General features: G+C 34.7%; 7 protein-coding genes across 13 annotated transcripts; 4 read left to right on the forward strand and 3 right to left on the reverse strand.

Annotated features, from left to right (window-relative positions):
- Positions 1-4826: 4826 nt before the first annotated feature.
- LOC128219782 (ankyrin repeat, PH and SEC7 domain containing protein secG-like) lies at positions 4827-33015 on the forward strand. Of its 5 annotated transcripts, none has more exons than XM_052927786.1 (12): positions 4827-4893; positions 5211-5293; positions 5650-5935; positions 6452-6626; positions 10065-10267; positions 12563-12774; positions 14597-14694; positions 26818-26980; positions 27302-27490; positions 28625-28738; positions 29384-29607; positions 30290-33015. In XM_052927786.1, exons 3-12 carry the CDS (start codon positions 5768-5770, stop codon positions 30400-30402), a joined length of 1659 nt encoding a protein of 552 aa, XP_052783746.1. In that variant the 5' UTR covers positions 4827-4893; positions 5211-5293; positions 5650-5767; the 3' UTR covers positions 30403-33015. The 5 variants fall into 5 exon arrangements, with proteins under 5 accessions (XP_052783746.1, XP_052783744.1, XP_052783743.1 ...); XM_052927784.1 differs by having other exon boundaries at positions 5211-5935; positions 30290-30421; positions 30634-33014; XM_052927785.1 differs by having other exon boundaries at positions 4855-4893; positions 5211-5266.
- Positions 33016-41172: 8157 nt separating this feature from the next.
- Positions 41173-51033, reverse strand: LOC128219783 (potassium voltage-gated channel protein Shaw-like). Of its 3 annotated transcripts, none has more exons than XM_052927791.1 (5): positions 51018-51032; positions 48316-48813; positions 46927-47101; positions 44558-44708; positions 41173-41409 (listed from the first exon to the last, which is right to left on the reverse strand). In XM_052927791.1, the coding sequence occupies exons 2-5, from the start codon at positions 48588-48590 to the stop codon at positions 41333-41335; spliced, it is 678 nt and encodes a 225-aa protein (XP_052783751.1). In that variant the 5' UTR covers positions 48591-48813; positions 51018-51032; the 3' UTR covers positions 41173-41332. The 3 variants fall into 3 exon arrangements, with proteins under 3 accessions (XP_052783751.1, XP_052783749.1, XP_052783750.1); XM_052927789.1 differs by lacking the exon at positions 41173-41409 and adding an exon at positions 41443-43436 and having other exon boundaries at positions 51018-51033; XM_052927790.1 differs by lacking the exons at positions 41173-41409; positions 51018-51032 and adding exons at positions 41443-43436; positions 49399-49416.
- Positions 51034-52920: 1887 nt separating this feature from the next.
- Positions 52921-64597, reverse strand: LOC128220649 (uncharacterized). The gene is made up of 11 exons (XM_052929131.1): positions 64477-64597; positions 62898-63087; positions 61945-62071; positions 60114-60256; positions 59564-59681; positions 58889-59028; positions 57562-57688; positions 56528-56650; positions 55522-55731; positions 53923-54022; positions 52921-53477 (listed from the first exon to the last, which is right to left on the reverse strand). Exons 1-11 carry the CDS (start codon positions 64574-64576, stop codon positions 53422-53424), a joined length of 1434 nt encoding a protein of 477 aa, XP_052785091.1. The 5' UTR covers positions 64577-64597; the 3' UTR covers positions 52921-53421.
- A 5720-nt stretch (positions 64598-70317) lies between these two features.
- Positions 70318-71873, forward strand: LOC128220196 (uncharacterized). Its single transcript, XM_052928477.1, has 3 exons — positions 70318-70375; positions 70852-71001; positions 71770-71873. Exons 1-3 carry the CDS (start codon positions 70333-70335, stop codon positions 71871-71873), a joined length of 297 nt encoding a protein of 98 aa, XP_052784437.1. The 5' UTR covers positions 70318-70332.
- Positions 71874-75525: 3652 nt separating this feature from the next.
- LOC128218717 (serine protease inhibitor Cvsi-2-like) lies at positions 75526-78136 on the forward strand. Its single transcript, XM_052926404.1, has 3 exons — positions 75526-75612; positions 76980-77129; positions 77966-78136. Exons 1-3 carry the CDS (start codon positions 75570-75572, stop codon positions 78067-78069), a joined length of 297 nt encoding a protein of 98 aa, XP_052782364.1. The 5' UTR covers positions 75526-75569; the 3' UTR covers positions 78070-78136.
- Positions 78137-83404: 5268 nt separating this feature from the next.
- On the forward strand, positions 83405-86077 carry LOC128218902 (serine protease inhibitor Cvsi-2-like). Its single transcript, XM_052926668.1, has 3 exons — positions 83405-83491; positions 84991-85140; positions 85957-86077. The coding sequence occupies exons 1-3, from the start codon at positions 83449-83451 to the stop codon at positions 86058-86060; spliced, it is 297 nt and encodes a 98-aa protein (XP_052782628.1). The 5' UTR covers positions 83405-83448; the 3' UTR covers positions 86061-86077.
- A 5653-nt stretch (positions 86078-91730) lies between these two features.
- LOC128219098 (lysosome-associated membrane glycoprotein 2-like) lies at positions 91731-97998 on the reverse strand. Its single transcript, XM_052926919.1, has 9 exons — positions 97899-97998; positions 97079-97138; positions 96590-96696; positions 95801-96002; positions 95215-95397; positions 94600-94835; positions 93012-93243; positions 92500-92679; positions 91731-91997 (listed from the first exon to the last, which is right to left on the reverse strand). The coding sequence occupies exons 2-9, from the start codon at positions 97116-97118 to the stop codon at positions 91852-91854; spliced, it is 1326 nt and encodes a 441-aa protein (XP_052782879.1). The 5' UTR covers positions 97119-97138; positions 97899-97998; the 3' UTR covers positions 91731-91851.
- Between the last annotated feature and the right edge of the window lie 12882 nt (positions 97999-110880).

The raw sequence follows: 110880 nt of genomic DNA on the forward strand, positions 1-110880 counted from the left end.
CTTATAGATGACTTTAACAAGGCCTTTAAACGCTATATTGTGGCACTAAGGTTTTCCAATGTGTCAGTTTCTTGAGTATTTTCTGGCGAAGCAGCTTGTAGTCCTATGTCTTCTAATTCGTCGCTTTCAGCATTTATTTTAATTTTCACATACCCGTGAACCCCTGTACTGACTGAATTTCCATTATTTCGCTCTCCGCGACTCACTGCACTTTTTCTCACATTCACTTGAAATTAATTTTTCATGCTTCTGTTCACGTGGTATTTCGAAGGATACACTTTTCTGGGCTCAAGTTCGTTCCTGAAATGAAAAAAAGTCATCGACTTCAAATTATGATACACATCACATACCAAACTGAAAGACTCGTGATCATTAGCGATTCTCAGAACAAAAAAACGTAGCCTCTCAAGGCTAAACAATTGTGCAGAAGTTTGTTTACATTTCACCAAAATGTGGATACTGTGCTTGCAATAAACAAAATGGGGGGGGGGGGGGGGGGGGGGGTAAGAAAAAAGATCGGCCAGGAAACGTGTACAGTCGAGCAATAACCAAGTTTTGAAAATAGGAATACATACATGCAAGCACCGTTACAACACGATCGATATGCCATATTTGCCGAGAAAATACGAAAACTTGTGGATAAAATCAACACGTTTATTTGTACACATTGCCTCCTAAGCCACAATCTTTTCAATAACTTTTTTATCTTTAAAGTTTTGATACCTAACTAAGATGTCGATCGAAGAATATGTTTTCGCCACATACTGGACGCATACATTTTTCAAAATTTTAAGAAAAAGTCCACTTACCAGGCAAAAGTTGGTTCCTGAATCAGTCCTTTTCATTCTAAATCCGCCATTTTGTTTGCCATGAAACGATTTTCTCATTTAATGTTTGCATGAAACGAAATTACGTCCTCCCCCTTGTTTTTTCTTTGCTCGCCTGCAGCGCTTCCCCATGGCAAGGGGAGGCCGCATCATTCTGAAAAAAGAAAACATTTTGTTTGATTAAATCATTGACCCTCTTTATTGTGCCGGTAAACATGGTTTTGCTTCAGTTGTTCGACATCAAGGTTTATCACTATGTATCCACATTAACATATGTCTATAAATATGCATTTAATTAAGTTGCACTTCTAACCTACCGACGACACATAAACTCCATTTTTGTCAAAAAATACCAGACAAGCTTATGAAGAACATGCAACGTGTTGTTGGAATCATGAAGTTTTCTGATCAATAAATTGAGTGACATACTTAGCAGTGACATGTAGTTGTCATATATGTATATGTCTTTTAACTGCTGTAAAACATAACCAATGCTCGATGCAAAACAGGTTCAAAGTGGGCTCATTGCAAGATGGAGCGAGGTCGGCAATTGTTCCTAAAAATGCTTTTCGTCATAACCAAATAGGTTTTGCTTTTCGTCATAACAAAATACAAACATTTGATATTTCTATATACTGTATGCCTTATTTGTAGGTATGTATATACCTTGAGGGTAGAATATGCATTCCGAGATTTCCGTTTTAAGGCAAACATGGTGAATATATATATAAACAACTTTTTGGACCAGAAACGTAATTTGCTTCTCGTCATAACAAACAATACTTTGTCCATTTTCAGCATTTGCCCACGATTTTTGAAAAACTATAAATTACTCAACATGCCGCTTAGTAACCGAGTGTAGTGTACATTTTTCCGCTTAGCCTCCGCTAGGTTTTATAAAAATTGATATAAAAATAACACACTTACAGCGATAATCCTTTTTGAGTCGAGCGGTATTTTACTTCACGTTATAACTAAATGTGACGTCACAAACCACGTGGTATGTCCACACTGATATAAAACTAATCGCTACCCGGATGTTAACCCTCTGTCCGCCCGGTGAGCTCAGTCGGTAGAGCGTTGGACTGTTAATCGGACAACCCGGGTTCGATTCCCGGGCGGACCAGGTCACTTCTGTTGTGATTGGTTATGAAATCCTTTCTACGACCATTCGCACTGTACCACTGCCCCTGGCATGTACAGAAGTTGTCAGTTCCTTGCAGAAGTAAAGCACCTAGTACTGGTTCACCGCCCAGGAAAGGTGTGCGGTGATTGAACTGTCACTCTGGGACCTTTCAATGTGCTCACGCCGGGACCCGGAGTATAAACTACTAACACCACCATGTTAACCCTCAGTCGGTGTAAATTATTCACGAATAGAAAAGGTGCTATCGTCATGCTAAAATGGGACAGAATCGATTTTGCGTAACATTAACACATTTTTAGACCTAAAAAAACTTTATGATCGGGAATGACCAATTTCTTGTTACATGCAATACTGTTTTGATCCGACACGTAGTCTTTATTTTCAGTGATTTAATAAAGGTGTGTTTATGTAGTCTTAAAACAGTTAGCAGTGGATCATATCTGCTGTTACACAAAAATTGGAGGACAGATTACCGTAACGTTATCACCATGCGCAATTACCGAAAATGTAAGTATATATTACGAACGAAATGCAATCATTTTATATATATTATTGTTTTAATTAACATTTCTTGCTAACATTATTCAACAGACAAGAATAAAATACTTTCCAGATGTTACTGAAAAGCATCCTCAAAAAAGTGGTATTTTGATACCGGGAAGATTTTCTGTCTTTTTGCCCTAAATATCGGCATATTTTTACATTTCTTTCATGCTTTACGATGAAATATGGGGTTTTAACAGTGAAATAACAACAGTGAAAATATCAATTTAATATTTTCACTGCAAAATAAGGAGTGAAAATATCAGCTTTCAGAACTACTTTTAAATTCCTTTGTTGTTACATGTACTTGCCTTGATCAAAACAGAACATTGGACTTCAGTAAATTATGTCAAAAAATGTTAAAAAAGAAAGAAATATTTTATGATAAATATATAATTGGAAATTAACAACTTACCATTTATTACCGGTTATCCCGTTTATCAAACATTTTACTGATCTTTGAAGCTGAATGTTCGAACATTTGCTTTCATACCAAACAAATTACAGACAAAAACAACTGTTCGAACATAAATAAAATTTTATATCCTCGTTCAAATGTATTTTGAACTGTTAACCGTTGTAGTAATGAGCTTCCTGGAGAATTCACACAATTTACAGATAGATCCGATATTTTTTACCCCACCCACACCTCAAAATGTGTCAACAAACTAGCGTGGCATTTACTCTTTATCTGGAAAACAAACATTTTATATCGAAACAAACTGGTCTCTGACAGTAAGATGACTGAATATTAACTTACTATAAAAACACGCGTACATGCAGTCTTAAACTAAGAAGAATGGTTAAAATCCAATGAGTATCCACATTTGTTTTGCAGTTAACACGTTTGACCTTCCAAATTTTCATTCTTTAAATAGCGGCGTAGTAATTTGGTTTTGTATTCATGCCCATCTTAAAATAAAAAGTGTTTTCATTATTTTTTGGAACATATATGTGCACTCATAATACTTCATTGTTTACTGTTCATAAAGCTTTGCAATAAAAAACGAGCGAATATTAAGCTATAAGAATGAATAGCAGAGAACTATTTTTCAGCAAACCGAAAGTAGAAAAGTTGACAGCTATAACTATGCATGAGGGGCGCCCCACCGAATTAGAAGATTCGATAGCAGACTCTGCAAGGGTTGTTTCTCTAATGACAGCAGAAAAATAACAACATGCCGATTAGTGTCGATTTTTTCCGTTCAGAGATGCATTTGCATGTTTTCATGAAAAGGTGGTTTGTGCTTTTGCTATCTACTTCTTCCCCCAAGACGTACTTTTGTATACATCCACGTAAGCATATCTATGCCGCAAAGTTTCCACGGGCGTGACGTGACAAAAAATGTGTATTTTCTTCAAGCTAACGGAGGTGTAAGCCTTGATATATCTTACTCATTTGAGCAATCAAACATGGCCTAGTATTGTTTTTCCCTCAACATTTTTTTCTCGTTCAGCCCAACATTGTCTATTTTGCTTTTTAAATTATTCAAAATAATTATTTATTATATAATCGCTGATGTTAACTTTCTTCAGACCTACAAAGAAAAGATAGTAGAACTGCTAAAAAAAATGATTCCTTAATAATTGATCATAAACATCGTTTTAAGTCGTGACAAGCCATAAAAAATCCACCTTATAGGTCTCTTACACAACAACAGGCGTATATAGAAAAAAATAAACGAAGTGAAAACAAAATGTCTTAAAGGGAATCATTCATGTTTTATAGGGTTAAACGTCAAACAAAATAATTTCGTGTGTAATGTGGAAAAAATGCTTGTAACAATGTGGCTAAAAAACTTCAACGAACAGGTTTTTATATCACTTTCTGACCTACATGTATGAGTATAATGTCACGACAACGTCAGAATTAAAAAAGCGACAATATCAATAGCTTCAAATGGCAGTTAAACAATGATAAAAAAATCGTCATTAGTTCAAATAATGGCGCGCGCAAACTCTTTAAACGCTATAAATTTCGGTTCGGAGAGAGGAACGCAAGCCTACTTTATACTATTACAATTAATAGTTTTGACCATTTGAAATGGGAAGCGGGGAAATGGTCAAAGAATGGGTCTTGTCAACGTAACTGTTGTAGGAGGTAAAATGAATCAAGTTCGAAAAGAAATGTCGCCAAGAGTATTTGTGAAAGAGTCGTTTTAAATAATTTGTGGCTTTCTTGATACTCTGCTGAGTACCGTACAGACCGGACCAATAACACATTTTAATTCTACTTCCAGTGTACAGAGATATCCAATATTTCTATCTAGTACATTTGTACCAGAAGGCTACTGAACCCGGTAACCGAGCTCTAACCCTCTCAGCTGGCGCCATCTTGTCAGCTTCAGCATCTAACTTGTCGACAACTTTCTGACGGTAAGTCTCTGTTCTAAGATTATCTTAAGATAACCTAAATACTAATATTTGATGGTACTGGTTTGGTTTTAAATTACGTCCACTTTATTGAAGTTATTAATGAATAACTTTGTTAATTCATAAAGGATCGTAATAAAAATTGGCATAAACATATCTTTGATTACCGTAGATTTAGAAATTACTTGTTTTGACAGCCTGAGAAAGTGGATACTTGCAGTTCTCGCAAACTTTTTTTATTTTTTTTGGCTTTGCTGTTTTTATTTGGAAATGATGTAGCAGGGCTCTTTTTGCAAGTACATATTCATATCTTTTTTCAGGCATATGAATCCAACTCAAAAGATGGTAACATAGATTGCCAACAGACGTTTAAAAGGTTGTTATTCTGGATGATTAATTAAAAGTAATCTTGCAAATTGTAAATAGTTGAGTCAGAAAAAAGTATACATTGACATACATGATAAGAATGTTACAATAAATAATCCACAAAAAGGAATTTGTAACTTTAAAAAGATTGCTATAGATATTCACACAAGAAAAATGTCATTGAATATATATGATGTTACACAATTCAAAAATTGATCTGCCTGTCAACAGCCATTGAAGTAAATGTCATAGACAAACTAAGAGAACTTCTTTGGCAAGTCATGGACAAATAATTCTGGGCATTTTTTCATTCCATTTGTGAAAAGTTTTTAAAAGTTAATGTAGTTTTTTTAGTTAACAATTACCATTGATTTTGCCTTCAATTTTAACCAGGCACTTGACAATGAGCATATTTAAAAGCCAGTAAGTTTTAAAACCGGTGTTAGTTGAGCTGCCTTTATCCAATCTGATAGTGAAGAATCTAAAAGCTAGTTAAAAATAATTAACAATTATGGAAGAGTTAGTATACAAGGCAATATGTGATGATCGACCTGCGCGACTAGAATCCTTTCTACGGAACGGAGGGGATCCAAATACTTGGATAGAGGATTCTGCGAGGATAAGCACAAAGTCATTTCTGCACGTTTGCTGTGAAAAAGGCCGGATTAGATGTGTCAAGGTACCAGCAATGTGTTACTGCATGCTATATAAAACAGGTATTGTAAAGCGTTCGTCTGAACTGTATTTATTTTACAACGATTCATTGTGAAGTAAGTCATATAAACTTAAGTCACTCTCATTGGCACGATGTCATGTGAGAGTATGGTCTTGTGTTGTGGGGGAGAACTGAAACTACTGGAGGAAACCCATTTATCCAGCTCGGTGATCACCAACAAAACTCACATGCACCCAGGCCGGGGATCGAACCCAGGTTACCTTATGAGAAGCAAGCACGCTAACCGGACATACAGTAAAGTGTTGGGTAATAATTTCTAACTTCTTTTCTGGCTTTAAAAAATATATATGTTTCTGTTATATATAAATGTTCAAATATTGTTGCTTGATGGAGCTTGAAAACCAATCTATTTTCAACACAAAAAGCATAAAGTGCTTTTTAATTTGAAGAAAAAATTCCACATTTTAGTTTAATTTTGTTAACTGACAGTGTTAATTGATGTAATTTTTTTACCTCCAGGTGTTACTGGAAAACGGGGCTCAGGTGGACATTCAGGGGTCGTGGGGCCAGTCCCCACTCATGCTGTGTATCCTAGTAGAGTATTTCGACATTGCTGAACTTCTCATAAACAACAATCCTTCCATAATCAACCAGCAAGACTCCAGTGGCAATACTTGCCTGCACATTGCGATTGGTAAGTTAAGTTTAGCTGTCCTTATTAATGTTTTTTACCCACACAGGATGGTTGTGTAGAGCGGGTGGTGGGCTTAGATTGGCGGACATCGTAGAGTCGGACTGAAGACAAATGTCACAAAACTAATAATGTATGTACATGTATGGTGATTTTAATGCATCTTCCACAAGCATGGTACTTAGTTCAGTTATAATTCACAAATACTGTGGTACAATTGAGTGACAAAAAATTGTTCTAATGAATATGTGTGAGGCAGGAGAGACACTCTATTCCAATGAATTTGTATGTTACAACTAAATATTCTAAACCATCAAGTGCCAGAGGTCCCCATGGTAGAATGGTTTTGATTGAAGGTGAAATCATTGTATGGAAAAGGCAGACACGTTTCACTCTGGCTTTTGCTTAATATTTTTGTATGAGAAAGCACCTGCTACCTTGCAGAGTCCACGAAACTGCCTCATGAATTATTCATGATTTTGAGATATTCCTAGCCAAATCTCCCTTGTCAACAAACAAGGGAAGCATAGTAGTGTATTGTCTGTATCCAGTGCTGTGTTTATGTACCTGTAGCAACATAGACTCTTTGCAAACAACATTAATTGTCACTGACCCAAAGTAGTCAGCCACAATTGTTTGATTCTACCCGGCAATGTTCATTACATTTTGACAGGCCTGGTGATATTGCCACCCTTAGAATAGCCTTAGCTTGGTTATTAATGCCCTCATAGCTTGGTTTCTGATGGATTACACACCAACAACCCCTTGAATTTAGACAAATTACTCTGACTCACCAAGGGTGGGATTAAATATAAAAATACTTTAAGTAAATACAAGTCAATTCACAATTATAATAAAATAACCAAACTAAAAACCCTTAAAGGAAATAATCCGAAAGAATTCTGGAAAATCATTAACAAAGGTAACGAGAGTAAAACAGAAGCATCTGTTGAAGATTTGTATAATTTTTTCAAGAATGTAAACTACGATAGTGAAATTGATAATAATGATAATAATAATAATAATAATAATAATAATAATAATAATAATAATGTAAATTCACCTATTACAGAAGAAGAAATAGAAAAAGCAATTAAACTTTTAAAGAACAACAAAGCAAGTGGCATCGATAAGATTGTAAATGAACATATTAAAAATACCTTCTACATAATGAAACACATATATGTGAAATTGTTTAACATTATATTCGAAAGCGGCTTAGTACCAGAAGTTTGGACAACTGGAATTATAAATCCAATTTACAAAAATAAAGGCGATAAAACAAAACCGGAGAACTATCGTCCAATAACACTTCTAAGCTGTCTCTGCAAATTATTTACCAGTGTTTTGTATAATAGGATAACAAATTATGTTGAAGATAATCATGTCATTAATAACTGTCAAGTTGGTTTTAGAAAAGGACACTCGACATCAGATCATATGTTTGTCCTACAGCATCTAATAGCTAATTTGAATCACCACAAAAAGAAGTTATTTTGTGCATTTATTGACCTTAAACAAGCCTTTGACAAAGTATGGAGATCTGGATTATGGGAAAAAATACAAAATTGCAATATTTCAGGAAAATGCTTAAGGGTCATAACTAATATGTATAATAATATCAAATCGTGTGTGTTCTCTTCATCTACTGCAAAATACTCAAATTATTTTCCTTCCAATATAGGAGTCAGGCAAGGAGAAAATCTTTTGCCTCTTTTATTTTCATTATTTCTTAATGATCTACATGTATACTTGCAGTCAAAGCCAACCGTAAATGGAATTTTAATACGACTAAATGTAGACAATGAACTTCCCCAGTTCCTGAAGCTTTTTATTCTGTTATATGCAGATGACACAGTTATAATGGCAGAAACGGCACGTGACCTGCAAAATGCTCTCGATGCCTATTCTAATTACTGCACTGACTGGAAACTAAAAATCAATACAACAAAATCTAAAATACTAATTTTCTCAAAAGGCCGACAACCAAATTTATTTTTTTCACTAAACAATCAGCCGATTGATATAGTGAAGGAATATAAATACCTAGGTGTGTTGTTTAGTAGAACAGGTTCTTTCTATAAAAACAAAATACATGTTGCATCGCAGGCAACTAGAGCAACTTATAGCCTCCTCAGAAACTCGAATACTCAATCTTCCGATCGATCTTCAAATAGACTTATTCAATAAAACAGTTAAACCAATTTTACTTTACGGCGCAGAAATCTGGGGTTATGGAAATCTTGATATTATAGAAAGAGTTCAGCTGAAATTTTTAAAGTATATTCTCAAATTAAAAAGTTCAACTCCTAATTATATGGTTTATGGCGAAACTGGAACAACACCAGTAGCTTTAGATATAGAAGAGAAAATGATGTCATACTGGGTAAGTTTGTGTAATAATAACAATAATAATAATAATAATAATACTGATAATAATAATAATAATAATGATAATAGTAAACTATCATCGATGATATATAAATGCATATACAAAACAGTTCAGACTTTACCTCCAGACATAATAAGAACACGATATCAATGGTGCTTCAAAATAAAGTCAATACTAACAAAGTGTGGATTTATAGGAACTTGGGAATATCAACAAGATGTAAATCCTAAATGGCTTAAACTTGCGGTTAAGCGCAAGTTTAAAAATCTGTTCATAACATCGTGGTACTCCCTTATTGTTATTGAAAATGCTAGCAACAGTCAATTTTATAAAATCTTCAAAACGTCATTTGGCTATGAAAAGTATCTTCATTCAACACCCAAATTATTATTATATCCACTTATCAAGTTTAGAACAAGAAACCACAGACTACCAATAGAAACGGGCAATTGGAATAGAACACCAGTCAATGAAAGGAAATGCCAAACATGTAACAAAATAGGGGATGAATTCAATTTTTTATTCGAGTGTAACATTTTTGATAACGAGCGTAAGCAGTATATAAAACCATATTTTAACAGACATCCAAACATATATAAACTTGAACAGTTGGTAAACACAACTAATAAAAAGGAATTTTTGAACATGTGTAAAATGGTATCTGTTATTCTTAAACAACTTCGTTAAACATTACTGATCTTATTTATCGTAGACTTTCTGCATATATATTAGTTGACTCTCCCATTGTCCTTAACCCATTTTATAACTCATAATGTGTAATATTTATCCTGTTAAATGGGACTATCTGGTCTTTAAATATATGATTTATTTGAATGTATGTTATGTCTTTGAATCCTCAATTTGAGCCTCTGAAATGTATTGTCTTTATCAATTACCTCAATTTTTTCATGTTGTGCATGAATTTGAGTGAATAAATGTGTTGACTTGACTTGATTTTGACAACTTGATTTGCAGTTTGTCTTATTCCCTGAAGTTTGCCCCCTGCTTCCAACTCTGCTATTGGTGGTTAATAATTTTTCCTTTTACAGGAAATGATAGTGTGGAGGGGGTGGAGCTACTCCTGCGTTACCATGCTGACATGAATATAATGAACATGATTGGTATATCCCCTCTTATGAAGATCTGTACGATGAAGGAGTCTAAGAATATGCACAAAATTGTGGAACTTTTTATACAAGCTGGGGTGGATATCGATTTGAAGGACTTCAAGTCTAATAGAACCGCTTTGCAGGTATAATGGAGATTGGTTAAATTTTTTGAGGTATTTTTTTGAGGTATTTTTTTGCTATTGTTTAAGTATCGATTCTTATTTTTCATGCAAGGGCTTCTTTGAAAATTTGCAAAATCACATACTGCATGAACGCATGAAAAGGAAAAATCAATCCTTGTATTTGCCCTCTCCCCTTTTTATCATTACTTTATTAACCAGGTTTTCACTTAATGAAACCTGGTTATTTGAATGACGTACATTGTTGTTCGGGTAGGCTGGTGGTGTCAATCTTACCTTTGAAAATGAATAATTTTAGTTAGGGTTGACATTTTTTTACCAAATTTTCTATATGGTATAATTTATGGAGACCTTTCATGGGATTGTTTTTGGGGCCCCTGTGCTCAAGGTCAGAGTCACTGTATTGTTACTAAAAACAGAAGAATGTTTGAAACTGAATAACTTTAGTTAAAAATGTTATATCTTGACTAAACTGAATAATTAGGAAGAGTTTATGCAGACCTTTCCTGCGATAACATTTGGGGCCGCTGGTTTCAAGGTCAAGGTCGCTGAAACTAAAAGTAAAAAAATAGTTGAACTGAATACCTTTAGTTAGGAGTGACATATCTTGATGAAACTTGGTATGTAGAAAGAGTTTATGGAGACCTTTCATGGGGTTGCATTTGGGGACCCTGGGGTCAAGGTCATTGAAAATAATAGAATAACCAAACTAAATGTCACAATAAAGTCTGAAGTTCTTCTGTCAATCAATGAAAACCTGGTTTTGTCGCATTATGGTGTTTCTTATTGAAGTAAGGATTTTGGTTGATCTTATTTTCGCATTTGTCAAGAAAATTATCGAGATTTTTTAATTACATATACATCAGCATGACCTAGTTCCTTCTTGCGTAACTCAACCTTAGAAACAGAGGTGATGAACTTTTTTTAGGTTGAACTGTCTGTTGATGCAAAATAAACGCAAATTTAATCATAAGGAAAATCAAAACTTTATTTTTTCTTACCATGAAATTTGTGTACATTTTTCATCAGCTGTAAATGTAAAAATTTGGTTTTTGCCTTTTTCCCCATGCTTTTTTGCTCATATTTTTGCTATAGTGTAAAAGATATATCACAACAGCTCACATGTAACTTGTATGTAAATTTATTCAGAGCTGAAAATGCATAATTAAGTAGGGTAAAATAAATTGGTATTGACTACTAAAGGGTTATTCTAAATTTGATCTTAAAAGATTTTTAATATATATATTAGGGATGCAAACGAATATTCGAATATTCGATCGATTCGGTATTCGAATATTCGATGTTTTTTGTTTGATTAAAAAACCTTTTGCCTACAACTGTGTTGTTGTATATATTCGTTTTTACAACGATTGGTCGGTCCCTAATGCCAGAGGTGTGAACGTGATGACACTATACACATGTCACATAAGGGACACATCGCCGGGGACTGTAAACAGTACCCGTAATTTTACGACATCTGGCTATTAGACAAGTGACATCAAACAAGTTTCAATTATTTTCCGTCAATTTTAATGACCATGTCAATTAATTATGTACGGAATCAACTACCAAAGTGGTGTCATGGCTGCCAATTTAACTGCAATAATCGCCGTAATTATATGAATGACATGTGCTGGTTACATGCTCTAAACTGTTTGCCATGTTTCAATATAACGTTCGTGCTTTAGAGTGTAACTGTATAAAATAGCGTTTTAGGACATTGATGTACAATAGATGAGTCAAAATATAGGGTTATTTTCATTTTATTATTGAATTAATTCCCCGAGTAGGTCCGGTGTTTCCATAGTTATGTTTAGTAGAGATCACTCCCAGAATGAGGCTGCGCGTCTTACATAATGACCATCCGTTGGTGCATCACGACATTCAACAGAGAATTTACAATCATGGCCTTGTTTACAAATACGAATGCTGTTAAATTGAAATTAATTAGGTTTTTTTGTTTGTAAGGAATGTTTTGGGTTTTTTTAATTTATTTTCTGTAAATAGGGAATTGCAGAGGCTAATTTTGGGGGAAATCAGTGTCCGTCACATGTACCGGCTATGACAAAAGCCCCGGCTATATCTGTAGCGAATACAAATTGTAGTTTACTACATTTCTTAAATATTCATTTTGGTAATCGAATATTCGAATATTTGATCGAAAGAATTACCGAATATCAATTTTGCCATTCGTTTGCATCCCTAATATAAATATAAATATATATATATATATATATATATATATATATATATATATATATATGTAATTTATAATAAAACAAGTATGGTAAATTTCAGGGAGCAGTCTTGTCGAAGAACATCTCCACAGTGGAGCTACTACTGAATGCAGGGGCAGACCCTAACTCCCAGGACAGAAGCGGTCGTAATGCCCTCAGTAATCTCATTATGAGCAATCTTCGGCTATACGAACAAACGCATATCATTGATGACCACCTTATGACCATAATTCATCTGCTTGTTATGTCGGGAACAGACCTCGACACTTGCAGGTGAGGAGAGTCTACAATTTTCAACCTTTTCATCGTCAGTTGTTAATTTAGATAAGGGCTATTTCATTTAAAGATATAACCCAGGGGGGAAAGGCAATTTTTTAGATCATATATGGTGGGGTGTCTGTTTCACTAATTTGCATTTGTAGGTGGTTGTCAAATTGTGAAATTTGCTTCTGATGGGGGTGGTCGAAATTTAAATTGCATATGATGTAAGGGTGAAAATCCCTTCAGAACCGATCCACAGATAATTTGTGTTACCTCCCTTGAAATGTTTATACTCTGCATTATTCTGTTTTTTCCACTGATTGCAACTTCGCAATATACCATAATCCTTTGCGACATACTAACTAACAGTTTCCTTCAGGGTTATAACGAAGTCTAATAACAGCGTTAAAAACATTGTTGCAATTTATATCAGAAATTTATATCAGAAATTTAAGCTAATCTTTCTTCTTATGATTGATATCATACTATTTTGAAACAGTGGCATAACATTTTGATATCATTCACTGGTTGGAAATTATGTACCATTTTGCTTTCCGAATGAAATATTTGCACACACACTGCTGGGGACTAAATACCTGGTATCAAATATTCTGCTTTCAGAATCAAATATCAGCATACTCAGCTAAGGACAAAATATCAATGACTTTTTTTTGGAATGATTTTAGGTCATCTTTAGTGATGAAGTGTTTCCCGTTGTGAGGCTATTCACTGTCAGTTTTAAGTGCCAGAGTTTAAAGCATAAAAAATTGATTCAGTGTGGTTCCTATTTATTATGTCTCCCCCATTCATGGGGAGACATATTGTTTTTGCCCTCCTGTCTGTCAGACAGTCAATCAGTCTGTACGTCACACTTTGTTTCCAATCAATAAGTATAGAGTGCTTAGACCCAGGAACTTCATACTTGGTATGCTGGTTGGTCATGACTAGTAGATGACCGCTACTGATTTTGAGATCAGTAGGTCAAAGGTCAAGGTCACCGTGACCTTACGGTGAAGAAACGGTTTTCGCTCAATAACTAAAGATCCTTTGGGTCCAGGAACCTCATACATGTACTTGGTATGCTAGTTGTTCATGACTAGTAGATGACCCTACTGATTTTGAGATCAAAAGGTCAAAGCTCAAGGTCGCAGTTCCCTTCAGGTAAAAGCGATATGTTGGTGGTGACTTTATGCTTAAAAATTGTTTCCACTCAATAACTAAAGAACGCTTGTACCCAGGAACTTTATACTTGGTATGCAAGTTGGTCATGACTAGTAGATAACTCCTATTGATTTTGAGATCAGTAGGTCAAAGGTCAAGGTCGCCGTGACCTTGAGGTGAAGAAACGGTTATTGCTCAGTAACTAAAGAACGCTTGCACCAGAAACTTCATACTTGGTATACATGCAAGTTGATCATGACAAGTAGATGACCCCTAATGATTTTGTGATCAGTCTGTCAGTCAGTCAGTCTGTACGTCACACTTCATTTCCGCTCAATAAATAAAGAACGCTTGGAGCCAAGAACTTCATACTTGGTATGCAAGTTGGTCATGATTAGTAGATGACCCCTATTGATTTTGAGATTACTGATCTTATGCAGTAGATGTTCACTATTGAATATTGGTGAATAGGTCAAACTTCAAGGTCACTGTTGGTTCCTCTACAGTCCAAAAGTATAAATTTCATGTCCATCATTGATTAATTCTCAGCAATGACCACACAATTGGGGAGACAAGAGCTTTTTCAAAAAAGCAATATCTAGTTTCATTTTGTGATCACTGGAAACTTGTTTTTCATGAGTGGCCAGCAATTATCCTCTTTTTATTTGTTTAGGTATGAGGGCTCTAGTCCACTAGTTATGGCTATCCAGTTTCGCTGTACACCATTGGTCAACTATCTACTGGTGAATGGTGCATCCATCAACGGAAAATGTACGTAAATAGCAGTCATATCTTTTGTGCAACTCTCTTTGATTCTTTGAGCCTTTTATGCTTAATTTATGGAGAGAAAATGTTATTAAATACTTTATTATGAATACCATACAAACATCAAATACTGTATCATGTCGACCATTGTGAGGTATGCCGATAGCTTCACTTTAGAGTGGACTTTCTGGGTAGAAACCAGTACTGGTGGCCATGAGAGAGACTTTTGACATTTGAGAGGCCATGAGACAGTACCCAGTGGTCAAAATAAACACAAGCCCGCAAGCCCTGCACTGGTAAAATGCCTTCCAGGCTTGCTAAATTTCTGAATTTCATATAACAGGGGTTGTTCAAAAATTTGATGCAAAGGAATAATGTAAGAATTCGGGCTTGTTTATCCAAAAGTCGAAGTTTGATGACTGAGTACCGCTCTGGGGATCGAGGCCACAACCTCTTGGGTGAGATGTTGACACATGCAGAACACTCTCACACTCTTAGTGGTAATATTTGTAATGTCATTTCCTTTCAATGTTTCAATATTTATGCCCCCTTTTGAAAAAAGTGGGGTATATTGTTTTGCACATGTCGGTCGGTCGGTCGGTCGGTCGGTCTGTCTGTCTGTCGGTCGGTCGGTCGGTCGGTCGGTAGGAATACCAAATGGTTTCCGATCAATAACTTGAGAACGCTTTGACCGAGGGACCTCATACTTGGTATGTGTATTGGTCATCACCAGCAGATGAACCCTATTGATTTTGAGGTCAGTGGGTCAAAGGTCAAGGTCAGTGTGACCTTTACATGAAAAACGGTTTCCGATCAATAACTTGAGAACGCTTTGACCCAGGGACCTCATACTTGGTAGGTGTATTGGTCATGACCAGCAGATGAACCCTATTGATTTTGAGGTCAGTGGGTCAAAGGTCAAGGTCAGTGTGACCTTAACATGAAAAACGGTTTCCGATCAATAACTTGAGAACGCTTTGACCCAGGGACCTCATACTAGGTAGGCTTATTGGTCATGACCAGCAGATGAACCCTATTGATTTTGAGGTCAGTGGGTCAAAGGTCAAGGTCAGTGTGACCTTTACATGAAAAACGGTTTCCGATCAATAACTTGAGAACGCTTTGACCCAGGGACCTCATACTTGGTAGGTGTATTGGTCATGACCAGCAGATGAACCCTATTGATTTTGAGGTCAGTGGGTCAAAGGTCAAGGTCAGTGTGACCTTAACATGAAAAACGGTTTCCGATCAATAACTTGAGAACGCTTTGACCCAGGGACCTCATACTAGGTAGGCTTATTGGTCATGACCAGCAGATGAACCCTATTGATTTTGAGGTCAGTGGGTCAAAGGTCAAGGTCAGTGTGACTGTAAGCTGAAAAAAGGTTTTCTGATTGTCCATATTTTTTTAATGCATGCACAGATGATTGGGATTGATGTATAAATGTTTGTATAGAAATGATTTTCTTTTATGTTACTATTTTAGTTGGGCATTTATTTGCCTTCTTAAGTTATCATAAGTAGATGACCTGCCTCATATGCATCCAATGACAAATCAGCTGTCATTTCAGTCCATGCATATTTCATTCAATTGTCCAAATATTTCTGGCAACTTGGCGCTCAGGGGGCATAATGTTTGACAAACATCTCTTGTTCAGTTTTTGGAGGCATCACTCCGTTACACCATGCTGTTAACAAAAAAGACATAGAGACAGTTAAAGTGCTGTTGAACTGGTCATCTGACCTCACGATCAAAGCCAGAATGGACAAATACAACTATGACCTGTTGTTTGACTGTTTTGAATGGGCTATTCTCACTGGCTGTGTAGACATTGCATTGCTTCTTGTCCAGGCTGGATATAACGCATCTGCGATAGACTATATTACCAACTACAGTATTATGCCGCCACAGTGTCTTCAAGAGAGGCCAGAAATTCTCGATGAGTTACGCATGATGGCATCACAACCTCCTTCCTTGTTTGATGTGGCTGTGCGACGTATCAGGCGTTCTCTCAGAAGTAACATTGTATCGAGAGCAGACCAGTTACCCTTACCCAAACTGTTGATAGAAGATGTTAAAATGAGGGGGACTCTGTGTTAGTAATATTAAGTTATGTGACAGTCATTTCGGATGAAGAAGCCCAAATTCTTATAAATGTTAACGCCTGGCTTGATATTGTGTCGCAAGCCAATGTAAATCAAAATGTTGCAGGGCTTGCAGGCTGGTACTAATGTTTTCCACTGATGTGATAAGCTTGTGTCTGCCCTTTACTGTGTATAACATGTGCCTTAGAATTGACATTTCATCATACAAGATATGTGGTTCCTTTATCCTGGGGATTAAGTGTACAATTATAAGAGTTGTTGAATGTGTTGTGACCCCATATTATTCTGGCATTATTTAAAAGGGTTTAGAAGGCAGATTGTGTCAAATTTATACCGAAACAAACGTTGGAAACGTTGGCCATAGTTGTGAGCAAAAATGGGCCATCTCACATAAGGAACAAATTCAAACTGCAATAAATTTATTATGCCCCCCTTCGAAGAAGAGGGGTATATTGCTTTGCACAGGCATGTCGGTATGTCGGTCGGTCGGTATGTCGGTCGGTCGGTCCGTCGGTAGACCAAAGCATTGTCCGAGTGATAACTCAACAATTCCTGGACGTATGGTCATCAAACTTCACATGAATGTTGGGCCTGACCAGTAGATGACCCCTATTGATTTTGGGGGTCATCGGGTCAAAGGTCAAGGTCACAGTGACCTTTAAATGGTAAAATAATTTTAAAGCTTGTCAGAGTGATAACTCAACAATGCCTGCACCCATGGCCCTCAAACTTGACATGGAGGTTGGGCCTGACCAGTAGATGACCCCTATTGTTTTTGGGGGTCATCAGGCCAAAGGTCAAGGTCACAGTGACCTTGAATGGTAAAAGGTTGTCCGAGTGATAACGTCGACAATGCCTGCACCCATGGCCCTCAAACTTGACTTGGAGGTTGGGCCTGACCAGTAGCTGACCCCTATTGTTTTTTGGGGCTCAATGGGTCAAAGGTCAAGGTCACAGTGACCTTGAATGGTAAAAGGTTGTTCGAGTGATAACTCAACAATGCCTGCACCCATGGCCCTCAAACTTGACTTGGAGGTTGGGTCTGACCAGTAGATGACCCCTATTGTTTTTGGGGGTCATTGGGCCAAAGGTCAAGGTCACAGTGACCTTGAATGGTAAAAGGTTGTCCGAGTGATAACTCGACAATGCCTGCACCCATGGCCCTCTAACTTGACTTGGAGAATTGGCCTGACCAGGAGATGACCCCTATGGTTTTTGGGGGTCATCTGGCCAAAGGTCAAGGTCACAGTGACCTGGAATGGTAAAAGGTTGTCCGAGTGATAACTCAACAATGCCTGCACCCATGGCCCTCAAACTTGACTTGGAGGTTTGGCCTGGCCAGAAGATGGTCCCTATTGATTTAAGGGGTCATTGGGCCAAAGGTCAAGGTCACAGTGACCTGGAATGGTAAAAGGTTATCCGAGTGATAACTTGACAATGGCCTGCACCCATGGCCCTCAAACTTGATTTGGAGGTTGAGCCTGGCCAGAAGATTGTCCCTATTAATTTTAGGGGTCATTGGGCCAAAGGTCAAGGTCACAGTTACCTTGAATGATAAAAGGTTGTCCAAGTGATAACTCAACAATGCCTGCACCCATGGCCCTCAAACTTGACATGGATGTTTGGCCTGACCAGTAGATGACCCCTATTGATTTTAGGGGTCAAAGGTCAAGGTCACAGTGACCTTGAAAGCAAACTCGACAATTCTTGGACCTATGGTCATCAAACTTGACATGAAGGTTGGGCCTGCCAAGTAGATGACCCCTATCGACTTTGAGGGTCATCAGGCCAAGGCCAATGTCACAGTAACCTTTAATGCAAAAAAGTTAACAAATCTTCCCCCAATGATATCTCGACAATGCCTGAACCTATGATCATTAAACTTGACATGGATGTTAAGCCTGACCAGTAGATCACCCTTATTGATTTTAGGATTCATAGAGCCAAAGGTCAAGGTCACAGTGATCTTGAATCGTAAAAGGTTGTCCGAGTGATAACTCAACAATGCCTGAACCCATGGCCTTCAAACTTGACTTGGAGTTGCATCTGACTTGTAGATGACCCCTTATGATTTAAGGGGTCATTGGGTCAAAGGTCAAGGTCACAGTGACCTTGAACAAAAAAAACTTGTCTTTCGATAACTTGACAATGCCTGCACTCATGGCCCTCAAACTTGACATTTAGGTTTCTGGTGACCAGCTAATGACTCTGGATTTTGAGTTCATAGAGTCAAAGGTCATGACGGTCATAACACACTTTATCCTCACACTTTAATGGTCATAATCTTAAAACAGCAACAAATCAGCGGTCATTTCGGTCCATGCATATTTCATTCAATTGTCCATATAATCCTGACAACATGGCGCTCAGGGGGGGGGGCATAATGATTGACAAACATCTCTTGTTATTAATGTGTTTTCGGATATTATTTATACATTTTATATATATTTATTATCAGGATGCTATTCCGTTTAAAATGATATCAAAATAATAAAGGGTAACCAGGCAACTTAATATAACCTTATTTAATCACCAATGGCTGAATGCTCTGACAATATCTATTGTTCACTGTTGAATCTTGAAAAGTTGTTGAAAAAGGATAGTTTCAATCATTGCCTGATATAAACCTGATACTTTATTAACTGCAGTGTAAAACAAGCTCAAGATATGAAGTTAAGAAATGCGTTAATACAAAGCTACTTTTATTGTCTGTAACAAAATACAATGGCATGTCCTGGTGCTACTGTTGTAGTCCATATCCCTTGTATAGTTTTGTGGTTTATTTTAAACGTTATTTATTTTACAACAATTGTGAATGAAGTTATTTAAATTTATGCTACTTCACTCTTGTTGGCAGGATATTGTGTCAGGTTGTGTTCTTGTGTTGTGGGGAGAAACAGAAAAACTTGCTTGTCCGAAAATCAAGCATCAAGCGTTGGGAATCGATCCTGGATTGCCTTGGTGAAAAGAGCACTCACCACTGTGCTAACCAGATAATAATTTTGGTGCTATATCTTTATATGTGTTACTTGTGCTTGAAGTTTGACCTCATTGTTTGTACTGGTTGTAACTTTTTTAACACTCATATTAAAAGCATGACTGTACTCTGTCAGATAACTTTTGTACTTTCCACAATATATATGATGTTAACAACATTTGTACCGCACATGTCCACATGGAAGAAACATAGAAAACATTATTTTCTGCGATGGACCTTTTTGCATGACAGAGTGATGACTTTATAGAGCAATATACATCTCATTACCAATCGTCCAAAAATGCCTGCTTCCTCAAAGCCAAAAATGAATTGTTTGGGCAGTTTAGGTGATCAGTTTGTATTTTAGTTGTCTTTCAGACTTTCAAATTTAGTGTATGCCAGCAAACAAGGTTTGAAGTGGGGGGGTGGGGGGCATAAAATTGGAGTCACTTTACGGTCGGAGAGGTGGGTGTTCTGTTGGGCGAAAGTTTATAGAGTGAACTGCCCTGACAGTTTGAGAGATATCACTCTGTTACTTGGTACACATCACCACCATGAGCGGTAGAAATGCCTGGTGTATTGTTCATGCCATTTCATTTTATTTATGTTATGTTTGTAGTTATTTAACACATCTGTGCAATAAGGATACTGTGCAATTTTTATTGTTTTTATTAGGATTTTTTTTTTTATTATTTTTACAAAGGTAGTGTCAATGCCTTTCTGCTGTTGTTGTCATAGTCATAACCCAAAAACATATCAAGATATTCAAATGAAACTCTGTACACATGTTTCCAGATACGAATACATAATACGCACATGTATAGCAATGCTCATAACCCTGGCTCTAAGAATTATTGAGTTATATCCCATGTTTGACTGGAAACACAAAAACAGACAAGCGTTGGTGTTCATTATGTGGCACTGTTGTTTGAATTTGTTTGCTGTTGTTTTGCTTCTACTTTATTGTATTGCTGTTGCTTATAGTTTCAGTGCTGATCCTTCATAATTAGGCCACTCTGAAATAAAGATGTTGATTTGCCTCATGTGAACGTCAGGCAAAACCCTCAACCCGATTTTTTTAACCCGACTCTTTCTATTTAACTTCTACAATTGGTAGTTTTTTGTTGATCAAATTATCGTTAAAAATTGAATAAGAATAAATTGTGGCCTTACTATCATTAATTCATACATGTATATTCATCAAACACGTTTGTAACTGAACAGTATACATGTGTCAAATGCTCTTGCAGGTGAACAGTTACATGTGTCAAATAATCTTGCAGGTGAACAGTGTACATGATCATTTGTCAAATACTCTTGCAAGTGAACAGTGTACATGTACATGTGTCAAATACTCTTGCAGGTGAACAGTGTACATGTGTCAAATACTCTTGCAGGTGAACAGTGTACATGTGTCAAATACTCCTGCAGGTGAACAGTGTACATGTGTCAAATACTCTTACATGTGAACAGTGTACATGTGTCAAATACTCTTGCAAGTGAACAGTGTACATGTGTCAAATACTCCTGCAGGTGAACAGTGTACATGTGTCAAATACTCCTGCAGGTGAATTGTGTACATATGTCAAATACTCTTGCAAGTGAACAGTATACATGTGTCAAATACTCCTGCAGGTGAACAGTATACACTGTCAAATACTCCTGCAGGTGAACAGTGTACATGTGTCAAATACTCCTGCAGGTGAACTGTGTACATATGTCAAATACTCTTGCAAGTGAACAGTGTACATGTGTCAAATACTCCTGCAGGTGAACAGTGTACATGTGTCAAATACTCCTGCAGGTGAACTGTGTACATGTGTCAAATACTCCTGCAGGTGAACTGTGTACATATGTCAAATACTCTTGCAGGTGAACAGTGTACTTGTGTCAAATACTCTTGCAAGTGAATAGCCTCATGTACATAAGTAATAACATGGTTATATTTATATTTATATTATTGTTACTGTTCTTAAAAAATGTATGTTTTTGCCTGTTTTAAATTTTATAATAAAAGAAATAAATGTTGCTGATCAACTTCATTGTTTAATCTTCATGACTTTGATTAGGTGGAGAGATCAAACTCGATTTAAAATAAAAATAGCTGAGGATGTTTAGCACAAACAACATGTACATGTATGACCGTGGCTTGGTGGTTCGACCGTCCCCTATGGAGTGGGAGGTCGAATGTAATGTTCGAACCCTACAGGGGGCTTGTACTGATATTGCCTTTTGCATTCGGAGCGCCTTGGCCATTTGGCATCGAGAACAAGTTCGGATGTATATGGACAGTTTACAATGTCAGAACTCTTTACATTTAACTACGCTGCAAGTAGATCGCGTAGTGATTTCAATTAACAGCTCAACTTAATGAATTTTCTCTTGGGAATCTTAATTATTTTTGCAATAATACACTTAACTGACAATAACACAAAATACACTTTAAAAGACTACAATTAATTTAACGCTATTATTTATTTTTTTACTAACTACTTCCACCGACATACCGGCATACACCCGATGTTGTTTTCGATGGAAAATGGCCGAGGTGTTCGGAATGGGCCGTTTGACCCAGCATCTAGTTAAAAGAAAGGGTAGCGATTGCCTTCCTGTCGTTTGCCAGGCATATTGGATATGAATCTGGAGTAATACAGTTCATCAAGGAATTGAGAGTGTTGATGCTGTACTAAGCAAACACTTAAAACAAACACTTTGTATGGAGGAGTAATATTTCACCATGATGTAATAGTAAAACCCACTCTGCCATTCTTAATCATTAAGATATTACTTCAGGTAATCGAACTGACATATATATAATACAACCTCATTGGCTTATAATATATTGTCAACGCAAAATCTTACGCGAGGATTGTGAATCAGATGAGTGGCAGTAGGCGGACACCCGTGAAAGTTAAAATTATTTATGATTAAGTCTTGAACTTAGTGATTTCCCATCTGCATTTTCAATGGCTGTGAAAGTAGGTTGTATTCTAAATTTGTTTTTCATGTAAAAGACCAACGTACAGAGGGAAACTTCATGGTCCTTAAAGACATTTGACATTAGGGAACTTCTCATCCAGGTCACCCATTGTGCTCACTGAGTTAAATTAGAAACAAGCATTACACTGTTTCTAATACCCCATTGACAAATGGAAGACGATACGAATTGATGCAACTACACAGTAGTAAATGTATGAGTAATAAATGAGACGCGGATTCAATCAATTCATACATCAGAACGAGTCGCATGTATTAACCACATAGTTAATACCATAAAAAGATATTATAAAACATGTCACTGTAAAATGTGAATGATCATGCGTTTGAAGTTACAAAGTTGTCCGCATTGGTGGGCGAGACCCACGAGACCAGGCCCCAATATCGCGAAAATACTTAAGTCAAATCTTAAACTCAGTCTCAACACATTTTATCACATAGCATTAAAATTTATTAAAAATTATATATGTTTTTACAGTTTTATAAGCACATTCTATCATAAAATATGCTGATAAAAGCCTTTGATCGAATTCCAAGGTAATTATATTATACAGCCAAAAAAGTATTTGAGTACAATTCTGAAGTAATTTTTTTGCTCTAGAATTAGTTTTCTTTGAAATATTGACAAAATCTTTTTATCAACACATTCTATGAGAAAATACGTACATGCAAACATGCAAGATTTTGAAGAATATAATGCTTTTATAAGGTGACATGAGTTGAGACTGAGTTTGAGATTTGACTTAAGTATTTTCGTGATACTGGGGCCAGGGGCCCGTCACGTTCATTAAAGGATTTAAGCCGTAATTTCAATTATCTTCATAAACGTCACAAAGGACAGACAGTTGATTTAGTCAGATTCCCCAACTTTGTGTTCATTTCTAATACTGGTAAAAGTTATGGGGGAAAATAACGAAAATATGACACTTTGGTAATTCAACTTACGTCCAAGATCAGTATTGACGGGTACCATTGGTTGTGATTTGTTTATTATATATATATACACCTATACGTCGCGATTATAAACAAATTGCAGAATGATAATCAGTCCAAACCCATTGGCTCGAACTCGCTTGGCTCGAATTCCGCGTTGGCTCTGGATGTAAAGGACCGATTTCTTTATACTGAAAGTAAGCAATTCCGCTTGGCTCCAATATTCCGAGGCTCGGGATTTTTCGCCGGTCACTGGGAGTTCGAGCCAACGGGGTTAGACTGTAAAGCGATTATAAAAAAAATACGACTAAAATTTATATAGTATCTATATACTATATGTGTAAACTATATATATATTTGTTCTGAAATATCACGATTACCTGATGTATGAACGCTCAAAATCATATTTTCGAATTGAAATGATTATAATAAAATCATGTGCAATGTACAAAGAAATTGTCGGTTTTAAAATCAAGTACAATGTACGCGGTAATGGTCGGATATAAAATCAAGCGCACCCCATTAACAGATGTGTGTATCAAACAAGAATTGAAAAACACCGAATTCAGGTTTGTCCCCTGGGGCTCACGCGTACATGATCCAGAGATAACATTCCGCGATACCGCCCAAAATAACTGATCTGGATTTCTGATGCACGTCATTACCGATCGACTTGAGGCCCGTCAAGCAAAACTAATTAGAAAAATGTTTATCTGAACTGAAAATTAGTGTAGACAATTTGTATTTTACCTAATATCGTCGAAGATAACAAGGACGTATGTATGTCCGTCAAGATAGCCATAAATTTGTATTTAGTCGTTTCATAAACTTAAGTAATTTTCCTAACTTGTGTATCTCTCATACCATATGATATTATAACCTACCTTTATCTGAAACGCTTAATTTCCGATCATTTTTTTAAACCATACATTTACACGAATAAAACACGACTACTTTACTTGTAATTTAACCATGAACGATTTAGGAGATTGACTTAAGTTAAGAAATGAATTAAGAAGTTTTTTGAATACGTTATCATTAAAGAAAGCTAAAAGCTACACAAAACTTTCCCTTTCATTAACCACGGTCTTTTTATCTAGTGCTGGAAAAAGATGAAAACACTAGTATTTAAACGGGCATTACACAAACTAAATTCCTAACCAATACATTCAACCACTTTTTTGTTACGGTCTCTAGAAACCACGGACCTATAAACCATGGTTTATAGGTCCGTGCTAGAAACATAGGTTTTCCTGTAAAAACACACAAAATATTAAGTGTATAAACATGTGTTAGTATTACATTATATCATTGCTCCAAATTTTCTTTTTGCTAAGTATATAATGATAATTGCTGTGTGTCCTATATATGTATTATCAACAAAGGAAAAACAACAACATTGGATTAGTATCCATGCGAGGTCAAATCGCAACAACTAATATACTGAATATAAGGTTAATATCACGAGTGTCCGGTGCAATCACTGTAATAGTTTAAATTCCACAAACAGATGTCAAAAATGATGCGAAACAGCCGAATTCCTCCGGGCCTTACAAAATAATACACATTTAAACAAAACATTTCTTGAGGCGAATCATGACAAAATTCTTAAGATAAAATCTGCATATTTTTGCATAAATAAAACATTCTGCAGGTATCATAAAAAGTCATTATCATCCTGAGTGTAAGTGTATTAAAATTTGCATTGAGGAAAGAGCAAAACCATGTTTGGATGCAAAGGTCATTTAATGAAATACTGGATTAGGTAAAGATAAAATAAACACCCGAACATGGCGAATTTTCGCGTGACTTGATATTGCAAGATGCGGAGTAGCGGACTGGGCTTATCAGTGATTGTCACATTTCTTTCGGGGCTTGTCGTCACAGTTACGGCAGACCACAGTAAGTTTTTCCTTCATTTTTACCTCCTTAAAGTACATACAAAAATCGTTATGTATACAAATATGTTTTAATAACTTTTCAAAAAAAATCACATCGCGCTATGTACACCACAGACTTGACGGCTGCCATTTTTGTTTTGTCATTTCGAAAAGGACCATGTCAAAAAGCGTTGTGGTGTTCTTGTATATTTCATTAAGGTTGGACTACGGGAACAACACTGATTTACAAATTACTTTCCCATACACATTTTTTTATTTTTGGCATTTTCTAATCTGAACAATATCAGTAAAATAAGAAAAAGGTGCTGAAATATTTTCTTCATTTATTTCGAATATATCGTCGCCGTGGCGCAAAACGTCGTAACACTAACGTTCATTTGCGATATTTGAATCAGATAAACATTAAACATATCCCGTTATAGTTTTTTTAGAGCTCAGTTTTTTTTAGAGCTTTATTCGTCTGAAATTTTGAAAATTAAGATCAATCGTACGGTATGTTTAATAAAAAAAGTAGCGTAAAAATGGGCATTAATGTTCAGTTTAGGACCAAAAAAAAACAAATGTATGTAACTTAAGGCATACTCTGATCTAAGCCAAAAAAGAATATCATATAATTTTTCGAAATCAGTTTAAATTTTAATCGTCAAGCGTTATCCAAAATACATAAAATACTTAAAGTAATCCATGTTCTAGAAGTACAGGCGAGGTAAAATTATGTTCATCATGCGTCAAGCTGACGATATCATTTATTCTTTTAAAATCATTAAAAATGTTAATTTCCATTACTTTTACCTCAGAGGTGTATGATATTATTAAACGCTGATTTAAATGTGTTCTATGTTAAGTATCATCTGGGTCCCGGAACACGGGAAACAACAGTTTTCAAAAATCAAAATGCTAAGTATTATATATTCTGAGGATAGGAAGGTTTTAATGGAACAAAAGCTTTCCTATTTGTAGGGTAAAATAATGTAAAATTAATTAATTAATTGAACGAATTAATAAAAGTTCCCGAAATAGCATATCTGGTAATTGCGTCGTTACGATTTCTATAACCTTAACAAGACTGTAAGTCTTCGATTTACATGATTGAATGTCTGTTCGCTTTGAAACTTAAAACAAGTTAAAATACGACCAGCTTGGCTCCTCGACCCGTCCTTGTAATAATTATAGTTGTATTTTAAGGAGAAATACAAGTTCTTGTAATAATTCCAGACGTGACGGCGTGCGGTGACGGACAGTGCGTTAACGGAACTTCATGTTGCCCGGGGGAACGCGAGTGTTGTGACCACGTGCAGCTATGTTGCGGAGAGCACTGCTGTCAGACCGGATATGAGTGTTGCCATGGCAGCCCTCGGTGCTGCGGCTCCGCAGAAAGGTATGTCATAGAGACTCGAGATACGTTACTGTACAAACAATATCAAATTTGCAGATTTTTTGCCAAAGTACACCGAATTTGTTCCGGTACCTACTCAAATAAGTTAAACTGTAATATATATCATAAACACTGTTTTAAAGCGACATACTACTTCTACATGGATGTTGTCATTTGACGTGTTGTGCTTAATTAAGAGAGTATAACATGGAAATATGTTTCCGGAGGAAACTCACTGTTTCACGACCATGAAACATCCATGTCTCCATGGTTTCTCATGTAGTGAGTAAATATATTAATATATGATATTATGTTATGCTTCAGTTGCTGTGGAGACGAGATTTGCTGTCCAGAGAACACCCACTGTTGCCCGAACATGAAGCACTGTTGTCCCCATGGTTACACGTGTTGTGACGAAAGTGGCGGATGTTGCCCAGAGCATGCGCAGTGCTGCGGAAAATACTGTTGCGCTGAGAACATGTTGTGTTGTCCTAACGGAACTGGATGCTACAGGTATGTTTCTTTTGAACTAGTTTAAATCTTACCGAAGACAACCTTTGTCATAACCTTGATCTCGTTTTCGATCATCATGGAAGGCGGCTTCCTTTAGACCCGTTTATTAAGGGCCATATTAGTAATCCAAACATATTTTAAAGAGACTTACTCAAATATTTTATGTTTTATTTCTTAATTTGTTCAAGTTATTTTACTTATTTCCATGACGAAAATAACAACAACAGCAACAAAGTACGACCGGTAGAAATTCATTTGAAGTTGTTTTTCTTATATCCAGTATTAATATCAGCATTACTTATGCTTTTCGGCAAACATAACACTTCAAGTATAATTTTTAAATAATGACTAACAACATGCCTAAATAACATGACAATACTTAAGTCAAACCTCTATCGCAATCGCAAAAGCAAAAGCATCCTCTCATAGTAAATGTTGATTAAAAACTTTGGTCATTGACAAGATTCCAAATGAAAATAATTCTACAGCAAAAATGTAATTGAGTATAACTAATTGTTCTTAATAATTACCAAAATACGTTTCTTTGTCTACAATAAGCTGTCTTTGAACCATTGAAAAAAAGTCTTATCAACACATTCTTTGATAAAAACGTTTTCAAAAAGATTTTATACATACAAAATGTTCACTTTTATGAGCTAAACTTTGTTGAGATTTGACTTGAGTATTTTTTAGTGATATTGATACCTGGGCCCCGTTTTAAAAGAGATCGTTATAACGCTTAAGATTGTACATTTCCGGGCATTACCCCATGCTGGGGCGTAAACTGTGTTTAAGCTCAAATTTCGTATGATTAACGATAAAGATATCTTATTGAAACAGGCCTGAGAGCTCATACATGAAGCCTTGTGCTACTGTGAAACACGCATAAAATGATGACTTTGCCATCGCGTAAATAACATTATAAAATCAATTTATGCCAAAATGTTATCTTCCTGAATTATCAATAATCTTGAATTTCTAAATTATAAAATCTTATGGTAGTCCCGTTGTCGGAGACATTTGTGCAAGCACTAACAACTTAAACCCAGAATTCATCTGGCGATCTTCTTGATGAAAGCTTTAGCGCGATATGAGACAATGCACGCCCTTACCTTTCGTTAATTATCCTTTCAGACCTGGTTACCACTGTTGTGGTGAGGGATTGTCCTGCCCGGAAGGCCACCAATGCTGTGGAGCCCTTTGCTGCGGCCCTGAAGCCCAGTGTTGTGACGGACAGTGCTGCTTGCCGTAAGTTACTAGTACTTAGTTTTAAGGTTTTTGTTATAAAGCCCTTTTTTGAACCTCGGAGTCAAACTAGACCACGTGGTCCAATTTGTACCGATGCTATTTTTCTGTTCGCGTTTTTCTGGCGATTGACCTATGCATCTATAGATAAGCTTAAACGTTTCTATATAAACGTAACGTCTTGAATAATTATTTTGTAATGAAGCAAACTTTTGTTGCAGACAGTTTTACTTTTACTTCTGGATAATAATACATATGTGTTTTATTATTATATGTGAGGCTCAATACACACAGCTTTGCTGCAAGCAGTTTTAATTATTTCTCCCATTTTTTAAAAAGAAAGCTCAATATGAAATTAGTTCTACGAAAAGAATGTCTTCCTTCACGAGCAAGATTTTAAATGACGCTTTCAGGATGCATAGTCTTAGGCGCATTACCTGTGCTGATCGCCATGGCGACTTTTATAAAGCATGAAATACAATTTATAATTCGACAATGTAAAACAAGTTGTCGACATAAAATATATATGTTTTGGCATTGACAATATTTTTGGGATACATTTTTTTTTATAATATACATTCGGCATGACGAAGGTGGACTAGAATCGTTTTAAGTTGGCTTCAGTTTTGGTCTTGTTTTTTTCTGCAGCGAAACCAGCTCAACAACAGACGTGTACAAACACAAAGACAATTTTCCGGAAAATGACGTAACTGTACGATCAACCACGAAAAACACCGAAAGTCATGGATCGTCTCAACGCCCAATCACAAATCCTTTACAGCAGACCCGAACTTCAACGGAAACCACCGATTGGAGTTACATTGTTTTCCCCGTTGCGGCCATTTTAATTGTCATTGTTCTTCTTGTCGCATGTAAGTATTCGTTAATGATGATTGCCACTAAATTTAAATAGAATTTTACTATGTATGATAAGTATTTCTGTTTTCGTGCAATTTTAAGCAACAATGCAACAGAGCAAAAAAAGGAAAGCTAAGTAAAGCACAACTTTCATAATACATCATTTAAGAACATGTCGTCATCCTAACGTAATAACCCATTTACTGAATATGTGAATAGAAGCAGATATTGAGTTGGTGACATTGTTTGTATTTTACAATTATTCATTTGAAATATGTAAATAAAACCATCCTCCCCATTTTTGGAGGTTTTAGACATGCATAATTGCGTCGTTACCATCCACTTATACATGTTTACTGGGAAATCGGAACACATTGGCCATTTTCTTTCGAAATCAACGTCGGCTGAATTTGGACGGTTCACAATGTCAGAATTATTTAAACTTAACTACGCTGCAAGTAGATCGCGAAGTAATTTAGCAGTTACACCTAATGACTTAACTCTTATTATTATTCATTTTACGAACTACTTTTGAAAAGCACCGACATAGATCCGAGATTTCGATATAATATTCCCGAGGTGTTCCGATTGGTTTACTGAACTCATTCCCGAAGTTCACATTGTATCATTACCTCATTGACAATTCGAATAGTAAAATAGTCATTTGAGAATGTATGGGTTTTTTCTTCTCTTCAGGTTTTGTTCTTGCGGGACGATGCGGCTCTTATTCCCCTTCCGGAACTAGTCACGGGATTGTGGGATATGTCTGGAAAATAAGGACGCTTTTGACCCGGACCGCTGAAAAATAAGCAATTTCCGAGCGTTATTGTAGGCCTTCTCGTCTACTTCTTTTATTAATAGCACATATTTGTTAATATGCATTGTAGGATGGCTATATACAAGTATATCAAACGTTCGAGGTTTGGGGCCATAAAACTTACATTTTTCCTTATTTGTTTTCGCTGTTTATAATATATGCAATATGTTATGTTGCATTTCATTTTTCATTCATAGTATAACCTTGTTAATTTGCATTGTAGGATGGTTATATATCACAGTCGGTCGACACTGGCACATCCACTTTTCGAACTTCCGTGAATATTCATATACAAGGTCCATAAAATCCAAATGTTGTAACCACAGTATATATGTTTGGGGCCATACAACTTACATTTCTTCCCTAATATATTTTCACTGTTTATAATATATGTAAATACATTATATAATGTAGCATTGTCTGTTTATCTATAGCATTACCTTGGTGATATGCATTGTATGATGATTGAATATCACAGGGGCGTTTGACTCTGGCACATCCACTTTTCGAAGGTAAGTGCAAACACAACGTTCGAGATAGAGGATGTGCCGAAGACGTCCCTCCGTGAATATTCATCGACAATGTCTATGAAATCCAAATGTTATACAGACGATGTATCATTGGGATCATAAAACTTACATTATTTTTTTTATTATGCGTTTCCACTGTAAATGTATTTTGTAAATATTTAGCTGTATATATTAATTTGTCGTTTCTTACTGTAAATAACATTAATATCAACTCTGTACCAGTGTAGTACAAGTAAAATACGTATACAACATTCACTGTTGTTCTCCCAGGGGCGTATAACTTACATATTTGCCTGTTCTACTGTTTTGTTTATTGTACATACCATGCGTTCACATATTTTGCTTATGCTTATTTTCTGTTCTGTTCTGTTCATGTTCGCTAGTTTCGAAAGGAACTACACATCTTAGGGTCGTTGAAATCCATTCCTGATTCCTACAAGTTTCGTTACGTGTATAGAGTATTATAGCCAATTGTTTGTTTACAATTTGTCTGCCACGAGGCATTATACCAATGTATCCGGCCTACATATGATGATTTATATTACGGCTTTTGTAATCATTATTACATTTAATTCAGTAGTACCGACGATTGCGGCGTTTGTCACCCAAATAGCGTCAAAAAGAGCTTATATTATATTCTGTAGATAGAAAGAACGTCTCATCAATTCTTCTGTTGTATTTGTTAGGTTTTCCAGTAATTAAGTTAAGACCTTTCTTCGAACAACATGTGTTCTTTTTCATGTTTACAATTGCCGACGCTGATCATTATTCCCAGGATAGTTTGGTACGAAAAATGTACAAAATGGAAATAGATATACCGAGAAAATGTTTACTTTGATTTGAGCCAACCACGGTTGTCGGAATGGTCGAACAATAGTAAAGCGCTATAATATTGAACTTAGAACAGTCGCAATGGTATTGTTTTATTAGAACACCACCCCTTACACCCACACTATCGCGTTCTGAATGCATTTTTTTTAAAAAGCAGTAGACCATTGGGGTTCATAGTGAGATCGTTTCGCAAATACTGGTGAAGGAAATGGATACCTGGTGCGAAATATTTGGTCACTTAATTAATACTTCGTAACGATACAAGGCGGCAGCAGACAGTAGACACCAGGACATCTGTGAGAAACAGTTGGCTATACCACTTTCAAAATTCTTGTATATAAGTATTATTATATACTAGTATATAATTTTATTACTAAATCCTATGGTGTATCATCATGTTATAAAGTTGTACATGTATTACTATTTCATTTGTTTACATAATATTGTTGCACCTTACTATTATACATTAATGCAACAGTCAATTGTAACCACGGTCCCCAGGTCCGGATGTATATCGGAGATAGTGGGAGAAATGGGCCGTGTTTTTTACCTGACAGGTGGCCACGCAGTGCCGATTGAATGCGGTGGTTTTGTTTTCGCGCCGAAAAAAGCGGGAAATGGGCCTTACCTTTTATGTCCCGGGGTGCGAGGGCATTTGGAGGGGATTTTACCAGCAGCTAGTTCCCGCAAGGCGGAGATTTTACCTGGGATCGGCTGGACCGAAAGTCAAAGTCATGGGGTGTGTGTGTGTGTGTGTGCGTGCGTGCGTGTGTTGGGGGGGGGTGCGTTGCTACAATTGACTGGTGCATAAGAATCACGCCCAATGTTACTTTTATTGTATATATAGTATATGTTTGTTAGTTATTACCAGTTTTTTTGTGTATAAATGTACATTGCACTTATACTGCATATTTAAGAAATAGTCAAAATAAAATTAAAAAAATAAAACGTCTTTGAACAATTGTTATGCTGTTATATATATTAAGCGCTTTGTTGAACCGTAATTTTTCACACATACGAATATGTCACACGTCCCATGGGGTCATAAACATGTAATGCTTTAACATTAAACATATTGATATCTGTTTGACGCAATTCTTGTCGGTTTTTAATGCATACACCAGCATGTATGCTTTATTGACTAGGATTTCTCGTTTCCATCCGTCGCAGTTCATGTTCGAGCAATTTCTTGATCAAGTATAAACCAATTTAAAACAACAACAACAACAACAAATAACCACAAGAGTTAACCACATAAAGACAATGGCTAGCGTTCAAGACCCAGGACAATATCTTGACAGCAGGGTCATAATGCACCTTTGGACATTTTGTTATGTAACGTGTAATGATAATCCCGTTTGTGGTGACTCATATTTTCTATGATGTTAACCGGATTTTTGTTTCTTACTGGGTAACTGTTCCCCTCGGGCAACACGCATATCTCATTTTTCAGCCTCGCCGACTGAAGTCCAAGGTCATCGTTCAATTAATAGGATTGTGTGTCCGCACCAAACTTTGGTCAAATGCTCTGCAACGAATCAAGACAAAATGCAGAAAAAATGTCCCATGTGCATTAGTTCAAGTTCAAGGTCACCATTTAAGGATAGAAGCCAATTGCATAAAACTAGCTAATTCTTTGGTTTCGTCAAAATTACCAAATAAAAGCTATTATCAAAAAGAATTATCTAATTTTGCACTTTGGCTAAAAGATAACCTTTGGACAACTAAGCTTAAGTTTATAACTTGGCTGCAGGTTCCCAGCAAACATCCGACGTTGTGACGACATTGGACTTTGATCACATCATCATTGATCAGGACGCGTAGTAATTTTTAATCACTGCATAACCAAAAGGTTCCTTCAATTTAGTGTACTTTAAGGGTTATTTTGTGTTGGTTTAAAGCTATATTTATGGCAAAGTTAATGTTTATGGAAATAATCTATTGAAATATCCTAATTATGCTAAATGATAAAATAAATCAAATGTATGGCGTACGTGTGGCAGCGCGTGACTCATCTCATCTAACATGAAAGTGCCAGAAAGAGTTTATCAGCACGGATGAATTAACATGAAACGTCCACCCAACGTCAATTTTTACTGAACTGAGACTGCTCTTTTCTGCTTCATGTGTGAAATATTTTAGATTTGTTAGCAGTTTAATGGTGTTGTCCTTTGTCAACATTTCACCTTGACGGAATGTTGTAGAACAATGGTGAATACATAGTAAAGTTATCTTTTGAAGCAAAAAAGTGCCCTCGGACGTAGCATTTATGGCGTTATTAATCACGTGTTATACACACACCGAGTTTTTAAATAAATAACGAGCAATGCTATCGTTTGTCAATTGTATTCCCCCGAGCGTTTGTTTCAGACAACCAAGCCGTACTGTTAATAGATGCTTCCTAGAAATACAATAGTACACTCCCATCATATATCTCATCGCGATGTAACGTAACTCAAAGTTTCTATACAGTTCCATCACATGGTGGAGTATCGATATACTTTATAGTTCATGTTTGTTTTATTAAACACAATTATTCGACTGCAATCCCTGGAATAATTTCGTTTAATTTGTAAAACATCACATTATCTCGAAATGCAGGATGCCGCCACTGCCCAAAACATTAATCAACTCAGTCTCTAGGGCTAACAAGTCAAGTCAAGTCAACACATTTATTCACTCAAATTCATGCACAACATGAAAATAGTGGAGTACAGCGCACGAAATACTTAAGTGGCTCCAACTGGTTTGTTTAAAGCGATTTAATATAACTAAATATTACTAGTGAGCTGCTATAGATATATCTTTACAAGAAATATGTTCTAGTCGTTGTGTTTATTCGACGAATATTACAGCTGTTATAAGTTATATCAAATTCAAGGTTCCAACCTCTCATCGTAAGCCATCATTAGTGAAATATTTTTCAGCAAAAAATCAATCATTTCTAATTGATGTTAATGAATTGTAGTTCCAACCATATGTTCTATGAATACAGACATACAACAAGTTATTACTCTTTTCAACAATCACTGGTATATTTGTGGTATTATAATGGCCACTTCACTGGCGTACCAGGAACAATATTTACTGCTATTGCGACTTGAAGAAACTGATTGATGTAGGCTTCCAGTGTTGTCTGTTATCTGCTTTAAACGCCTTGTATGTTTGCGTGCGTCTGTTGGGTTATTATATCAGCCGAACCAACGATCGTACGGTGCGCTCGTCAATAAGACGGCGCCACGTTCTACAAAGTGTTTCTTACACGTTTAAATCACCATTTCTTTAATATTATAGAAACATATTTGTGATAGGTGCAACTAATATCAAAGACATGCATGTATACTGAGCACATTTTGGGTCAGGACTAGCTAAAATTGCAAACACATGAGTATACTGGTTGAGACGCAGTTTCCGACGGAAAGCAGATCCCGACAAATCGCTTTTTCGCCTACTTTCTTTAGATCTTCATAAAAAATGTACTACAATTCAACTATATCGTAACTAGGCAATCAAAAGTTGAAATTATTTCCGAGACATGTATTTTAACTTTTATTATTATTGAACGTTTAATGTTTATTTTTCATTTTGTAAACAAACTTGCACGTGGGGGATCGGCACGCGCAGCGTATTGCGCATGCATGTGAACCTAATTTGCACATCTATGAATAGCTACAAGTTTTTCATAAATTGACTTATACAAACGATGATCATTGTGTACATATTTGTGAACACTGAGGTCATGCTTATTTCGCACCCACATTCATTTAAATATATACAAACAGCAGTTTCTATCAGAAATGAATCAAAATATCATTGATATTCAGTGTCTGGCTGATTTCGAGTATGAATGGACTGTCGTAAATTTTAGGGTTTTAATTTTTCGTAAATGCTGAAAAATTAAAAAAAAAATATTTATCTTATTACAGTCTTATATTTAGTATATTAAATAAACAGATAATAAAAACACACAATAGGCACCTTAAATCTGCCCCGCATTCGATTTGTCGGAAACTGCTTCTCATCACAAGCTAATCAGAACAGTGTAAGTACCCTCTTTGCGCCCCTATTAGATACACTATATGTGACGTCACACATGTGAAAAATATATCGACAATAGCAGCTTAAGCTGTAGTTATCTCAAATGTGAACAATTTTAGTAGGTACTTAAACACGTATAAATAATTCAATAAAAACGTATAAAAACTGTCGGAAACTCAACCAGTATAGTTCAAATATGCAGTAGGTGATAAAAATGATGAAGCTATATCACACATATGCATGCAACCCATACACATATGTATCAGCCCTTGTTCAAATTATAATCACAAGCACGCATAAGTAGCCCATACACTTTTGGATCAATCCTGGTTCCAATAATAATCACAAACACGCATAAGTAGCCCATACACTTTTGGATCAGCCCTGGTTCCAATAATAATCACAAACACGCATAAGTAGCCCATACACTTTTGGATCAGCCCTGGTTCCAATAATAATCACAAACACGCATAAGTAGCCCATACACTTTTGGATCAATCCTGGTTCCAATAATAATCACAAACACGCATAAGTAGCCCATACACTTTTGGATCAATCCTGGTTCCAATAATAATCACAAGCACGCATAAGTAGCCCATATACTTTTGGATCCATCCTGGTTCCAATAATAATCACAAACACGCATAAGTAGCCTTTTATTTGGATCAGCCGTTGTTAAAATTATTATCACAATTCGCCTTATTCCAGAAGCCCATAATGCTTTGCGACAAAGGTGACTTCCGGTTTATTTCCGCATTCAATTTCCTAGTTATCGATACGAGTGAAAGGAAGAGCATAATTGGCAAAATAGATCGATAGGTGAGTAAAACATGTTAGGAACATCAGGTTATACATTCTTCTATAAATATCTACCGTTTTTTTGTAAATGTCAATGAAGTTTTCGACGTTTATACACAACTTCAGTACACATTTAAGTGGGCGGGGTAAAATAACAAATATAATGGTAAAGACTTCCATAGTAGTTCTCAAAGACTTCAATACATATTGGTTGTTATGAAGTATGCATTCAATTGTGGTTTGTTGAGTTGTTATTAAATTAAATGAATGATATGTTGCAATTAGTGTGAAATTGTTAAAATCTGCAACTTCAAAACAGTCAAGTAAATGAAGCTTAAATGTGATTAAGAAGGGCATTTAAATACTGACTGCTGTGCTGTATGTAAACAAATATGCAGGTCTTAAAATAACAGTTTATTAATATTGTACTACTAAATTGTAACTATTTAAATACCTGACTGATTTTAAAGTTGCAATCTCACAGATTAAACATTTTGACAACTGTTCTTTTTTTTTTGTCTTCGACTGCCAATTTATGCAAACGTGCAAGAAAACCAGTGATATAAGACTGCTGACAAAACATTGAATCGCAGATTTTTATTTTTAAGTAAATAAAATAATTTTTAATGCATTTTTCTTAAACCTTTATAGTAACGCTTTTAAAATTAGCCATAAAATAATATTTTTTAAATGGAGATATGAAAATCGGTGATCTGATTTTTTTTTTGTCAGCAGGCTTATATCACTGGTTTGCAGATATTTACGCAGAAATTGCCTCTTTCCAAGACAACAAATAAAAAAAGTTGTCAAAACTCTATATCTGTGAGAGTGCAGCTTTAACAGTTAAGTCTTTTTTATTTTTTTCTGGCTAAGTTGGATGATGATAAAACTATTTATTTTATTTCAGAGATGTCCATTCTGGATGTTTCATTCCGCCAAGTTGATGCTCAACAGGAGTAGGCAGTTGATACCATTGATCTGATAGCACCTGCTATATCAGTGGTTTTACAAGATATTTTTGTGCAAAACACAAGAGACAGAATCGGTTCAAGAACAGAGATAAAATAAATGAAGTGTGTCAATATGAATGAAAACTTTCCTTGACTGCAAGGATTAAAGAAATGCACACAAGTGACATAAATTTAAATGTTTGGTACAAAAAGTAGACATTTAGAACTTAAAATTATGACACAGGATGTGAAACAACATTTTATAGCCGATAGCAGTCGAACAAGAGATTTTTCAAAAAGAAGCAAGATGTGTTTTTTTACCCTTGGCAAATGAACCTTTAAAGGGATTATTGCATACCAAGGACAATTTATTGTTACTGAATTATATCATGTTTAATGTTATTATTAAATTGTAAAAAATACCGTTGTTATTAATATGATTGTCTATGATCTTTTTATTCCAATGACTGTGTAAACTCCCATGGTTAATATTAAAAAGACATAAAATCGAGTTAACGTTTGTGGGCAATAACTAGCCACCCGGTTAACTTAATTTGTAGGAGCACCGTGCTTTTTCCAGCAGCCCTTGGTTCGAGCTTTTTCCTATCATGTTACTTTAGTATTGTTATAGTCAATAATCCTAGGTGTCGTTAGCGCAGTACTGTAGGCCGGATATTTTCTTGGCCCAAATTCAAACAGCCTTGAGATTTAAATGAAACTTGGTACACATGCAAATTTCCAGAAACAATAGGCTCATGTCCAGCAAGATCATACATAATATTTCAAGACTTGAATGATTCAATACATCTGCTCTTATGTATTTTAATTTTCATACCTAAAATTATTCATCATTGTAAATACAGTGCTCAAGTTTAAAGCTGCATTCTCAGGCTGACCATTTTGACAAAAAAAAATGTCTGAAAACGAGTGATATAAGATTGCTGATGGAAGATCAGAAAACATTTTACAGAATTATCTTGACTGTTTTGACAAAAAAATGTCAGAAAACCAGTGATAAAGGATTGCTGATAGAAGATCAGATAACATTTGTACGTATCTTTGTTTGAAAATGGATATATTTATGGTTAGAAGCGTTACTAACGCTTTAAGAAAATGGAGTCTTTTGACAGTGTTTCAAACAACTGAGATCTGTTATTTTGTGAATCATCTTATATGACTGACTGAATTGAAGGCAATGATATCAAAATCAGTTAATCTGTAAGATTGCAGTTTTAAAGGTGCATGTCCCTAAAGGTCAATTGGCAGGAGATCTCATCAAATTTAATGAAGAATCATACATTCAATGATGCAATTAAACTTATTCATTTTGATGAGAATCAGCATTTAAAGAAGTTACCATGAGCTCTGATTTTTTTGCTGTGCTTTTTTTATGACAAATTTATAATTTCTGTAGAAAATGTCTGACACTATCATACAAATTTTAGCAAAAGAAACAAAAAATGGTTGTACAGAATCAATGTTTATTTAAATATCTATAAAAAGAGTTGTTCATATAATAAAACATTATGATGCACATTGTAAATGTAAAACATAACTAAAGTACAAGGACATAAAAAAATATTTAATTTTATATATTTATATGATTTTTGAATAATAATATTTCTTATGATAACAAGAATAAGTGTTGAATACTAAGCAGTTAAATATTATACATGTATGAATATCAATAATAACAGTCAAAAAACAACAGTTCAACCAACAATAGAGATCCAACAAGTACTAGCAATGGGAATCAAACCAATATGACCCAACAGTGATTCAAATAACACTAGTTGTCTATCACACATTCTGTCCAACAAGCAGTCCAAACAACACTGGTGGTCCAACCAACACTTCCAGTCCAACCATTTATAATTGTTCAACCAATACGTATGGTCCATCCAATATAGCGGCCCAGTAAGCAATAGATGCCAAACCAACAATAGCATGTCAGGTACTAGCTGTCCATCACGTTGCTACCAATCTAGCAGCCCAACCAATTGTAGTGATGTTCTTCATTGAAAGTAATGATCTCAGAAGGTAACATCAGCATATTTGAAGCATATCTGTAAAGAAAGGAATGGAACATAAAAAGCATATTTTTATAAAAAAAGTAAGTTATTCTCAGACTTATTTATGAATGGGTTTTAAGACAATCTGGAACCCGATTTAATTATAGGCCTGGGGGTATGCGACTAGTCCGGTGGCCATCATAATATTTGAAAATAACAAATAATTCAGAAGTAAAATGTTTATTACATAGTAATAAAATACACACAGCAGTATAAATATCATAATTTATATTGATGATGATTTATTTATGTTCATTCATAAGACTATTAGTTATACCTGGTAATGTACATACAGATTCCTCATTAGATTATGACTGTCAGATAGTAAAACAGACTAATGTATTATTTGTGTTAATTTTGAGAACAAATGTTTTAGAATAGATGAGAATTTGTTGTTTATAATACTCCAATAAGAATAGTAACTGCAGTCTTTTCTGAACCATCTACCCCACCCACCAGAACTAACTGTCCAAGTAAACAGTCAAGCGATTTATAGCTCATGACATTCAAATAATATCACAATAATGTAATATAAACTCATTAAAATAACAAATCTAATAAAAATAAATAAATTATAACAAACCTGGAATGATAATTTGTCCGTATTTATCGCTGTTATTGTACTTCGTCATAATCCGGAAATAAACCGGAAGTCACCATGCCGCAAAGGATTATGGTCTATTGGAAAGTCGAGAATTCACAAATCAGTCTTAAAACTTCAATAAAATGTCCGGTTGTAAACAGTTATCGCTGCTGTGTTTGTGGGTAAAGATGGCGGACGGGACTCGGTGAATAATTTGCAGCTTTCTCATTGGTCAATAATGATTAGTTTGATTGACAGGTCGGATCGATGTATTACAGACACGCATGCATCAAATATCCTGGTTTAAACTACGAATCGTTCCTAAAAATAGATTGATATAAATAGTTTTTAAAGACATGTAATTAACCGATATACTTTTGGATCAGCCCTGGTTCAAACTATAAACAGTTACGTCGAACTTATATTACAAACAGGCATGTAGTAAATATGCTATTAAAACACCCTTGCAATAAAAGTGTCCACTTGGATATATGACTGATTACCAGTTTTGCTCTGCGGCAGAAACTTTAAAAATGTATTGATTACGCACTAAGAGCTTTCGCACATTTAAGTATATCGTTATTCAATTTTTACCAATTTCCTTCTAAACTGTTTAAGCTGATTTTATTTCATGCACTACATACGAGTACATATGTCGTACTTTAAGCTCTCAGACAAGTAGACAAAACTGTTTTCCTTTCAATAATAGTTTTCATAAAAACTACATGTAGACGATTCACTAGCGTATTCGCCTGCGAATCGAGGGTCGTTTGTCCGATCACTACCAGATGCACGCGGCAATATATTCTTATGACGGTCTGATTAATCGATTTAAACTCATACTCAATCGATTACAACATACGTATTTCGACTATCGATTATTGGAATATTTTTATTATAAATAATGTAATAATAAATGTAAACGTATAAATATATTCTAGCAACCAAGTCATTGAATAAAATATAGTCTTAACATATGTTAACGGACTCAGCAGTAACAATACATAACAATAGTAAAAGATTAGCTTTTGTGGGGCAAAAATATTCATGTTGTGTAGACTCATGAGGTTATGGGAAATCTACAGATGCATAATGATTTTCAAGAATCTCGAAGAAGCTTTTAAAATTTACGAGATTTCCTCATTAGCTTCGTTAAAAGCTTGTTCTTATACTTGCACAGCCGGAACAAGTGCCCACCTGAAATGTAATGAAACATAACACAACCCATCCTGCTTTTAATTTTGTTTATTGAACATTTTTTTCAAACAGTAAAACATGAAACGGCACTATAACCATATTTTTTCTGGCTCACGGCATGAACTTTATTTTACAGGTTGTGACTAAGTAAAGAAATTCGGTATAAAGAAATCCGCACCTGGCAAACGTTAATCTGAAGAGGCTGCAACAGAAACTGATTACAAAGTCTGATGGAACTATTCTAAATCACAATGTACAAGACAAACACTACATCACAGACTTGAAATGAAATTGGCAGAATTGCAATTTGTATGTTTTTACGACAAATGAGACGAAACATTTTGGTAGAACAACTTACTTTGCAAAAACGTTAATATTTTGTTACATTTAGAAATGCCAAAACCATTCTGACACGTTATTTAGAGAACATACATCAAACACTACATCACAGACTTGAAATGAATTGGCATTAATTGCGTTTGTACAATATACAGGACCTCTTTTTTCAAGCATGTTAATATAAGGCTGCGTTTAGAAATGTCAAAACAGTTCTGGCACGTTATTTAGAGGACATGCATGTATATCAATTTTCTGGAATAAAATTATTTACACGTCAGATCAACTGTTCAACTCTTAAGGTGATAAACATATTTCCCATCTAACATGACACTTGTTTTCACTGATACACAACAAAAAGGCTTGTCTCTTTCTTCCAGCTGTCTGAATAAGAAAATATTATCTGATGATGGTCATGTGATCTGGACTTGAAAAACTGAAACGAATCAGAATTATTAGGGAAGTCCTTGCCCAGCGATCTCCCATAGTCGTCACTCAGGTGCCTATCTGCAGTAGCCGTTTGTAGCATTTTATACTCTAATTGCGAATAAGTTCCACATCTAAAAGTGCATATTTTCTTCATTACTGATATAAGTAATCGCATTTTTGTCAGAAAAGTTGTATTCGTATTATATTGAATCTTAGTATCTAATAAAATGGCTGAAATAATGCGCGTTCTAATAAAACTACTATTTTTTCATCATTCAAAAAGGCCCTAAAACGATTCTGATGAGTTCGCCGACTTAATGCTATACATCAACGTTTTTCTTGATTATCTTGGTGTTTAACATCGTCATTATTAATATTTTCTCTACTCTGCGCGGACTGCAACGATACGTTTTTCACTATCTCACTGCTAGCGCAAACTGTCCCCACATGGGTGTACAAGGACAGGAAGTGGTTGGCGAAAATAGGCACAGTCAACGCGAACAGGAGAACACCAGAAATAGAGCAGAAAACGGCTACAAGTCGTCCGATACCCGTCGTTGGAGTAATATCTCCATATCCGACTGTTGTCATGGTAATTGCGGCCCAATACCACGCCATGGGGATGCTATCGATATTGTCCGTTCTCTCCGCAATGTAAAACACGCTAGCGAATGTACACATTCCGGCAATTAGGAACAAAAACACGATGAGTAAATCCCGTATGTTAGCGTACACCGTGTATGTCAATACTCTACCAGCGCGAGTATTATTGGTGATGCGAAACAACCGAAATGCTCTGAGCATTTGCATGAATTGTAGCAAATCCAACCAACTCTTTTCGTACTGCTTCCTTTCAAAGAAAAACAAACATAACATGTGAATGTAAGTCGCAATCAATGCAGCGGCATCAGCAATGTTGATGACAGATGTGAAATATCGTAGAAGACACGGACACGAACACAAACGCAAAACAATGTCTACCGTGAAGAAAGACACCGTTATCAGTTCCAAGACTACGAACGTTATGATCTTCACTTTCATGTTTGGTAATTTTACGTATTCAATAAAAATCGGGTCACCAACAATGGGATCAGTTTGAAAAGAGCCATTGGGCATCGCGGGGGTCCCGGTAGTCGTGGATATGCGGGATGGAGAAGCTAAAACTAGCACCTCGATGAAATTGTCTTCATCAACGTTCCAATGATTCGTACTCTGCAGAGCTTCTGGTATGTTTTCGGAGTCGCAGTCTTGTTCGAGAATATCTGCAATGGTTCCATACCTCAGTCAGTGGTACATTCAGACGTTGTAGAAGTGGAAGAATAATGATGCACGGACATGTATTTATATTATGGCTATTGGCTTACGTGGTTTCATGATATGTATAACCAAGTTTGAAACATTGGCATAGATGATAAATTTGATTTTATTTGCCTTAAAACAGTTTTGCTAATTGTATGGTTATATCTGAGGAAGATATGTTTCAGTATTTTCTTTTTATTTGTCTGAAAGAAATAATTATGAAAAAACAAACTTTTAAGCTGCACTCTCACAGATTTACCGTCTTGACAACTTTTTTATTTTTGGTCTTTAAATGAGCCAATTTCTAAGTAAACAACTGCAAACCAGTGATAAAAGACTGCTGACAAAAAATCAGATCGCAGAATTTCATATTTCCGTTCGAAAATTAATATTTTATGGCTAAAAGCGTTACTAACGGTTTAGGAAATATGCATAAAGCGTCACATTTTGAACTTTAATATAAAGAATCTGTTATCTGAATTTTGTCAGCAATCAAATATCACTGGTTTCATGCTTTTTCGCATAAATTGGCTCGTCCCAAGAAAAAAAACAACACGCCAAAACGTTCAATCTGTGAGAGCATTAGGTATGTTGTTTTAGTGTAATGCACCCATACCGTTGCGTTATGCTGTATTTTTCGACACACAACTAAATACTAGACCACTGATAGCATACAGCGGTCATGAAGTCCTTAAGAGAACTTCGACATGTTCGTCATATGCTATCAGTGTCCTGGTATTTCTCGCGAAAGGGTCGTAACTGATGTTGGAAAAACTCGTGGCCAAATCCCTTTGCATGTCCTCTTTTTATGAACGTAAGCTTTGTAACATTGCACTGTTTCTGTGTCATTGTTGTTATCTTTATCATATATTGTGTAAATGTATCGGCATGCAATAAAATATGTTGAAACCAAGGTTTCATTGTTGCTGTATATGAAACAAGTGAACGTGAGTTTTCTTATCCCCTTATACAATTGTAAATCAACATAACCCCTTTAAACAGTAAAACTGGAAAATATATAGTGAAATACTGATCTCAATACACTTAACAAAATAATTAAAAACTGTCATTTGCGCAATAATACCTTGCAGTTGTTCTTGGCCGGTCATGTTGGTAAGATGCATGTATTGCAGACGCTCGCAGTTTGTCATATTCCGCTGGAATGTGGGATGTGTGCTATAGGCCACCGTGAATATTGACAGTAGCACCATGAACAGAGACACCGCCACGTATGTCTGTAACAAACAAAAGGGTACCCTATCATACAGAAGAAATCGCGGAGTGGTGTTGTAGGCACCGTGGATATTAGCAGTAGGACCACAAAAAGGGACATCGCCAGATGTTACTGCATTGTATGCATTGGTACGATAGTGACAATACAATAGTTAGATGGGTGTTGTAATTTACTGTGATCAGTAGGATCACTGTATCATTATTGTGATACAGTAAGATCATACACAAGAAAAATCGCCGTGTATTACTGCAATATACGTAAGGGTAACGTAGTTGTATACAATAGTTGGATGGGTGTTGTTGTCAACTGCTGTTAACTATGAACAGCAGGATCTTAGACAAGGAAATCCCCGTGAATAAATAATACTTTATACAGAAGTGTACCATTTTGTAAATGTTTGTTCAAATACTTTTTAATCAAATTGTCAAATTCTATAACTTTAAATGTTTAATAACTATAGTTAACTTGTGCAAAACATGATTATGCAATTTCATGAGGAACAGGTGCTTGTGGTCTTACCAATCTACTTTTCTGTCTCATGACAAGGGAAACAAGGTTTTCAATGTTTAGTTCGTTTGTTTTTCACAGAAAGAAATTTTATGGCAACATGTATGAAATAATTTACTTACCTACATAAGTTACAACGAAGATTACGAAATTGTGGAACGCAGAGAATATATCATATGCTTACACACAAATTAGAAAGCGCGGATCATTTGCATTCAGATTAGGGATGCAAACTAATGGCAAAAGTGATATTCGAATATTCGGTAATTCTTTCGATCGAATATTCGAATATTCGAACACCAAAATGAACCTTTAAGAATTGCAGTAAACTATTATTATTCACTAAAGTAATAGTGGGGGCCCTGTTACCCTTCCTGGTCGTATTCGGTACACGCGACGGACCCTTATTGTTCCACAAATTAGCCTCTGAATTTCCCATTTACAAATATATCCCAAGAAAAAGCAATATATCTTTAACAAAAAACAAACCTCTGCGTTCATTTTTGTAAAAAATGCAAAATAAGATCAGGGAATTGCGTTTGTCCCGGTTAAATGACGATATGCGCCAACGTGGGACTTGCAGCCTCGTTCTGGGATTGATGTTTACGAAATATATTTATAGAAAACGACACCATGTCTAAACGTCGCTTTTGTCTTAGGTATTGTACAACAATACAGGACATATATCCTTAAACGTTAAACCATACACTTTCAGTTAATTTTTGTACGCAAGAGCGTTACATTGAAAACATGGAAACAGTTTTAAGCACATAACTAGCACATGTCCTTCGTAGCATCAAGGCGATTTGAGCAATATCGCCAAGCTTGATTAGCAGTGAAGACAAAACATTGGTATAAAGGCCGATCTCTTAAACCCTTAATTGGCATGGTCATTTAAATGTACCCAAAATAATTGGAATGTGTTTTATGTCACTTGTCTAACAGCCAGTAAATGCAAAATTACGGGGACTGTTTATAGTTCCCGGCGATATATCCGATATGACGCGTGTATAGTGTCATCAAGTTCACACCTATGGCATTAGGGGTCGTTGTAAAAACAAGACAGACGAAGATGACAGTTGTAGGCAAAAAGTGTATTAATTTATTATTTCAACAAAAACATCGAATATTCGAATACCTATTTTGACACTCGAATACCAAACGTTCGATCGAATATTCGAATATTCGAATATTCGTTTGCATCCCTAATTCAGATACATGAAAGCGCAGTGAGAAACTAAGTGGCTTCAGTGCTTTTATTTTTATTTTTTAAATGTGCTGTATAGTCTCCTGATCACTGATACTATATATAGTGTGTGGATACCACGTAAATTGCGTCAATAATGCTTCGTCGCAAGGTAATATTTTGCTTTGTAAAAAGACTTTAAACAAAGATAACTTACCTTTTCTTTACCTTGTTAAATAAAGCATAGCGCAGTTTACACCGCTTACAGAGCTCCGCCTTCGGTCTCTTACCAGATTTTGATTGAGAGTTTAGTTTTTTTAAAACACTTCGACAAACCTGTTCACAAAACCGACGAGTACAATCCCCACCACGGGAATTACTCCAGACCTCTTATTTTCAAAATACACCAGTTATTGTTCCTAACCAGAGAAGACACTCGATATTGATTCATATCTACCTTCAACTTTCATTACAATCGTACACTCGAGCCTAAATAGTTTAGTATCATTTATCAAACCAAGCCAACCTTTGAGAGTACCGAAGCTTTCCCGTTCCCACAGATTCCCCAGAGGACGGCCCGGATGCCCCTCAGAAACGGGATACAGTCCAGCGAGTACCTGCTGGGTGTGTTGTCATATTGATCACCTTGACACTTCCGGAACTTGCGTAATGTCTCTTCCTCGTCTAGAAAGCTCTGTATTCTGGGAAATGGTAAACATATTAATAAAAAAACACAAATGGCATCTATGCACATATGTTAATGTCTTAGATTGTCTTTATTATTCTGTTTCCCTTTTATGCGGATCGATCAAATGATTTATCACCCACGCCCATCCCAACCCCTTTTAAGTTTTTCCTTAATCTAGATGAACAACTACTAACCTGGCCTCAATTAACTTCTTAAGCTCAACAGGCTTAAGTCGCTTATTTCAATTAGCTTAAATACATACTGAAAATGGATTTTGATAAACGAAAAATGGCTAACTGCCATAATCATATAGAATATTCTTACATAGTTTCTAAAAACTCTTTCAGAAGTAAATAATAAACATTTTATAGAACAACAAAAATAGTGAGATTAGCTTAATCCTGTTATAAGAGACTTAAGAAGTTTCGAAAAATATGGATCGGATTCCTATTTATACTTTCTAAACCTCTGCTTTTTTAAAATGTTCTCATAGATAACAGCTAAGTATAATCTCAGAATAGTATATGATTTTGGCACACAACTTTTGTACGCCTTTTTGTACGCCGAATTCCACGCGGCCTAAAACGTTTATTTCCTGAACGTCGAACTGCAAAGTTTGACGGTACTTTCGCAATTAATTTGTTAAGTAGCATTCACTTTTATAACATAACTGTTTTAAATTTTAATATAACTGTTTAAAATTTGATTTTTTTTATATATCTTTTTTCAAATATTATATCGTCTCATATCCTGGTGAGTTGTTTTATGTCATAAAAACGTTAATGATTAGTCGTTTATATTAAAAAAATATCTAAATAATTAAACACATCTATATTTCTATTATGTTCCATTACAAGGGCGTGGTTATTGTATTGTTCCCTGTTTTATGTATTTTTAACATTTGTCTTGTGTTGTATTTAAATATATGTTATGTTTATAGGTAACAGACATAAACTAAGAATAAACAGTAATAACATAAACTGAAGAACCCCCAGAAGTGTTGTATTATATTACCTTCAATATGTAAAAGAATTATATGAACATATATATGATATATAAATGGTATTCCGAATGACAGTAAAAAAGAGCATGCATTCCGGACCCCAGTCCAAATTTCACCGATATTCCAGGGAGGATTACACCCTAACTTATATTTAAAAAAGGTATAAAGTTAACTTCATAAAAATAAGAACGAATTTAAATAGATAAATAAAACTAAAAACATACCTGTTTTTGCAACACTGTGAAAGGATGTCCGGACTTATATCCCAGAATTCCAGTTCACGTAGAAATGCCCCAGGACATGAAGTCACAGGAATATGTAATTCTCCCGTCTGATATAGAGCCAATATGGGGCTAAACATATCAGCTGGTCTGTCAAAAACTGTACACCCATTCTGTACCAAATACTTCAGATTTGAATGCGGACCATTGTCAATCTTATCTCTTGATATTCTGTATGTTTGACCACCGACATTCACGTGTATTTGCTCAGAATCCATTTTGCAAATTGTTTATTGCACAAACACGTATATTATAAATATCACTTTAACCGATAAAATAGAACTCCAATGCAAACTGTTTTCCATCCAGCTAAATCAATGAAGGTCTTAAGGGAATATTCTCAAAGAATGAAAATAACATTTCCTGTGAAATTCTTCGAGAACTGTAACGAGAGGCTTCCATTTCATAGACAATGGCACCTGGAAACGCTTCGGAATGTTTCTGCAGAAGAATAATTACAAGGCTTGAAGGAGGGATTTTGTTTTTGTTTATACGATGTCATGCATAACCGCATCCGCATGGCACGTTTTTTTCTCTCTCAAGGCAACACTTATTTAAAATACAATCTACATTTTCAGCCAACGACATTTCAGTGGTAGACTTAATTATCAAGAATTTCAACTTCAATTTAAGGTTCGCCTACTCAGTCATCAAATTCACAATCTCTGTGTCAGATATTGCATTGAAAATGTATCATCCAATGAGGTTGTATTCTTAGTCAGATGACATGAAGTAATATCCTTAGGGTAAAAAAGTACTCGTTCCCTACGCTCACTGAGCCCATACTTAATCATTACAAATTTACTTCATGTCACCTAACATCATGGTAGCTGACGATACATTTTCATTGATCATTATTAAAATGATAAATATATAACGGATTACATGTTAAATTTCGTTTGATTTCCCTCTATCGCTTGCATTTTTGTCTCACTAGTAACGGTTTATTTGCTAGCATATATATATAGACATTCTTTCCGCTGTATTTCATAAATGTGACACTTAAAAGTAATAAAAGAAACTTACGGCCTCCCTCCACTGACTATATCAAGATTGTGCGAGAAAACGTCCTCTGATCGATTACAATGATGTATCATAGTTGCGCGAAAGCGTCATTTAACAAGGACATATTCCTCGTTGTTTCGCTACATAAAGTATCAGGTTTGGAATACAAATATTCTTATAATGTGATGAGTTTTCGTAGACAGTCACACAAATATTACATAAAAGGGAAAACAAACCATAAAATCATATTTTATTAATATATCCATACAACGCCATGCCAATTGCGAGTAAATAATTTATTCAGATAGCGTACCCTGGGCGTTTAAATGCATCAATCACTTCAAAGGTTGTATAATGCATTGGACGTGTTCATTTCGTTAATGCTGCTTCGTTTGTTAAACATCCGATAAACAAAGGCATCAAATCCATACGGACCAATCAGATTGTATATGACATAGTATTAATCATATTTCCACAATATTATGTTTGTTATCGATACACAATTTTGCGTAGCTCATACGGCCGTGTCGTTGTTCGTTCTTTGCACGTCCAATTATCTAATTGCTATTTTAGAACTTATTCTTTGGAGAAAATTTGACGTCAGCATAAATTTATTTTGTGAAACAATTTACAAACAAGCAAATGCCATTTTATATTGTAAAAAATACCTGTATAACCTTTTGAATTTTACCAAATCGTCCAAGTTGTAAATACATTTTTCGGAAAATTTGATATTCATCTATGTTATCTATTCACTGTTTCCGACTCGCTTTGACACTGCTTAACGCACCATATAAGCACTTATTGCCTATTTATTATCAATTCTCTGACTCTTGTCTGTTATATTTATTATGTTTAACATCTCTAACATCATTAGATTAAAGTTTGCATGTATAGTTTATAGACCACTTTAAGATAACAGATTTCTATGTCATGAACTCCTTTCTTTATATATTGTCTATTACTTGATCCATCAGCTTGTTCAAACTAAGATATTTATATACATTGTCACAGATTCTAGTTAACTCCATCTTGTAATTTCAATGTTGATTTTTAAATATTTTTCTATTTTATGTCCATATTTGTGATATGTAGTTTATACAGCGCTTTTGAACGTTTATTGTACATATGAAAAAGAATCAGTTCAGAATTATAGAGGTATTCTTTGCTAAGCTTCTTCTTAAACGGTCTCGTTCACAGATTTTATGTTGGATTTTTGCTTGTTAAAATTGAGTTATTTTACTTTTTTCATGAACAAAGACCAAACAGCAACTGCCAGATCTTTATTTTAACATAATTAAGTAAATTCAGGCCAAACATGATTCAATTTTCAAAAGCGTTGCTAACGCTTTTCGGCATAATAGAGCATCCTTTGTCATATTTTCGAATCTTTATTCAGAATAATGCTTTAAAAATCATCTCTATAACAAACATGTCACAAACCTAAAGTTGAATCTAAATTTAGCTCGTTCAACGTCAGTACGAAATATGCACATCACGTGACATTCTTAAATATGTTTTTAAATACAATACTCATACCAACACTGTTTTTTCATAAAATATGTCAATTGAAAGCTTGATTATATTAGACTGAGATAATTGTATTTTATATTGCGAGAAAAGTGACAAAACTTACTTACCAGGTGAAAATATCCTCACAAAACACTAACATCTCTTCGAACACCGCCATTTTATTCCGCATCACACATTTCTCTCAGTTAAAGTTCGTAAAACACAAAACACGTTGGACCCCCTGATAGATAGCTTAAACAATATAAAATTCAGTTTTCTCAGCCTGATTCTCAAACACAGACACAGAATGTTAGTAAATATGGCCTCAGGACACGAAATGGAATTAAATTATCGTTGAATGCTGCACAGTTTTCAACATTTGCGGTTGGGGTAAATGCACATGTATATTTTCTGGCCGATTTTCTTTGCCAGTGTCAAAATTATGCAGAGTGGAACTTTCTGGGCGAGTGATTGTTGAAGTCGGTTGATGGCGGACTATTGATAAGATACAAAAAACTTTATTTGTGCTTTCCTCTGACATTTCAGAATAGAAAAAAAAGTCCGTTTACGTGGTCGCATGACCAACTGACTGAAGATAAACATCACGTGGTCAACTATCCTAGTATACTAAAATTTTCACAATACTTTGTTATTGGACGGATTTGTATGCAAGTGACAGGGCAAATGCAGTTCTCCTGTCTGGTTTTGGGTCAAAATGGGGCCAAACGTATCCATTGATCAGTGAAAAACTAATATGTATTCCATCAATCCATCATAAATTGAGGTCTAAAGGGAATATTAACGTGGAGAGAAATTGCGTTTCCCCGTGCAATTCTTGGAGAACGGTATTTCATAGACATTGCTATGACACCTGGAATCACTCAAATGTTTGTGCCACCTCAGAGGAGTTATTTACGTTGTTACTATTCATTGGAATTCCGCATCCACATCTTGAGAGTGTTTTCAAATGTATTCCTCTCGCGTGCAAGCTTATGATAAAAATTTCTTTAATAACAATATTACCAATATATAAAAGATTAAATGTAAGATATTGTTTGCCTTTTTGTGCATTTAAAAGGTGGATTGTGTTTAAATTTTATCCTATCACTGTTTATTTTGTTGCATTTAACAATTAACAAAAATGAGGATTATATACAAAGTTTGCATTTGATTCTTTCTTAAGCTGAAATTTAACAAATCAACACTGAAAGTATCATAAACTCTCAGTGTCTCTCAATGTAACACCACACAATACTATTTGAAGTATTTCACGATGGTTCGGGAATGTGTTCTCTGGAATATCGATTGATTACAATATTGTCGTATTATTATTTCTGGTAGTTGCCCAATCTTAATTTGAAGTTATTTTACCTGGATAATTTATAATTTCAAACGATTTCATCAAGTATTAGATTGATATTAGTCGAGGGTCTCACATAGAGTGGAACACAATTAAGAGAACATCAGAAGATCGGGATAATTATTCTTAATTGTACTTCTTAAACAAAATGATGTCAATGGCTAGTAATCCTTTACTTTATCGAATATCGTGTTTTTGTCTATAAAAGCATCAAGCATTCATCGTGCATTAATATGCTGCTTTGATATTTTTAAGACAAACAGAAGGTATAAGGGCCACGAATGTCAATCATAAAGATTGTTTTCTAATCACCTCAGAGACTCTCCATTATGAAATCACTGTAATGCTGAAGGAAATGCCAAACTACTTTTAAACTACCAAATTTACATTCGAAAGGCATCTTCACTAGACCTTTTCAGAACACTAGACAAGTTCATTCTCTGAGCACTAACAAACTACTTTCCGGATATTCTTATCTATCTAATGATGATAATGTTGTAATATTTACAGAAGTACATAACTATAAAAAGTTCAGTAATAGTTTCTTTAACACTCTTCAGTAAGAACAATGAGTACTCTACTAACTTCCTCCCCTCTTGCTCTTTTTCTCTCTCCAATTTTATTTCTAACACATATCTTAATTTCTACTTTTTATTATTATTTGCGGCATTTCACGATCTATTTATTAGTTATAGAGCACATTCCTCTTATTCCTATGTATATGAGCACTACATAACTGTATTAAATATTACGTTTGGTTTATAGTTCAGGTAATAGCGTTACCATTTTGCTTTTCATGGGCGGTTTAGAAAAGGACCGTAACTTATGTTGGAAAATTCCTGACCAAATCCCTTTGCATGTCCTTTTTATATGAACGTAAGGTTTGTTACATTGCACTGTTTCTGTTTCTCTGTTGTTATCTTCATCAAATATTGGGTAAATGTATCATCATGCAATAACATATGTTTTAATCAAATCAACAGTATTCATTCAATATCACAAAATGGTCCACATAATGCACTGAATCTAATCAGCACCATATGATGCTGTGGATCGTGAAATAAGCTGTATAACACTAATAGTAATCCCTTTCCACGTCATCGTTGATAATTTACAAGGAAAATGACACTCAGATTTAAGTCACTATGGAGCAGTTCAGAGTTAAATTTTGTTCAGATCCGCACTCTTTTCGAGTCAACACCATTGAAGAGGATGGTAAGCAGAAACGCTGAAAATCATATAATATCTATGAATATATTATAATATAACAGTAGAGCGGAACGGTGTATACAAACAAATAATAATACCATATATGTTAAGCCATTGAGACTTGTCTGATAATCTGAAACTCATATACTTATTATGTTGAAGGTCTTTATGAAAACTTTTGACTATAATGCCCTGGTATTTCTTAGAAATGTCTAGCGTTTTTAGTCATCGGTCTTGAACAGGGTTTATTTTTGAAATTTCGACTACTGGGCTTATCCCTGTATTTTACACTGTATTATTTATAAAAGCACTTCGCCAATATTCGTTTAAGTCACGTTTTCATTTCAAGCCCATGCTCTTTAAATCTTAAAATATAAACCAAGATTTGATATGTTGTTCTAGTCTATGCAGTTTCCCTTGCATTGAGATCAATATAGCTTAAAAAAGGGAAGTAATCAACATACTGAATGCGGAAGTTCCTGTTGCTATGTAGAATATACCAGTCCATCCAAGTGACTCTTTCAGACGGGTTCCAAGAATGCTGGCCAGAAGAGAAGAAAAGGCCTGTAAGTAATCGAAAAATTGGCAAAAAGTAATTGAAATAGTTGCAAATAGTAATTGAAAAATTGCCAAATAGTTTTTTTTAATAGTGGCAAATAGAAATTTAAATAATGCCGAATAGTAATTGACATAATGCCAAATAGATATTAAAATGGCGCTAAATAGTAATTAAAATAGCGTCAAATAGTTCATTAAATAGTGCCAAATAGTAAATGAAATAGTGCCAAATAGTATTAAAATAATGCCGAATAGTAATTGACAGGAGTGCCAAATAGTAATTGAAATAGTGCCAAACAGTAATTGAAATAGCGCCAAATAGTAATTTAAATTGTGAAATGATACAGCATATTTTTTTAAATCCTACTTTGATTCTTTCCTAGAAAAAAACCCATTCTACTCTTAGTACATACAGAAAACATAAACGAACAAAATAGAGAATTTAGTGCTTATTGTCTTAAACTATCGCGTTACACCGTGTCACCGTTAGTAATAAATGTTGTATTGAATACATACCTTTTTTCACAATCAAAATGTAAGATCATTGAGTTCAAACTTACTGATTTTGAAATATAACACTCTTGGCAGTTGACACCAAGGCAACAGTATACGAGAAATGAACGACTTATGAGAGCAATATAATTATATCACCATAGGCTACGGTTTATGTTATGAAATGAACGGTAGATAAAAAGTAATACTTTCCCCAAAGTGTTAAATAAATTACAAAAAATGGCACATTGATGACAGGTAGCTGATTATAGACATACAAGTTCAAGACTGATTCAAAGTCTAAGATGTATTTCTGCTTTTCGTGGTTCATATATCGTAGGGTTAATTTAAACATTATTTATTTCATTGACATACACTTAAACAAATCTTAAACATATCGTAAAGATTGAGATGATAAATTTATCCAAAAGACATTAATGCCAGAAGGTACCAGCCGACTTTAAAGGGACTTGACACCAGATGGTCACAAATCGCCAAATACAATATTTCCTAAATGCGAGCTAGTAGGAAGCCGATAATACATCACTTTACATGATTAAAATAATGAACGCAACAATCATGCTGCTGACGTCTCATCTGTGTTTCTCCGTTTAAAATAGCGCATAATGGTTTCATAGTTTAAATCATATCTGTTTCAGAGTACAGATAAATATACCGACGCTCTTTTTAAACTTACTGAGATTAACGTGGTAGAAAACCCTAGAAAATTTGAAATAAGAAAAACGTGCAAAAACTGCGAAAGATGCATGTGCCTGACGCGATGTGATACAGTAGTAAGTAAGATTTAATGGGTTTACAGAACGATTTCAAACTTACGTTAGTTTTTGACAAAATTCATTCAATTGTATCATGCGGTGTCTAGCCCCTTTAAGATATAGAATATTTTGGTTCCTTATAGCATTAACCCCGCGAACTTTGTGGTATACACAATGGAGGAGGCTAGATGCTGCGACAACAAATTATGTGACATCAAAAGCAAGTAAGACACTTACCAGCCCGAGAGTAACAAAACCGTACGTAGCCGCCAAGTGCTTTACACCAAAGAGTCTGGACAGTGTGGAGGGAATAACGGCCCATAATCCACAAAGGAAAGCAAATATGCCACAGACCCACACAAGGTACAGTTCCTTGGACATGTGCTCTGTTAGTTGGAGGGTTCCAAACAGGACCGTTAGGCCACCGCTAATTCCCCATAGGCTCACCTGTAACGTAAGATAAAATACAAACTAAGTTTACAGCAACATAAATTGCAGGGTAGGCAATAATTAAGTACTGCGTAGGCTTCATCATTAAGAATTTCAACTATCGAAGGTATTCAAAGGTCCGCCTAATGCCGCTCATGCGATACACACTCCCTGTGCCAGATTGTGCGTCAGCAATGTGTCAGCCAATGATGCTGTATTTTAAGTTAGTTAGATGACCTGAAGTAAAATCTTAATATTAAGAAGGGCTCGTTTGCTACGCTCACTCTGTCCCATTCTTCAAAATTTAAAGATTTAACTTCATGTCATCTGACTATTAATTAAATAGTTCAGACACCATTAGGCGTCTTTATCGAATTCAGCAGCGAGCACATACACATAGTAGTACAGTTGAACGACGGCAAGACAAAAAATCATGGAATAAGCATTTAAGGCAACTTTTAAGGTCCTTATGTTCTGTCGATAATTTAGCAACAAACTGGACCTAGTTCACGGATAAACAACAACAAACAACAACAACAACAACAGTTAATGAGATGTAAAAAAATCCCTGTCAACGAACTATAAACAAACCAAGTGCCTTATTGGTAACAATATGGATATAGCTTGCAAGACAAACCTCCAACCATGTATTGCGTACATCTACCAATGGACAAATATTGCTTTTTGACAGCCATTTTAGAATATGCTCTTCATTTAATTTTAGTTTCAGGTCAAACTGTTAATAATTGGTATAGATAGATATTGCCAACTGTACTATTTTATAAAATAAATATTTTTAAGCCAAGAGACGTACACGGTACCCATATTTGTCATTGAATATACCCCATGCCGGCCGGCCCAGAGAGTTGAACACAGACGACATTGAACCTACTAGTGCCAGGAAATGATCATCGTGAATAAACGTCTGTCCGTATGCCTGAAATACGAAATTATAAAAGCTGCTTCTTTCCTAATATAAGAATGCAACAGTAACAAACCTACAGTCTTTGACCTTCACATTACAAGATTTTTTTTCATAATACATTAGACAATATGTCCATGAGTATGTACATTATAAAACGTATATTGTTATACAAATAAGTCATAGGTCGTAAGACTTGATGTATTAACGGCGAAAAGAGGATATGTTTTCTACTCATAATAAATACATATGAAAAGTGTTTCGTAATTTTGAACGCTTTATACACAAACATCGCCAAATTTCCACTAACAACAGCTTTTCGAGGGGTCATCAACTCAATAAACTTAAACATATTCCGTCTTTTTTTAAGTAATATGGTTTGATATACATTTCTCGTAGTTCAGCATGCAATTGACATTCTAGTAAAAAGTGATATTCGTCTTCAAGAGTGTTACGAAATGTAAAGTGTCACACATTAGGCCGATTGTCAGCGACTGTGTTAATGTTAACAGCGCGATTAACAACATCGTTGTTACCTTTTAAACGTGAACTTGTTCATGATATCTCACAATCTTATTATGTACAACTGAATCAGTTATTAGAGCTTGTAAGAAACATAAAATATCAAAAATGGGTATCCATTAAACATTAAGACCAGTTAAAATTTAAAAATAACAATACTGGTGTGAACACCGTTGTTAACTTTATCAAAATTCTGGACAATCGGCAACCTTGTTAACGGATTACGTGCGTGCCCGAGGGACGGATTTTTCTATCTGGGCCGGACACTCATGATAGATACTTAGTATATCTTAATGATTAAGAACGGCTCGGTCGCTCACTCCGCCCCTTCTTAATCATTAAGAAGTTACTTCATGTTGTCTAACTATTACTTGTACCTGGCATGCGATATGGCTAGATCCTACCTTGTACATGGAAAACACAATTGTTGTTCCGCAGGTCAAAAAGAAGACCGAGATGATTACGACATAGTAGGAACGAGTCGTGAATGCAACCTTTAGGACTGCTGGTATACTCAAATCATCATGTGCTCTGTGAAAAACATAATACAGAAACATTAGAATACAACCTACATTTTCAGCCAAGGAAATTGAAGAAAGGCAATCATTAAGTTCTTGGCTTAAGATTTTCAACTTTCACGGGTGTTTAAAGGCCCGTCTACTGCCAGTCGTCTGATAAAGTATCCTGCGCCTGAGTTTGCGTTGTAAATGTGTTAGTCAATGAGGTAGGATTCTAAGACAGAAAGTGCCTCTGAAGTAACATTTTAATAATTAAGAATGTCTCGTTCGCTTTACTCACTCCGCCCATTCTTAATCATTTAAATGCTACTTTATGGCATCTAACTAGTACATAGTTACTGCACCCACTACCCAAGTTCATACTAATAAGATTCATGATGAGGCGTAGCTAGCCCTCTATTCATGTGGATACATAATTGTTGTAGGGGTCGGGTCATGCACCCCTTCCCCCGGAAATTTTGAAAACAATGCAGCAATCTAGGGTATTTTGGTCGTACTGTGTAGTTATATTCAGTACAGGAAATCGGACAGTTTTAGGATAAAAATCAACAAATAAACCCTTAACTCGGCATATGGCTATTTTTTGTCAGAACCATGGGGATTCAGCCGCGAACTCGCGTATTGGCAGCTATGCACTTGTCATGGTTTTGTGATTGTTAACATATTCGTGTCATATGACATTCTATCATTCAAGTTGGATTCCAGTGGGCTGTTTCAAAAGACTTTTAGCTGTCACTTCAATTGTCTTAAATCTGTATTAATGTTACTAAAGGAAATTCATCGAACTCTGCTTTATTTCCTCACCTTCGTGTTCGTTTGGCTTAAGATCATTTCAATCAAATATGTAGTAATATAATGAATCGGAAACACTCAGATAATTTTAATTTACTTTTTGTTGTGTGTATGTGAGTTTGTTTGTTTGTTGTTGTTGTTGTTGGGGTTTTCTTTTGTGTGTGTGTGTGTGTGTGTGTGTGTGTGCGTGCGTGCGTGCGTGCGTGCGTGCGTGCGTGTGTGTTTGTTTGGGTTTTTTTTTTTGGGGGGGGGGTGGAGGGGGGGGGGGCTGCAAGACAGAATTTTTCAGCAAGTCTAACATTTTTAACATTTTTTTTCAAATTTTCAGCTTAATTTGGTAAGCAATATTTATAAACCAGTAACTACAAATTAAACGATAAATGAGAATTAATACGCATGTTAAACTTATCCAGTAACATACGTTTTTGCTCCGTTGCTTAATTCACTGGTATCTTTTTTCGTGTCCATCAGCTCCACGGTGCTGATAGTCAAGCCGTGGCCATTCTCTTTAACTGGAATGTCTATTTCTTTAGGAAAGCTGATGTCGACATCTTTTATATCCTGCCATTACCGAAATACATATGTTCAGTAAAAATACACATTGAAACTTAGTCATTGAAAAAAGAGTTGACTTTACAGTTATAATGTCAATGTTTTACTAACATTCATTTCGTTTCACTTTCATTTAAACAGATAAAATAAAAAAAAAATAGTAAAAATATAAAGTCTTGATAACCATGATACCATCATTCTTTATATAATGATTGGTTGCTAGATAACGTCCGCTGAAAGAATCACGTCCAAAACTCCGCATGGGAAAGTTTAAATGGCTACCAAAATGGGATGAATGTTGAATCTCTTCGGTTTAACATGTGTTTAATTGGTACTTTACAGATTTTGTTTTTGCATTTTGTGTTTATTTTTCATTTCTATTTTCATATCCTTCAAGTAAAGCTTCAATTGAATAATTATATAATTTCCAGCGTGACCAGATAGCGGACACTGGTGTGTTTTTTTAATGAGTGTCAGTCTTAGACTCTACGGCAGCCGAATAATAAAATGAGATCAGAAACTGGAATCAGATCGGTAAAAGCACCTGTGACGGAGGATCAGAGATGAGGAGGGTCCCAATAATCTGCATACCAAAGTAGGAGCCAGCGAGCACCAGAAAGCAAAATGGGACCCGATCAAGAAGATCCGGCTGGGTAAAGTACCTGCGAAGTGAGGGTGAGAATATGTAGGAATTTACTAAATAGAACCTATTAGAAGGGTTGCCTATTAAACATGACAGGATGCTGTTTGTCAGCCATTGTGTCCTTTGGATTATATAACTTATTATTTATTAACAAAAACGATCCTATTATTGGCCAATTAATGGTAGACTGACCAGTGTTGTATTAAACAATATTTGTAAGGCAAAAAAGAATGTCATTTCACTGATACTATTTATTACCTTCATCTGTACTTTCCAGTATAGATCTGGCTGAATTTGTTTTCAAGGTGTTTTCCACGTGTCAATTCTGATTTTGCCTTAATGGTTTCTAGAACTTGTAATATGCACAGCGGTTCATTTATGAATCAATCATTATATGGCGAATGGAATGGGTCAAAGCAGATCGTATGAATAGTTAACGTTCAATATTCACCTTTCCCCATCTTCCGTGACCAAATCAGGTGAGTAGTTGTCCGGGTTTATATATGCCGTTATAACTTGGTTAAAAATAGTTGCCCCGCCACCATACCCGGCAAGAATTATTCCGGAAACTAAGCTTGGTCGCGTTGGAAACCACTGTAAAAAGATAACAAATGATCTCATGTTAATGCTTCTGCACTCTTTGGTGTGTAGTTTGGTGAATATCAATGCATAGGAGCGGTTACTTTTACACAAAGTACATGTATACATCAGTGGTGGATCTAGTAGGGGACATAAGGGTCCGTTCACTCCCAGTTGGCCAGCAAAGTAACCTTCAAACACCTATTAAAACCAGAAATTGACACCTTAACAATTAAAATTTTGAACAATTATATTAATAGCTCACTGTTTTCTCATAAGTATGTCCCCTTTATAAGAGGTATTAAATTATTCTTGAATGATGGGCTGAAATGCATCAAGTATTTTATAGGTTACGTTTCAATACCTCAGTGAAATAACAGTTTTAAGGTTGTTTGGCGGTAGTGCTGCCACCCCCCCCCCCCCCCTCCCCTCCAGTAATGATCTCTTTGATACACAACTGCACAGTACCATAACTATATTTTTTTAACTTAATGTTGTTTAATATTACTATCTCATTGATTGGATTGGCAATTAGAAATCTTTGGTGGGATGTTTGCCTGATCTGAACTGCAAATAGTTATGAGAAGTAAAACTAATATTATTCTTGCTCCATGTCGGAAACGTGTATTAATGTCCATGTCTTCGAACTCGATGACTTACGAGTCAGACGTACGATTCGGACCTTTATAGAGGCCATACATGAGCAGCTCCTAACACAACAATACTATAGACTGTATCACGTGACAACAATTTGAATCGGAATATATTAGGTTTGCAAGATTTTCTGTATAAAGTGACGATACCTTTCATAATTTTGAATGAAAACAATTCAATATACTTAGTTATATCTGTATATTGATACTTTAATGTTCACTGAAAGGATAATTATTATATATGTTTGTGTCAATATGTGAGAGTCATTCATAGCTTCTCAACGTTTCGCCAGCAATATCACAGTGTCAACTTTAACATACTATTTACTGTTTTAAGTTTTTGTACAAATCTACAGAGTGTAAGGTGTACGTACGACACAATAACGTGTATTGACAATCGGAACTCTTTGGCCATTTTCCATCCAAGTATACGGACGGTTAACAATGTAAGAAATCTTTACTTTTTATTACGCTGCAAGTAGAGCAGTTAAACTTAATGTCTCTACTTTTAGAAGTCTTCATTATCTATACAATAATACACTTCACTGGCATTCAATTTAAACTTATTATTACAAAATACGCGTTAAAACGCTACAATTAATTAATACTATAGTTTATTTTTACGAACTACTTCTTCTGTTGTACCGTCATACATCCGCGGTTGTTTTCGACGGAAATTGCCGAGGAGTTACGAATGCTAACGAGTAATAGTGTTGACTATTTTCTTTAATAGCAAAGGTCATTTTTAGGATACTGTTTTAATTGCAAATGTGAGAGGCAGTAAGCATGAGTCAGTATTGGCAGGTTTATGTTTAACCCATGTACTTGTACTTAATTTGTTCACAGGGCTTTATTGCAGGACTATTTAATTTTGCAACACATGTGTATGTTGTCAACTGAAACACAACTAGTTCCATTTGCATGTATTATACACCGTTGTTAAAGTACTTTACAAGATTACAGCAAAGATACGAAGGCTATGACATTACGTCGACTTTTTTGCGAAGAACGAACTACTTGAATATCCTTAACAGAGGAAATAAAACTAACCTTGATAGCGCAGCTGACGGGTACTGGGTATATAATTTTGTTGCCAAGGTTACACACAAAGCCATACGTCACAACCAGAATAATAAGGGAGCTGTTAACGCTGAAATAACTCGCTGCAACGGTTCCGCTGTTGTAAAATGATTTGGAAGGATATGGTATTTTTCATTATTCAGTTATTAAGGATTGTCTTTGATATGTTAATTAAAGGTAAAAAGAAAGTGAATTATATTTTAATATAAATTTTGAGCAGCTCACTGTCAGTGCATTGCTTTTGTGCATTTGGTAATATGACCTTAAATGAATGTTCCGTAAGAAAATGTTTGTTTTTATTATTTACTGCGTTGGCAAAACGTTTAATGTGTTTCAGCAGTGTCTGCGAACATAGCAAATATTGCGAGTTTACTAAACAACTCCATGCTTAAAACATACAAGCGCATGATAAGACTCACGCTGTTAGGGCACCTTTTAAATGATTACCATATATATTATATCGCATTATGATATACATTTGGTTTCTCATTAAAGGAACGTTAAAATAAAGTGCTTAACACGGTTTTATCTAAGGTTGACCTGACCTAGGTCAAAATATGGCGCTTACACAAGATAGATAATGGGCCGTTATTTGTCTGAACATTTTTGAGCGGTGTTCATAGTTTCCGGCTTTATACGGAAGATAACTTTAACTGTGCTAACAACTAGGCCGAAGTCTACCAAATAAATGACGCTGAACATAAAACCCTTTTGGTATGACCTAAGTGATACTAAAGTAAATTTTAACATAGTTCTATGTAAACAAATGCTCCATATTTGTATTTTGGTTTAATAAAAGCTAGAGGTTTTTGTATTAACTTACATGTAAACTAAACATTAATAACTTAGAAAACTTATATAAATACTGTAACGACATGAAAACGAAAATGCAAAAGAGATTGAAAAGTATTTATTATACCTACCAGTACACAAACGTTCCCAGCAAAGTTGTGAGGCGTGGACCAACCATGTTATTAACAACTCCCGCGATGAGCATGCCAAATAAATTCCCGAAGGCACCAATGCCGTTTACCCACAGGGCGTCAACGTTCTGAACGGAACTGTCAGCCGTACGGTTACGTAGATAGGACACGAAATAAGGCGAAAAATTTCCTACAATAAACAAGAATCACATTTACTTATATCTATAGGAGTAATATCTACTTTTTCTGATATTCGAATTTCTATAGATACAGTTTCTTGATGGTTTCATAATTTTCGAATGATATTGCATATGTACATATTTTATTCAGAGTGTAAGTGTCTTATATTATATCAAATAATCATTATATAATTAAGCCTTTAGGAGTTTTACAAATCTTGAAGATGTTCATTCTATATTTGATATGCAATTTGGCAATATTTTTGGTCAGCATATTTATAAATTTTATATATAAAATCATACAGTAAATGCCCACAGTATAGATTGATGCAAATATTCATAGTTTTAATTCAATGCATTATCATGAATAACTCAACTGATTTATTGATCAAAACAAGCAAAAACATATGGTTTGCGAACAGATAACAGTATAAGCCTTGATAAATGTTATCATTTAATCAATACCTATTTGGCCATAAATAAATCATTTTAAAAAGTTCAAAATTATTGCTAATATTTTTAACAACTGTTCAACTTTTCATTGCATTGAGTAATATGCAACAATTTTAATTATTAATGCCTGCAATTTAATCAGCTGTTAGTGTATTGCCTGCTGTCTACTTATATGCAAACTAAAAAAACCCAAAAAACATCGGTACTGAAACGCTATCTCAGTTTTTTTTCCTCCCTAAACTGACTTTTTTTTGCATTTGTTCAAAGCCTCCAAAGATTGTTCGCTCAATTATTTGACTTATTCATAATTATTATTTTACTGAATCAAAACAATTCATTATGATACCACAATAATAAGGTATCGCAAAGCATCCAAAATTATTATATTTGTACAATGGAATTCTTATGTAAAGGACCAACCAGATTTTGTGTCTAAATTATTGTCGGTTGATCCCTTGCAATGCATTTTCTTTTCTATGATTGCTGTGACAGAAAATTTTAGCATATTGTCTGCCCTAAAGTCGCGTTGAATGATTAAGCTATCAAATTGCTGAAAGTGGTCTTGAGATAAAGATGTCCGCTTCTGACCCAAGATGGCCTCTAATCACAATTACTGGTAGCCATTAGCGGGTTTGGGGGCAGAAGCAAACCCAGAGCGCATCCTCCTTTAAATTGTCCTAGCTATCTTTTTTTTATATTTTAGCATCCAAGTTACAATATGAATAGAATGCCAATATGTAGCATTTTATACCTAAAATAGCCATACAAATTTCGATTTCAAGGGAGGGGCGAACGTTCAAAATTTGCTCCCCTGAATTTGGACCCACTTTTACACCGAATACTGGAACTGCCCCGATTACATAAGCTTCCCAGGATTGGTTCGTATCGACATGTATATAAGAGCATATTCAGGCGAAGTATGAACAAAAAATAGGTATAAAGCTTACCGAACGTGTAAAGAGCCCCAATAGCAAGATGTACGAGAAATCCGCCAAACAGTACTAGGCAACCCCTGAAAAGGGTATTTCTTTTCACCAGTAACTCCATATTTACAAGAAGCTAGCGTGTGTAGACGTAAAATCTCAGTAAGGTTCGCAATCATATAAAAATAGTAACTTACAAACTGTATGGCTGTTATGTTAATGGCACATTCCATTGTTTTACCATTTAAGTTAGAGCCACAATTATTTTTAGTACATAAGCATATCTCCATCTGTTTGAACTGAAGCCGTTTGACACGATATTAAATTAAAGGTAAATAAATAGGGTTAAAATTCCACTGATGTATCTCAGTGTGTACTGTTTTTAAGTTTTATATAATGATCATTAATGATATAGATAGTATCAGTAAATTAAGTGTATATTGAACGATATCCGGGGAGATGGTTAATAAACAATGGAAATGTAAATAAATATGAATAAACCAAGCAATAACAATGATAAAAATAATATTGTCTAATCATGCGACAAATGGTTTGAAAGCTGCATGCTCACAGATTGAACGTTTTGACAAGTTTTTTTTATTTTTATTTTGTCTTGAAACGAGCCAATTTTTGTGAAAATCCATGGAAACCAGTTATATAAGAATGATGACAAAAAATTAGATCGCAGATTTTTATTTTTAAGTTCGAAAATGGATGTTTTATGCATTTTTCCTAAACCGTTAGTAAGCCATAAAACATTAATTTTCGAACGGAAATATAAAATTCTACGGTCTGATTTTTGTCAGCAATATTAGATCATTGTTTTGCAGATATATAAGCAAAAATTGCTCTTTCTAAGACAAAATATAAAAAAGTTGTATAAATGGTATATCTGTGAGAGTGCAGCTTTAACGCTTACGCAAATACAAATTACATACGTATATATTTTTTATAAACCCGCCAATTTGTGAAAAAGTTATGGCTCTTTGTCTTTTTCATTTTTCAATTAAATTGTTCAGCCAAATTTATTTTAAATTCAAAAGCTTTTGATATGAAAAATAAAAAATATATATATATACATGTACATCAAAACAACACATTTTTGTTTGATTTAGGAGTGAAAAATGTCAACAAATTTTGTATTGGAATACTATTATCGCAATTAAAGTAATTATTATTTTCCAATATACGAATTGTTAATGTGTTCACTGATAGTATGGGGGCTATGTAATACATGTAGATTTGCAATGTAGAACAATCACAATCAAAGAGGTACATTATTTTCCTATGTACGAATTTTTAATTTCTTCACTTATGGCATTGCAGACTATACATTAATAATATTATAACTGCAAAGTAGGACACTGTCGAGTTGCTTATCTCTGCACAGGCTTCTGTTGGTCATATCTTGACATTAGTCCAAATAATTGTACGTTGACGGATTTTTTTTTTAGATTTTTGATATGGCAAATCCTTCACATACAAATTGTTTAGTATCAAAAGTGGGTTGTTGTTCCGATCAGGATTCCGGGTTAAAGCATATAGCGTCTATAAAATATCATAAAAACAAGAAATATTACCAGATAATGTTATTTCATATTAGTTCCGTACACTTACTAAATAGTAACTTACAAACTGTATGGCTGTTATGTTAATGGCACATTCCATTGTTTTACCATTTAAGTTAGAGCCACAATTATTTTTAGTACATAAGCATATCTCCATCTGTTTGAACTGAAGCCGTTTGACACGATATTAAATTAAAGGTAAATAAATAGGGTTAAAATTCCACTGATGTATCTCAGTGTGTACTGTTTTTAAGTTTTATATAATGATCATTAATGATATAGATAGTATCAGTAAATTAAGTGTATATTGAACGATATCCGGGGAGATGGTTAATAAACAATGGAAATGTAAATAAATATGAATAAACCAAGCAATAACAATGATAAAAATAATATTGTCTAATCATGCGACAAATGGTTTGAAAGCTGCATGCTCACAGATTGAACGTTTTGACAAGTTTTTTTTATTTTTATTTTGTCTTGAAACGAGCCAATTTTTGTGAAAATCCATGGAAACCAGTTATATAAGAATGATGACAAAAAATTAGATCGCAGATTTTTATTTTTAAGTTCGAAAATGGATGTTTTATGCATTTTTCCTAAACCGTTAGTAAGCCATAAAACATTAATTTTCGAACGGAAATATAAAATTCTACGGTCTGATTTTTGTCAGCAATATTAGATCATTGTTTTGCAGATATATAAGCAAAAATTGCTCTTTCTAAGACAAAATATAAAAAAGTTGTATAAATGGTATATCTGTGAGAGTGCAGCTTTAACGCTTACGCAAATACAAATTACATACGTATATATTTTTTATAAACCCGCCAATTTGTGAAAAAGTTATGGCTCTTTGTCTTTTTCATTTTTCAATTAAATTGTTCAGCCAAATTTATTTTAAATTCAAAAGCTTTTGATATGAAAAATAAAAAATATATATATATACATGTACATCAAAACAACACATTTTTGTTTGATTTAGGAGTGAAAAATGTCAACAAATTTTGTATTGGAATACTATTATCGCAATTAAAGTAATTATTATTTTCCAATATACGAATTGTTAATGTGTTCACTGATAGTATGGGGGCTATGTAATACATGTAGATTTGCAATGTAGAACAATCACAATCAAAGAGGTACATTATTTTCCTATGTACGAATTTTTAATTTCTTCACTTATGGCATTGCAGACTATACATTAATAATATTATAACTGCAAAGTAGGACACTGTCGAGTTGCTTATCTCTGCACAGGCTTCTGTTGGTCATATCTTGACATTAGTCCAAATAATTGTACGTTGACGGATTTTTTTTTTAGATTTTTGATATGGCAAATCCTTCACATACAAATTGTTTAGTATCAAAAGTGGGTTGTTGTTCCGATCAGGATTCCGGGTTAAAGCATATAGCGTCTATAAAATATCATAAAAACAAGAAATATTACCAGATAATGTTATTTCATATTAGTTCCGTACACAAAAATTAAATATCCAACTTATAATACTGAGTTTGGCGGCTTTTCTTCATTTCATTCTGTCAAAACATAACGATATATACATGAAGGGCACCTGTAAGGCTTTAGGGCACAGTTTTAAATCGCTCGGAACATTTCGGCCATTGGCCGAGTTGTTACGATTGTATAACGAGGTCTATCTCGAAGCTTTGTCGGAGGAGGTCGAGTTATTACGATTGTATCGAGTTGTTCCCCTTCGCATAATTGTTGTCTGTGTCAGTCAACTTTCGTTTTATTGAACAGGGTTGTTTTCAACCCTGTTCAGTGTAGCCACAAACTCGACACTCACAACATAAAATTCCTATTAATAGTAACAAATGTCGCCAGCCGATTTACCACCAAAAATATAGTTTGAGAAAGTGCAGACAATATAAATTGCAAGCTAGGTTTCCAATAACCGAGGTAGATTTGACAAAGCATGAAGCAATCATAACGCAATATCTATTAAATAATTTAATCTGTTGAACTGAGATAAAGATAACATTAAAGTAGTATCCCTGCGCCAAACAATGAATGAACATCGAAACGTAAACAAAGAATTACTATCCACTCAAAGCGCATCATTCAATCACGTGACACAATGATGATGCCAAGTGAATTTACAGTCGAAGAGAGATAATCCTGTAATGAGATAATGCAGTAAGTTTATCAGATTTGTCTCCCTTGCCTTTGTAAAGAAGAAGCGGGAAATCTCAAGCTTGATTGATTGTCGTGCACAGTTGAAGTCTACAGAGATGTGTGTTTTACTTTGTTTTAGAAAACTTGATTGTTTTACTTGGAATCTGATGTTCTGATGGTTAGTATTGATGTGTTTTACTTTGTTTTAGAAAACTTGATTATTTTACTTGGAATCTGATGTTCTGATGGTTAGTATTGATTTGCATTTGTAGTCTTTTGTGTTTGTCTTGGTTTAGCAATGGATTGGAATGATCATTATTTCATTTAGCTGCATTTATTTAGTTGTGTCATGTATTTTCACGACATCAGCAGATTTTGTATTTAAAACGAGAATGACAGTACCGTGATATTCTCTTAGCCCCTTTCCATATACTAATATATGTGGGTTTGGTTACATATGATAACATGCATGGATAACAGAAGTCACCATGGGAGTACGAGGGAGTAGAGGTGTTTGATCTATAAATCAGTAAGTTCCATGCCAACGTTTTGTTTTATGATGTACTGTGTTGTTGTTGTTGTTGTTGTAATCGCTTGTATTATATGTGTGTTTTATATGCTTGAGCCATTTAATTTAATCTGCCACTGCACACGATTTAATCATATAAGATATTAGACTGTTCACGATGTTAACTTATAAACATGTTATTATTCATTATCTTATCGTCACCTTAGTGCAAGAACTCAATATCTGCTTCTATTTTTTATATGCAGTTATTACGTTATTGCACTAAGATGACGTTATGATTGTTTATATTTATATTTTCAGGACGCTCCGATATTATATCTACATTCGATAATGTTGAATATAGAGATATTGAAGAACACTGTGTTTGTTGTTTGAACTATCAAACTGCTACATATGGTAACCTGGACATATAGACCCACCCTCGCTTAGGAATTGCAAATGTATTCTCATCTTAAAACCTGGAATGACCTAGAAAGCAACAATGGTCTCATTGATCTCAATGATCACACAGTTTCCCTGCTAAAAACATCACGCGATAGGCCACGTGGGAATAACAAACGCACGCATGACAGGCACGTACTAAAGTGCTGACGAATTACCTGACGATATAGAAATAGAAGAGTGTTGCTGACCATATAGACAATGAAGGAAAAAAGTTTTGAAATTAAAGATTTTATGCTAACTTTGTTTTATATATATATATATATTTACACTTTTTATAGTGTACGTATAGTCGGATGTTTGTGCATTCATTTTTGAAAATGGAATTTTATTGAAATGAATCGATTTCTTTTTTTGCTGGTTTGGTGTAAATATGAGAAAATATCGAGGACTTAATAACTTTTTTAGGTGATTCATCTTCAATTGTTTGAAATCAATTTTTTCATCATTTTAATTAAGGAACTATTTTCTCTTTAATATGTTGTATTTTCGAAGTTGTTTTGTGAATAACAAGGCAAACATGTGCAAACTCTTTCTAATGAGTAAAGTTTGATTAGTATATATATACTCATATGTAACACCATATGATGGAGTTCTGCTTGGATTAGTTACATTCTCCATCCTTGTTTGCCTTCTTACACAGCGACATAATTTTTATTGTCATTAAAATATATTTTTTTTTCATTTACCATCATGCTTCAATAAACCTGGGGCGGCCCATGTAGTTGTTTTACACGGGGACTCTTAGATTCACTGTACAACATATCAGCACCTTATTAATACACACATGATCGTGAATCATAAGGGTGATAACCCGTATAAAACCCTGTTCATGCAGCGCTTTCAGCGCTTTGATTGGAAAGGTAAACGACTTGTTTTAATGCATTAAATGCTTGTTCAGTGCAAAATAACATTTCACTTACATGGTAAAATATGAATATAACTCTTTATGATCAATTTCAACCATAAAATACTTCACTTAAAACAATTTCAATATTTTTAAAACACCCCCGTTTTTGCACATTCCCGTTTAGACGTTATGTATTGGAAGAATCTCGTAAAACACGTCTATTATTTTAGACTAATCGTGACATGTGAGCTACTCTCGTGTTGAAGGTTACATAAAACCGGCCTAGTTCAGTTCAGCTATAAATTGTACATGAATCAAACCTTTAGGGCATACGTCTGAGATATCTAGACCGACCAACATGAGAACCTCTATTGTCGCACTTGTTTTCTGTGGATTAATCGGTTTGTTGAAATTATTATAATGTAAAGTCGTCTTTGAAATTGAGACATATTGAGATATGAAATAATATAAGTTTTAATCGGGAGATAGGATTTTCAAACAACGGGTAAAATTTGAAGAAAAATTAATAATTTAAGAACTTTTACGAAACTATGTAATAGCAAAGTTTGTCTTTGTATAGGGCATGCACGTAAGTCTCCAACGGACCCATTTTCGCTGATGTCGTTATATATTATTAAGGTGTGTTTGCTACTTTCAAAAACATCATAAACAAAAAAATATTTCCAACTAGTAGAGTTGAAACGGTTCACATCCATGTTAAGAACCAATTTCAATGCTTACGTTATTCAATCCCTAACAAACGCCCACGTGCCAGATAATAGCCGACCATACTGGGACAGCGTGTGTCCGTATAGGCAAATATTGTCAATGGTACCATAATTCAATCCGTCACAATTGTTCACTATTAATTTTACAGCCATCAGTGTTGGCGAACCATGCCAGACGCTAGCTGACTGTGCAGAGACGGCCTGCACCCATCTTGACAGTCACATCACCTGCGAATGGCCGAAGGGGGATTGTGATAACGGCAACTGCCATGGCTATTGCACCTGCGGCGCACTCACAGGTAAATCTTCAAAATGTTCTTCAAAAATGAATACATATTATTGTTTCTATATATTTCTCTTGCCATATATACTCGAACAAGCACACACTATTACATAATTGTAAAAACGCGAATCTGTGATATTTGTGTAGGTTTGTATGAAATAGGTTTTGTCCCTTTTTGCCGTTTTATAATGTTTGAATCAGCCGGTGAAACATAAAAACGACAATGTCATATAGTTATGATGAAAAATCATCTACATCAATGAATGACCGCGGGGATGATTTTTTCTATATCTAAAATTGATCCCCTGATCACCTATGTTGAAAAATTGATACAGCATCATCATCAGCAACAGCAGCAAAAACAGCAGAAATACTAGTTGCTGTAGCAGCAGAATGATCATCATCATAATAATGATAATCATCATGCTATATATTTCTCTGGAATTTATTTCTTAATATGGAAGTTTGAACGCAGGGTCAAAAACCTATAGACGTCATTATCTTAATTTGGACGAGGGGGTCTATGTGTAAAGGGTAATTTTTCTGACTAAAATGATCCCCGGGTACTGTTTTTATGGGGATCATTTTTTTCGTTATTTCGTCCATATTGATATTAATAAGATCCATCTGACAAATCAATTGTGTGCGTTATAGGTAAATAGGTATGCATATAAAAAAGAGTCAATTTAAACTGTGTCCTCAGTTTAAAAAAAGCAGCGATAAAACCAGAGGTCCAATATATGTAATCTGCGAGCGTTTAAGGGAAATCATTTCCACATTTCAGCTTGTGGCCCATCTGGTGACTGCAGCGCCATCCGATGTCACGACCAAGACAAGGCCCCACACTGTGTAGAGAGAAGTTGCAAATGTATCGATATCGATAACTGATATGCCCAGTAGGTTTCGTCAATTGTAATTTGAAAATAACTAACAAGGTATAAAAATAAGAACATTTTGTTTTGTATTTATTTGCCTTCGACGATTGTTATGATTATAATAAAAACGTATTATCAACAAGAACATTAAACATGGTAATAAACATGTGTAAACGCATGTTGCCTTTTATTTTAACCTTAAGCTGATCTATTGATAATGAAAGGTAACACAATTCCACAATATCTGAAATGCCATTTTTATTTTTGTAATTTTTTACTTATACTGTTAACATTATTTATTTGCCCACATTTTTAGAAACAGGAGAGAAGTAATAACATTAGCTTTCATCTATCTCTTCAATCCCGACGCTGTTAGATGTATAATATGTGTTGTTTTTATGTATTTTCATGCATTTAATAACTTCTACCTTTAAACTAAACTCGGTTACAAAGATCAAACGAGACAACATTTATACCAATGAAAATCGTGCTCTGTGTATTTGGTTGGAGCTTTTGGGTTCAGAAGCATACTCATTTACCCTTGAAATATGCATTTGTTGAAGTTAAGTGGGTCTTCTCGAGCGAAATGGCCCCAAAGGTGATCCCTAAGACCCTTGACTTTATTTACGTTTTTAAGACTAAAATAATGGTTATTAAGTGTATTGAGCAAGTGTATTAGAAACTGTGAAATGAGGTTAAGATTAAATGCCGGTGCTCTAAAAATAATATAAGCGATAAAAGAATAATTGATCTGACTTTCGATTGGCGGGGATAGTAGTAGGTATGTTTAGTAACTCTAGCACACTCGTTATAAGTTGAATAGGTTACTCCAACAAAAACATCAGCATCAAACTGAAGGAAACTTAACCAGCGGCATTTAATACGTCAACAGTGTTTCATTAATCTTATTTTATTGGACATTTTTGTATTAATAAATTGTAGATATCATATATTGAAAAAGGGTTGCAATTATTTTCATAGTTGAATGTAACCTATTCTTGATCATCGACGACTTAACATGTATACAAGGAAATCAATATCCACAATAGAAGCCAAGATAGTCCCAACGATCATTTCAGCGGTAAACCCTTTTAACAAAGGCAATCAATTATTTTCATAGTTGAATGTAACCTATTCTTGATCTTCCACGACTTAACATGTAAACAAGAAAAGCAGAATCCACAGTAGCAGCCAAGATAGTTTCAACTATCATTTCAGCGGTAAAACCTTTAAACGCATCGGCGTTACATTCTGTAACATCTGAAAAAAAATAGTATGATTGTTTCCTTGGATTAACACACGCCTTGTAGTTATTCTATGTTTGCTTACGAAAATGGTTTGAGTCTTTATATGATAAGACAAAAACGTACATCGCAACAGAGTTTGATTGACAATGTGCCGATTGTTCAGAACTTTGTTAGAATAAGTAACGTTGTTAACGGCATCTTTGTTAACTTTCAAAGGTGAAACATTTCATGGAGGGCTGATAAACTTGGGTAAAACAATCTTTGCTGAATCAGTTTGCTAGATATTCGTGTTAAGTACCACAGATCACATGTGTGTTAAACTTTCAGAGTATTGAATATTTGAAAGTTTACATCGAGCCAGTTAACAACGTTCTTAAATCTAACAATTGATCAAATGTTTACACAATGAGGACACATACTCTTCAATTCCGGACAAAATATATTCTGTTGCATATCGAATACCAAAACCAAGCAACTGAAATCTAATAATAACTGTTAAAGTCCCATTACCATATTCACTGAACCTGGTGATATCTGTCTGGTACGCTGTATACTGCAGATTCCACGTCTCAAGAGTTATTCCCCCTTTCAAGTCGGTCTTCGTATCAGCATTGCACAGATAGGAGCCATCTTTCTGTGTCTCAAATGCCTGCATTAGGTTGTTGTTTGGCGAAATAAATGATTGGCTAGCTAAAAAAAGAAAAATAGGTTCAAAGAGGCTTAATACAACAAGTTCATAGAATGTATATCAGACGTATATTTTAAATATTAGAACCTGTAGCAAACGATCAAAATGTATCTTTACCAAATAGCGCTTTTCCAAGGCCAATAAAGAGAAATAAGGTACATGTATGCTATATATTATATAAAGCTATCTATTCTGAAATGTCCAACTAAACTAAAAATCAAAATGTAAAGAGACAATATATTTTACAAAGTTTATAGGAATAATTAAGTTAAAAATAATAAATTAGTTTCAAAAATGCAGTATTGGTAAAAGTCATGTAGACTGACAAAGAGTTATCATTTTTTGCATTAGGGAAAAGTTCTGGTGTGTATTTTCCCTGTACACTCAATGTATCCCACCAGATATTGTCACCATCCTTGCCAAAGCTAAATAAAGATCTAGTATGTAAAAAGCTCCAAATTGATTGATACTTAAAACAAATAACTGACGTGTTATGATGTATCATCCTGCATATACATTCACATCACTTAATCAAGCTGTTGTAACAATAGTCCAGGGAGGGGAAAGGTTGAGCATATAGGTACCCTTAGACTGTAAGTGATTCGGAAAAGGCAGGATATTGACTTGTCTGGTGAGACAGCCACCCAAGAAACAAGGCTTGGCAAAATGTTTTCACAGGATTATCGATTATGTTCCTGTGTCAGTGATGGAATCTAGACAACAAAGTTGCAGTTTTTCCAAATCCTCTGGGTAAGTGCATTACCTTTGATGTTCCATTTCCAGTCCATGACAAAGAGTTGTATGAATCAAATTTCAGCATAATGCAAGGATCGCGTATTTCTGGGAATTTTATTGGATTGTCGCAAACGCCTGAAGGGGAAATGTTGGAGATAAATATAAATTCAAATAAATCACTTCAATAAATCTACAACTATATGTTATAATAGTTGTATTCCACTGAAAGTGTAAAAATAAATAATATCAAAACAACACATTTTGTAATTTAGGAGTAAAATTGTCATCAAATTTAAAAGTATTGGCATACTAGGATAGCAATTAAAGTGATTATTTTTTTTCAAATTGTTCAAGATGTACTCTTACTCCCAAAAAAGCTTTACCAGAATTAATAATATTGTTTTAATATTTCATAAAGGATGAATAAATGTCGAAAACAATGGTTTTTATGAAGTATACCGAGTTCAATTTGAAATGAGCATAAAACAAGGTATTTCTACGTAATGAGACTATAGTAGACCACAGTAAATATTTTAACATTCACCAATCATTTAATATTTTTGCGCTTTCTGCTATCAAATACGCGGTTACAATCGTGTTATCAATAATTAATATTTTCCATAAGTGCATTATTCAGTAAGAAATAAAGCTTTATCAGTCAAAATTGATGTATGCTGTACATGTGTATGTATTAATTTTGAATAAGAGCGTCACTTTATTTCTTGATAGCATGGGGACTCTGTAGTACATATAGATTTGCAATGTAGAACACTCACAATTAAAGAGATAAATTATTTTCCTATGGACGAATTTTAATTTCTTCACTTGTGCCATTGCAGATTATACATTAATAGTACAACTGTAATGTAGAACACTGCAGAGTTGCTTATCTCTGCAAAGCCTATTTTTGCTTAAATCGTGACATGTGAGCTACTCCCGTGTTGAGGATTACATAAAACCGGCCTAGTTCAGTTCAACTATAAATTGTACAAGATTTAAACCTTTAGGGCATACGTCTGAGATATCTAGACCGACCAACATGAGAACCTGTATTGTCGCACTTGTTTTCTGTGGATTAATCGGTATGTTGAAAGTATTATTATGTGAAGACGTCTGCGAAAATGAGACATATTGAGATATGAAATAAAATAAGTTTTAACCGGGAGATAGGATCTCAAAACAACGGGTAAAATTTGAAGAAAAAAAATATAATTTAAGAACCTTTACGAATATATGTAAAAGTAGTAAAGTGTGTCTTTGTATGGGGCATGCACGTTTTTCTCCAACGGACCCATTTTCGCTGATGTCGTCATATCTTATTAAGGTGTTTTTGCTCCTTGCAAAACCATCATAAACAAACAATATTTCCAGCTAGTAGAGTCGAAAAACTTGTTTTATTACATTTTAAATAGAAAATTCGAAATGATTTGTCCGTGAGTGACTTTGAAAAAAAATACTATGTACTATCAACTGTAATAACTACTTTTTTAAAATCAAGTGTAGTTACTTCCCATTGATCAAAACTAAACTCATCACTTTTGAACCAAAACTAATAAAAAAAAGTTTGAATATGTTTAGATAAATATATTTTTTGTAATAAACCAAACATAATGTTTATTGGAGAAATGGTAATACTATTTTTCAAACGTTTTATTTAACTTGAAGCTGACTGTTTGAGAATTTGCTTTCGTACAAAACAAATTACAGACGAAAACAGCTCGAACTTAAATTCGATGTTATGTCATCTATCTAATATGTTTTTTAAGAGTATGAATTTGGATTTCGAACATTCCGGACAATTCACACAACAATTAACGAATATTTTTGTTTTTCAACCTGCCTAAAATGTCTTAACTTATTTCTGGAACACTACCTGTCTTAAGGCGAATCTGACTGGTCTCTTACAGTGATTGGTGATTGATTTAATATGCACCACTTTCTCTTTAAAAACTGTTTTAAATCGAATGTTAATTCACGTTTGTTTTGCTATCATATTCAAAAAAACATTCAACGAGGGGTGTTCATAAAATGTTTGCACTTAAACACGAGAAATTAAACTTACCAAATAAATCTTTGAGAATTTCACCTCGAGCCGGAAATAGAAATGACAGCTACGTTATCAGCTATCAAAACTTTGCGTGAGGGGCGCCCAATGGGTATCGTCGTAGCATTGATATGTTTCTAAATTTTATCAACTCGCATTATAAAATGCAAATAATCCGTATTTCACAGCTATGATAGCGAACCCTGCATTACGAAAGCTGACTGCCCAAACGGTCCACATCCATGTTAAGAACCAATTTCAATGCTTACGTTATTCAATCCCTAACAAACGCCCACGTGCCAAATGATAGCCGACCATACTGGGACAGCATGTGTCCGTATAGGCAAATAGTGTCAATGGTACCATAATTCAATCCGTCACAATTGTCCACTATTAATTTTACAGCCATCAGTGTTGGCGAACCATGCCAGACGCTAGCTGACTGTGCCGAGACGGCCTGCACCCACCTTGACAGTCACATCACCTGCGAATGGCCGAGGGGGGATTGTGATAACGGCAGCTGCCATGGTTATTGCACCTGCGGCGCACTCACAGGTAAATCTTCAAAATGTTCTTCAAAAATGAACACATATTATTGTTTCTATATATTTCTCTTGCCATATATACTCGAACAAGCCCACACTATTACATAATAGTAAAATAGTGAAAACACGAATCTTTGATATTTGTGTAGGTTTGTATGAAATAAGTTTTATCCCTTTTTGCTGTTTTATAATGTTTGAATTAGCCGGTGAAACATAAAAATAACAATGTCATATAGTAATGATGATGAATAAAAAACATCTACATCAATGAATGACCCCGGGGATGATTTTTCTATATCTAAAATTGACCCCCTGATCATCTATGTTGAATAATTGATACATCATCCTCATCATCATCATCATCATCATCATCAGCAGCAGCAGCAGCAGCAGCAGCAGCAGCAGAAAAGCAGAAACACTAGTTGCTGTAGCAGCAGAATGATCATCATCATAATAATGATAATTATCATGCTATATATTTCTCTGGGGTTTATTTCTTAATATGGAAGTTTGAACGCATGGTCAAAAACCTATAGAGGTCATTATCTTAATTTGGATGAGGGGGGTCTCTTATCCATGTGTAAAGGGTATTTTTCTGACAAAAAATGATCCCTGGGTACTGATTTTATGGGGGTCATATTTTTCGTTATTTCGTATAATATATTGATATTAATAAGATCTATCTGACAAGTCATTGCTTTCTTGTGTGCGTTATAGGTAAATAGGTATGCATATAAAAAAGAGTAAATTTAAACTGTGTCCTCAGTTTAAAAAAGCAGCGATAAAATCAGAGGTCCAATATATGTAATCTGCGAGCGTTTTAGGGAAATCATTTCCACATTTCAGCTTGTGGCCCATCTGGTGACTGCAGCGCCATCCGGTGTCACGACCAAGACAAGGCCCCACACTGTGTAGAGGGAAGTTGCAAATGTATCGATATCGATAACTGATATGCCCAGTAGGTTTCGTCAATCGTAATGTGAAAATAACTAACAAGGAATAAAAATAAGAACATTTTGTTTTGTATTTATTTGCCTTCGACGATTATTATGATTATAATAAAAACGTGTTATCAACAAGAACATTAAACATGGTAATAAACATGTGTAAACGCATGTTGCCTTTTATCATTACCTTAAGCTGATCTATTGATAATGAAAGGTAACATAATTCCACAACATCTGAAATGCCATTTTTAATTTGTATTTTTTTACTTATACTGTTAACAATATTTATTTGCCCACATTTTTAGAAACATGAGGATAAATAACATTAGCTTTCATCTATCTCTTCAATCCCGACGCTGTTAGATGTATAATATGTGTTGTTTTTATGTATTTTTATGCATTAAATAACTTCTACCTTTAAACTAAACTCGGTTACAAAGGTCATACGAGACAGCATTTATACCATTGGATATTGTGCTCTGTGTTTTTGGTTGGAGTCTTTGGGTTCAGAATCATACACATTACCACTTGAAATATGCATTTGTTGAAGTGAAGTTGATCTACTCGAGCTTATCGGTCACAATGGTGATTCTCCTTTTTGACTTTAATTACGTGATTTAAAGATTAAATAGATAGGTTATTAAGTGTAATGAGCCGGTGTTGTAGTAACTGTGATAGTAGATTAAGATTCAATGTCGATGTTCTTAAAATAGTATAAGCTATGTAAGAATAATTGATCTGACTTTCGATTTGCGGGGATAATAGTAGGTATGTTTAGTAAAACTAGTACAATCGTTATAAGTTGAATAGGTTACTCCAACAAAAACATCAGCATCGAACTGACGGAATCTTAACCAGCGGCATTTAATACGTTAATAGTGTTTTATTGATCTTATTTTATTGGACATTTTTGTATAAATAAATTGTATACATAATATTACTGAAAAAGACACTCAATTATTTTCATAGTTTAATGTAACTTATTTTTGACCTTCGACGACTTAACATGTATACAAGGAGAGCAAAATCCACAACTGCAGCCACGCTAGTCCCAACGATCATTTCAGCGGTGAAACCTTTGAACGCATCGGCATCACATTCGGTAACATCTGAAAAAAAAGAGTGCGATTGTTCCCTTGGTTTAACACACGCCTTGTATTTATTCTATACTTGCTTAAGAAAATAGTTCGTCTATATATGATAAGAGAAAAATACACCTTGTAAAAGAGTTTGATTGACAATGGGAATATTGTTCAGAACTTTGCTGGAATGAACAAGGTTGTTAACGGCATCTTTGTTAACTTGTTAAGGTGAAACATTTCGAGGAGGGCTGATATACTTAGGTAAAACAATCTTTGCTGAATCAGTTTGCTAGATATTCGTGTTAAGTACCACAGATCACATGTGTGTTAAACTTTCAGAGTATCAAAGATTTGAAAGTTTACAACGAGCCAGTTAACAACGTTCTTAAATCTAACAATTGATCAAATGTTTACACAATGAGGACACATACTCTACTATTCCGGACAAAAATATATCCTGTTGCATATCGAATACCAAAACCAAACAACTAAAATCTAATAATAACTGTTAAAGTCCCATTACCATCTTCACTGAACCTGGTGATATCTGTCGCTGTATACTGCAGATTCCACGTCTCAAGGGTTATTCCCCCTTTCAAGTCGGTTTTCGTATCAGCATTGCACAGATAGAAGCCATCTTTCTGTGTTTCAAATGCCTGCATTAGGTTGTTGTTTGACGAACGATTAGCTAGCTAAAAAAAGAAAATAGGTTCAATGAGGCTTAATACAACAAGTTATTAGAATGTAAATCAGACTTTAAATATTGGAACCTTCAAACGATCAAAATGTTTCCTTACAAAATAGCGCTTTTCAAAGGCCAATAAAGAGAAATAAGGTACATGTATGCTTTATATTATATAAAGGTATTTATTCTGAAATGTCCAACAAAACAAAAAATCAAAATTTACAGAGACAATATAGTTTACAAAGTTTATACGAATAATTAAGTTAAAAATAATCAATAAGTTTCAAAAATGCAGTATTGGTAGATGTCATGTAGAGTGACAAAGACATACCATTTTTTTGCATTAGGGAAAAGTTCTGATGTGTATTTTCCCTGTACACTCAATGTGTCCCACCAGATATTGTCACCATCCTTGCCAAAGCTGATATCTATAATGAAATCCTTCTTGAAAGTGATTCTCATCGCCTGGTTCATCGTCATTGCAATGAGGGCATTTCCCAGGGAAAATGAATTACAACTTCCTGTCACCATAGGGCTTTCTACTCCTATCTGAGCAGTTTTCTTCTAAAAATAAACAAGAGCTTGATTTCATCAGTTCATTACTTGAAAAAATGTTAAATTCACTTTCTCTACAAATGTCACTTTATTTAATTACAAGGGAAGCTTCGGCGTTTATTGATAGCATTTCTGAGAAATACTATAATGAAGGTCTTTTTTATTGTATTCTAGAAGTATTATAGAAATTATCTCCATGAACAGTACCCATTCTACTTTACATATTGAAAACTGTTTAGTTATGTTATCAAATATTCATACAAAGCAAGCTTGACGACAAGTAGGTCAACATTAAGCAGAAAAATTCTGTGTTCCAGCCTATTTATAACTTATTACAAGGGAAACTGTTCTCATAATTAACATTTAACGTAATCATGATGCTTGTATTTTTAGTTTGGCCTAATAATTTTCTAAAAACTGTTTATCAGCCCAGTCAGACTCCTGTAAAACTTAATCAAAAGTATGTGTAAACAGGATTTTATCATAATTATACATTAAACACCCGCTGAGACCGATGTATGTGTAAGTTCAACTATTTACACCCAATTATTTATAACACTTGTATCAATACAGAATAGATGTGAAAGAATAGGAAAACCTTACAGAAAGACCATAGGGACAGAATTTACAGAACGACCCGAGGTAACAACAAGCTTGGAGATGTTTTTTTATCTGCATAACCTGAGTCCGTTAAATGTAGGCATAGTGGAAATTTAATAAATACAGCAAAACATATCATAACAAATTCTTCCAAGTTCCAATTTTTTACTAAGTTTCACAGTTGAACATATAAATACATTAAAACATACTAGTACCTTTTGAAAAAGTTCCATTTTCAAGGTTAAACCCCTGCATCTGAACACTTGTAAATATCAATTCCAGGTTGTAAGTGTCATTCTCAACTGACATACTTTTGTCATATTTCTGCTCTGCATCACACTGGTAGGAGTTTCCCATATTGCTCACTTGGTTAATAAGAGTTGTAATTGAAACTGGGCCTAAAATGAGTAAGATTCAAAATTAAATACACATTGGTTAATACTTTCTTGTTTGTATATCAAATTGATGCATGTGTAAGAATAATGATCACTAATACATATATTACATATAACGTTAAACTGTATAGATTTTGCTGATCTGATCATGTAGCAAACATGTGCTAAAACATGTGTTAAATGTGTATTAAAGGCAGATCACATCACTGAACAGGAATCGCACCTGTCATTCTATTCTTGAAGACTATATATGGCACAAACTCTAGGTCCATAACAACATTTACCATGTCTGAACTGTACTTGTAGGTAAACTTGAAGGTAGAATTATCCACATGAAACCTTACTTTCACAAATGGATCATTAGTTTGCCCTCACACATTCCATCTATTACTGACAGGTCTTCAAACGTCCACATTGGTACCTTCTGCAAAAAGAGGAAGGGAAAATCACATACATTTTTTTACACCGATCCAAAAGTTTTTAAATGATATTCTGAACCTTTTCCAACAGCATTTCTTTCATTCCCAAATTCGACATGTATTTTGAAAATGTTTGCAATAAGATAATCCCACATCATGGGGTAAATTCTAATTCCAAAAATGGCTAGGAAAACGCCTGCTACATTCTACTTGAGAATCTAGTTAAGACTAAAATAGTCCATTATATTTTGGTAAATAAAGATCTAGTATGTAAAAAGCTCCAAATTGATTGATACTTAAAACAAATAACTGACGTGTTATGATGTATCACCCTGCATATACATTCACATCACTTAATCAAGCTGTTGTAAAATGAGTCCAGGGAGGGGGCAGGTTGAGCATATAAGTACCCGTAGACTGCAAGTGATTCGGAAAAGGCAGGATATTGACTTGTCTGGTGAGACAGCCACCCAAGAAACTAGGCTTGGCAAAGTGTTTTTCACAGGATTATCGACGCCAGAACACCTCTCACCCAAGGGATTTTGAATTATGTTCCTGTTCCAGTGATGGAATCTAGACAACAAAGTTGCAGTTTTTCCAAATCCTCTGGGTAAATGCATTACCTTTGATGTTCCATTTCCAGTCCATGACAAAGAGTTGTAAGAATCAAAATTCAGCATAATACAAGGATCGCCTGTTTCTGGGAATTTTATTGGATTGTCGCAAACACCTGAAGGGAAAATGTTGGAGATAAATATAAATTCAAATAAAACACTTCAATAAATCTACAACTATAAGTTACAATAGTTGTATTCCTCTGAAAGTGTAAAAATAAATAATATCAAAACAACACATTTTGTAATTTAGGAGTAAAATTGTCATCAAATTTAAAAGTATTGGCATATTAGTATAGCAATTAAAGTGATTTTTTTTTTTCCAATTTACAAATTGTTAAAGATGCACTCTTACTCCCAAAAATTATTAACCACAATTAATAATATTGTTTTAATATTTCAGAAAGGATAAATAAATGTCGAAAACAATGGTTTTTATGAAGTATACCGAGTTTAATTTGAAATGAGCATAAAACAAGGTATTTCTACGTAATGAGACTATAGTAGACCACAGTAAATATTTTAACATTCACCAATCATTTAATATTTTTGCGCTTTCTGCTATCAAATACGCGGTTACAATCTTGTTATCAAGAATTAATATTTTCCATAAGTGCATTATTCAGTAAGAAATAAAGCTTTATCAGTCAAAATTGATGGATGCTGTACATGTGTATGTATTAGTTTTGAATAAGAGCGTCACTTTATTTCTTCACTGATAGCATGGGGACTCTGTAGTACATGTAGATTTGCAATGTAGAACACTCACAATTAAAGAGATAAATTATTTTCCTATGGACGAATTTTAATTTCTTCACTTGTGCCATTGCAGACTATACATTAATAGTACAACTGTAATGTAGAACACTGCAGAGTTGCTTATCTCTGCAAAGCCTATTTTTGCTTAAATCGTGACATGTAAGCTACTCCCGTGTTGAGGATTACATAAAACCGATCTAGTTCAGTTCAGCTATAAATTGTACAAGATTTAAACCTTTAGGGCATACGTCTGAGATATCTAGACCGACCAACATGAGAACCTGTATTGTCGCACTTGTTTTCTGTGGATTAATCGGTATGTTGAAAGTATTATTAAGACGTCTGCGAAAATGAGACATATTGAGATATGAAATAAAATAAGTTTTAACCGGGAGATAGGATCTCAAAACAACGGGTAAAATTTGAAGAAAAAAATATAATTTAAGAACCTTTACGAATATATGTAAAAGTAGTAAAGTGTGTCTTTGTATGGGGCATGCACGTTTTTCTCCAACGGACCCATTTTCGCTGATGTCGTCATACCTTATTAAGGTGTTTTTGCTCCTTGCAAAACCATCATAAACAAACAATATTTCCAGCTAGTAGAGTCGAAAAACTTGTTTTATTACATTTTAAATAGAAAATTCGAAATGATTTGTCCGTGAGTGACTTTGAAAAAAAACCCCATGTACTATCAACTGTAATAACTACTTTTTTTTTAAATCAAGTGTAGTTACTACCCATTGATCAAAACTAAACTCATCACTTTTGAACCAAAACTAATAAAAAAAAGTTTGAATATGTTTAGATAAATATATTTTTTGTAATAAACCAAACATAATGTTTATTGGAGAAATGGTAATACTATTTTTCAAACGTTTTATTTAACTTGAAGCTGACTGTTTGAGAATTTGCTTTCGTACAAAATAAATTACAGACGAAAACAGCTCGAACTTAAATTCGATGTTATGTCATCTATCTAATATGTTTTTTAAGAGTATGAATTTGGATTTCGAACGTTCCGGACAATTCACACAACAATTAACGAATATTTTTGTTTTTCAACCTGCCTAAAATGTCTTAACTTATTTCTGGAACACTACCTGTCTTAAGGCGAATCCGACTTGTCTCTGACAGTGATTGGTGATTGATTTAATATGCACCACTTTCTCTTTAAAAACTGTTTTAAATCGAATGTTAATTCACGTTTGTTTTGCTATCATATTCAACCTTTCCATTCCAAGTTTTATTCAGTAAATGGCGGCCAATGTTACTTCGGTCATGCATTCATGCCCTTAACAATTTGGAAATACTTTCGTGCATTTATTCATTATTTGGGCCATAGATGCATCAAAAAACATTCAACGAGGGGTGTTCATAAAATGTTTGCACTTAAACACGAGAAATTTACTTACCAAATAAATCTTTGAGAAGAATTTCACCTCGAGCCGGAAATAGAAATGACAGCTACGTTATCAGCTATCAAAACTTTGCGTGAGGGGCGCCCAATGGGTATCTTCCAAGCATTGATATGTTTCTAAAGTTTATCAACTCGCATTATAAAATGCAAACCCCTCGGAATCATCCGTATTTCACAGCTATGATAGCGAACCCTGCATTACGAAAGCTGACTGCCCAAACGGTCCACATCCATGTTAAGAACCAATTTCAATGCTTACGTTATTCAATCCCTAACAAACGCCCAGGTGCCAGATGACAGCCGACCATACTGGGACAGCATGTGTCCGTATAGACAAATAGTGTCAATGGTACCATAATTCAATCCGTCACAATTGTCCACTATTAATTTTACAGCCATCAGTGTTGGCGAACCATGCCAGACGCTAGCTGACTGTGCAGAGACGGCCTGCACCCACCTTGACAGTCACATCACCTGCGAATGGCCGAGGGGGGATTGTGATAACGGCAACTGCCATGGCTATTGCACCTGCGGCGCACTCACAGGTACATCTTCAAAATGTTCTTCAAAAATGAACACATATTATTGTTTCTATATATTTCTCTTGCCATATATACTCGAACAAGCCCACACTATTACATAATAGTAAAATAGTAAAACACGAATCTTTGATATTTGTGTAGGTTTGTATGAAATAGGTTTTATCCCTTTTTGCTGTTTTATAATGTTTGAATTAGCCGGTGAAACATAAAAATAACAATGACATATAGTAATGATGATGAATAAAACACATCTACATCAATGAATGACCCCGGGGATGATTTTTCTATATCTAAAATTGACCCCCTGATCATCTATGTTGAATAATTGATACAGCATCCTCATCATCATCATCATCATCAGTAGCAGCAGCAGCAGCAGAAAAAGCAGAAACACTAGTTGCTGTAGCAGCAGAATGATCATCTTCATAATAATGATAATTATCATGCTATATATTTCTCTGGGGTTTATTTCTTAATATGGAAGTTTGAACGCAGGGTCAAAAAACTATAGAGGTCATTATCTTAATTTGGACGAGGGGGTCTCTTATCCATGTGTAAAGGGTATTTTTCTGACAAAAATGATCCCTGGGTACTGATTTTATGGGGGTCATATTTTTCGTTATTTCGTATAATATATTGATATTAATAAGATCTATCTGACAAGTCATTGCTTTCTTGTGTGCGTTATAGGTAAATAGGTATGCATATAAAAAAGAGTAAATTTAAACTGTGTCCTCAGTTTAAAAAAGCAGCGATAAAATCAGAGGTCCAATATATGTAATCTGCGAGCGTTTTAGGGAAATCATTTCCACATTTCAGCTTGTGGCCCATCTGGTGACTGCAGCGCCATCCGGTGTCACGACCAAGACAAGGCCCCACACTGTGTAGAGGGAAGTTGCAAATGTATCGATATCGATAACTGATATGCCCAGTAGGTTTCGTCAATTGTAATTTGAATATAACTAACAAGGAATAAAAATAAGATTATTTTGTTTTGTATTTATTTGCCTTCGCCGATTATTATGATTATAATAAAAATGTATTATCAACAAGACCATTAAACATGATAATAAACATGTGTAAACGTATGTTGCCTTTTATTATTGATAATATCTGTCATGTGTTCCCGTTCCGGATCGAAAAATCCGACCCGAGGGCACCTGCGTTGCCAGGTAACGAGGCTTGACGAGTTACCGGCTACGCAGCGTGCCCAAGGGTCGGATTTTTCTATCCGGAACGGACACATATGATAGATATTTTTCTAGCATACCTTAAATTACATTTTTTTGTGAAGAAAATACATAAAAAAGCGCGTTTTTGTACATTTCACCAAAAAGCGCGTGCGATGATGTTTACTGACGTCATGACGCGCAGTAATTTGTATTCACTGCATACGTCAATAAGTTCCTACGCTATCACGTCTTTTAAGGCTTATTTTGTTTTGTTTTTAAGGAATCTTTAGTAAAGTTTATGTTAATGGAACTCATTTATTGAAATCGCATTACTATGGTTACATTAAGTGTTTAATAAAAGAAATTGAAAGTATTAGGTCACAGCGCGTGACTCATCTGGCATGGGGGGATGCCAGATGGAGTTTTCCAGCACGGCTGAAATCACAGGAAATGCCTATCCGGTGTGCTAGAAAACCTTAAGCTGATCTATTGATAATGAAAGGTTACATAATTCCACAACATCTGAAATGCCATTTTTAATTTGTAAATTTTTATTTATACTGTTAACACTACAGTATTTATTTGCCCACATTTTTAGAAACAGGAGGGAAGTTATAACATAAGCTTTCATCCATCTCTTCAATCCCGACGCTGTTAGAGGTATAATATGTCTTGTTTTTATGTAATTCCATGCATTAAATAACTGTTACCTTTAAACTAAACTCGGTTACAAAAATCATACGAGACAACATTTATACCAATGAAAATTGTGCTCTTTGTATTTGGTTGGAATCTTTGAGTTCAGAAGCATACTCATTTAACCTTGAAAAATGCATTTGTTGAAGTTAAGTGGGTCTACTCGAGCGAAAAGGTGATCTCTAAGACCCTTGACTTTATTTACGTTTTTAAGACTAAAATAAAGGTTATTAAGTGTGCAGTAATTGAGCAGGTGTATGAGAAACTGTGAAATGAGGTTAAGATTAAATGCCGGTGCTCTAAAAATAATATAAGCGATATAAGAATAATTTTTCTTACTTTCGATTGGCGGGGATAGTATTAGGTATGTTTAGTAACACTAGCACAGTCGTTATTATAGTTGAATAGGTTAGATAGATTTATTCGTGCATATATATATGTCATAGTAACAAACCAAATATCTCATAAAGTTATAACACAGACTGATTAACAAAGTATTAGTGATGATATCTATACTAAAGCACAACATCATTAGAATGCTTTGGATACATACGTGCGTTAATAAAGATTTTATTCAATGTGACAAATATATAACACAGGATAACCCGTTAAAGTTATTCAACTTATTTCCAATGGGGTCTTTATGACAAATATAATTATTTGCCAAGATCTCAGTTGTAAGCTGTTTAAATTAGGTTTTCTTATACAAAGATAACATGCATGTACTCTTGACCAGTTAAAGAATGATTAAATGTTTGAGATCGAACTTTTACAGTTATAATGCAACCGACTGTTAAAACCATATGACACTTTAGCATAATATGACAAAAATCTTAGAACTGATATGCAAGATTAAATGAATAACAATTAATAAAATAGGAAATCTTCCATTTCTGCACATTTCATACCAACACTAAGATGTGATTTCACTTCGTTTTTAAAAGTATTCTTATTTTTCAATTATTTTAACTTTATTGGAAGACTGTTCCAGTCTTGGATTGCTTGATAAAAGAAAGTATTTAATATAAAACTGTCAGTCTGTGGCACTTTAAAATTTCCAGCACTATGTCTACTGTTGTAAGAATGTGTGGATGAGACTAAAGTAAAATGTTCATGTAAGTATGATGGGCATTTGCTATTAAAGATTTTATGTACATGGTTAAGTCGTAGTTGCTTTATCCTATTTTCTATATTAAGCCATCCAATATCACTGAAAGCCGAGACTTTCAGGGAAGTTCTACAATCATAGCCATAAATAAATCTGACAACTTTGTTCTGAGTGACCTGTAATCTGTTCTTGAATTGTTTAGATATACCACTGTACCAAGATGTCGATGCATAGTCAAAATGACATTGTATTAAGGAGTTACATAACAATCTTCTTAGATTCATATCTAAAAAAACGATTTTTTTAGCCTAGAATTAACTTTACTGACAATATTGTTAACAATAGATGCAGCACTGAGATCATTGTCCAGTATACTTTCAAGATATTTAACAGATTGTTTAGGTTTTATGATATGGCCATTGCAGTTTACATTAAAGCTATCAACTTTTGTTAGTTTTCTTTAAGACCCAAATAAAATACATTCTGTTTTTCCAAGATGCAAAGACAGTTTGTTGTCAACTAACCACTTACTACAGTTTTCAAGTTCCTTGCCGAGTACATTGCTAATAACAGACGGATCTTTGTGTGAGAAAGGGATAGCAATATCATCTGCATATAATATTAATTTACATTTTTCACTTATGCTTATACTCATATCATTGACATAGCATAAAACAGCAACGGTCCAAGTATGCTTCCTTGAGGAACGCCACAAGAGATGTTCATGAATTCAGACGTTGTATTATTTACATTGACAACTTGTTTACGTCCAGATAAATATGATTGAAACCACTCAATTGAATCCACACCAATTTCTTTTAACTTCTGACATAGAATTTTGTGATCTACGGTATCAAACGCCTTTTGAAGATCCAGCATAATCATTCCTGTATATAGACCTTTGGAATTTTGTTCTTTTATATGGTCGGTCAAATGAATTAGGCAGGAGTCAGTTGAATAGTTACATCTAAAACCACTCTGAAGTTCGTATAATAATCCATGTTTAACAAGAAAAGATTCTAGTTGGTTGTATACAACTCTTTCTAAGATTTTTGAAACTATACATAGTATGCTTACAGGTCGATAGTTTGAAACATCAGATCTGTTGTTTTTCTTAAACAATGGTTTAACTTTAGCATTTTTGAGTTCAGATGGTACAATGTTACTTGTGATAGAGCTGTTTATCAGAAATGTTACTGGTATCTTTAAAAATGGTGCAGAATCTTTTAAAAATCTTGCAGGAATGTTATCTAACCCAGTGCTTTTTGAACAATTTAGTTTACATAGTTCCTTGTAAATGTATTCTCCAATAACAGTGTAAATCTGACCACAGCTTTTTTGGATCATTTTTATTTTCTTCCAGCTTGTTCGACATATATTCTGATTCGGCCTTAATTACTTCTTTCTGAACTAGGTTTCTGTAAAAACGATATTTATCTAACATCATCTCCTTCTGTTTGTATTTTTTGAATTGGAAATAAAAAGCATCTCTTTGACTGATGAGTTCCAGAATGTTAGAATCTAACCATGGTTCACTTCTTTGTTTTAGTCTGACTTCCTTAACAGGAGCAACAGTGTTCAAAACTGACAGAAATGTTTCTTTAAAAGACAGCCATGAATCTTCTACATTTTTTGCAATAAACATGTTTGGCCAATCCCAAAGTTTAAGTTTGTGAATAAAATGATCTACATTGTAATGTTTCAAAGATCTTATAACAACATTCTTATGCATATTATACGTCTTTTTCTGTGTTTTACGCGTACAAAAATACAGACAAATGATCACTGAGACCTATCGGAAGAGTACCAGACTGAACAATATTGTCTTGATGGCTACATAAAATGTGATCTAACACAGAAGATGAGGACTCTGAGATTCTGGTAGGGTCATTTATAATCTGTTTTAGATTAAAGATATTAAGAACTTGTTCAAACTGATTTCTTTGCAAAAAACAAATGTTAAAATCACCAAGGATGTACCATTCTGAGTCAGATCTAACCATAGATAAAACATTTTCAAAAATATCAACAAAATCTGTTTGTTTAGGTGGTCTATAACATGACCCTATTAAAATAGGTTTGAGTTTTGGTAATAAAATATCAGCCCACACTGCTTCAAGATTGTCCTTTTCTAGGTCCCGTCTTTCGGTGAACGCCAGATCTTCATTAACGTATAAGCATACTCCACCACCTTGTCTGTTCCGGTCCTTTCTGATCACATTGTATCCTTGAATTTGTATTTCCGTGTCCATAACTGAATTGTCTATATTTTGGCATTAAATGTCTCACTTCGGGCAACTTTGGTAATAGAGATCGTATGTTGAAATGCATAAAATGAAGTCCTTTAAGTTCAAAGCAGTTAAAATTACTACACGATTCGGCAAAACTATTGTCATGATAACCAGGCAGAATTCTATCATGAATATCGTTTAAATCATCAAAAAGATAAAAAGGTAATAATTTAAAAGTACATATCCGGCAAGTGAAATAGAAAGATCCATTAGATTTGCATACGTTTGAGTAGAAAGAATCACTTATCTAACCAGAGCATCTTATATGTGTCCGGATTTCGCAAAAATCACAGTTGACAGCTTTACTACGGGCAGTTACACCTTTTCCACAAACTGAACAAGGAAATCTAGGTTGTCCCCCTTCCTTCATATTTGAAAATCCCGAATTATCAACATACTTGTCCTGTTCAATGGGTCCAGGGTGCGGGTGCACGTCACCACTTAGTAGAAGGAACACGAAAAATATATATCTTGGATTAACCTTGGCATAATACTTCTGAAGGTTTTTAATCGTTCTCATGGAGAATACAAAATGGCTGGGTGCCACTTCAACCACTGGGGGCGAAAGGTACGAAAGAATTTCAAACGTGAAAATACTGTTTTTGTAGAGTCGAAACTGCTGACAAGTGTTTTTTCGCATGGAGAATATTTATGTTTGTTTTAGGCTGGTTGGTATCGTTGTATTCCACTGTTTTAAAATATATTTGAAGAAGTATACAGGCGATTAAAATTCCACGAAAAGCCACCATCTTGAACGACTAGACTGTTAGCTCCTGTATGAAACAAAATTAAATGTCTCACCAGTACGTTCAGAAGAAAAAGTGACTCTACACATATGTTAAAAAATAATTAACTCTTCCTCTTTATAAAGCTTGAAAGTCCCTCTTCGATAATTTCTACGCCGGGATCCGAACACTATCAAGCGTTTACGTTATATCTCCTGTGGAATTGTTGTTCGATTTTATTGAATTTATCATAAACGGTACGGTTGTTGGCAAAATGATTGTTCACTGTTGATTTCCCATCTTTTAAGTTAAAGTTCCGTCTTTTTCCTCTTTGTTACTCGATTTCTTGCGCCGACGTCAAACCAAATTTGAAGTTTTCCAAAGTTCACACAATCCATCTTGATGAAAATTGTACCATAAGACGTGAATTTTAATTTGACATCGTTTGATAATATATTTTTTTGAATATTGCTTAAGAAATTATGTTAAAATAATTTATTTTTGTTAAAATATATAAGAGCGTCATTTTTTTACAACTTGTTATGATGACGTCATTTCCGGACGTGGAGGTTACTCCAACAAAAACATCAGCATCGAACTGACGGAATCTTAACCAGCGGCATTTAATACTTGAACAGTGTTTTATTAATCTTATTTCATTGGACATTGTTGTATAAATAATTTGTATACATCATATTATTGAAAAAGGCACTCAATTACTTTCATAGCTGAATGTAACCTATTTTTGACCTTCGACGACTTAACATGTATACAAGGAGAGCAAAATCCACAACTGCAGCCAAGATAGTCCCAACGATCATTTCAGCGGTGAAACCTATGAGCGCATCGGCATCACAATCGGTAACATCTGGAAAAAAGAGTGCGATTGTTTACCTTTGGTTTAACACACGCCTTGTATTTATTCTATACTTGCTTAAGAAAATAGTTCGTCTATATATGATAAGAGAACAATACACCTTGTAAAAGAGTTTGATTGACAATGGGAAGATTGTTCAGAACTTTGCTAGAATGAACAACGTTGTTAACGGCATCTTTGTTAACTTGTTAAGGTGAAACATTTCATGGAGGGCTAATATACTTAGGTAAAACAATCTTTGCTGAATCAGTTTGCTAGATATTCGTGTTAAGTACAACAGATCACATGTGTGTTCATTAAACTTTCAGAGTATTAAAGATTTGAACGTTTACAACGAACCAGTTAACAACGTTGTTAAATCTAACATTCGATTAAATGTTTACACAATGAGGACACATACTTTACAATTCCGGACAAAAATATATCCTGTTGCCACAGCGAATACAAAAACCAAAAAAATAAAGTATAATAATAAATGTGAAAGTCCCATTACCATCTTGACTGAAGTCAGAAATATCTGTCTGATAAGCTGCATACTGCAGATTCCACGTCTCAAGAGTTATTCCCCCTTTCAAGTCCGTCTTTGTATCTGCATTGCACAGATAGGAGCCATCTGTATGCGTCTTAAATGCTTGCATTAGGTTGTTGTTTGACGAATTGAATGGTTGGCTGGCTAAAATAGGAAAATAGGTTCAAAGAGGTTTTATTCAGCAAGTAAATCAGACGTATACTTTAAACATTGGAACCTTCAACCTGTAGCAAACGATAAAAATGTTTGCTTACGAAATAGGGCTTTCCAAAGGCCAAAAAGGAAAATAACGCACATGCATGTTGTATACATTATATATATGTATATATTCTGAAATGTCGAACAAAACAAAAAATCAAAATGTAAAGAGGCAAAATCTTTTACAAAATTAGGAATAATTAAGTTATAAAATAAGATATTAGTTTCAACCCAATTTGCAGTACTGGTAAAAGTAATGTTGACTTTGGTAGACCTACCATCTATTGCGTTAGGGAAAAGTTCTGGTGTGTATTTTCCCTGTACACTCAATGTATCCCACCAGACATTGTCACCATCCTTGCCAAAGCTGATATCTATCACGAAATCCTTATGGAAAGTGATACTCATCGTCTGGTTCATCATCATGGCATTGAGGGCATTTTCCAGGGAAGATGAATTACAACTTCCTGTCACTATGGGGCTTTCTACTCCTATCTGAGCAGTTTTGTTCTTAAAATAATCAACATAGCTTGATTTCATCAGTCCATTACTGGGAAAAATGTTAAATTAACTTTCTCTACAAAATGACACTTAATCTAATTACAAAGGAAGCTTCGGCGTTTATTGATGTCATCACTAATCTGGGAAATACTATAACCAAGGTATTTTTATTGTTATTATAGAAATCATCTCCATGAACAGTACCCATTCTATTCTTAACTTAAAGCTGCACTCTCACAGATTGAACGTTTTGACAACTTTTTGTATTTTTTTTCTTCGAACGAGCCTATTTTTGCGAAAATCCATGGAGACCAGTTATATAAGAATGCTGTCAAAAAATTAGATCACAGATTTATATAAATAAGTTCAAAATTTGAGGTTTTATGAATTTTTCTTAAACCGTTATTACGGTTTAACCCATAAAACATGAATTTTCGTACGGAAATATTAAAATCTACGATCTTATTTTTGTCAGCAATCTTATATCATTGATTTGCTGATATTTACGCAAATATTTGCTCTTTTGAAGACAAAAACTAAAACAAGTTGTACAAATGGTATATCTGTGAGAGTGCAGCTTTAAGGCTGAACTTGAAAATCCAATGATGAGACAATTACTCTTGCATTAAATATATTACACCTACTAGTATTATGGTTTTAGATTAAACTGTAAGTTAACCACAAACTAATTATAATTTAATTATTCAAAGTTGATGTGAATTAACTGTTTCACATATTGAACACTGTTTTAATTGTGCTAAAAAAATCGTACAAAGCAAGCTGACGGCAAGTAGGTCAACATTAAACAGAAAGGTTCTGTGTTACAGCCTGTTTATAACTTATTACAAGCGTCACTGTTCACATAATTAACATTTATCGTTATCAAGATTCTTGTATTTTTAGGTTGGACTAATAATTTTCTAAACTGGAACTACATATACAAGACAGTAAAAGCAAAAGCGTGTAGAGACCCCCCTCCTAATGAGGATACAAACGCCAATTTGAATTTCTCAGGTCATAAAGCATGTTGTCAACAACAATTACTATTTTAAAAGTTAGAGTTATGGCCTTGCTACAAACTTGTACATTACAATTCATGACAGTATCTGAAACAGATTATGAGCATACAAAACTGATAAAGACAAAGGCATAAAATTGTCCAACACAAATCACACTTAGGGGTGTTTAAAGAGATATTATTCTCAAGATAAACATCACATTAAAACATGATTTGACCCCCCCCCCCCCCCCACCCCACCCCCCAATCCTAGAATATCTACTTCTCCCTGTTTTCAAAGTCTAGCTTATTTCATGCTTTGACTTGTACTTTATTGAAAAGACTAGCTTATAAAACCAGACTCTCACCGTATCATTTGTCTGGTATTGTACAATGATCATCATCTGGGCCTTCAGAAGGATACAGGTCTTATTGGCATCATCTTTAACGCTCAAAGACAGCTCGGGGTGGTTTGAGGGATTTGGCGCTGGTGTTGTTGCAGTTGGTGCTGTTGAAGTTGGTGTTGATCCTGTCTTAGTTGGTGCTGTGGTTGTTGATGGTGTTAGTGTGGATGTTAATTCAGCATCTGCAGGACAGTGGTCACCTTGGAATTTAGAAGATTTTTTTTCGTTAAAGTTCACTTTTCAACAAAAACTATTAAGTTACAAAAGCATGCTGTTTTGTTTGGGTCATTTATGTTCAAGTTAAACTATTTACACACATTTATTTATAAATCTTGTAGCAATACTGAATAGATGTGGCAGAAAAGAAAACACTACAGGTGTCAGATTGACAGAGCAACCCGAGGTAACAACCAGCTGGGAGTCTGGGAGATGTTCATTTTTTCCGCTTAAGTCCACGATTATTCGTATAGTGCAAATTCCATGAATACAATTTATCGTATCAAAACAATTTTTTCCAAGTTCCAAATTCTTACCAAGTTTCACTGTTGAACATATAAATACATTAAAACATACTAGTACCTTTTAAAAAAGTTCCATTTTCAATATTAAACGCCTGCATATGAACACGTGTAAACTTCAATTCCAGGTTGTAAGTGTCATTCATATCTGACTTGTTTCCGTCATATTTCTGCTCTGCATCACACTGGTAGGAGTTTTCCATACTGCTCACTTGGTTAATCTCAGTTGTAATAGAAACTGGGTCTAAAATGCACAAGAATAAAGATATTAAATACACATTGGTTAATACTTTCTTGTTTGTATATCAAATAAATGTGTGTGTAAAATTAATGTTCACTACTACATGTATTACATATATAGTTTGTGCTGATCTGACCATGTAGCAAACATATGTTAAACGTATATTATTGCTTTCATCATGCAAATTAAATACATGAACAATATTTTTATGAAAATCTACAGAAACAAGTCCAGTAGACGAACGTTTACACATAAACCCCGTTTAATGGCACAGGGTAATGCTAATGCCATAGGACACAAAAACAAACAATCACAATCCAGAAATATGGAAGAACAGCACAAAACTCCACAAACAAAACACTACATATATAATAAATAATACTAGGGGTGCTCATCAAATTCTCACCTGTCATTCCATTCTTGAAGACTATATCAGGCACAAACTCTAAGTCCATAACAACATTCACCATGTCTGAACTGTTCTTGAAGGTAAACTTGAAGGTAGAATTATCCTTATGAAACCTTACTTGCACAAATGGATCAATATTTTGCCCCTCACACGTTCCATCTATTACTGACAGATCTTCAAACGTCCACAGTGGTACATTCTGCAAAAATGGAAGGGAAGATCACTTACAATTTTTCCACCCATCCTGAAGTTTTTAAATGATATTCTAAACCTTTCCAAACAGCATTTTTTTCATTTCCAAATGTGACATGTAACTCCAATTTGAAGATGTTGGCGATAAGATTATCCCACATCTTGGGGCAAATTCTCATTCCAAAAATGCATAGAATAGGGCTAGCTACATTCTATTTGAGAATCTAGATTGACTAAAATAGTCAATTTTATTTTGGTAAATAAAGATCTAGTATGATATAAGCTTCAATTTGATTAATACTTAAAACTAATTACAGACATGTTATACAGTTACATCATTCAATCAAGCTGCTGTAACATTAGTCCAGGGAGGGGACAGTGTGGGCATATAGGGGACCTTAGACTGCGAGTGACTCGGGATATTGACTTGTCCAGTGAGACAGCCACCAAGGAAACTAGGCTTGGTCGAATGTTTTTTTCACAGGATTGCCGATGCCTGAACACCTATCACCAAATGTCACTGCTCCAGAGGTGGAATCTAGACAACAAAGTTGCAGTTTGTCCGACGCCTCACAAAATAGATATGTGCATTACCTTTGTTGTTCCATTTCCTGTCCATGACAAAGAGTTGTAAGAATCAAATTTCAGCATAACACACGGCAGGCCTGTCTCTGGGAATTTTATTGGATAGTCGCAAACACCTGAATAGAAAATAAGTGTGGGGGACTTGTGTAGTGGTATAAAAACATAAACGTGAATGTATTCATTTTATATTTTATGTTCAGGTAGAATTGCACATATGTCACAATTATACACAACTTTATTACTTAATAACTTACCTAGGTAATTGGATTTATCTTCTTAATACATTATGTCAGAAGGTTGCAATATTTAATGGACTTACTGATAAACCTTATCAAGTAACTGGCTCTTCAGTTGTATAGGCAAAGAAATATCTAGAACGATATAGGTTTGCTGTGTTTTAGACTTATGTCATTCGCTGACTCGTTTGTTATTCAACCTACTCGTAATACTATGTTGTCTTTATCAGCTGCGACATACATAACAGTTTTACGTACTTACAACATGCAATACAAACAGCCAGCATGCTTATCAGCCTCATGATGCCAGTGGAAGCTGCAACTATAAACATTAGTTACATGCATTTCATTTATGCAATATTGCATATTTCTTAATGACATTATATACTCATCCTAAAATGAAACAATACAAGTGAATCAAGATGAAGACTGCTTCTTCTTGAGTACGTATGATTAACGTGAGCAACGTCTTGGTTACGTATCACTTGCATAAAGGGAAATATTGTACATTAACAGTTATGGCAGGACTGTTGCATCTGTTAATTTCTGCATATGTCTTCTCTGATAGATTTGTAGCTATTCCCAAATCAAGGATAGAGAATCATATCGAGTCTTATGTGACGTCATCAGACAATGAACAGAGCAATACATATGGTTTATCCAAATTCTGTCCTTTATCACTCAATCTTACATGACACATTCCTTTTTAACTTTTAGTTGAGTTTTTCCTTTATACATAGGGTCCATGTACGACGTGCGACTTTTAAAAACAGCTGAGTCGTTTTCGCTTTTGTTTACATGTAAAAACGATAACACTGCCCAATTTTATAGAATCAAATAAATGTCGATCTTGTTGTTTTGAAGGAAAACGCTAACTTCTCTTTTGGGTGAGTATATATAGCAGAGGACATGCCACATGTTTGGAATAAATCGGTAAAGTGTTTTAAGGAATTTTTTATTGGTCTATATACATATTAATTTCAAAATACCACGCGTGAGTAAATATTATTTTAAGCAATGCAGGTGTACGTACTATTAAACATTGAAGAACATTATTACGTAGTAACTTTCAAAACACTTACCTTAATTAGATTAAGCCCAGTACTAATTCAGTTATCATGAAAATGACAATTAAATGGTCCTATCAATTTCGAATACAAACACGTTCATTAGAATAACGATAGATGAGACGTCCGTATAAGATTATGAAAAAAACTTACTATCTCTCAACTATTTGCATATATATGCATGTTTACATTAAATGTTTCATTACAGGGTATTCATTTGTTATCAAAATAAAATGAAATTATCAATTTGCGTAACGAATGCAATTATTTAAGCCTTGATAAATACAAATAAAATTGTTGATAAACTTGATAAGAAACTAACTTCCTCTTCGTCACAGTTTGATACCAGTTGTCCATTGTAAGGTTTTATTCAATGATACAGGGGCAATGATAATATACAGTGTCAAGTTCATGTCTAGATTCAGACGCAAAAAACACACACTTTTATCGAATTACAAACAATCATCTTTTTTCCATTTGTTTAAAAAATAATGAGAATAATTGTTAATTATAATAATTGTTCGAATAGTAATAAAAGTTAGCAAACTTCATCAGAAAAAAAACCTAAAAAGAAAGATTCAATAACATGATGATTTGCAGTTTTTTACAATTGACTCTAAACTCAGACTTGGGACTGTTTGTAATCAAAGCCCCAGGACAAGTCCAGTGACAAAGACACGAATACGAATACCCTGTTCAAGCTTCATGCCCCCATCACACTAGGCCACGGGCCCACTACGTCCTCCAAAATCTGGCAGGACGCAGTCAACGTAGAAGGAACGCAGTCAACGCCGATAAGGACGTGATATGGTCTTTATGGACGTGAAGGGCGTGAGCGAACTTTAAACATGTTAAAAATGTAGTGAGGACATGGTCGCCTCAGGACGTAGTAGGTTGTCATTGCGTAGTTGTTACATCAATGGAGTTCTCATCACAACCTCTCCACGTTTTACAATGACTATTGTACGTTCGCGTCATTCGGTTGTTAATACGTGGTTTTGGTGCTTAACACGTCTTAGACACGTTTATATCAGGTTCTTACCATGTCCTGTCAGGTCCGGAACAGAAATCATGTATAAATACGTGATTCAACTTCCCTATAACTTAATGCTATACTAGCACTTGATATGAATGAAAAATAGGCCAGTTATAAATAAATTTCAGTAATTCCATCTCGATCCTATTAAAGGCTTTACAGAATGTAAACGAGAGACAAATATCATCACAAAAAAAAAAAATGCACACGTATCGAAATGAACACTTTCTATATTCATACCATTTAATGAATACGAAATGTTTTTTACAATAAATACAAATATGCTTTTATAATATTGTTCTCGAAACCATTAAGATGTTTTTGTTGTTAATTTTCCGCATAAGCGTCCAATTTGGATGTGTTTTGGAGATGGTTCACTATTGCAAATAATCTTAATTAGAGATTAATCTGAAATTATGCTTTATCCATAGGTTGATAAACAAATGCATTATCAGACGACAATAGCGGCGCATTTAGGCAAAGTTTTTGTTTCGCCTGACGGCAGTTACCCTCTTCAAGTGAGAGTTGTAAAATGGATTGCTTTACAATGCGGATGGTCGTTCTTTGTGCTGTGTTACTTCTGTCGTGCACGCCTTCATGCCACCCATATACGGCTGATCAAGTGTATACAGTCCTTTCTAGTCGACTAACAAATGTCGAGATCAATGTTCAAGTTAACAACGATAAGTTAAAAGATTTTGAAGAAACGCAGGGAAATCCATCTACATCGGGACATCATCTCGAATTGCCAGAAATCTCTCAGAAGATAGAACAGAACCTGGCAAAGAATGTTCAACAGAGAACCCGAGGTTTGTCTCGTGCCTTCGCAAAAGAGAAGAGATACCTCCAGGATTTCATAGAGTCTGCAAGGTTAGAATGCCAAGCAGATATAAAGAATCAAATGAAGACTTTGGAGAAGAGTCTTAGCGAAAATGTACAAGCTAGTGTTGCTGATATTAAACGTATGTTGCATGGTGCTGAGTCAAAAACTAATACGAACATTTCTGAGTTACACACTTCACTAAACAAACAGCAAAGAGATATTGATAAGCTGGCCACACAAGAGAACAGTGTAAACCAAACTCTTCACACAATCATAGAATTGTCCAGTAGGATAGAATCTCGACTTACAGCAATTGAAAACAAAGGTCTTGACACAATAACAGAATTGACCAGTAGGATGGAAACTCGACTCACATCAATGCAAAATGAGTTGGATCAAGTCAAAAAAGTAAGTATTTAAAAAATGATATTATGGAGGTTTTGGAACCTCAATTGACGTGAACGTGTAAAATATAGCAGCTTCTGAGTGCATCATTATTTCGGAAGATGTGCAAGTTTAAATCTTGTAGTCAATTTTAAGGTCACATTCAGAAATAGGTACTGTAACTTGTAAAAGGCGAAAGGGGAATGGCTTCTACAATATCACTGGAAAGTGTTAATGGGGGAGTCGGTGAACCTTACGGTACACCAGTGATGACATATTTCGCAAACGACTTTCAAGGTCACGTTCAGCTTTAACGTTGCTTGAAATCCATTCTAAGACTTCATAAATTCAACAAGGAGGTCTGCTAAGTCAACCAGAAGCAGCAATGTTGCTACTTTATTGATGACAAAGACCAATATTTCATGTTATTCAAAGGCAATATATTTTAATTGGAAATATAGTTTGGTGGTTTGAACATCGAGCAAAACAATTTTGTCATTGAGTCGGTAATTTCATTGGCATAAATGCCCTTCCCAAAACTTGGTTTTCATATGTATTGTTGATTTACACTGATTATGAATGTGTTTGTATGATTTTCATCAATTCATATCAAACTTATACAATTTTCTTTTTTTTAATATAAGTTGATCGATATTGTGACTCGTTTCAAAAATTTGCTTTTCAACACGCATAATCGAGATCCATCAAACGGGTAATATATGTTGTTGTTCTGGTCTTTTATTCTGCAAGAAGAAATGCCATTTGTGATAACACGAGCCATTCAACGGCAAACATGTGTCAGCATATGGTAAAAATGCCTTGTATTTGCAAGGAGACATGCAGAATACATCCCTTTACCATACACTGACATATGTGTGCCGTTGAACGGCTCGTGTTGTCACAAATGACGTTTCACCTTGCAGAATTAAAGACTTCTTCAGAAGGATGGTGCCTTCTTACGGCTCGTGTTATTACAAATACATTTCTCCCTGCAGAATTCAAGACATTCACACCGTGCCCTGACGGATGGGTGCCGTTTAAAGGTTCTTGCTATTACTTCAACACAAATAGAGCCAACTACGACAGTGCCAAGGTACCTTAGCGTACAACAAGCGAACATTGACAATGTCCCAATTTTAAATTTTCAAATAAACATTTCGTTCAGCAACGGTTTGTAATGGATATAATTAGAATTAACTTACTAAAAGTCAGATCTAATAAATTCATATCACAGACATTTTGGTGTGTTTATTTTTATAAATAAAATAACATTTGAATATAAAAAGTTTTGAAAAGTATCGCAAACATGAAATCTGTAAGAACCCGGATGTATGAATTTGCCGAATTCATTAAAAACTTCTATAAAATTAATAAAACGGGCTTTAGCGACATTTCAGCATACAGTTGCCAATTTTTTACTGGTTTTGAGAAATTTAGATATCTTAAAGTTGACTTAATCTTTGAACACTTGCATATTTAACCCTCTTTCAGCGCAACTGCCAAGGTAATGGTGCAAATCTTGTTCATGTAAACGATGCTGAAGAAAACAACTTTAATAACTAATATGGTCTTGTGCTCGACTTCTTTCTTTTTTTCATTAATAATTATGAATTAATAATACTAATTAACTTATGCAGTGTATTCAAACATATGTTGGCCTAAAGTAGACAAATCGACATTGTACCGACTAAATTCGTAAGTGCATTTATGCGTAATTTCTCTACACTATTGACAAAATGTGTTAGTGCATTTATGCGTAATTTCTCTACACTATTGACTAAATGCGTAAGTGCATTTATGCGTAATTTTCTCTACACTATTGTCTAAATGCGTAAGTGCATTTATGCGTTATTTTCTCTACACTATTGACTTAAAAGCTCATTTTTGACATTTTTAGTAGGCCGTGGAACATAAAATATATTCTGCCGGAAAAGATGATCAACCGACTAGTTAACAACCTTCTCACCGTCCGACCGTCTGCCATTTGAGAAATGCCCGAAAAGTTGCCTTCGGGTGATCTTAAGTTGTATCAATCCTGCAATGAGTGTAGCTTTTGGATAACAAAATGGATTTGTTTTATTTTATGTTTCAGGAAATGACTTATGGTGGATTGGTTTGAAATGGTTAGAATCAAGGGGTTGGATATGGGTGGATGACGATTCAAGTCATGGACAGTTTACAGGTAAACTTCGCAATATCGACTTGCAAATGTTTATATCGATAAAACAAAAACTTATTGTTATAGAAATACAGCTTTGACTTCCGTGACTGTGTTCTTTCATTTCTGGTTTCCTTTTTTAAATACACTTTTCTCATGTACGAGGGATGATCCAAAATAAACAGGATTTTTCTCGTATAAAAACTATGGTTTAATAATATACACAGAAATACATTAATAAGACGCGGATAATATTAGCTACAAACACTGAAAATTTTATGGCAATAATATGTACGGTGTAAAGGTTACAGGGGTCTGAACAGGGTCACTAACGCAGACCCGGTACACGTCAAACTAGTGCTTTTCAAAATACTCGCCGGCACAGGAAATTCCGGCACAATGAAAACACCGTTCGTTGCGATAAACCCATTGGTGTCGGAATACCTCTCTATATCACTAGGAGCCATAACCTCATAATAGAACCAAAGCCACGCTTTGTCAGTCGCTATCATTCTATTCAGAAATGCATCGCCCTCCCGCTTTAACCCCTGAAAGGAAAGCCCTTGAATCAGAAATAAGAAATAATATTTTATATCGTACTACTAATGCACACACCTTTGACATTTGTAGATTCTCGTTAGGTGTTCTATGAATTGTTCCGTAGCCGACACCGATCAACTCTGATAGCGTCCCGCTGCCGATTGTATAGCAGTTGATTATTCTTTGGCTTGGTCAAAGTCGGCCGAAAAGTTTATTTTTTGGTCTATAATTATCCAATAATAAAGCAATCAAATAATTTTAATGTGCAAACTAGACGAAAGATAACCTCTACTTGGCGCGTTTACGCCCTTTCGCCACGCAAACGAGAAAACAAGAAATGGCAGAAATCAGCTACCATTGATTAAATAGTATACATCATAAAACTCAAGAAAGCGGTTGCTGTTTTTGTTGTTGTTGAGTTTATGCAGTCCGTGCCCTCCAAAAAAACTAGATAAATTGTCTAATTTGTTTTCACATACAAATATAAATATCATATGTTTCCTTGCTTGTTTAAGGTGTTATTCGTACAGCTATTTTAAACCATGTATAAGTTTAGCCATCACTCCATCCCGTATTCCAAAATTACTTATTTTATTTACTTTTTACCTTAAAACCCTAACCATTGTAATATAAAACCAATCCATATAAAGAGTTACAGAAAAAATAATAATATCTTTAAAGAGATGTTCAGGTATTGATAATTTTAACGTTATGGAAAATATGAGCTTAAAATATATTTTATCAATTGTATTAAAGTCTTCAAAAGTTAAAATAAGTATATGTTAGAGTGAGGAGCGCAGTGAAGTCTTACCGATCTAGTGTTTGTCCCTCCCAAATTGCATCAGCTTTAAACTAAGGCATGTGCGTGTCAAAAATACCTAACATTCATGGCATGGCGGGGCAATGCGATAGCGTTTACACTGAAATTGCGCATTTGCTTATGCAGACAGTAGGCGTGGATATGTGCGCAGTTATCGCAAATTTACTTTTTCACGAAGAGTAACGATTCTTCACAAATAAAGACTAAACATTTTAAAAAGCAAGCGCCCCTGGGTGGCTGAAAATGTAGGGCAAGCACTAAGATACCTTATGCAGATGATATTTTATAAATGTGACACAAGAGGGTTTAGTTAACCGAAATAGTAATAAATACTAATAAAAAACTGAATGATTGTACACTTAAATTGAAACATTCTGTAAATATATGAGAATTCTTTATTGGTAACTATTTGTTTGTTTGTTTGTTCTAATAAATGATTGAACTAACTCAAATCCAATATTTTTGGAAATAATGTGACCGACATCAAATCTGTTACAGACCCCCTTTGAAGTTTTTGTTTCTATTTTTATTTTCTAGATTGGAATCCAGGAGAGCCTAGTTCGTATTTTGAGCAGTGTGCAGAACTTCACAGTCATTTAGGATACACTTGGAACGATAATACATGCACTAACAAGTTCGCTTCAATATGTGAGATCAAAGCTGATGGTTAAAAACGGAACACTTAATATTTGTAAAAATGAAACATAATGCAGGTATATTCTGCAAATTCAATGACGATTCAATGCATTCGGTTGAATCTGAAAAAAACTAGCGGTTCTTCCGTCAGTTATATCGTAAAAGCTTAAAGGCAAAATAAAGGTCCAAGGATGGCGGTCTCATCAGGTTTGCAATAAAACGGCCGTTGAGTATCGTCCGATGTATAAATATTATGTCAGGTATTCCTCCAATAAGCCCCCCCCCCCATACACACACACCCACCTCTGCGCCGGATGTAGGAAAAGCACTCACTTATGCATTAGGATTTTTTCACTTTCGAAAATCTATTTTTTCGTCAAGCTTCAGTCTGAGACCTTAACACCAGAAATCCTATAAAATGTGAAATAAAAACACCCAAGAAAATTAACCCTCTTCGTTGTTCTTTTTAATCTAATAGAAACATTAAAGCCTTATTTAGATATAAAAGTGAGTATATAACTATGATAGAGTCACATATAATGTCTGATAAATTCCAGAGGGCCACACCATCCTTTATTAAAAAGAAATGTAAGGGAAATCCCAACGAAAATCCAAACTGGTCCAGTGACTTACCATATGCTAATGAAGCAGATAAGAGGGGATAACATCAATGTTCTTAAGTGGCAGATAGGTACTCGCTCATGTTTTTGTAAAATGCACTTTTTGTGTATGCCGAAATAAAGTTTGGTAAATCATTAGAAGTGTTAAAACTAAGATACTAAAAGCTGGAACCATTAAGCAAATTTTGAAGACCACAATTTCCATGCCTTGTTGTTGCGTGATTGGTTGATTTACATTATCACGTGACGCTATGAAAATATGCTGAAGATGTTAAAATATCGCCAACTAATTTTTTTTTATACTATAACTATTTTTTTCTGCAATTTCGATTTTATAGAGTAAAATAATGAAAGAGTAAGTGTTTTCACTATATTATCAGGAAAAATGTTTAATCCAAAAACTTCGTTAAAAAATGCAGATCATTAGTGTTTAAAGCTACCTAGAAATTTCGGTGTTCAGAAAGTCACGTGATATGAAAATTTCGTAATGACGCCCAGTTGTGCGCGGTTCATTTAGATTTTTCTTGGATTATACTTTAGGTTTTGATGCATTTTATTATTAAATTATTATTTTTTTAATCATCCTGGGGGGGGGGGTAAAAAAGGTGAAGAGAAGCCATTGGATATACATACAAAAAAATCACTAAAACGTAATGGGACTTTAAAGCGCTAACAAACAAATGTTATTACTTTTCATGTCAATCTCAATAACACTGGATGAAAATAGCACGATGTAGCCTGAAATATGATCATTATTAATATTGCAAAACAATATTCAAAATATTGTTAGACCATTCGTTTCAAAACATGTCCGTCCTGGTACTCCAAAAGATTCCGATATCAAATGGACTAACACTACTTCGGTAAATAGGCAAAAATCCTTGCCTTGCATGTGTTCGGTAAACATAAACTCTTTAAACATGAAAATGACGTGCTAAAGCCAAACCGAAATACGCTGTGTTTGCGGTATACCTTAAGTTATATGACATTTGCATTATATTTCTTTCCCTAAATTAAAGACCTAGAACCAAAACACTTCGCTTTTGTTTACTTGGTCTACGCTCGGCTATATATTTCGGGTATACATTTCATAGCAACTGAAACACCTTCACCATCTTCCATCAAAAAGCTCGTATGTATGCCGGTACATAAGTAGAAGTAGTTCGTAATTTTTTAAATACAAGTATTTATCAATCGTAGTGTTTAACTTGTTTTTTGCATTACTAAGTTCAAACTGCTAGCGAAGTGTAATATTGCATAAATAATTAAGATTAAGGAGTAAAATCCTAAGGATTAACTGCCAATTTGAAATTTCTGCGAGTTCTGCTTGCAGCGTAGCTAAAGTCTGTTAAGAATATCACTTCAACAAATGCTTACAGTTCACAATTAGTGGGATTTTGCTGGTCACATTTATACCAACCTAAATACCACTGCAACGTTTTTGCATATAAAAAACTTATGTTGAATGTATTAACTGTTGATATTGTGCTAGTCAATGCACAAGTAAAGATATAGCCACTTTCCTCGAATTTCAAAAGGTCCTGATTCAAACAAAGACAACAACGTTCTGAACAACTGATACTTTCTTTATGGCAATGAGCGTATCTAAAAGTTTTTACCTCGGAATACACACATTGATATCGCCATAGACCTTCTGTTGTCTGTTTGTAAGCAAGGAAAAGTTGACAGCAAAATTGCCCTTGTACAAATAAATATGCTGAGACTGGACCTTGGAATTCCCTAGGACTAATTTGAAAAGTTAAAATATGTTACTAAACTGAGATACAGAGTATTTTATATTTTATTAAAGTGTTTCAGTGGTATTACCTATTTTTTCTGTGTTTTTTTAACCGAATTATTTACATCCTTTTACAAATAAAATATGGCTTAAATGGCATGCACAGCATGCTTAGACATTTGTCCACAGTAACAATAACATCTCTTCAGTTGTATTACATACTTAATGAAGGAAGTTAATGCCCCTCTCTTATCTTATCTCTTATCTTATCTTATTTAAACCACAGTTAACTCCTGTTCAGCTGACCGTTTCAATGCGGTAAACCAATCATTCATCAATAATTTTGAATCGCAATTGTAGAGTCTGTCTTTTTGTGATTTTGTGTGGCTCGTTTACTTCGCCAAATCTATGCTACTTGTCTTGTTACAGCAGTTTACGTAATTGTTTTTGTATTATGAGACAAGTATTATAAAGCCAAACAGACAATCAACATAATACGCAAAAAGACAGCAAACACATTTCAAGTAATTATTAACATTTTTTCTCTTTAAATGTTTGCAATAGGTTGTGATGATATGTTCTATTTCCCCTTGGCCCCATTAATTGTTTTGATATATGCGCATGATGCATTTATGTCTTTTATGAAAATATCAAATTCTTAATGTCCATACATAAAACTGTTGCATTAGCATTGTCCTTACTTTTGCTTTAAATATTTTCTTATATTAATAATTGGAACCGATGAACTACGTGTAAAAGTTTTAGACGTTCGAATTGGGAAAAAAATATCAGCAAAATCAATATTTTAACACGGTTTTCGCGAAAGCATTTATGCAGAGGAAAAAAATCAGGAAAATCATTTAATTGCTGCGGGATACACGTACAATGTAATCAAGCAACAACTATTTACAAACAACGAATCAACGAATGAAAAACCGACGTTCGCCCGACGTCAAAATGTTTTTTGTGTCTACCTTCGGGAAGTTCTGACATTCAAAACATCCCAAATGACAAGAACACAGTAAGAAATAGAAATGAGTTTACCAGTATACATAGAAGTATTAATAAAATATGCCCCTTTATCTATATAATATCGAAATTGTATTTGTAATATATATATTTGTAGTTCCCAGATAATGAATGCGTTTGTATTGATATGCTTCATTTAAATCAGTTTAATTACAGGCGTTCGTGTTTATTATGAGCCATTGTAAATTACGTTTTAGAAATTGCTTTAGTATATATGAATAATAAAATATAAACTAATGTGTATTCTATATGATAACGTCCGGGTGCGGTAGGGGCTAACCGTGACGTGTCTCTGTGTTTTGGACATCTTTTCGTTTATTTTGGTGGCCTAGCCAGACCCTCCGATTGATAGACATGTCCTCGTGTCATTTTGTTGAACGAGATATTTTCAAGATGTCGTCGGCGACGGTTTGCCGACACTGACTTTGAATTGCAATGTTCTTATAGACATATGCATTAACTTTGACATAAAGTAAGTCATCACATTTTTAGTTTGAAATTAATGTTATATGTAATTGTGTATGAATAAGGTATTACAGTAGAACAAAGATATTTATATGATGCATAAACGACAGTATCTGTGGGCGGTGGTGAAAAGGGTATTTTATGATATTCATAATAATTAATTATCTTCCTCCCATGCCCAATACATATGAATTTTTAAGTCAGTGAAATATAATAAATGAGCCAAAAACTGCACTAACATGAAAGTGATTAGATGCTCAAAGACTTCAGCAAAAACAATGCTTAATATTTTAAAATGTTTACGAGAATCCCATATTTCACCCTATTTTGACGTGGTAATGAATTACAAAAAAAGTTCATTGCACCTTATAATCATATATATGGTTTCGTGTTTCTGCACCCAAATCTTTCGAGTTTATTTGATTTACATGCTCTCTTTAAACCGCCGGAAAACAAATAATAAAGCGTTGTAACGACGTTGTATGAAGGTTGTGTATTGGTTGCCAAAGTAACGTTATTGCATGCATAACGTTCAGACTATATGTATATTTCGCATGAGGCAAAAATCCGACCCAGGGCACGTGCGGAAATCGGTAACAAGGCTGGCCGAGTTACCGGCCACTTGCCTGAGTGTCCTTTTTCTTGCATATGATGAAGTTGAAGTATTGTTTAGATAGACTATTAAACTGCGCGTTCAAATTTGTTTTTGACACCAACCTAGTTATTTTAAGTGAACGTCAAATAGTTCCCGAATGACGTCGCCGTTTTGAAGTTTTCATATAATTTTGTATTAATATTTTTGTTGATGTACATTGTTCTGACTCTGCTCTTCTAAATCGTTATATTTTTGATCAAGTATCATTATCCATTAAAATAGCATTCTGAAATGGCACGTGTGAGTTACCTAACCCGGGTAGGACAAAACTTTCCAGGACCGGTAAAAACTTTGAAACGCATGACTGTTGTGCAAGAAAACATTAGTGTAAGTTTGTAAACTTTTTTACAAAAAAAATACGTTTCTACAACGTTGTCAACGTTATGTGTTTGCTTGGTCGGACAGATTTAAGTCAGCAATTACCAATTCGCATTGCCACCTTTTTAGCATATCGTAAAGTTAGCCCAAAACTATTCGAAAACATCACATTCTAACATATAATAAATTGTACATTTGAAGACCCTGCAAAATAATTGTCCTTTCTGTTATGTTATGAAGAACGACTGCATGTGTTCTAACTATTTATTATTGATACATATGATATTGGTGAGGATGGTACAGCTCTGACTGCTAGAGATAAACTGCCCGCCTGTGTTGGCTGGCTGGCCTTATCATACAAGGTGAACTATAAATAGCGGGAGGAATTAATTCATTGCCGTATAATGTTACATCTCCCTTCTTTACAAACAAAAGATATTATCAATAAATATATATGTGATTTGATATCAAATTATTTATATTTATTTATAGAGGAAAAGAGAAGGAGTTATTCAATGTTAGGGTTATAATAGCAGGATTTGAATTTCATCGGAAATTTATTAAAGGTTGTCAGACTAATTTAAACATCAAACAACTAATTTAGATAAGTGATTCAATCAGCTTACAAGCGAAATGAACATCACATGGATTCAATTACTTTTGGTTTTACGGCCCTTCCTGACCTGGTCACGTACAGATTGTGATTGATACATGGAGAGGAAGTACTGCCAATTAGAGGGCTTTCCGAATCTTTGATGTCAGACTGGGTAGGTGTTTGACCTAAAGGCATTTCCTGTATTTCTGGCTCTGCAAATTGACCATGGCAGGGCTCATTGGTCTTTAATAGATCCCGCCTATTTCGTGTGTACATAGACCCATCTGGGCACTGAACAGTGTATGATCTTTCATTTAACTTGTCAACTACAGTGGCTGGTATCCAAGTTTTATTTAATTGTTGGATCATTGTATTTTCTCCATATGTTAAGGGTTCTAGTGACCTTGCTTGTCTGTCATAATATTTCTTCCCCTTCTGTTTGCTATCTTGAATACCCTGCCTGACTAAATTAGGAGATATCACCTTGGGCATCAGATTTTCCTTAGATGTTGGGAGGATAGAGCGCAATTGTCTGCCCATGTTTAACTGCGCAGGGGAATACCCTGACTCAAGAGGGGTGGTCCGGTATTCTAATATGCCAATAAAAGGATCACGCCCAGCGTCTTTAGCCTTTGTAAGGAGTTTCTTACAAACTGACACATATTTCTCAGCTAGACCGTTTGATTGACTGTGGTAGGGACTAATTGTCTGGTGATTGAAATCCCATTCTTTTGCAAAATCAGCGAACTCCTGAGAGATATAACAGGGACCACCATCAGATATAACCTTCTCACTAATTCCCCATCTGGCCATTATGCCTTTCATTCTGTTTATGACCGTGGTGCTTTTCATATTGGGCAATTCCTTGACCTCAAAATACCTGCTATAGTAATCCACTATCAGAAGATAGTTCCTGTTTTCCCAGGTGAATAGATCAGTGCCTATAATTTGCCATGGATAATCAGGAATCTCAAGGGGAATTAATGGCTCTTTTGGGTTTGAGTTTCTGTGTTTTAAACAGGTGTTGCATTTTAACACGAGATTGGTAATATCAGCTGATATTCCTGGCCAAAACATAACATCCCGGGCCCTTCTGAGACATTTCTCAACTCCCATGTGACCTGTGTGAATGAGTTCAAGCATCTGAGACTGCATTGATTTGGGGATGATTATTTTATTT

Source organism: Mya arenaria, chromosome 15 (genome assembly GCF_026914265.1).
Source record: "Mya arenaria isolate MELC-2E11 chromosome 15, ASM2691426v1".
Taxonomy (NCBI): Eukaryota; Metazoa; Mollusca; class Bivalvia; order Myida; family Myidae; genus Mya; species Mya arenaria.

Coding starts and splice junctions, on each gene's coding strand:
- LOC128219782 (XM_052927783.1), top strand. CDS start 5,768: ATGGAAGAGTTAGTATACAAGGCAATATGTGATGATCGACCTGCGCGA. Junction 5,936..6,451: donor GCCGGATTAGATGTGTCAAG/GTACCAGCAATG, acceptor TTTTACCTCCAG/GTGTTACTGGAAAACGGGGC. Junction 28,739..29,383: donor GACGGACAGTGCTGCTTGCC/GTAAGTTACTAG, acceptor TTTTTTCTGCAG/CGAAACCAGCTCAACAACAG.
- LOC128219783 (XM_052927789.1), bottom strand. CDS start 48,590: ATGGATTCTGAGCAAATACACGTGAATGTCGGTGGTCAAACATACAGA. Junction 47,102..48,315: donor TCACAGTGTTGCAAAAACAG/GTATGTTTTTAG, acceptor ACCATTTCCCAG/AATACAGAGCTTTCTAGACG. Junction 44,709..46,926: donor AAGCTTCGGTACTCTCAAAG/GTTGGCTTGGTT, acceptor TGTTTGTTACAG/ACATACGTGGCGGTGTCTCT.
- LOC128220649 (XM_052929131.1), bottom strand. CDS start 64,576: ATGGAGTTACTGGTGAAAAGAAATACCCTTTTCAGGGGTTGCCTAGTA. Junction 63,088..64,476: donor TGGGGCTCTTTACACGTTCG/GTAAGCTTTATA, acceptor TGTTTATTGTAG/GAAATTTTTCGCCTTATTTC. Junction 56,651..57,561: donor TTGTGTTTTCCATGTACAAG/GTAGGATCTAGC, acceptor TTCGTATTTCAG/GCATACGGACAGACGTTTAT.
- LOC128220196 (XM_052928477.1), top strand. CDS start 70,333: ATGAGAACCTCTATTGTCGCACTTGTTTTCTGTGGATTAATCG. Junction 70,376..70,851: donor TGTTTTCTGTGGATTAATCG/GTTTGTTGAAAT, acceptor TTAATTTTACAG/CCATCAGTGTTGGCGAACCA. Junction 71,002..71,769: donor CACCTGCGGCGCACTCACAG/GTAAATCTTCAA, acceptor TCCACATTTCAG/CTTGTGGCCCATCTGGTGAC.
- LOC128218717 (XM_052926404.1), top strand. CDS start 75,570: ATGAGAACCTGTATTGTCGCACTTGTTTTCTGTGGATTAATCG. Junction 75,613..76,979: donor TGTTTTCTGTGGATTAATCG/GTATGTTGAAAG, acceptor TTAATTTTACAG/CCATCAGTGTTGGCGAACCA. Junction 77,130..77,965: donor CACCTGCGGCGCACTCACAG/GTAAATCTTCAA, acceptor TCCACATTTCAG/CTTGTGGCCCATCTGGTGAC.
- LOC128218902 (XM_052926668.1), top strand. CDS start 83,449: ATGAGAACCTGTATTGTCGCACTTGTTTTCTGTGGATTAATCG. Junction 83,492..84,990: donor TGTTTTCTGTGGATTAATCG/GTATGTTGAAAG, acceptor TTAATTTTACAG/CCATCAGTGTTGGCGAACCA. Junction 85,141..85,956: donor CACCTGCGGCGCACTCACAG/GTACATCTTCAA, acceptor TCCACATTTCAG/CTTGTGGCCCATCTGGTGAC.
- LOC128219098 (XM_052926919.1), bottom strand. CDS start 97,118: ATGAGGCTGATAAGCATGCTGGCTGTTTGTATTGCATGTT. Junction 96,697..97,078: donor GGCTGTTTGTATTGCATGTT/GTAAGTACGTAA, acceptor TTTTCTATTCAG/GTGTTTGCGACTATCCAATA. Junction 93,244..94,599: donor AATACCAGACAAATGATACG/GTGAGAGTCTGG, acceptor GATTATTTTAAG/AACAAAACTGCTCAGATAGG.